The 144,179-nt window shown below is 48.2% G+C and overlaps 1 protein-coding gene across 6 annotated transcripts; it reads right to left on the bottom strand.

Moving 5' to 3' along the window:
* Positions 1 to 4,293: 4,293 nt before the first annotated feature.
* MYO7A (myosin VIIA) lies at positions 4,294 to 121,140 on the bottom strand. 6 transcript variants are annotated; one of them, XM_054015811.1, is made up of 49 exons: positions 120,499 to 121,140; positions 113,721 to 113,834; positions 109,486 to 109,638; positions 96,431 to 96,615; positions 94,731 to 94,852; positions 92,340 to 92,482; positions 92,120 to 92,233; positions 90,681 to 90,834; positions 88,673 to 88,749; positions 87,706 to 87,825; positions 85,910 to 86,052; positions 85,374 to 85,584; positions 84,517 to 84,652; positions 81,832 to 81,938; positions 76,983 to 77,039; positions 68,102 to 68,239; positions 61,051 to 61,209; positions 59,870 to 59,962; positions 57,491 to 57,585; positions 56,034 to 56,118; positions 54,576 to 54,794; positions 53,550 to 53,657; positions 52,746 to 52,955; positions 51,930 to 52,133; positions 50,477 to 50,653; positions 48,318 to 48,407; positions 45,930 to 46,057; positions 43,813 to 43,939; positions 40,316 to 40,435; positions 39,260 to 39,433; positions 37,120 to 37,347; positions 34,450 to 34,620; positions 33,272 to 33,389; positions 32,802 to 32,928; positions 31,979 to 32,148; positions 31,217 to 31,407; positions 30,466 to 30,590; positions 29,599 to 29,756; positions 27,866 to 28,019; positions 26,920 to 27,075; positions 25,676 to 25,781; positions 22,427 to 22,540; positions 19,010 to 19,097; positions 17,915 to 18,021; positions 15,614 to 15,799; positions 14,218 to 14,334; positions 12,917 to 13,000; positions 10,244 to 10,363; positions 4,294 to 7,762 (listed from the first exon to the last, which is right to left on the bottom strand). In XM_054015811.1, the coding sequence occupies exons 1-49, from the start codon at positions 120,601 to 120,603 to the stop codon at positions 7,670 to 7,672; spliced, it is 6,681 nt and encodes a 2,226-aa protein (XP_053871786.1). In that variant the 5' UTR covers positions 120,604 to 121,140; the 3' UTR covers positions 4,294 to 7,669. The 6 variants fall into 6 exon arrangements, with proteins under 6 accessions (XP_053871786.1, XP_053871785.1, XP_053871790.1 ...); XM_054015810.1 differs by having other exon boundaries at positions 31,217 to 31,425; XM_054015815.1 differs by lacking the exon at positions 120,499 to 121,140 and adding an exon at positions 117,707 to 120,487 and having other exon boundaries at positions 31,217 to 31,425.
* Positions 121,141 to 144,179: the final 23,039 nt, after the last annotated feature.

Raw genomic sequence — 144,179 nt, forward strand, 5'->3', positions numbered from 1 at the left:
CCACAACACATGGCTTCACTAGCCCGTCCCTGCTGCAGAGCTGGGAGCCAGGAGTGCCGGGGTACCAGCGCTGGCTGTGGAAAGGCTCTGCTGCCACTTTGCTGCGCACACACTCCCCTTCCCCAGCCCAGGGAGAGAGAGCAGCAGAGAGTGCAAACCTGCAGCCAGACACCCCGTTCCACGTAACAACGAGAGACGGGTGTGTAAATCCCCTAGGCAGTTTACATTGGGAGGCTGGCCTCCACGGCACAGTAACTGCTGCACACTAACAGTCTGTTCAGTTGCCTGCATTTTACCAGGGCCGCCCAGAGGATTCAGGGGGCCTGGGACAAAGCAATTTTGGGGGCCCCTTCCATAAAAAAAAGTTGCAATATAGAATACTATATTCTCGTGGGGGCCCCTGCGGGGCCTGGGGCAAATTGCCCCACTTGCTCCCCACTCTGGGCAGCCCTGCATTTTACACACAGTATGGCACTTTCTTTTTTTCTTTCACTGAGGCTCATAGTCCTGTATGTCTCACAGACCAGGTAGAGCACAGACAGGGGTGCTCATGGGTGGTGCATGACCCCCCTCCCGCCCTTGGGCAAGCTAGTCCCCCACCCTGCCCCTAGTGTCTGAGACCCCTGGAGCCTCCACCCCCACAGCCGGAGCCCCACCCCCTGAACGGCAGGAGGAGCCCCGCCCCATCCGCCCCATCTGCCGGCCAGCCCACCACAGCCGCTCTAGCCAACCTGACTCCCGGGCTGCCAGCTAGCCCAACCCTCCGGCTGCCCCTGCCTGCCCCAGCCCGCCAGCCGGCCACCCAGCCTGCTGGCAGGCCCAATCCCCAGGCTGCTGGCTGGAGCTGAGCCCCCACTGGCTTCAGGGGAGCAAGGGCGGGGCTTCTGGGTAGAGCATGAGTGGGACCACGGCCTGGGTTAGGGGAGGGTTAGCCTCCCCTGGCCTACGATACCTGTGGTCTATGGGGTGGTGCAAGGATCTAGCCCATGCTACCCTGCCAAGGTGCATCACCCCTGCTGTGGTGGGGGATTGGGGGGGGGGGGGGTTGTTCTCCTTGTCAATCTCAGCAGAGAGGCCAAGAAAGGTAGGTGTGGTGGCTGGTTGTGGGTTTAGTGCATTAGGGACTGGACCACTCCATAGCACTGGCCTTTGCTTTAATTTGTTCTGCTGTACGGGAATCTCTCCCTCTCTGTTGCTCCTCTTTAGAAGGCATTATATAACTGTGCCCGCCTCACCTTTTTAAAATCCAGATTGCTGATGGCACATGACGGGAGGGGCTAAATGCAGCTTTGCAATAATCTGATGAGCCGTGTGTGCATTTCCCAGGTTTAAGCCATACCTGTGCATTTGAACATATGATGATGCATTTTGTAAACTGTAATTGCTATTTTAAATAAACTTTAGCTCACACAGTCTGGTGAGGTTGCACTCCAATTCAGCAGCTGTTTCACATACAAGCCTCAGATTGGGAGGAAAACATGGCGATACGTTATGGGCCCCCAACCTTATGCTCCACAGGCAATCCCTGCCTCGCTGCATGTTTCTGCTAAATAAAACTGCCAGCACGGAGAGTCAATATTATTATTGCTATTTTAGCATCAATCATTAGGTTTCAGAGCCAACACTCAGTTGAGCTGAATGGAGTATAGCGCTGCGCTATAGTTTCAGGCCTGGCTAACTGCACAGGGGAAATTTTTCTTTGCCTCCCTAACAGCTAGAAAATGTTTAAAAAACCCCAAATTATCAGTATCTATAGAACCAGGTGGGGCCAAAGGCCCTGCACTATGGCATACAAGTAAATACCAGCTCAGTTTTCAGGAGGGCAGCAAATTGGTAATGGTGCTGGTTGTTAATGATGCCCAGAAGCCAAGGAGGTAAGTGCTGGATTTATTTTTATAGCAATCAGCATTCGCCACATCAATTACACAGCTCTTTTATTTTGGCAGAGTAAGGCCCAAGGAGACTGTTAACCTCATCGATGGTAGTTTGACCTCCTGCTCCGCACAGGCCATAGAGGGTCACGCTGTAGTACTTCCTGGGTCAAGCCCACAACCTAGGGCTGAGCTAGCGCATAGCATTTAGAAAGCCATCCAAGCATGACTGAAGCGCCAGATGGTAGCACATCCGCCACAGCCCTTTGTAATCTGTTCCAATGGTTAATCAGCCTCTGGGATGCTGGAAGCCCATGTACCAGCCCATGCCAAGACCCCTCAGCCTCACTGACCAATGCATAGCTGGAAACCAGTCTGGCTTAAAATAGATGTTAACACACCGGTAACACCACTATGTTGCTAAGAATGTGATTAGTATTTAGACTTGATGACATGATTGTAGGATGCTGCACGCCTTGGTCTCACTTATAACATCGCAGTCCATGGTATAAAGTGATGCAGAGTGTTTGCATTGTAAACCTCTGTAACTGTGTAACTCAGGGGTGGCAAACTACGGCCCGTGGGCCGCATCCGGCCTGTCAGGGCTTTGGATCCGGCCTGCAGGATTGTCAGCCCCAGGCTGCTCCCAGAAGCAGCTGTCACCACATCCCTGTGGCTCCTGGGGGATGGGGAGGCAGAGGGCTCCGTGTGCAGCCCTCGCCTGCAGGCACCGCCCCCCCCAGCTCCCATTGGCCGGGAATGGAGAACCGCAGCCAATGGGAGCTTCGGAGGAGGTACCCGCAGGTGGGGGCAGTGCGCAGAGCCCTCTGCCCCCACCCTTCCCTCAGGGGCTGCGGGGACATGGTGCTGGCCGCTTCCAGGAGTGGCACAGGGCTAAGGCAGGCAGGGAGCCTGCCATAGCTCCACTGCACGCCGCTGCCACCCTGGAGCTGCTCAAGGTAAGCAGCGCTGGGCCGGGGCCCGCACCCCGAACCTGCTGCCCTGAGCCCCCTGCCACACTCCTCACCCCTCCTGCACCCCAACTCCCTGCCCTAAGCCCCCTCCTGCACCCCACACCCCCAACCCCTTGCCCCGAGCCCCTTCCTGCACACCACACCCCCTCCCAGACCCTGCACTCCCTCCCACACCCCAACCCCCTGCCCCAGCCCTACATTCATGGCCCTGCATACAATTTCCCCACCCAGAGGTCGCCCTTGGGCCAAAAAGTTTGCTCATCTCGGTGTAACTCACCAAACAAGAAGTAAGCATTAATCAGTATAAAGTGCTGGTCCTGCACACAAGAAGGCCCATTGCAACCAAACGAGCCATTGTGAAACATGAGAGGACAAAGACTTTGTTGCACCGACATATGTTCCATCAGTTTGAACTCCAGGGGAAGGGAATTAAAAATGCCTCAGAGTAAGGAACTGGGTCCCCCCCATGCTGAGGGGCGCGCGGGGGGCGGGGGGGAGCGCAAGATTTCTAAGCATTTTACAACAGCATCTATTACCTTCTGAAACCTAAGAAAGACTAACTTATTTATGTGTATATATCTTTAACTGTGCACATAATTAATTATTAATTCAGGAAAAGAAACGAGCATTAATTATTATAGGATGTTGTGAAGGACAAAACTATAACAGGGTTAAAAAAAGAACTAGATAAGTTCAAGGCAGATAGGTCCATGAGTGGCTATTAGCCAGGATGGGCAGGTATACAACCCCCCCATGCCCTGGATGTCCTTAGCCTCTGATTGCCAGATGCTGGGAGTGGATGAATCACTCGGTAATTGCCTGTTCTGTTAATTCCCTCTGAAGCACCTGGCATTGGCTACTGCTGGAAGACAGGATACTGGTCTAAATGGACCATTGGTCTGATGCACTATGGCTGTTCTTAAGTTGTTTTTGGTGAGAGCTCTGGGGTGCCACTAACCTGAGATAAGTGACTGGTCCTATGGGACTGGGAGTACCCTGAATAGTGTTGTGTAAGGGACCATGTATCGCAAAGGCAAGCTTGCCTTGGGGGGAGCGAGATAATCCAGAGTGCCCAAGGGGCCTGTTCCTGACTCCATGCTAAGGCTGTTGAGGAGTTCACACTTGTTACTTGGTTGGTGAACTCTAAGCATAGAACTCATAACCAACTGGGGGCTAGCATCTTGACAGTCTGCCCTAAGGTGGCACCCATGTTCATGAGCCTCTTCAGATAGCTTGACAACCTCCGTGTTAAAAATGTGCACTTTACGTCTAGGCTGAATGTGTCTAGTGCTAGCTTCCAGCCACTGGCGCTTGTTTCGGCTTTGTCCGGTAGACTGCCGAGCTCTCTATTCTCAGATGTCTCCATGTATGTACTTACAGACCATGAACAAATCACCTGGTAGCCATCTCTTCAACGAACTGAACTTCAAAGAGCCTCTCACAAGTCCTCCTAGTCTTATTTTTTGTATTAGCGTATTTCACACGGACGTAAGTTTTCACGTTACATTGCATGTGTGAACATAAACAAACAGCCACTAATACACGCAGGGTGGGACACAGACACACACACACACACAAACCCCAAAGGGACTTCTGAAACTGAAACACACACTCTGGCTAATTGCTGCATGTATGGGGTGTGCGCCAGGCTGCTGCTCACATGACCCACACCGCATAGACTGAGTAGAGGTGGCACAACTGTGGTAGCGTTGAAAACAGTGATCGTCTTTTACGGAGTACAAACCGAGCAAGAGTAATGAACGGCTGGGGCCTACTGGGGCCCGCAGAGCCAGGCAACGGGAAGGGCAAAATAGCAGTGGGCTCACAAGAATGTAGCAGATAGCAGTAGGGTCACGGGTGAAATACGAACCATTGCCACCGGGGGTGTAGCTGAAAAGGGCCACGACAGATTGATTTTGGTGACCCAGCAGGCCGAGTTCTGACCCCCATATTGGTTGTACTCCAGTGCAACGCCATTGACATCACTGGAGTCGTCCCTCATTTACATGGGTGGAAAGTGGTTCAGAACCAGGCCAAAGTTGCATCCTCTGCCTTCAGATGTCTATGTGTAGCCCCTCATGCACGTCAAACACAGGAACAGTGGAACGACAGGGCCCAATGTCACTATTTTATACACAGATGCTCCTGGGCGGCTCATGCAGGAGATAACAATGAAGTTAATTTGTGCACCACTGTGTGTGGAACCTGGTCCTCTGCGAAGTCCAGTTATGGACAGTAAGACTGTGCAAATGTCTTACCCGTGCTCCAGAGTGCTGAGTGAGGCAGAGAGCAGTGGGGAAGAGGGAAAGGTCAGGGGAAAACAGTTGAGTGTTGGGACGAGCGGCGTGAGAATGCAACACCGATTGTTCTGGACTGGGCTAGTATGAGGTGAATCAAAGGTACTGAGCCAACTAAGCACATTTCTGCTGAGATCTACCCAGTGTTAGTGGCACCAGAATCAAAACTCAACCTCAGCCGCGTCTTATAGTCCCAGCTGCTGTCACACTCCTTTGAGATCATGCCTTTCAAGCACTGGTTGCTGGGAACCAACCATACAACACGACTTTAAATTTCATTCACAGCATCAGCCACATCCTCCCTTTAGTCAGCCACGCACAACTCCTGTTTGATGCCATGACACCCGAGGTTGGGCTACTGTCCTTTCAGAGCTGCGTGCCTGGGCTTGTTGATGCCGTGCCTGGTGGCAGATCTGACTGACAGGTGGCAGATTTGGTTTGCTAACCAAGGGCATGATCAAAGCCCATTGAAGTTGATGGAAAGGCTCCCACACAAATGATCTGTTCGATTGAACCGTGGAAGCTACAGGCAGAAAAGATCAGTTACCCCACTAACTGTTCCGGTCACTGATGCAGGAGACGCCCTCTTTGACTCAAGAGTTCAGGGCAGAATTTTGGGCCAAGCCACCATGTTGAGCAGTGGCCTGGCCCTTGGTGCTATGTATGTGCTAGAACCCAGTACAGTGACCCTGGGTGGTTTAGCTGTGGTCATATACACAGCAGCTTAAGGCCTCCTAAAAACACACGGTGACTGTCTTACTCTCAGCTGAAACGCAATGGTGCTAAGAGACGCAGTCGAGAGCGAATGCTGGGATCATCTGTCAGGCTGAGGTGGGCATAGCCTGTGATCTCAGGGGCTAGGCACTGAACACAGGGGCTGGCATCCTCCCAAGTGTCTCTGCTTTTCAGTAGCTTTCTCCTGCTAGCCCCCACTGAATTAACTTTGCATCAGGAACTAGGCCTATGTTTATAGCCAGGTCCAATTATTCAATCTTCCTTTGCCACAATGGGACAGAGCTAAATTTAAAAATCAGAGAGGGGGCCGAGCCACAAAGGTCAGTTCCGAGGGGGCTGGCCGGGGCCAAAGTTTTAGGTTAGCCTAGTGCAGAAATTGGAGACGGTCCCAGAATTTGGAAGCTTCCCACCCCCATCAGAGCGTCCCACCTGAAGCAAACCGGAAAACGCAGAGGGTACATAACAGGCAGCAGCATGACACAGAACACAGACGTGTTACAGCCGAGCAGACAGCAGTAGAGGTGCAGAGGATGATGGGAGGTTTGGCTGCAGCCATGGTCTATTTTTCTTACACACTGGCTCTGCTTTCCCTCTGGCTGTCCTGCTATTGTTACAAAGTAGCTGTGGAACAAATACATTTGAGCTATGCTTAATGATGCCCAGAGGGCAAAAGCCTGCTGCATCAGGCTGGACTTTCAGAGAAAGGCGACTGTGGCACACATTCAAACTGCAGCGTTTCACACAGCACAGAATGGCCTGGCCAACATTTTCCACCTCTCAGGGCCTAAAGCCACATTCAGGCTTCCAGCTAAGAGCCTCATCCTGCCAGGTGCATTCTCGGGTGGAGGGGGCGGGGTCAGCTGTCTTTAGCAGCCTCGTTTCCATGCTGCTGAATAGGGATTTGATGCTGAACTGTAGGCCACCCCTAATTAGAACAGTTTGACCTATGAACCCGCAGTCTCATCCTTTTGACAATGGAGTGTTGGGTGTGTGAGCGGTTCTATTGGGTGAAGCCTTTGGAGCTGTGTGGGGCCCTCCCCAGAGTCAGCCTCCCAGAAGCCGTCATTCTCTTTAAAAAATAAATAAATACAAGGATAAGAAATGAAACCTTTAAATAGGTCCATCGTTGTGTGCCCGTCTCCCGTCATTGCTTTGCCATGGTACAGGCTGTTCAATTAGGATTAAGAAGAAACAAACCAACCACTATTTTAAATGCACTTTTTCCCTCGGCTTTTTTTTTTTTTTTTTTTTTTTTTTAGAACAAATGGATTTCTTTTTGTTCTGTTGTAATGTCAAGATACCCCCCAGGAGAGTGGATGGGATTTTTCTCTACAATGGAGCAGGGTTAGGTTACTGATCAGCAAATCTCAGATGCCCAGAACTTCTCCAAAGCCCTTAATGGCACCCTGACCACCTTCCCCTTTTTAAAAACGACACTCACAACTTTTTCCTACAATCCTCTGCCAACTTCAGTCATTTGGTTTGATAGTAAACATTCCGCTGGCGTTTCTGTTGATCAGTCACTGTCTGTCACTTAGAAAGCTTAGAAGTTTAAAACAGGGCTTACTAGGGAGGAGGGGGGAATTGGAGGTCAGCATCACAGATAGTCATCCTCGCTGGAAGGGGAAATGGGACTCGAGCCCTCAAGATCAGAGTCGGATGAGCTTTCTGAAGGGGTCCGGATCATCTTCCACATCTGGGCAGAAAAGGTTCTGCCCCAGCTGCAGGGGTATCCCACAGGCCTCAGCTGGTGAATTAGCTCCATGGCCACCTGCCAATGGCTTCTTTCAGTTCACTTGCTGCTGCCCTTTGCGCTCCTCTGTTTGCTCATGGCTGTTAACATCTGACTGATGTAGGAGGTCAAGAGGTCATCCATCTTGTAGCCCTGGGAGGAAGTTATGAGAGATCAGACACATCACCCAGACAGCCTAACTGCTGGTCGCTGGATCATGTCCTTGAATGCCTTTGGTATGAACTATCACCAGGCTTATCAATGACCCTCCTCCCCACCACGACAGCCTTGAACCTCGCCTGGTAGAGGCCTAGAACCAGGGGACAGTTGTCAGTCAATGAAAAGATGTCAAGTTCGAAACCAATACAAGGAAATACTTTTTCACACACGCTTAATTGGACTGTGGAAAACTCTGCCACGGGAAGTTGTTGTGGCCAAGAACTCAGCCAGGTTCAAAAAGGGTTTTGATAATTATACAGTTATCAAGAATCTCTGGAGTAATTATAATTAATGGCAATAAATGTTGGAAGGGATATTAAACCTCATGCTTCAGTGCTTTAGCTAATCTCTACCTATTAGAGATCAGGGTCAGACATCATGTGCAAGCAGATTACCCCACATCAGTCTACAGTGGGGTTCTTCCATCTTCCTGTGTAGCAGCTGGTGCTGGCTATGGTTGGGGACAAGATACTGAACTAGACAGAGCTTGGGTCTGATTCAGTCTGGCAAGTCCTCTGCTCCGATGGGGGCGGAGAGCTAAAAACCGGACTGTGATGCTCTCGTGTCACCCAGAGCGAGCCATTCCAGGGTATCACTGACTCTGGTTCACTATGGGATGGTGGGCAGAGAAGCTTAGTACTGGATTTAAGACTTGAACTAGGCCCCCAGCATGTCTGCTCTGAGCTGCATGCTAGTCAGTTCCAGAGTGCCCAGCACCAGACTGCTACAGTGGTGATTCTGCCTGTTTGGCTTGCTATAAAGCACCTCAGGCTTTTGATGCACCTGGTGACTAGCCTGGCTGAACATTCAGAGCCCTCACCACTGACAAGGGACGTCAGTCAGGGTAACAGGCTAAGCCATTAGTACTGCCCTGGGCAAAGCTGGAATGGAGTCTATGCATCGATCCTCTGCTGGTGTAAATCGGTGCAGCTCCACTGACACCAGCGGAGGGTTTGGCCCTTGTGAGTACGTAGCACAGCTTATGGCCTCTGTTCCTGCCCTCACATCCAGGAAGCTGATAAATGAATTTATCCTGCACACTTGGCCACCTCATTTGCCTTCTCTCCATCAACCTCCCAGGCCTCTGAGCAGCTTCATAGAATCATAGAATATCAGGGTTGGAAGGGACCTCAGGAGGTCATCTAGTCCAACCCCCTGCTCAAAGCAGGACCAATTCCCAACTAAATCATCCCAGCCAGGGCTTTGTCAAGCCGGGACTTAAAAACCTCCAAGGAAGGAGACTCCACCACCTCCCTAGGTAACGCATTCCAGTGCTTCACCACCCTCCTAGTGAAATAGTGTTTCCTAATATCCAACCTAGACCTCCCCCACTGCAACTTGAGACCATTGCTCCTTGTTCTGTCATCTGCCACCACTGAGAACAGCTGAGCTCCATCCTCTTTGGAACCCCCCTTCAGGTAGCTGAAAGCAGCTATCAAATCCCCCCCTCATTCTTCTCTTCTGCAGATTAAACAATCCCAGTTCCCTCAGCCTCTCCTCATAAGTCATGTGCTCCAGACCCCTAATCATTTTTGTTGCCCAGCGCTGGACCCTTTCCAATTTTTCTACATCCTTCTTGTAGTGTGGGGCCCAAAACTGGACACAGTACTCCAGATGAGGCCTCACCAATGTTGAATAAAGGGGAACGATCACGTTCCTCGATCTGCTGGCAATTCCCCTACTTATACAGCCCAAAATGCCGTTAGCCTTCTTGGCAATAAGAGCACACTGTTGACTCATATCCAGCTTCTCATCCACTGTGTCCCCTAGGTCCTTTTCTGCAGAACTGCTACCTAGCCATTCGGTCCCTAGTCTGTAGCAGTGCATAGGATTCTTCCGTCCTACGTGCAGGACTCTGCACTTGTCTTTGTTGAACCTCATCAGGTTTTTTTTGGCCCAATCCTCTAATTTGTCTAGGTCCCTCTGTATCTGATCCCTATCCTCCAGTGTATCTACCATGTGTGTCATCTGCAAACTTGCTGAGAGTGCAGTCCACACCATCCTCCAGGTCATTGAAAAGGAAACAGCAGCTGTTTATTAATCAGCCTGCTCCAGAAACCTGCCCCCCTCTTCCAAAATGCAGAATTACTTCCAAAACTGCCCCTGCCTGAAGCCCGATTCAGTCCCGCACCAGTAACAGCTGTGCTAGACCCAGTGATGTCTTAGCCTTAGCGTGCAGGGCTGGGAAGGGGAGCTCCATGCGGGGGACATGTTTAGCGAGCTCACTGACTCTCTGCCGCACACTGCTGTTCTTCCATTTCAAAGCCCGTTGGCCCAGACGCTCGGACACAGGCAACATGACACGAAAAGGGGATTTGAACCCGGGGTGCGGCTTTGGAGGTTCAGCCTTCAGTTCATTCCCCCCCCTTGCTCTCTGTGCTCAGTGACCGACCGAGAACCCTGGACTCTCCTTACCAGCGATGTTTCACAGAGCAGTTTGCTTCCCCGCACCAGGTTGCCAATGGTTATGTGAAAGTACGTGTTGCCGCTGCTCCAGTTGGAGATCTTGGTGAAGGGATGAGTTGTGAGAATATCCTAAGAGGCGCAGAAGGACAGTTAGATACTTAGAACATGTGCTGAACCCCCAGCAGCTCACCCCTCATTTCCCTCTGGGCTTCCCACCCCAACAAACCAAACACATTTCCTGAGGTGAGATGGTCCCACCAGCCCCCGTCCCCACCCCCAGAAACCAAGAGGTCAGAGTCGGAGAAACCAGTGGGGTTTCTTGCCTTTTTCCTATAGCCCACAGTCATTGTTGGAGACAGGCCCGAGGACTAGAGGAACCATGGGTCTGAGCCACCAGGCAATTCTTATGCGCTTAGCCAGGAAGTCATCTAAGGTCGGCCCCGGTCCGGGTCTGAGCCACAGCTCACTGACAACGATGAAGGACTCGGAAAGGAACTAGTGCGTTATCCAGGCTGGGTTTCCATGTCCCAAGCAATGGTGCTCCAAAGCCAGAGGTGGGCAAACTACAGCCCATGGGCCACATCTGGCCCACAGGAACATCCTATCCAGCCCCTGAGCTCCCAGCCGGGGAGGCTAGCCCTCAGCCCCTCCCCCGCAGCCTCAACTTGCTGTGGGTGGCTGGCTGCGGCCAGGCGGCGTGGCTGCCAGTCTTGCTGTTCTGAGCGGCATGGTAAGGGGGCGGGGAGCGGTGGGGTTGGATAAGGGGCAGGGGGTCCCGGGGGGGCAGTCAGGGGACAGGGAGCAGGGGGCGGTTGGTTCGGGGGGGGGCGGTCAGGGGACGGGGAACAGGGGGTGCTGGATAGGCGTGGGAGTCCTGGGGGGACTGTCAGGGAGCGGGGGTGTGGATAGGGGTCCGGGCAGTCAGGGGACAGGGAGCAGGCGGGGTTGGATAAGGGGTGTGGTTCCGGGGGGCAGTTGGGGTGGGGGTGTGGATAGGGGTCCGGGCAGTCAGGGGACAGGGAGCAGGCGGGGTTGGAAAAGGGGTGTGGTTCCGGGGGGCAGTTGGGGTGGGGGTGTGGATAGGGGTCCAGGCAGTCAGGGGACAGGGAGCAGGCGGGGTTGGATAGGCATGGGAGTCCTGGGGGGCCGGTCAGGGGGCGGGGGTGCGGATAGAGGTCGGGGCAGTCAGGGGACAGGGAGCGGGGGGGTTGGATGGGTTGGGGGTTCTGAGGGGGGCCGTCAGGAGGTGGGAAGTGGGAGGGGGCGGATAGGGGGCGGGGGGCAAGCTGTTTGGGGAGGCACAGCCTTCCCTACCCGGCCCTCCATACAGTTTCACAACCCTGATGTGGCCCTCGGGCCAAAAACTTTGCCCCCCCCGTCCTAAGCCTTTTGCTCTGGGAAGTCTGTTCCCCTGCACAATGCAGCTCAGCCTCTGGAAGTGCTTCCTGCTCTTCAGCGTCTATTGCCCATGACTTCATTTCAGCCTCTCAGGCCTAACCGTAGCCCCTGGGGCCACCCTAAACAACCCCCTGCCTTGCTGTTTGCAAACGCCAGCTGTCGGCTGTGTCTCCCTTCCTCATCATTTAGCCAGGCAGGCTACACACTCCTGTGATATGTGTGTACCTAACACCACTTTCCATTAAACGTAAGAGCCATTTCGCTACAGTGACCATATTTCCTAAAGTAAAAACGGAATGGCCTGGGGCTTGCCAGAGCCACCCCCCCCACCACCGCCACCTGGGGCTAGGGCCGACCCCGAGGAGCTCCACGCCGCCCGCAACTGGAGTTGACCCCCCCCCAAGCTCTGTGCCTTCTGCAGCTGGGGCAGAGCCGCCTCTGCCTGGCACCTCGCGTCACTGCCCCCACAACGTCCCTCCGCGCCGGGGCGCACCCGGCTTTTTTGGTAAATTGGGCGTTTCTTCGTTTGCTCTTCCCCAAACAGGACAAAGGCCCGTTTTTGTCAAAAAAGTCGGAATGGCCAGCACAGAGCTTAAAAAGGGGCCTGTCCCGGCCAAAATGGGACGTATGGGCACCCTCCATTTTGCACAGAGGGCTAGCTGGGGCTGGGCCGTGTGCAGCTGTCGGCAGGTACAAAAGCACAATGTCGAGGGAACTGCCTCTGCACCAGGAGAGAGTTTGCACATCCGATGGCTGCAATCTTTGCAGTCAGGAGAGCAAACCACCGCAAGGGGAGCAGGGAAAGGGGTGAGAGAGGAGGAGCAGGAGCTCTGCCTTCTGCCACACTAGCCAGCTGAGCACTCACAGGGATATTGCACATGAGGGAGGGCCGGGCAGGATCGTGGCTGGGGCAGAGTGCCTCCGCACCCTCATCATGGACTCATGGGTGCAAATCTGGCCCATGGCACTTGCAGTGCAAATGATGGCAGGAGCAGTGAGCCCCACCTTGTGTTAGAGTGTCCCTTTCAGAAACCCTGGAATCACGGCCAAAGTGTTCAGACTTCCACCCAAGTGGCCTGACTTTCCAAGGTGCTGAGTGCCTGCAGCTCCTGTCAACCTCACAAGAAGCGGAGGAGACTCGGTACCTCTGCGAATCAGGCCATTTATTTAGATGCCTAACATTACCCCCGCCCGCAGTTCGCTAACGTTAGCCCTGGGAGGCGCACGGCCCCGTTGCATGTGGTGGAGTTTTCCACAGGTAGTAACTGGTGGCGTCTGGCTTACCTTGGTTTTGGGATCTATGAGGCTGACTCCATGCTTGTTGATGGCAATTAAAAGGATCTCTGGGTAATTTGGCTCGGTAGTTTGCTGTTACAAATGAGACGAAGCAGTCACATGAAAAGGCCTGGAAGATTGGACAACTCGTGGCTGAGGGCCCCTCCCATCAGACCAACAGAAGGAGCGCCCTCATGGCGAGAATCCCGCTGCATTTTAGCTCGCTCGTGGGTTCTCTTTAGTTTATCCTTTTAAGGAAGCTCAAAATAAATCAAGGCCTCTTCACTGCTATGGTAACAGCCATCCAGCTAATGATGAGTCTCCCCACCCCTGCCGCAAACACCTGGTGACTTTAATGAGTAAGTGATTAGCGGCTTTAAAGTTCCTTCTTTTCCATTTCTTTCCCCACCCAGTTTGCCAATGGAAGCAGCTGGTAGGGGAGCCATCCTGCCCTAGGACTGGGTGAGCTGGAATGCAGTGGGAAGCCCCAGGTGGCCCTTCCCTCCTCAGATCACCTCTTCTTGATGCATGGACTCTCCTGTCCTTAGTACCTCTGGTCTGAAGGAATCCTGGGCCAACTGCACCATTCCCCTTTGCTCGGACTACCTTTGGCTTTAGGTTCCTTAGTGCTGGTCAGAGATGCTAGGCAGACAGTTCTGGAGACTCAGGGCCAGATCCTCAAAGGTATGGAGGCACCTAACTCCCAAAGGCAGTAAATACCTTTGAGGCTCTGGGCCTCAGTCCTACAGCCCAGAACCAAGAAGGGCAGTGGCAATGCCGGCTTCCCCACACACCCAGCCATTCTGCCTCCATCTCATCCAGGAAGAACCAAGTCAAGGGGTAGGAAGCAAGGTCTTGTGGCTAGGACAATGAACGGGGACTCGGGAGACCTGCGATCCATTCCTGGCTCATCCATCGACTCCTTGGCTGACTGTAGGCAAGTCGCTTAAAGCAGAACTTGCAAAAGCTCTTAAGTGGCTTAGGAGCCCAAGTCCCATTGAAAATCTCACTCTACCCTGTGCCTCAGTTCCCCATCTGTAAAATGGCAATAGTAGCACTGCCCTCCCGCACAGAGGACAGATCCACGGATGAGTGGAAGGTCCTCAGACAATGATGAGTACCATGGAAATACCTAATTAGAGGGAGCGAGCTGGCAAACGAGTCTACGTGGCCCAGGCAGGGGCCACCGAACAGCCATCAGTTCTTCCCTTTAGAATTCCTTATACTCTGTCAGGGGGAGGAGCTGTGAGAACCAACCAATTCCCGGGGTCCCTGCGCCTGCCAGATGACCCACACAATGGAATCTGTACCTTCACTTCAAAGAAGGCTGATCCAAACGTAGGCCACTTGAAGACAATCTTTAGGAAGGCAAGCTTGGCTTCTTCTCTTGTTTTGCCTGCATGCTTATTGAAATACGCCACAATGGACTGCAAAGGACAACATGACATTACTGAAGGGCTTGCCAGACCCCCTGGGAACGAGGACATTTGAATACAAAGAGCATCATGACACACAGATGTCATGTTATTCCTGCCACAAAACATCAGACTTTCCCGTCCTGTTTTACCAGAAATCCACCATGCCCTCACCTGCGCATTAGCTATTGTGCCAGTGCACAAGCCTGAAAAGACCTTATATGTTATTTTTCCATCTTCCAGCCAGTACAGGTTTGAGTATATCCACAAGTGCTTTGTCCATAGACTCATAGACTCATAGACTCATAGACTTTAAGGTCAGAAGGGACCATTATGATCATCTAGTCTGACCCCCTGCATGCTGCAGGCCATAAAACCGTCCCTACCCCTTCCCTGGACTCTGCTGTTGAAGTCCCCAATCCTGTTTTAGGTGACTTCAATCGGCAGAGACCCTCCTGCTAGAGATCCCTGCCCCATGCTGCGGAGGAAGGCGAAAAACCTCCAGAGGCTCGGCCAATCTGCCCTGGAGGAAAATTCCTTCCCGACCCCCAAAAATGGCGATCAGTCAGACCCCGAGCATATAGGCAAGAGTCACCAGCCTGACCCCTGTCAGCCATTATACGATTTACCTACCATTGTTTGGTTATCCTTGACTACTATGTTTTACCATTAAACCATTCCCTCCATAAATTTATCTAACTTAATCTTAAAACCAGACAGGTCCGTCGCCCAGTGTGAGGCAGGACAGACTTGTGGTTAACGCACTGGGCTAGCGCCTGGAAGAGCTGGATTCAATTCCCAGCTTTGATACTGACTCCTTGTATCATCTGGAACAAGTCACTTAATCTCTCTGTGCCTTGGTTCTCCACACGTTAAAACAGGGATAATCAATCTTCGCTTCCTTTGTCTGTCTTGAATGTAAGCTCTGTAGGACCGGGATTGTCTCGTACCAGGTGCTTATACACTGCCCCGCAAAATGGGACCCTGATCTTTGCTGGGCCCTAAGCGCTGCTATAATAGTAATAGCTACCTATCATGTAAGTGTAACCTACTAGTGTGTGTGAGTTACCGGACCCACTCTGTGCATGGCTGGCAGAGCATTGATTGTGTTCCCACCCACCTAGAGAGGTTTAGCTCAAGCTGATATACTCCTGCTTTTAGCTCTGGAGGTCCCCGGTTCAGTCCCTGCTGCGTTGGACAGGATGGCAGCGGTCACACAAGCTTATCGAGATGCTATACCCGCTGCACCGTTCTCTGAGCCTGGCTCGGTGTTATCAAGGCCGTTCCTTACCCTTTTCCAGTCGTCCGGAGAGAGCTGCCGGAGAAGATCCTGAGGCACCAGCTCCTTCAGGAGCTTGGGGATGCTGGGGAAGTAGGACTTGTCATCCTCAAACTTCACCCTGTAGATCAGAGCTGCCAGCTGTAAGACCTCTTCCCGGGTACACTTGTGGTAGCCACGCAGGTACTTTGGTAATTCCTGCACACGAAAGCGTTTCACAAGGTAACGGGGGCGGCCACAAACATCCAGGTTCTCAGAGACGTCCTTTTGTCCTCAGAGACAGAGGCTGTTTGAATGGCAGCACCCAACCGTCCCAAGACAAATGCCAAGTAGACGCTGGCTAACGGAAATCTAGCAGATCGGCAGCTATAGAAGGAAGCTGCTTGAAAGCCGGCTGTGCTAGTGCAGTGATCTTCAGTCTTTTCCATCCCACATCCCAACCCCCTCCTGGTACCCCCACTTAGCTGGGACCCCTTTCTCCTTCAGAAACCCTGGAAAGGCACAATGGTTGGTGGCCCTGAGGACGGGGGTTGCGAAGCTCAGACCGAGACACTTTGCACTACTGCAGCCAGGGACCAGGGCTTGATAAAACAGGGGCTCTCCTGCTCTCTGCCCCACCTTTGAAATGAACCCAAGTCTAACAGCTTTGGGGATTTGAGTGAAAAACATGAATCTTAGCGATGAATCCTGGGTAAAACACTGGATCTGCAGAGCCTGCCCCTCGGTGAAGCCGGATCTGAACCTGAAGCTCGATGTCATGACTGGCCCAAAATGAGGGGAACCAAACCTGCTCCTGAACTACAACCCCACAAGCACTGTGGATAAGCTGGACTCTGGTTCTGAGGCATCAGGCAGGCTGGCTCAGCCCCAATATGGCTTCCCCGCTGCACTGCTGGTGGCAGACAGAATGCGGCTGAGGCCTCTCCCTGCTTTATTTTACACCTGTTTGTTTCTTCCTTCAATCACCCCCCCCCCCCCCCCGCCCACTTCTGCCCTTTCACCATGTGAGTTACAGCCAGTTCCTTGAGCAGGGCCGGCTCCAGGCACCAGCCGAGCAAGCTGGTGCTTGGGGCGGCAGCTTGTAGGAGGCGGCATTCCGCCCAATCCTAGGGTGGCACGGCCGCTTTTTTTGTTTTTGTTTTTTTGTTGTTGTTCTGCTCCGGCCGTCCTGTAGGGGGCAGCGGCGTGGAGGACGGGAGCGCCCTGCAGCAAGCCCGGCAGGGCAGCCTGCGTCCTTCCCTCCCAGCCAACCGGAGCGGTGCGGAGCCCTCCCGGCAGGGGGCACGGTGGGAGGGGCCGCGGGGCAGTGCCCCGCTGAAGCCCTGGCCGCCCCCCTTCTCTCTCTCTCCCCCCGCTTCCTCCCCTCCTCCCCTCCTCTCTCTAGCCGGGGCACATCTGCAGGGTAGGGAGTCCCCCTGCACCCCTCCCCAAGGGAGTTCATGGCATTGGCTGCTGTTCACCCCTCTCTAGTTATGGAGGAACTGCCTGGGAACTGCAATATTTTTTTGAAATCATCATTGTAATGGGGCGGGCAGAAATGTTTAGTTAGAGCACCAGCTCTGGGTTAACTTGGCCACCACTAGATGCTCATCTCTCAGCCAGACCGCTTTGACCAAGGCCATTTTAGCTCACACTCTAACACACTTTGTCACTTGTGTTGGCCCAGAGGAGCTCAGCTGTTGAGGGAGATCATTTCGAATCGAATGGCTTTTTCTTTTATTCAAATCAAGCTTCCCCTTTAAGCCATATAACCTCAAGAATGATGTAAAAAGTACACTTCATCTGTCAACAAGACCATGTATGACATAATCAGCAGGAGGCACGTTCATGTTTGAACAACCATTTCATCGAGAATGACTGTAATAGTGTGTGCGTGTGAATTTCACACTTGAAAGTAGCTGGCCAGACAGCCCAGCAGAACAGAGACCTCTCTTTAGCTGCAGAACACGTACAGCAGCGGTGTGGCATTCTGCCCTGTCTCTGCTACTCAAACATGACCTGAGCAGATCACCTTAACATGAAAGAGATGAAAAATCTCTGGGGCTATTCAGAGTGCGGCTTCTCTGCTGGGACTGCCGAGAAGACGGCTAATTAGTGCCTCTGACCCATGGTTTTATGATGTTGATACCTACTCAAGAGGGGTGGACTAAGGCCTTCAGTCCTCCTAACAGCCAGCACATGGAAACCTCTATTTGTCACTACTGGTGTGAGTTGGATTTGAGCAATTGATGTAGAAGGAGGAAGCCTTTTTATCCCCTTACTAGTTCCCTGAGTCACCCAGACCTCCCCCAGTATTGTAAACTCATGGAGTACCTGATAATAGTGGAAGATGGAGTCTGCCATTGAATCCTTCCCAGGCATGGTGTTTGTCCACAGTTTTTTCATGAAGAACACTTGATATGTGAGAGAAGGCACTATACCTGCAAAAAGGAATCTGTTCAACATTGACTAGGCTTGTAACAAACGCTTCAACCACTAGATGGAAACCTGTATAAAAGAGACGCTCGCTCCTTGAAGCAATTCACAGTCCCTCCTGCAGGAGGCTCAGGGATGAAATAGCAAGTGTTAAAGCCATGACTGAAGTGCACTGGCTACAGAGTGGCTGCCTAAATTGCTCTATGAACTCTTAAGTTAGTGGTCTTCAGGCTTTCACTTAAATCAGCACTGAATTCACTTGCAAATCTAGAATGAAAGGAGGATGGATTTAATTTCATAGCAACAGCATTACAATGTACTGTGGAAGTTTCTGGAAAATTACTTGGGGCCAGTTAGTGAAGCCGCATTTCAGCTAGCAAAGCAATGCTAAAAGCTCAGAAAGTTTCTACATCTGCCAAGGTCCGGACAGCAACCCCAAAACTTCAATCTTCAGGGGAAGTCACTTATTTAGAGGCATGGGCTAGTTGATCTCTGCATTGCCAGCCCTTGGCACCTGTGATCTGTATGACCACAGAAGATTCTTGATTCCCTTAATAGAAATGGGAACAGGATTAAAGTGGATACTGTGAAATTACTGGGAGTCGTCAGGTGGCAATATAAAGTCTTAAGTACTACAAAGATAATAAATGCCCTCTAACTGATCATATAAGTAGTCAGAGCTTGGAGTATTGCTTGGTGTTAGCTGTTGTGCAGTTCTTTTTAGAAGTTATGGATAGCAAGAGTAAAAGTTTGCTCCCTGCCCAAGAATGGATCATTTCTTAGGTGCAGAGTTGCTGTTGACATGATTTACATGAACACCCAAGACCCAAATATTACACGGTCCCAAACACATTACAGATATAGTTTTCATCAGGGTATGGTAGGCGAGAGGAGCCTTTTAAAAATGATTTCAATGGGCTCTATGAGACCTCCCCGGCCAGCACTGTACCTGGGAGAGGAAATAGCAGCAAAACAGAAGAATGACATTATTACCGTCTTTTGCAGGTCTTGCTTTCTTTATCCAGTCTGTAAGATGTCTGACAAAGTCAAAGAAGAAATCTCCTTCTGGGACGCTGATAACCTGTGGAAACACATCCCACTGTTAATAAAACCAACCAAATAATAGCTAATCAGAGAATTATAGGGGAGAAAAGCCCTAGTATGCAGGCTAGCCTAGGCCATCCCCCTGCCACTGAAGGATCATTTCTTCCAATATGTCTTGCAGTGCCTTGCCCAGGCTGGTTTTAAATGTCTCAAATGGTGAGGCTTCCACAGATCTGACCATCAGAAAGCTATTGCTGGCCTAGCTGTTTCTATACTGTCCTTCACCTAATTTCATCCAGTTATTCCTAGTTATCTCCTCTTGTTCCACCCTAATCAATTCATCTCCCTTCATCTCTCCATTGCTTCTGGACAGTTCTTGTGTATCACAGTTAATCCTTCCTTAAATCAGTCTATTCAGCAGCGTGACCATCCTCTTGCTCCCCTCTAATAGGTCACTATCTGTCTGGTCCAATATCCCAGGTCTGGCTGGACCAGAGCCATATAGGGAGTGGCTATCAGCTCCCGGCTCTGTGAACTACAGGCCAGTCAGCCTCACCTCAGTCCCTGGAAAAATCATGGAGCAGGTCCTCAAGGAATCAATTATGAAACACTTAGAGGAGAGGAAAGTGATCAGGAACAGTCAGCATGGATTCACCAAGAGGAAGTCGTGCCTGACTAACCTAATTGCCTTCTATGATGAGATAACTGGCTCTGTGGATGAGGGGAAAGCAGTGGATTTGTTATTCCTTGACTTTAGCAAGGCTTTTGATACGGTCTCCCACAGTATTCTTGCTGCCAAGTTAAAGAAGTATGGGCTGGATGAATGGAGTGTAAAGTGGATAGAAAGCTGGCTAGATCGTTGGGCTCAACAGGTAGTGATCAATGGCACCATGTCTAGTTGGCAGCCGGTTTCAAGCGGAGTGCCCCAAGGGTCGGTCCTGGAACCGGTTTTGTTTAATATCTTTATTAATGATCTGGAGGATGGTGTGGACTGCACTCTCAGCAAGTTTGCAGATGACATTAAACTGGGAGGCGTGGTAGATACACTGGAGGGTAGGGATCGGATACAGAGGGACCTAGACAAATTAGAGGATTGGGCCAAAAGAAACCTGATGAGGTTCAACAAGGACAAGTGCAGAGTCCTGCACTTAGGATGGAAGAATCCTATGCACTACTACAGACTAGGGACCGAATGGTTAGGTAGCAGTTCTGCAGAAAAGGACCTAAGGGTCACAGTGGACGAGAAGCTGGATATGAGTCAACAGTGTGCTCTTGTTGCCAAGAAGGCTAACGGCATTTTGGGCTGTATAAGTAGGGGCATTGCCAGCAGATCGAGGAATGTGATCGTTCCCCTTTATTCAACATTGGTGAGGCCTCATCTGGAGTACTGTGTCCAGTTTTGGGCCCCACACTACAAGAAGGATGTGGAAAAATTGGAACGAGTCCAGCGGAGGGCAACAAAAATGATTAGGGGTCTGGAGCACATGACTTATGAGGAGAAGCTGAGGGAACTGGGATTGTTTAGTCTCCAGAAGAGAAGAATGAGGAGGGATTTGATAGCAGCCTTCAACTACCTGAAGGGGGGTTCCAAAGAGGATGGAGCTCGGCTGTTCTCAGTGGTGGCAGATGACAGAACAAGGAGCAATGGTCTCAAGTTGCAGTCAGGGAGGTTTAGGTTGGATATTAGGAAACACTATTTCACTAGGAGGGTGGTGAAGCACTGGAATGTGTTACCTAGGGAGGTGGTGGAATCTCCTTCCTTGGAGGTTTTTAAGGCCCGGCTCGACAAAGCCCTGGCTGGGATGATTTAGTTGGGAATTGGTCCTGCTTTGAGCAGGGGGTTGGACTAGATGACCTCCTGAGGTCCCTTCCAACCCTGATATTCTATGATTCTATGATGCCTTTGTTTATGCAGGTTACAATACCATTGCTCTTTGTTGTTGATCCTGTAAATAATTGCTTCAGTTTACTCAACCCACAAAGCATTTATATATTTCTCTCCTTGGTCATTTGTAGCAGACTATCTGCCTTTTGGATGATTTAACCCTGCAGAGCCATCAAAAAAGCTAACAAAATGTTAGGAACCATTAGGAAAGGGACATATAATAAGTAAATATTATAATGCAACTCTATAAATCCATGGTAGGCTCACACCTTGAATACTGCGCGCATCTCAAAAAAAGATATATTGGAATTGGAAAAGGTACAGAGAAGGGCAACAAAAATGATTAGGGGTATGGATCAGCTTCCATATGAGAAGCGATTAATAAGACTGGGACTTTTCAGCTTGGAAAAGTGATCACTAAGGGAGGATATGATTGAGGTCTATAAAATCATCAATGGTGTGGAGAAAGTGCAGGAGGAAGTGTTATTTACTCCTCCTCATAACACAAGAACCAGGGGTCACCCAATGAAATTAACAGGCAGCAGGTTTAAAACAAACACAAGGAAGTATTTCTTCACATAACACACAGTCAACCTGTGGAACTCCTTGCCAGGGGATGTTGTGAAGGCCAAAACTATAATGGAGCTCAAAATAATTAAATAAGTTTATAGAGGATAGGTCCATCAATGGCTATTAGCCAAGATAGGGATGCAACCCCATGCTCTGGGTGTCCCTAGCCTTTGACTGCTAGAAGCTGGGAGCGGACGACAGGGGATTGACCACTTGATGATTGCCCTGTTCTGTTCATTCCCTCTCAAGCACCTGGCATTGGCCACTGTCGGAAGACAGGATACTGGGTTAGATGACCCATTGGTCTGACCCAGTATGGCTGTTCTTGTGTTCTAAAGCAGTCTGAGATGCAACTGGCATGCAAGATGTTACAGAATTTAAGGGCACTGTCCTGTGATCCTTATGCATGCCAGCACTGCCACAGGAGTCAGGAAGGGGGGCAGGATCAGGCCCTGAAGCTGTAGAATGGGATCTTCCAAAGCGCTCAGCCTGGATCTAAGTCACTGACTTGGGATGGGATTGATGTGAACTGGAGCAGAGTTAGGCCATCGCTGAGTGCTTTGGAAAACCCCATCCTGACAGTATTATGCTGCCAGCTCCCGCAGGGGCCAGTTCTGCAGCCCTCCCATCAGCTGTACACGCTCCCATTAGTAACCCCTTTGACTTCAGTGGGAAGAGGCTTGTGAGGAGGGGCTGCAGGACTGCCTGGACCTTTGATTAGAAATCTCCAGGGGTCAGATCCAGGGAGGCGCTCAGGAGCAATGGACCAGGCCCTTAGCCGCTGTAAAGTGGCATAGCTCCCCTGACTTCAGCAGAGTGGCGATGATTTACACCAGCTGGACATGGCGCAGCAAAGGCTCTGAGAGGCAGAGCTGCTCAGCCCGTGACCGATCGCTTTGTGAGCCGCTCACCTTGTCGGAGATTTTGACGAAGAGGCTGAAGCCCTCCGATGACTTCAGCAGCAGTCTGCTGGAGATGTTCTGGCAGAAATCCTTGGCTTTAGTGCTGGACTCCACTTCAAACGCCTGCAAAGAGAGGTGGAACCCACACCTCAGCCATCTCACTGTTCATCCCCGGGTCACCCTCTCTCACGGGAAACTTAGAGGCGCTTTTTGTACAGAGGCAGAGCTGTCCCGCTGAATTACAGCATTGCTTCTCTGTGCCTTCTTCCTGGTCCCCCCTAGAGGCTAACCTATCACTGCCATTGTTAAAGGAGAGTGGACACAAGAACGAATGGATATAAACTGGCTGTGGGGAAGTTCAGGCTTGAAATTAGACGAAGGTTTCTGACTGTCAGAGGGGTGAAATATTGGAACGGCCTTCCGAGGGAAACGGTGGGGGCGACGGACCTGTCTGGTTTTAAGATTAAGTTAGATAAGTTTATGGAGGGAATGGTTTAATGGTTAAGCATAGTAGTCAAGGAAAACCAAGCGATGGTAGGTAAATAGTATAATGGCTGACAGGGGTCAGGCTGGAGACTCTTGCCTATATGCTCGGGGTGTTACTGATCGCCATATTTGGGGTCGGGAAGGAATTTTCCTCCAGGGCAGATTGGCTGAGCCTCTGGAGGTTTTTCGCCTTCCTCCGCAGCATGGGGCAGGGATCTCTAGCAGGAGGGTCTCTGCTGATTGAAGTCACTAAAAACAGGATTGGGGACTTCAACAGCAGAGTCCAGGGAAGGGGTAGGGACGGTTTTATGGCCTGCAGCATGCAGGGGGTCAGACCAGATGATCATAATGGTCCCTTCTGACCTTAGAGTCTATGAGTCTATCACTGCCATTGTTAAAGGAGAGAAAGGCGATGCCTAAGATCTTCCTACTTCGTCAGCAGGTCCCAGTTCTTCTCTCTTTATTCTGAGCGGCAGTCAGTGCTCGGCTTTTGCTTCTGTGGCCTCAGAGACTCAGGACAATCCTGCCTTTCCTCACATTCCCTTTTTACCAGTGATCACTGATTTGCGGGCCCCCCTTGAGCCACTTTGGCTCCTGATCTTCAGAGGTACGGAGCAACTTCCAGCTCCCAATAACTTCAGCTGGAGTTGTGGGTACTCTGCATCCCTGTGAATCAAGCCCAACACAGGCACCCTACAATTGAGACCTCTCCCTCCCCCAAATCACTGAAAAGTGGCCCAAATCTGCACAGGACAGGGCTTTGGGTTTTTTTTGCAGCTGCTGTTGGTTCTCAGCGGGGAGGAAGGGAGAGACGCTACACTGGGCTTATGCATAGGACCGAGACGCCCCAGGCGTGCAGACATGATTCTACCCCTGCAGGGCGCACCTGCCTCTCGCTGTTCAGGGGTAGTATGACTCCATGCTCCTGGCTGTCCTTTTAAATAGCACCGGCTGCCCCTGGGACCCGATGGCATTCAGAGTGTGCCCATAACCCAGCTGATCATGCAGCCTTTACCGTGCAGATCACCACAGGTACCTCGGGTGGCTAACCCACCTAACATTCAAGTCCCCACTGTGTATGCCTTCAGGCTGCCCAAGATGTGTCTGTAAACCATTGTCTGGCTTGTCTCTTGTCACATTTAGGCTATGTCTACACTACCGCGGTAAGTCGACCTACGCTACGCAACTCTAGCTATGTGAATAACATAGCTGGAGTTGACATACCTTAGGTCGAGTTACCACGAGGTCTACACTGATGGGGGTGAACGGGAGAAACTCTCCCGTTGACTTACCTTAGTCTTCTTGTTGGGGGTTGAGTACAGGGGTCGACTGGAGAGCGATCTGCTGTCGATTTGGCGGGTCTTCACTAGACCCGCTAAATCGACCACCGGTAGATCGATCTCAAGAGCCTCGATCCCAGCTGTAGTGTAGACCTGCCCAGGGAAAAAGTTCTAAAGAGATAACATCTCAATGCAGCTGCGAAGATCTCCATGACAGACAAGGACAGACGGGGCCACCTTGTCAAAGGGGGGCACCCCCTCATCTCCCCTTGTGCATGCCCATCTTTGCACAAGCACACACTTGTGTGTGCATTCATCACCTTCTATCTCTTGTACCCACCAGCAATAGGGTTTAGATGTTCAAATCCACACAACAAGATTGTGTGTGCGTTCTGCAGTACTAAGTGCTAGTGTGCAAGAATGGCACGTGCCAGGAACTGCACACACAAAGCTGCTCATGCATAAATATTCCTATTCATCTCCATAAGCATGCAGGGTGCTTAGCAGGCAATTAAAGATGTGCTGCCTGCTACAAAGAACTGACAGTCTAGTTGAGAGAAGACCCTGAAGGAATGGGATAGACACTTATATGTAGGGGGTCTACTTAAATCGCAGAGAAATCAAACACATTTTTCACAGGTTGGTCACAGCATAAATAACAAATTTCATGGATGTGTTACACATCCACAAAATTTGCTATTTATGCCGTGACCAATCCATGAAAAATGTGCGATTTCTCCACAGCATTTCTCAAACTGGGGGCCCCGACACAAAAGGGGGTCACAAGCCTATTGTAGGGGGGATCGCAGTATTGCCACCCTCACGTCTGCGCTGCTCCTGGTGGCAGTTCTGCCTGAAGCTCGGTGGCGGGAGAGCGGCAGCTCTGATGGCAGTCCCACTGCCAGCAGCAGCACAGAAGTAAGGGTGGCAATACCATACCCTGCCATCCTTACTTCCCCGATGCTGCTGGCAGCAGAACTGCCTTCAGAGCTGGGTGCCCAGCCAGCAGCCACCGCTTTCCCCTCTGCCTTCAGATCGGTCGGAGACCGGATTTCACGGGGGAGAACAAACTTCACGGTCTGTGACATGATTTTCATGGATGCAAATTTGGTAGACCCCTACTTATATGAGGAAAGGTTACATGTATTCACATTCACACATCAGGTTTGTTCCTTTTATAATTAGAGGTGGCTTTGGTCCTGCTTCCCCTTTGCCAGATTGACACTGGTGTCCCTCTATTAACTTTGCCAGCAGAAGAGAAAAGAGAAACAGGATCTTTGTTTTGAAAAACTGAATTGAAATGGCAACGACTCAAACTCATGTTGATTTTGATCCGTGTAGCTAAGCATCCACATCTATGACACGCTATTGCACTCCATGGTCTTACGCAAGCCTACCCCAAGCCAGAACTGATACTAGCCTAGGTTGGGCATTAATTAGAGAAAACGTAAGTCTGTCCTGCAGGAATTCAGATCTTTTTTCTCCCTTTTACCTCATCAGTGTCATCGGGGAAGTAAACTTTGTGGAAAATTTGGGTGGTTTTGTGTTGAATTGCCTCCACTTCAACCAGATGGGGAGGATACTTCCTGGATCCATTCCTATAAGACAGGAGATTTACAGTGAATATGGCACCAGAGAACTCACTGCTGATATACGTTGATACCCTACAAAAACAGAACAGTATCTTCAATAAGCACCCAACGAAACCCCGTGAGCAACACAAAATGGAAAGGGGTCTTACATGGAAAATGGTTTTAGGATAGGCGCTGGGAAAGGGCTCACCTGCTTGGCTATCAGTAATCAAAAGGAGGACACAACGGAGAAGGGTTTGAAAGAGCTATGATTTACCAGGGCTGCTGCTATGGTAAGGTACAGGAATGAATACATCTTGTAGTTTTCATATCCAACCTACCTTCCCCCAGAATGGCCCATGGAAATATGAGCAGACAAAGCAGTCACGGCAAGGATTCTTCTGCCCTGTTTTATTTTATGATTTGTATTGTGGTAGCGCCTAGAGGCCATAAGCAGGATCAGGGCTGCATTGTGCTAAGTGCTGTACAAATATATAATGAAAGAATGGTCCCTGTCTCAAAGAGCTGATAGTCTAATGGTATGAAGAGAGACAAGAGGTGGCTACAATGACCAGAGAGAGGGAGCTCAAGGTCACAGCCAGGGAGTCATGGTCATTATAATAAGTAGCTGTCATAGCACCGGAGCAGCCTAGCCATGGAGGATTTTATAGGCCTCTTACTAGATGCAAGGGTTAAGCAGAGTTCTGAAGGGGGAGAATGTGTTTATTTGGCCCCTAGATATCACAGTGATGGGTACATTAGGAATGCGTGGATAGTCAGACTAATACTACTTGGCTTTTCATCCATAGCGCTTTATTAAAGGAAGGTAAGTAAAGTTATTCCCATTTCGCAGCTGGAAAATGGAGGGGCAGAAAGGTGCATGGGGAAATTTTCAACTCTCATAGAAAGGCAACGGGTTAGGCACCTGTGAACATCTCCCCCAAAGGGATTTGCCCAAGGTCCGACAGCCAGTCACGGTAGAGACAGGAACAGAACCCACATCACCCAACTTCCAGATCAGAGCCCTGTCCACTGGAGTAGACAGAGAGACGCTTAACACTCTGTCCTAACCCTTCCCCACTTCCTCAGCCAGCTGGCAAATAGTGCGCGTGCACACGCACACACACACACACACCATCACATCTACCAGAATCTGGTACCATACCTCAGAGCTTTCTGTAGTCTCTGTATGCAGTCTGTGGCTAGGGGGTGATGCTTCCGGGACTGGAGAAACCTCTGGACATGGGGCAGGAGAACATTGCTGGGAGGGAAAAGGCCTGTGCACAACCAAAGCAGCTCCCAACCCTTCTCTTCGCTGTACCTTAAAGAAACAGATAAACAACAGGAAAATCAAACTCCCCGAAGGAACACTATCTACCAGAAAGGTCTGGGTCTCAGTTACACTAAGGCCCCCTTGACACTGCTCTGGCAGTGTAGAGAGGCATAAAAGTGGCCAGCAATGGAATTTACCCCACTTCCATCCCCGTTCAACACTGTCAGAGTCGGGTAAGGGACTTGAGCACAGATGGGAATTTGGGTCTGAAAGCTTCTTATCTCAAGCCTTGTAGCACTGATACTAATGTTAGTAATTGGGTTACATATACATCAGAGGGCAGAGATTGTACAGAGAAGATTCACCAGCACTGCACAACTGTAGAGAATGGACCTTGGAATTGTTGTGGAGGAAGAAGCCACCAGATAAGGACTTGGGCTGGATGTCTGGGGAGAGGAAAAGGGAGGAGTCAAAGATGACACCAGAGTATAGGCCTGAGTGACCGGAAGGATGGTGGTAGGGTCAGTAGCAACAGAGAATAGGTGGAAATGTAGATCCTGTTAGATTTAAACTGATGGCAAGGCATCTGCCCTGGAGGAGATGTCATAGAGCCAGAGGGAAATGCAGAAGCAGAGGGACAGAAACAAGTCCAGAGTGGACAGACAGATTGGAGTCATCAGCACAGAGATGGTAGATAAAGTGATGATAAAAGTCTTTAAAGAGGACAGAGAGAACGGAAGACTTCTGGGCCTACCCATTCTGCAGAACTCCCCAGTCAGTCCTGCATTACCCAACACAGAGAGTTACAGCGGGGTACACGGGGAAGAATGACTCTTACTTAATGTGGTTGTCAGTGAGCTGCTTGAGGATCTGACAGTAGATTTCATCTTTCAACGGTTCAGCTTTCAAGGCACCTTCAAATATTTGGTCTGTTAGCTCGTTGACTGAGCGGGTTCTTTTGGATGGATAGTCACCCATATACTTCAGCACAGGTGCAAGGCAGCAGTCAAGGATACACTAACAAGGAGGCTTAGGGAATGGCTTCTGATAACGACCCAATGAAAGAGTTGCTATGCATCACTCCAGAGGTGGCTGCATTTTGGTGGTAGGTGTATAGTTAATCTTCAAATGTGCTTTGGGATCCTTCTGGATGGCACCCATAATCATAGAACCTTATGTGTCATCTTGCTTTCTTAGGCTGGAGAGACCTGGCTGGGGGGGGACACGTAGGCCCAGAATGAGTGTGACCCTTTCTTCGGACTGTATAAGTGCCATGGAATTATTATGATTAATGGCCAGATTTTCAGCTGGTGTCTGCTGGCAGAGCTCTGTGGAAGTCAATGGAGCTACACACATTTACACCAGTTAAGGGGTCTGGCCCATCCTGCTAGTTCTATCGTAATTATTATTATTTAGTGCAGCGTGTTTGAAATGAATTTTCTGAATTTGATTTTGGTTGGGGAAAAAAACAGGAAAAAAATTACAAAAGCGTCATCGACAATTTCCCCCCCATTTTTGACCAAATTTTCCATGTATTATTATCAAGGAATGGCTCACACTGCAGTGTTAGGATCTGAGCTTTATCTACCATGTAATGCTTGAGTCCAAGTTTGGTGCCGCCAGCTTATAAAGATGCAGGTCATCTGCATAATCTGGATATGCGTTTTGAGCGGCCCTCAGATGTCAGGGATGTTTGGGTCCAGGAGTTGGTTCAGGCCCATCTCTAATCATTAGCACTTGTACCGAGTCCCATGGTTAAGGCTCAGATTTAGTCAGGGATATTTTTAGTAAAAATCATGGACAGGTCACAGGCAATAAACAAAAATTCATGGACGCCCTTGACCTGTCTGTGATTTTTACTAAAAATATCCCTGACAAAATGGGGAGGGAGGAGGGTCCAGCACCCACTACTGCTGGGGCTTTGGGGTCCGCTCGCCCCGCCGCAGCGGCTGGGAGCTCTGGGGTCCCCTCGCCCCACCGCAGCGGCTGGGAGCTCTGGGGTCCCCTCGCCCCCCCGCAGCGGCTGGGAGCTCTGGGGTCCCCTCACCGCCCGCCGTGGCTGAGCAGCTGCAGGGTGGGGGGTCACCTCGCTGCCCACTGTGGGTGGGCAGCTGCGAGGAGCACTGCCGCCAGCAGCAAGTGGGAGCTCCAGGGTCCCTCTGCCGCCCTCGGCAGCTGGGAGCGCCGGGGGACCGCCACCACCCGCAGGGGCTGGGAGCGCCGGGGGACCGCCACCACCCGCAGGGGTTGGGAGCGCCGGGGGTCCCCAGCTGCCCGGAGGCTAGGAATTGCTGGGGGGCCCGACGGTAGCAGTGACTTAGAGCTGCGAGGCTGCTGGCTGACAGTTCCAGCCCCGGGGCAGAAAATGTCATGGAGGTCTCTGGAAGTCATGGATTCCCTGACCTCCATGACATAATCGTAGCCTTATTCATGGCGCATGACCTAACGCCCACTGAAATCAATGTTAATCTTTCCACTGATTTCAATGGGCCTCTATGCGACTCCTTGGGCCGGGCCTCTATGTCGGTTTGATCTATTGTGGGCAACCTTTCCACAGCGCTGGAAGGATATCAATGAATGCCATGCAGGCTTCCTGGGACAGCTCTTCACTGCCCAGGATCTTCTTCAGCAAGGGCTGCTTGATGGGCTCTCGGGTGTAGCACCACAGTTTGTCTTTCCCTCGATTTTTGGTGATCATGACCCGGCTCAGAGTGTGCTTCGGAGGCGGCCTGGCAGCAAACACAAAGCAATGAGGAATCATGGAGAGATTACGAGGGATGAGACGGCTCTATGGAGCCCAGCTTCTGAACTTGGGTGCCAAATGTAAGGCCCCCAGTTCTGCGTTAGGGCGCTCTTGTAGGGTCCAATCCAATGCCCACTGAGGTCATAGGAGTCTCCCTGTTGCCTTCAGTGATCACTGGATCAGCCCACTAGATGCCTAGAACAGGTGCCAGGCTCTAGTTTATTTGGAGTTAACACACCGGACTTGCTATACCAGAAGAGACTAATGTTTTTTAAAGAACAGGTTGGACAACACCTGTCAGGGATAGTCTAAGGTTTAGTTGGTCCTGCCTCAGTGCAGGGGAGTGGACCTGATGACTTCTCAAGGTCCTTTCCAGCCCTACATTTCCATGATCCCGTGTAATGTTCTACATATGATTCAGAGGCTTCAAGATCAGAAGGGACCATTAGTTAGTTGGACCTCGTGAATAACACTGGCCGTAAAATTTCATGTAACAATCGGACTTCTGATGTTCTGCCAGTTTATACACAGAACGCAACATCCTAAATCACAGCTGTAGTCATATCAGGCCAGACAAGCTGAAATCTAAAGCTTTCTTACAGTAATCCTGAAATGCAGCCAACAATTCGGCTCTCCCTTAGGAATGAACTCAAGTCCTTTATGCATGCTGAAGAGATTTTTTTTTAAAGTTTCACCTAAAATAATCATAGGAGAACTCTTCCAAGGTATACGGCTTCACTCTTTCTTCACTGTCCGAAATCGCCATCTGGGATGTTTTAATAACATCTTGCCTCTGGTCAGGGGTCATTGTGACTAACGCCTAGAGAATAAAGGAGTCATGGTTAGTCAATGTATTTTAGATGAAAGAATTCTGATGTGTCCAGAAAGGGAAAGCAGATGAAAAATGAAAAGACTGAAGATGAAAGAAAATCATGCTGTAATGAAAAAACAACAAAATATTAACTTCAAACTACTAAACAGCAACAACACTCAATCTTAGTGGAACTACGCAGTTTCATGCATTTCTTAGTAATTAACACAGGGGGGTCTCAAAACAGTGTGGACCACATCCTAAGAGAGAAAGTACCTTATGGACCCACTTCCCCTCTCATTCATAGCTGCATAGACACATCTCCCCTGCCCAAATATCACCTTCAAAATTCAAGCCGCAGTGACATCCAAGAAGATTCAGCCATATTCTAGGTCCAAAGTGGGTGGTTTTCAAACTAACAAGCCCAATGGAAAGGCTAATAGGTTGTCCAGACAAATGAAATCTGGTTCCCCGCTGCCCCAATGACCTGTTAACCCTCTTAGTCATTCTTGCTTCCACTGCATCATCATCAGGGCCTGATCTAATCTTTGAAGACAATGGAACAACTCCCTTTGACTTCAGTGGCTTTTGTATCAGTCACCTGCCAAGATGCACCATCCCTTAGGGTAGCTTACCACAATCTCCAGAGGCGGCATGGTGACAGTCGGCAAGACGTAAACACAGTCCGTTGGGAAATCTCCTCTCTGTTTGGTCCTCTCATTGACCCCATTGGCCCAGCCTGAGTTCATGACATGCTCTCCAGTGTCCTGGTCCATAACAATCAGGTCTCCTTTATGGAAGCTGAGGAATCCAGATTCTTCTCCCACTGCAGTGGAAGCGGCCGCTGTTATTTCCAAACATCCGTTGGAGTAATTACCTTGTCTACATGCCTGCCTAACACACCTATCCCTGGGAAATCGGATCCTATAAAACAGGCAATTGCTAAATGTGTACAGTGAATAAATACCACTTACAGAAGTGCTTGGGCTGGCATTTTCAAAGGGAACGAGGAGAGTTAGGCTCCCAAATCCCACTGGTTTTCAATAGAAATTGGATGTTCAACTCCCTGAGGCACTTTTGAAAATCCCACCTTAACCAAAGGCCTTACACACTGATTTCAAGGTCAGAAGAGACCACTGTGCTCATCTAATCTCACTGCCTGCAGAACATTGACCAGAGAATTTCACCCAGTAATCCCTGCAGCAAGCCCATATCTTCTGGTTGAGCTAGAGGATATATTTTCGAAAGAGACATCCAATCCTGATTAACCAAAACCTTTTATACATGAGTGCTGCTCTTGCAGGAGAAGCAGACAGCTTTCCCAGTGCGACATACGAAAGACTGCCTGCCCTAAAGCCAGAGGATTTCTTTGCCTTTGGGTTGCTCAGTTTACTCACCAGGGTTTGGGTTGTCTTGGAGAGTGACAACATACTTTGATCTTTTCCTTAGTCCTTCTAGGAAGGTGACGACAAGGTCCCGGATGTCCTCTGCATTGTTGGAGGTGAAGGTGTACTCGTCCCCTTTAATGGTGGCCAAGGTGAAACTTTGCCCTTGGAGCTTTCCCCCTCTAGAACGGGGATCATAGAAAACACATGCCTAAATTTAGACATCTAATTTTAACCCACATAGGTCAGTTTTGGCAGAGTGCCTGGGACGTGAGAGATGTAGCTGCAGGACTCCAACTGGAATGAATGCTCCTGAACATTTCAGGGATGGGCAAGTAAGCAGAAATCATGCTGTGTGGCAGAAGCTACCAAACAGCACCCTGTTGCTTTCAGCAGAGGAGACAGATGCTAAATCACCAGATGCTGCTTTGATGCACCCCTGACCTGGCCTAAGCTTCCTACAGTGCACATCTGCTCTAAGGCTATGCACACACTACCCCTTATGTGGGTATAAGTGATGTCACTCAGGGGGGTGAATAAGCCACCCCCCGAGTGACATAAGTTACACCGACCTCAGCACCAGTGTGGACGGCGCGGTCAGCGGGAGAAGCTCTCCTGCTGACCTAGCTATCGCCACCTGCGGGGGCTGGAGGAATTAAGTCAATGGGAGAGAGAGCTCTTTCCCACCGGCTTAGAGCCTCTGCACTAGCAGCTTTATCAGCTCTGTAGTGTAGCCATAGCCTAAATCCTTTAAAGCCAAGGAATTCAAGCCACCTGTTTTAACACACCATTACCTCAACACAGAGACAAACTGACTCATTCTGCTCCTCCTTACCTACTGCTTGAGACAGCCGTGATCTCTGGGAAGGAGAGTTCTAAGAGGACTTGTTCTTGTTCATCCACAAAGTACACTCCGGTCCAATTCACAGCTACAATCACATCGTTCTTGGGCAGGCTGGGTCCTGGGTTGAAGACAATATGCACAATAGATAAATGTGCAGGCAACTATCAGACTGTAAAGTTAAAACGCTGGTGAAAAATGGTTTACAAATTGAACAGGCTTTTAGCTCTCAAATCAAGTCGTAAAGGCCAGAAAGTCCCAGTCTTGTTCATTGGGGACGTGGTAAAAGCATCAGAGCTTGAGACATTTATAGCCAGGCTGCACTGAGTGCTGTACAAGGCAATCCTGTGCCTTCAGGAGGATGGACCAGATCACCCAATAGGTCTTGTTCAGCTCTAGAGTCTATGATTCTCTTTTATTTCATGGATGCTCATCCTATGGCAACACATTCTCTGTTGGGTTACCTGAGAATTTGAAGGCTTCATAGAATCTAGAAAACAGCAAAGGCCACTTGAAACGTGCAAAATCTACCACTTCTTCCTTGACTTTTTTGGGGTCTGCTCTCTTCTGGGTATAAATTCCCTACAGGGAAACCAAACCAAAACCAGCATAAAAAAACAAACCAACAATACGCAAGTTAAAGCCAGGAAATGGTCCAATTAAAAACAAATCAATGGGGCTACATCAGTTTACACCAGCTGAAGATCTTGAAGTTACGAGACCTCCGACAGTATCAGGATAAGCCAATGGCTTAAAAAACTCGCAGGGAAAGTAGTGGAAACCCCAGTACTTGAGTTATTAAAGGACTGGACAGGACAAAGGTATGGAGAATACACTGTAGGGAATGATCCTGCACTGGAAGGGACAGGGGGAGGTCTAGATGATCCAATAGGACCTTTCAGCCCTTGTGCTTAGATGGACAATACCCAATGGTGGAGACAAAGCCATGGGAGTCATGGTGCCTGATTCTCCAGGAGTATAAATCAGGAGCAGTTCTACTGAAGTCCAGGAAGTTTCACGAGGCTCACACTGGTGTAAGAAGTGAGAGGAGAATCAGGCCCAAGGTGTTTTATCTCAAAACCTGTTGTCATGAATGGAGTCTCTGCTCTGCCCTCCTCCACAGCTAGAAATCCAGCAGGAATGGATCTCTGAGGAAACACCTGGCTGGGCTGTGTAGAGGAGACTTGCTCCTCACCCTTGGATCAGGCTTCATTCAGGACGTCACTGGGTGTTAAGGGGGCCCCTGTGTTTGTACATTGCCCTGAACATTGGGGCCTCTATCCTGACCGGTGCCTCTAGGCACGGCCATAACGCCATCATATAAGAGTCCCATGATTTAAGGGGAAATCCCCAACGTTAGAGTCTTAGCCATTCAGTAACTGCTTCAAAACTCAGCGCTACCACTGACGTCTCTCTCTCCTTCATTTGAGACCCAACCGGCACCAACAACGGCTACACTGGTCTTTGCCCCTTGCTCTAAATTGATCTCTGGGGGAAACATCCGTTTCTGTCTCAGCCTCAGTCGGGGCTCAGACCGAACCCCCACAGGCTGACACAGCCAAAGCTGCTGGCTGTTTAACATGCACAGAGCCTTGCTGAAGCTCACCCCCCGGCCTCTTTCTGACCGAGAGCCAACACCTACCTTTTTATGTGCGGCTATAATGAGCTGAGCCCATTTCTCCACTGTTTTCGAAGCAGTGATCTCTCTGTCAGGGATGTAGGAGGGGATTAAGTTCAGGAGTCGTTCCAGCACCATCGCCGCGCCATAGTCTACGTAGTACTGCTGGGAAGCCAGTTCTGCCAAGTCTTCTTCCTGTAGGAACCAACAACTAAAGAAACTACAAGGAGGGAGTCACTTTAACCTCCCTTCTCCTTGAGCTCAGTGAACCCTTTGCTGACACAGACAGATTGAATTTTAATGGGATTTCACAGGTGTCAATGGACTTTAGATCTGGCTCTAAACACTGGCACTTTAGAGCGCTGCAACTTTCTCACTCAGGGGTGTGAAAAAACACCCCCCTGAGCGCTGCAAGTTTCAGCTCTGTAAAGTGCCAGTGTAGACAGTACACCAGCACTGGGAGCTACGCCCCTCGTGGAGGTGGGTTTTTTAGAGCGCTGGGAGAGCCAGTGAAGATGTGCCCTTAGGCCTGGTCCACACTAACCCCCCACTTCGAACTAAGATACGCAACTTCAGCTACGTGAATAACGTAGCTGAAGGCGAAGTACCTTAGTTCGAACTTACCGCGGGTCCAGACGCGGCAGGCAGGCTCCCCCGTTGACTCCGCGTACTCCTCTCGCCGAGCAGGAGTACCGGCGTTGACGGTGAGCACTTCCGGGATCGATCCGGGATCGATTTATTGTGTCTAGACAAGACGCAATAAATCGAACCCAGAAGATCGATTGCTTACCACCAGACCTGGAGGTAAGTATAGACCTACCCTAAGTGACTAACTCCTAAATGAATAAAACATCACACAAATACTTCCTTAACTACCTCCCCTTTCTACGGACCCCACCTGCATTCAAGTGGGAGAAAGACTGGGTCTCATGTACCTAGCAGTGATAGCTGCAACTGTTAAATGAATTGCAGATCAATGGATAATAATGGGAGAGCAGAGAAAATTCCCTTCTGAATTTTGCTTACCAAAGGCTCTAGTACTTTAGTTCACCTGATGGCATCATCTCTTTTTGATTAAGCAGGTTCAGCATCCATTGTTGAGCACTGAGATGCATGAAATTACCTCTCATACCAGAGGAGTCACCTGAATGCAGATAACATCTCACTGGATGCTATGGCCATGTTTGCTCCAGAGCCATGTCTACACTGGCAAAGTGACCTGTTGCTGGCAACTGGTGTCAGCAAGGCTTACAACTGAACCAATACTGAACATTGTATAGGTCCAAGTCTAGCTGAGGGCAAACTGTGTTCAGCATAGTGCCAGGAAGGAACTATGGTAAAAACCTGAGCAGGTTTGAGCACCAAGAACAACTCTGTCCTTGTCTACACTTGCAGTTCAATCCTGTTCAGCACTGGTTCAATGGCACCCTTTTCTGATACCTGTAGTCAGCAATGGGTAATTCTATTAGTGTAGACAAGGCTTAGTGAGTATAAATCAATTGTGTCTCAGCACATCTCTTGCACTTAAGGAGCAAACCCACCTCTCTCTTCATAAATCGGGCAAATTGCTGAAGAACAGATACCTGAATGCAATACACCTTTATTTTGTACTGTCTTTCATACCAACTGTGTCCCAAAGTATTTTACAGAGGCATGACATAGCTACAGAAGTAGAGACTGGGAGCAAGAGATATAGGCAAAGGATAGGACTACAGATAAGATTTGAGATGGAGAGTCAATGAGGCAGAGATACAAGAAGGTAAACTAGATACCATGGTGATTGGGCACTTTATAGACACACAGTAGACATCTCATGTGGAGGTCAGGAGAAGAAGGGGTAGAAGCAGACAGAACAGAAGATAGATATGTTGGATGAAGTCCATGGATACTTTAAAAACAAGGAGGACAAAATACCCAGACCCAGATCCTTCCCAGATTCTCAGTTGTATTTAGGTCCCTAACTCCGTTTGAGGATTAGGGCCTACATTTTCAAAGTAACAAGTACTTTTGGGTTCCACAATTTTTGGGCGCCTAGTTAGACATACCTCAAAGGGGCTTGATTTTCAGAAGTGCTAAGCACCCAGGGCCGGCACAACCCATTAGGCGACCTAGGTGGTCGCCTAGGGCGCTACAATTTGGGGGGCGGTGACTGCGGTGATATTTTGGCGGCGGGACCTTCCGCCGCCTCTGTAGGGGGCGGCATTTTGGGGCGGGACCTTCCGCCGCCTAGGGCGGCAGAAAAACTGGCGGCGCACCTGTAAGCACCTGGTTCTCTGCAAATCAGTCCTCTTTAAGGTCTCTCAGGTTGGGAACCCAAACACGGAGGTAGTCAGAATCACTAGTCACTTAAGCCAAAGGGCCAAACTTTGCCTTGGGATGCTCATGTGCTACTCCCACTGATTTCAGATACTAAGGGGCAGTTCCCATTGATTTCCTCTGTTTGTAAGTTGGCTCCTTTGACTTCGATGAGAGTTGTCTGTGAGTTTCTCCGGGGGTGAAATTTGGCTCTTAATGTATGAAGTTCATGATGCTGGGTCCCTTATTAGTAGACAGACAGACAGACAGACAGACAGACAGCAGGAACAGCATTCTTTTTAAGGATTCTGGATCCCACCTACCTAAATGAGAAGAGAATATTCACGTGCCCAATTTCCCAAGCCAGGGGGCCAAGGTCTGCCATTGCTGAGGACTCACCTTGTCACATCGGTACTCCCCAAACTTCACCCCCCGGACGATCTGCTGGTAAATGAGGTTTGTTGCCACGTTGTCTTCGCTCGGATTGTGCCACGGGGTGAAGATCTCCTTCCTGAAGAAGAGCCGCCACGGCGCGTTGCGCTCCTGGGCTCCCTGCTCTTTGGCGTACTGTTCGCACTGAGACACAGCGTCCATCACGTGGTCGTTGCCGCTCCCCAAGGATGAGACCTGGGCAGCGCAGGAGGGGAACAGGGAAGGTACATGCTGGTCACCATATTTTTAGCAGCAGTTTCCATGCCCCGTGTGAAAGGAGAGACCCATCGTGATTTAGTGGGATGAGATTATGCTCCACAAGGGGAGCAAAGAGCCTTTGTTATTATGCATTATTTGTATGACCATAGCACCTAAGAGCCCTAGTCATGGGCCAGGCCCCACTGTGCGAGGTGCTGTACAAACACAGAGCAAAAAGATGCCCCCTTACCCTCCTACCATGCCCCGGTGCAGGGGCCAATCACAACTGCAAGAACTCCTCAGAGCGAAAGCCCACAACAGCACCAGCTTCTCTTAAAGGGACAAGGAGGGGTGTTGTGTAACCCAGTCCCCTCTCTACCAGCCAGCAGAGATGGGCAGCCACGGCGTGGAGAACATGCTGCACCCTCCTATGGGATGGCACAGACCCTCTGCTACCCAGGAGCTATGGGACTGATTCTGTCTCCCTGAGCACAATGCTTCTGGAAGCGCTCCCTAAGGCTAGGCAGCTCGCGCTGCGCTGCCCATCGGACCTGTGTCTGAAAGGCCCAATCTAGCCCGTGGTTTGTGTGTATGATGCTATTATTGATTGTGCAGATTCCATGCTTGTGCTCGGAACAGTCGATTGAAAGCCAGACTGAGTGCAATCAATCAGAATCAGCAGGAATGGAGGGCTATGTCTCTCCCCAGACATTACATGGGTACATGCACCTGCCGCAGGCCTTCGAAACAGACCAGAGGATTTTCAAGGATGACACAGCTCTCTCCAGGTTCAAGGTTTATGTAATGCAGTGGTTTTCAAACTTTTATTCTGGCAACCCAGTTGAAGAAAATTGTTGATGCCCGTGACCCAACGGAGCTGGGGATGAGGGATTTGGGGTGCAGGAAGGGGCTCTGGGTTTGAGGGGGAGGCTCAGAGCTGGGGCAGGGGATTGGGGCACGGGGTTGGGGCGCAGGCTTACTTCCGGCGGCTCCCGGTCAGGGTGCAGCAGGGGTGCTAAGGCAGGCTTCCTGCCTGTCCTGACACTGTGGATCGTGCTGCGCCCCGGAAGCGGCCAGCAGCAGGTTCAGCTCCTAGGTGGAAGCGCACAAGAGGCTCCGTGCAACTCTCGCCCGCAGGCACTGCCCCCCCCATATCCCATTGGCTGGGAACCAACCAATGGGAGTATTGAGACGGTGGCAGTGTGCTGAGCCCTGTTCCTCCCTCCCACCCCCCCCCCCACCCCGCCTAGGAACTGGACTTTCTGCTGGCCGCTTCCAAGGCGCAGCACGGTGTTGGAACAGATACGAACTAGCTGCCTTAGACAGGCAGCACTACCGACAGGACTTTTAACGGCCCGGTGGGCGGTGCTGACCAGAGCCGCTGCGACGCAGTGCCTTCCATTCCGCAACCCAGTACTGGGTCGCGACCCGCAGTTTGAAAACCACTGATGTATGGAATGCTAAACTGTATTATACTGTTCGCCCACTAGGTGGCGATGTATGTAAAATACCTTATTTAAGCTCACCTCAGCCATACCTGGGCAGCGCATTAATGATGAACACATCTGCTGTGTATCTTGCTCAGAAGCAAGCTCGGTAGCCAGTCCATATCTGGTACAGGGCCATGACAGTTTATTAGGAGTAGATGGAGTTACACAGGCAGGCTGTAGCTACTGACTGACTGGATGAGATTTTACTCTCAGACTATTTTGCCTTCTCATTGACTTTGACCTTTATTCAGGGAATCGTATCTACCGGTAGCCTCCAAAAGTTCATTACTGACACAATGGCTTAGTGTTCAATTCCCCGCTCTCATCACAAGACAGAACTGCCACCCTGAAGATACATATTTTCTATATCAGAAAAGAGGCGCCTTCCCCTTCTCTGAGGCGTCTAGGTCGGCACGTACCTTGTCAAACAGTGCGATGTAAAGCGAAAACCCAAATCGGTCCTTCAGGCTGATCTTGTCAGCTAAGGAATTACAGAGCTCTTTAGCGGTCGTTGCAGAGTCAGTTAGCAGCGTCTTCGTTGTCCCATCCATAAACGTAACAGGCAGCATGATAGGTTTCTTGGACTTGGTCGCCTAGGCGATTAGGGTCAAACTTTTTAAAGGCATACGAACTTGAATTATTTGCCCATTTACAAGTTATCTCCCAACAATCATAGCGCCTTTTCTGGATCCTTTGCACTAGTACCTATGGTTACATCTGTAATACGGCTGCTAGATACTTCTCCACTGCATGATGTAGGGTCACAACGTGAGTAATGGGGAATAGCTGCAACTCCCGATTTTTTAAATTAATACAGTTAATTGTCAATGGTAATTTTTGATTCTCTTCAATGGACACTGGATTGAATCCCGGAGGCATGTGTAACATTTAAATCTGTGTAGAGACTTGGATAATACCCACTGCCTCAAACTACATGGAACGCAGTTCTGTACCACCTTCAAAATACAGGAAGATGGAGAAGAGTGCAGGCAAGAGGAACAGTAACAAGTGGTTTGAAGATAATGTGACTCAGTCATACGTTCTCCACAAGGAAGAAATAGTTTCTGCTTCTGAACTGCTAATCCTCAAAATAAGAGAGACAACATCCTACTAAGGGACTGCGAGAAAATGTTTAAGCCTCTAAATGGAATGGCATTCACTATTAGAGCTGGAAAGAAACCGTGTTTCATCCCCCACAAAACACTGGGAAGAAAAACACTTCCACTGAATTTGTCAGGTTTTGGTTGAAAAAAATGAAAACCTGAAAACCAACCTTTTTGGTTTACGACAACTAAAAACTGAAAATATTCTTTTCAAGGACAGAAGAAAATTTTCCTACAAAAATCTGAAAAATTCAGACAGAAATGGACATTTTCTAAAGCAAATTTCTGTTCAGTCAAAAGTCACTTTCAACATTTCAACAAAATCTTTTTGAGACACGGTCTATTTGCTCTAGAGGATTCATCTGAACATACCTGTAATTCTAACCAGCTGGGCGGCTGGGTCCTAGTCCCATTTGCAAATGTCCTCCTCAATCTCTCTTCACAATAGGGAGCGTAACCAGGAGGACCTCCATTGATGAAGTTCCTTAAATACTGTTGGCAAGAGAGAATGTATCAGTTAGACGACTGATGGCTGCTGTTGGCTTGAACACAGGTCCATGGTTCCATTCTAAAGATTGTCCACCCAAAATGGTATTGCAGCATTGGCCAGAAGTGGGGATTAAATCAAATAGACCTGTAGGTAATGAGCAGTGGGGAGACAAACACAGAATTTAACCAAATGCGCACACCAAATCAATTCCCTGCCATCGCAGGGGCCGTGCACATTGGTGCACCTCGGTCCCATCTATTATCTGAATGCGGCACACAATAGTTTGTTCTCCTGAGGGCTGTAACACTTTAGTCTAATCCAGGTTAATGGGCTTGCTGCAGGGGTAACTGGGTGGAGTTTAGTGGCCTGTGACATGCAAGTCAGACTAGATGATCTGGTGTAATTTCCAGCTCAAGAAGACAAACCCGCACTAGCTCCGATTAAGCTAGCATGCTAAAAATAGAAGTTTCGCTGCTGCACTGTGAGAGAGCCACATGCCAGATCACGGCTGAGATGCTACGCATGAACATGGGCAGCTAGCCTGTCCTGCTGCTCACCCTGTCAGGGCTACACTTCTGTTTTTAGCATGCTCGCTTGATCAGAACTAGCGTGGGTAGGTCTCCTCGAGCTGGGAATCATACCTCCCACTCTAGTGTAGATGTGCCCTATGACACACAGAGAATACTTAGATACCTTATTAATACATTAGATTGGTATTTATTTGCTTAGATTTTTAAAAATATACATTTTAAGGAGGTCTATCTAGGACTCTATGTACTTGACCCATGTATTAAAAATGCAATCACATTACGGCAGAAAAAAATTAAACCAAACAGCCTCCCCCAAATGACAGACCGAAAATACTCTATAAATAACTTAGACAGACAGACCGCTCTATAAATCATAACTGGGAGGCTCTATAAATCACTTTGCTAGAGCTATAAATCATAACTTAGATGCTCTATAAATAACTTAGATAGACAGCTAGACAGACAGATGGATAAGATGAATAGCAGCCACTCCATGGTTATAGTTGCAACAGAGTTTGCATTGTGAACCTGATTTCGGCATCACCTCTGAAATCCACACCCACAAAACTAACAGCTTTGGAACTGGTAGGTAAGGTCTGGGGCTGATGCAGAATTTTTCTACTAACTCTGAAATAAATCAGAGTAAGTGCTCCCAATTAATGTACCTTCAAACAGAAGTATTCACCAAAAAAATCTACAAATATTTTTGCCATCATATAGTACAAAAGGAAACAGAAGGAGAGAGAAAATATAGTTCATATCCCCTCTGATGAGTTCTGCCAACAGTGCACAGGGCCAGCATTTAACAGCTATGCTACTTTAAAAAAAAAAGAAGAGTTATTGACATTTTAAGCCCTGATTCTGTAATTGCATCTGTACAGGAGACCCCAGTGGTTTGTCTGCAGCTCCTTGCAGGATCGGGGCCTTTAACAGTAACCTCAGAGTGAGTCACCGAGAGTCCAGAATGCAACAGGTTTGACCAGTACCCCAAGATTACAGAGAGTAAAATCCTGGCTCCCCTGGAGTCAACGGGAATTTGGCCGCTGGCTTCCGTGGGACCAGGGTTCCAGCCAAAGGGTATATTTTGAAGACTATTAACAACTTGTTTCTAGAAGTGCTGCCCTCTCCCCAAATAAGCCCTCCTTTATCAAAGATTTAAACACAGACTAAAACGCTCCATGGGCCCTCTCTAGTGACACGCTTTACTGGGTCGCATTTCTAGGCATAATGGAATTTTCTGCTGTTTCACACGTGATTTATCTGCCTTATCCGCTTCCCTACAGGAAGGTCTTGTGGCTGACACCAAGAATTCTATTGATGAATTTGGCTTCTGGATTCAGCTCTAAGGACTGAGGGCCTGATCCAAACTACACTGAAGTCAGTGGAAATGCTCCAACTGAACTTCACTGGGTTTGGGATCAGGCTACAGGTTCTGAAGTTCTTCCTCAGGCAAAGCTCTCACAGTGGCAATAGGAGGCTTGCCCGAGCAAGGACTAAAGGCTTAGTCCTGCAACGTGCTGAGTACTCTGCCCAGCAAAGCCCTTAAGCCCAGGCTTAAACGTAAGCCTGAATAGCCCCATTGAAGTCACTGTGAGTCTGGGTGCTTAGCGCCTTTCAAAGTCAGGCCACTTTTAGCTAGGGGCCTAAATATGGATTTAGGCCAAAATTGTTATAAAAAATGGGATCCGAAGAAGTGGCCTGATTTGCAAGAGTGACGAGCACTTAGCGGCTCTCAGTGACTTTGGTGGGAGCTGCTGGATGCCCAATACTTTGGGAGATAAAACTGCTCATCTAGAGGTCTTGGCTTCCATCTGGATACATGAGGAAGTAGGACACAGGGAGGTAAAGCAACCAAACAAAATACACTCATAGATCTGGGGTTAATTTAAAACCTTCCTAAATTCACACACACACACACACACACACACACACACACTTTTCCATGCAGATTTGTTTTTTAATTTCAGCAAAATTGAGCTCACTTTGTAATACCACTGAGAGACAAATGTACCAGCGCAGCAGATGCATCGACTGAGTGTGCAGAAACGCCATCTGCATATACAAATTAGCCTTTGTATATTCCTATGGGGTAACCGCAGGCATAAACCCGCAGCCTGGATGTGCCAATCCCACTTGTGCAAGAATATGGATGTTTGGCCTCTTTTAGGTGTTTGCATATTCTTTGCAGAAGCAACTCAGACACGTCGTTTGAAAATTTGGCCCCAGAAGTCCCTGCTTTCTCACATACATACACTGCAGCTGCTTTCTCTGAGCCCTCTTCTGTGTTACCAGCCTTTCCGGATGGCAGCTTCCTATAGGCCTGTTCATTATTCTTGGCTATTATATGTAGGACAAGAGAGAGGGACAGGCTGCAAATCTGGGATCTGAGCATCCCTAATTTTCAGGTGTGCTTGGATCAGCCTATTGTAGAAATACAGGTCAGCTGTGACGTGTGGCTGTAGATCTGGATTCAAATTTCTGCAAGGCCTTGAGATCTGAGAGCTGGTTTCAATTAAAAACAACTTCCTAGTAATTTATTCTTCTTTATAATTAGATGACTTGGTTAGAAGAAGAGCCTTTAGGGCCCCAATTCAGCAACCTATGTAAGCAGTTGCTAAACTTTAACTTCAATTTAACTTCAATGGGGCTGAAGCATGTGCTATGTTCTTAGCTGAACTGGGGCTTTTATTACAACAGAGCTTTTCTGTAAAATCAGACCCTGGGTGGAAAGGGAGTCACGATACAGTTAACAAGCAGAGAAACCAAAGAGAAGAGTTGGCTCCAGCACTGCGAAAGGAAATGTATAAATAGATACGCCAGGCAAAGGATAAATAACATTCGCTCTTCACCTTCACAAACTTTTCGGAAGGAGCAAAGCATCCCACGCACAACGACATCAGGATCCAGCCTCTGGCGTGGCTGCTTTTGGAAGGGTTCTGGGTGAGCTGTTTGCAGATTTGACAATAGATTTCATCCCTGCAACAGAAGTCAGGGTTAGATCCCAGCCAATCATTCAAGATACCATTTCCCTCTTAGTGGAGCCCTGATCCACGGCCCACTGAAGTCAACGGGAGTCTTTCCAATAATTTCAGTGGGTTCTGGATCGGGCCCTTAATGAATAATTTGCTACTTTTTCTGGTGAAATCTGCCTTTCAGGCTTGCAAACTGTTACTAGATGTTAAAGGGGCTGCCGTCTTTTAGATGGGATGTAAAACCAGACCCTGACTGCTTGATAATTAAAGGTCCCATGGCACTTTATGTCTGACTCGGAGTATTAATCTTGTTGCCCTGGCCAATTCTAACTCTGATAATTACATCCCTCCTACAGACATCCCCCTTGCCATTTCAAATGGGACCAGCATTCCTCTACACTTTGGCTGAGCTCTTCCAAAGCTGCCTAAAAGCAGCTCTGAAACTGGCCATCCAGGCAGCTTTGAAAGTCTCCGCTTTCTCGTGCTGAGTTGCTATGTAGTGTTGCTGTGTCCATTTAAACCAACAGCCGCCATGTTCCATCCTAGCAGCAGCCTTTTGTCAGTGGCGGGTAAAATGAGCCTTGTCTGTTGTTTGTGTAAAGAGCTTTGTGAGCTTTTAGGATGAATGGCAAAATATACCAGAGGCGGTGCAGTTGAGGTGGCCCAACATGTTCCATTAGAAGACCCTGTTTTCCGTTCCTTATAACTTGGCCAAATTTTAGCTGCTTCGGCTGAAATTTTCTATGCTGATTTTTTAAAAAAATTTCAGCAAAAACAGTTCAGTTGTTTCTCAGAACGAGGTTTGGGGAAAAGACATGTTTGTCCATGTTAAGAGCTTCTTACATCTGTTTTGTTGAGACGCTCTAGTGCTGTCACATTTTGGAACAGGGACTTACAATTTGGTATGAGGATTGCCCTGGGATCGGGGGTGGGGGGGTATTTTTTGCCATCTCCTTGAAAAGCCATCCATCTTTGGCCAAGTTCATGAGCCTTTGAAAACCTCTTAGTTTGCACATGCTCAGAGGAGTTTGCCAGCAGAATCGCCACAGAGTCTACCTGCATACTCCATCCCCTCACAGCTACTATCTGCTACCAGGCACTCACAAAAGCAGCGGAGGTCCTTCTGCTCTGAATATATCAAGCACTATATAATGCTTTGAAAAATCAGGTCCTAAGCATTTCAAATTGGGCCCCCTAAATCAGTGTACAATTTTAACCCTAATCTGCCTTTGTCACACTGTTCCCCATCTGTAAAATGGGCATAATACCATCCCCTCATCTCACAGGGTTGTAGTGAAGATACATTAATTGTGCATGAAGCAGGGTCGGAATAATCTGCAGAAATAAGGCCTAGCCACACACTGAACAGTGAAGTAGGACAAAATATTGAAAAGCTGTTCATTAAGTGAGCACAGTTCATTCTGTGCACTGAATGAGGCAGGGTCCGGTGGAAAAAACAGCATATGATCTTTTAATTAAAGATAGTGTCTGACTGCATAGGCACAAAGGGGCTGAATTAAGGTTGCATGGGCAATCATCATTCTGGCTTTTCCTATCTTTTGAGTTTTGACTTTGCAACTGCAACAATGTTCTTTTAACATAGTTTTTTGCATGCAATAAAATAAATCTATTCTTCTAACAAAAGAAGACCCAGCAACTTAGGATGTAATGGCTTGGATAAAAATAAGCAGTGAAAAGAAAAAAGGAATGCTAATAACTGGGGGCCTGATCCGAAATCCAAGGAAGTCTATGTCAGCCTTTCCACTGACCTCAATGGGCTTTGGATCAAGCCTGAAATGAACATCTAACAAACATGGAGGGAGTCTAGCCCCAATCAGACAGAGGAAGAGAGCTCGAAGAACAGTGTACTACGTGTTTTATTCAATTGCACAGATTAGCAAAAATATTTTTTTAATGAGATCAGCTTAAGTAATCGGGGGGGGTGGGGGGTGGGGAATGAGAATGATGGTTGACTCTTTGCACTGATTTCTAACCTTAATGCTGGTCTCAGGATGCCATTGCCAATAATGAAATGCAGCTTTTCCAAGTTGGAGGTGGGTCGGTCTTCAAGCATGCTGTTGCCTTGGAGGGTGGACTCACCATCATGGAGTCTCTTTGTCACCTGTCAACCGAAGACATTATTCTCTTTCTGGTTAACTTGTTGCTATGGTTCTCCCCTCCTTCAACCCACACCTCTGTGAACGGCTGTGCCTCCCATCCCCACCCAGGTAGGACTTCCACAATTTTTCCACAACAGCCCCTGTAGGCCGCAACTCCGAGCCCCACCCTCAACTGGGATAACTCTAGTAGAAGGCAATGGAATTTCATCGGTCTATAACTGGTGAGGATCTGGCTCTTCATCTTTTCTCTATTCAATCATCATTAAAAAACAGTAACACAATTAAAAGATGCTCCATCAGCCAAAACCACAACGCCCTGGCTGTAAGCCTGTAACCACATGCATGGTTGTGATCGTTGTTTCTGGTTTCCTCCGTAAGCGCACATCATAGAATCATAGGACTGGATGGAACCTCGAGAGGTCATCTAGTCCAGTCCCCTGCACTCATAGCAGGACTAAGTATTATCTAAGTAAAAAGCAACAGAGGGTCCTGTGGCACCTTTGAGACTAACAGAAGTATTGGGAGCATAAGCTTTCGTGGGTAAGAACCTCACTTCTTCAGATGCAACTTCTGTTGTCTCAAAGGTGCCACAGGACCCTCTGTTGCTTTTTACAGATTCAGACTAACATGGCTACCCCTCTGATATTATCTAAGTGTTTATCTAGCCTGGTAGGTGTTTGTCTAACCTGCTGTTAAAATCTCCAATGACAGAGATTCCACAACCTCCCTAGACAATTTATTCCAGTGCTTAACCACGCTGACAGTTAGGAAGTTTTTCATGATGTCCAACCTACACCTCAATTTAAGCCCATTGCTTCTTGTACTATCCTCAGAAGTTAAGGAGAACAATTTTTCTTCCTCCTCCTTGTAACAACGTTTTATGTACTTGAAAACTGTTATCATGTCCCCTCTCTAACTAAACAAACCCATTTTTTAAATCTTCCCACATAGGTCATGTTATCGAGACCTTTAATAATTTTTGTTGCTCTTCCCTGGACTTTCTCCAATTTGTCCCCATCTTTCCTGAAATGTGGCATCCAGAACTGGACACAATAATCCAGTTGAGGCCTAATCAGCGTGGAGTAGAGCGGAAAAATTACTTCTCATGTCTAAAGAAGAACAGGAGTACTTGTGGCACCTTAGAGACTAACAAATTTATTAGAGCATTTGTTAGTCTCTAAGGTGCCACAAGTACTCCTGTTCTTCTTTTTGCGGATACAGACTAACACGGCTACTACTCTGAAACTTCTCATGTCTAGTTTACAGCACTCCTGTTAATATATCCCAGAATGATGTTTGCTATTTTTGCAATAGCGTTACACTGTTGACTCATATTTAGCTTGTGGTCCACTGTGACCTCCAGATCCCTTTCTGCAGTACTTCTTCCTAGGCAGTCATTTCTCATTTTGTATGTGTGCAACTGATTGTTCCTTCCTAAGTGGAGTATTTTGCATTTGTCCTTATTGAATTTCATCCTTCAGACCATTTCTCCAGATCATTTTGAATTTTAATTCTATCCTCCAAAGCACTTGCAACCCCTCCTAGCTTGGTATCGTCTGCAAACTCTCTCTATGCCATTATCTAAATCACTGATGAAGACATTGAATAGAACCAGACCCAGAACTGATCCCTGCGAGACTCCACTTGATATGCCCTTCCAGCTTGACTGTGAACCACTGATAATTCCTCTCTACCATACCGTATAAAAAGGAGGATGTGTCAAGAAAAAGGATTCTCTGTCCCAAGAGCTGAAGAGTGGGATTTTCAGAAGTGCTCTGCACTGGCCGAATGGTTCACATGGGTGTTTGACCACAGATATCAATGGCAGTGGAGTTAGGCCAATGTTGAGTGCTTCTGAAAATCCACTCGGAATCTAAAACCTAGCAGGGAGGCGCTGAAGTCAGAAAGACTGAGAATGTTCAGGCCAACACAGGGGGGTGGGCGATTCTCTAACTGGAAGTCTATGCAGATGGAGGGATGTGAAAAGAGGAGATGGACGGGTACTTGATGAATGGAGAGTGCGAGCTGCACCAGGCATAGGGAAGAAGGCATGAGGTGCAGGGTGACACGAGGAGACATGGGGAGCCAACCTTTCCCTTTAAAGAATCCTTAAATCTTTCAGGCCCCCAAAGACACAGAGAGCAGCAAACCCAGAGGAGGTCTGGATGTGTTGTGTAGAGGGAGCAGCGGGAGAGAGTCAGAGAGCCCTGCAGACTATATAATACCATTTGTGCTACCCAGCCGCAAAGCATTTCCTCTCACCTCTTCAGTCAGTTTGGATTTCTTCTTTAGAGTCAAGGAGACCAGTTTGTGCCGCACACTGTTCTTCTTGTGGCCATCTATGTGAGCGCTCTGCGAAGGCAAGAAGTATAGCCTTATTCCTGGGACACACACAAGCCTGCAAGGTGGGTTTCCTGTGTATCCGGCTCACCAGCTTTTAGAAATGGCCACATTTTCAGTGGATTCTGAGCACTGATTTGCTATTTCTGAGAGATGGGTCAGAACCAAAAACCGAGATCTAAACTCCTCCAAGCAACTGTAACGCTCAGATCTGGATCTCAATTTTGCAGCTGGCCTCTGTCTCTTTAATGGGCCAAATCAAAACCTGGATCGAAACAACCTCAAATTTTAGGAAAGTTTGACATGAAGGCAAATTACAGCTCAAACCCATCTCTAATACATAGTTTATGGATTAGAAGCATCTGGCCACTTATGAATATCCATCCATCCATTTCTAATTGAATCTAACCAGGCATTCATACTACCCAGAGAAATGAGACTATTAATATCCAAAAAGAACAGTTTGTCTCTAAGATAAAAATACATTGTTAAATTTTATTTCTCTTCTCTAGGGCCTCTGCTGATGCCACAGCCGACTGAAATATGATATTCTGTCCAATGAACAAATAAAAAATGGTTAATTATACAGAACGAAGCTAGATTCTTCATGTATATTTTAACATAATTAGATCCCAGTGGAGATTACTTTCCTCACCAGGAGCTTTAATGAAATTGCTACATTATATCATTGTTTCTGGGAATATGACTGGAACCAGGCGTTTTATTTATTTAGATCTACCAAAAGTGTCAAACAAAGGTGGCTGTTCTTAGACTCTAGAGGGCCTTGATGTAATCTAAGTGCAGCAGTACCATTTATCACATCCTGCCACCGGCAAGCCAGGCCACTGAAAATGTCCTGCCATCTTGTTTAAGGCAGATTCTCACAGACGAAAGCATACGAACTGCCAGAGTGCAATGACCAATGGTCTATCCAGTCTTTTGTCCTACTTTTAGCAGCAGCCAAAGATGGATTCTTATGGTGAAGTGTACTTGTCCCATGATAACCTAGTGGTGCAATACCATTTGCCATAGGACTAATTTTCTCCTGACCCCAAGAGGGTTGAATGCCGTGGGACAATCCCAGACCTTACCGCTCACGCACATCTTTAGACTGACTAACACAAACACAGAGCAACATGTTCACTTAAATCAAACCAAAACACTCCACCGCGCACACAATTCTTCCCCCTGCCCGGGGAGAGGATGAGAGAATGAACCACATGTGATAGCCACATAGCTTAACGCACTAATAATCCTAATAATACCTAGTTCTGCTAGAGTGCTTTGCATCAGTAGAATTCTATGGTGTTGAGGGCGGTATAAGAATTTATATGGAATAGAATTTATACTTTGAAACACAAGGGATGATAGGCTTTGTAGTTTTCTTCTTGCTAGCATAAGGGCAGATAAAACTATTTAAGAATGGCCATACTGGGTCAGACCAAAGGTCCATCCAGCCCAGTATCCTGTCTTCCGACAGTGACCAATGCCAGTGTCCCAGAGGGAGTGAACCTAACAGGTAATGATCAAGTGATCTCTCTCCTGCCATCCATCTCCACCCTCTGACAAACAGAGGCTAGGGACACCATTCCTTACCCATCCTGGCTAATAGCCATTAATGGACTTAACCTCAATGAATTTATCTAGTTCTCTTTTAAACCCTGTTATAGTCCTAGCCTTCACAACCTCCTCAGGCAAGGAGTTCCACAGGTTGACTGTGCGCTGTGTGAAGAAGAACTTCCTTTTATTTGTTTTAAACCTGCTGCCCATTAATTTCATTTGGTGGCCCCTAGTTCTTATATTATGGGAACAAGTAAATAAATTTTCCTTATTCACTTTCTCCACATCACTCATGATTTTATATACCTCTATCATATTCCCCCTTAGTCTCCTCTTTTCCAAGCTGAAAAGTCCCAGCCTCTTTAATCTCTCCTCATATGGGACCCATTCCAAACCCCCTATTTGCCTCAATCAATCCCATCAGCAGTTTGTTCCACAGATACATTTCTACTTTCATGAACTGTACATCAAGAATATTGGCTCTTCTACAGCTGTAATGTTAAAGAGAAGAGCATTCTCACCTCTCCTTCCCCTTGCAGAGCCTGCAGCTCTTTTTTGTAGGTCTTTTTCCCTAGAGTCTCATAGATTTTGGTCATCACTGGAATCTTCTCGCTGCCGTCGCTCATAGCCGTATGGTATTTAGGCTCAGGAAGGTCTCCCATGAAACGAAGGATAGTGATCCACACCGCGAGTGCTGCCTATTTGCAACAAAGGTGAAACTTACTAGAGTTCTTGGCTTGGTCTGGGTGAATATAATTAATTGTATGTATTATACTGTAATAAAGCCATGGCCACTAGTGACTGGATCCATACCAGCGCTAAACACTTCATGACAGCATGGATAATACTCAGATCCTCTGCTCCAAAAGCACAGGCCGCTGCTACTTGAGCGAAAGGAGACTCTCCTTTGGCTGTTAGCAGTTCAGGGTCTATGACAAACCATTGAGCGGTTCTGAATCTGTCCAGGAGAGGGTAGCGGTGAGTATAGTGCAAAATGAACTGGTTCATTAAAATGTGTACTGTAAATGCAAATTAAACTAAAATTGGGCAACATGGACCACCGTCTGGAAAATACATGACACGCCTCTCATTAAAGTCGAGTATAAAGGAGAAAACTCTCAAATTAGATAATCAAAAACTAATTGTGTCCCTGCCCTTGCCCCCTCAAAAAGAACAATCAGACTTTGTTAGTATCAAAAAAAGGATTTCCTACTAAGTTGAGATTTTCTGTCTAATCATTTCTCAGATGCATGAACAGAAAGGCCAGTAGCATAATAACAAACAGGGAGGATAGTATGATCCATCTTTTTATGTAATGTAGGGCCATTAAGGCGTTTTGGCACAATTCTCCTATACAGTTCTTGTGCACACCCTGTATATGTGGCTCTCGGCCCAATCCCTAACAGACCGGTCACCACAAGCACAGTGGGCACCGTTAGAGCATCTCAGCCCAGACACCAAGGACTGAATGGGCATGTGGACTGACGTCCCATCTTGAGGCACATGGGTGGGACAGTGTGGGAGCAGACTGTCCTACTGCTGTATATTTATACCCGTTTGGTGGCCCTCTGCCTCCCAAGCTTTGACTCTAGCCTGCTACACAAGTACTAGATTAAGGTTCAGAATGCTTGGGGGGGATTGTTTTATTACTGGCTTGCACTGTTTTATTTCTTAAACATGGTGCTCAAGCACATTGCAAATGAAATTTCCGTATGGTGCACCACATGACTACTGTAAAAACCCCGGTGGCTACTTGTCCTATAGAAAGAGAAGCCATCAATGAAGGTCACACAGGACATCCAATAGCAGATAAGGACTTTGCTCCTAAACTATCTTCAGACTCGTGTGTCCTACTGGGATGGATTCAAATAGGTGTCCTAGAAATGAAGGGCTCTGTAGCCTATTACCAACCCCCTGAATCATCCAGCCCCATTCTTCATGACCAGGACATTTACGGATTATTTTCTGTCTCACCAACTGGTCTCCTTCATCCTCGTGGTACAGAAGGGGCTGCTTAAGTGGCCGGCGGATGTACGTGTGTGTCGTCGTGCCCTGGAAGTAGGTGGCTGCAAACTTTGCAAATTTGTACTCCGAAAGGTCTTCCTCCTCTTCCTCGGGGAGGGGCAAAGCTGCATCTAAATCCTCTTCCTCTAGCTCCTTTTGGGCTCGCTCAAGGTCCTGGAGAGGGAGGAAAATATACACGCCCGATTTGGTTTAGTATCTTTAAAAGCTCCCTCACCCTGCACCTGACGTTGCTCCCAGTTCTGCCACTGATTTCAATAGGGCCAGGATCAGTTCTCAGGACAAGAATTGGCACAAAGGACCCAATCCAACTCCCCTTGAAACCAGTGATTTCATAGATTATCAGGGTTGGAAGGGACCTCAGGAGGTCATCTAGTCCAACCCCCTGTTCAAAGCAGGAACAACCCCAGACAGATTTTTGCCCCAGATCCCTAAATGGCCCTCTCAAGGATTGAACTCACAACCCTGGGTTTAGCAGGCCAATGTTCAAACCACTGAGCTATCCCAAGGGAACCTGGATCAGGCCCACATGAGGTCTGTAGATACTTCTTTATCCTGAGGAGAATCCTCTGTGAGACAGACTCCCAAAGGAAGCAGCAAGTGTGAACACACTGGAAAAAGAGTTATGATGAGCACTCCAAGAGCTAACCATTAGGGTAACAGGGTGATGATGCTGAACCAAGGTGGGATGGATTGCCATCTGTCCCAAAATGTTACTCTGAGCAACACTAGCAAGCCCTGTCTGTTGCTCCATTCTCCATGCAGTACCTCAAAGCCATTGGGTGCCTGTCCTTCCTGGCCTGGCAGAGACGAAGTGGTCCCTAGGAATCCAAACATTTTGTCCACCATATCCGAGTCGTTCACTGGCTCGTTTCGGGCCTTCTCCATTTTGTCCAAGAGTTCCTTCTTCCGACGGGCTTCCTCCTTCTCCTTCACCTCTCTCTCAGCATCTTCCCGGGCCAGCTGGGCAAGGCGTACCTAGAAGAGAACAGGTACACTGACTAGAGTGCATTCTCTGGCAAGCTGGTCCCAAATTCTGCAGCTTGGCCCCTTGGCTTTAGAGCAGAAGGATGGTCTTGGGGTTAAGGCACTAGATTGAGACGCAGAAGATCGGAGATAAATTCCCAGCTCTGCCACTGACTCACTGTGTGACCTGGGACAACGCACTTAAATCTGTGCCTCAGTTCCCCACCTGCAAAATGGACACAGCAATGCTTCTTTCTCTCTTCTTTTGACTATTTAGAGCCCAAGATGCAGGACTTTTACTCTATGTACATACAGCACCTAGCACAGTGGCAATGTTCCAGTGACAGTTGGGGTCCTTTATGCAGTCCTATCATACCAAAAATAATAAGCATAATCTGTGGACTTGTGGTGTGGCAGATCGGAAATTCTGTGCTAGCTTCATTCAAGTGAAAATAGGGAGGGCTTTACGGAATCAAATACGAACAATATAACAGGACAGCAAGTCCTCATACCAATTTATTGGGATGCTGCCTTCAATTGACCTTATTCTGCCCCTGCACTCTTCAGCAGGAGTAGAATCCAAGAAAGAGAAAAGTCAGAACGTACTTGGTGCTTCTTTTCTGCTTCCTCTTTGGCTTTCTTGGCACTCATCTCCTTCCGGAGCCGTTCCTCTTCTGCCAGACGAAGCTTCTCTGCTTCCAGGCGGCGGTGATACTGGGAAACAAAACACAAGTGGGCTTTTAAAAAGGCCCTTAGCACTTTTGCCCTGCTAACATCCAGATCACAGGAGCACGCAGTACAGACACGAACACAGCTCTGTCCCTTGGTATGTCTCAAGGAACACTAACATCATGGGAGTCAGTTTCTAGCCAGAGAGAGGCTACCAGCTTTCACATTGCTTTCTGATTTTTATTTCATTCTGTCACGATCTTGGGGAAAGAATTTGTGTTCTGCACTGCCTTACACACAGTCAGTGATCCGCACTAGTGTGATCTGCCTCTCTCTACGATATTTAGGGAGCTGGCCCCTAGGGTAACCACAGACTTTTGTATCCTGGAACAAACATTTGGGGCATGCCCATATTAGCCTTCAAAAAAGCGTTAACTAACTCAAGTTAATTGGCAATCAGATAACTTCAGGTTAAAAAAATCTAGTGTAGACATACCCTTAGACAGAGAGACACTGACAGCTAGACAAAGGCCGTAGGATGGATGTTATACACCAGGGGTAGGCAACCTATGGCACGTGTGCCGAAGGCAGCACGCGAACTGATTTTCAGTGGCACTCCCACTGCCTGGGTCCTGGCCACCGCTTCGGGGGCCTTTGCCTTTTAATTTAACTTTAAATGAAGTTTCTTAAACATTTAACAAACCTTATTTACTTTCCATACAATAGTTTAGTTATATATTATAGACTTATAGAACGAGACCTTCTAAAAACATTTACTGGCATGCGAAACCTTACATTAGAGTGAATAAATGAAGACTCGGCACACTACTTCTGAAAGGTTGCCGACCCATGTTATACAAACTATCATGCTCTGGGGAAACCAGCCCTGTTAGTCCTGTTAACTGGCTGCTGTCTTTCTCCATCCCGTGTGCTAGCAAACAGCATTTCCTGCATGGTACTTACTTCTCCCTTAAGGCGTTTATACAGCCTCCGTGCAATCATGCCCCTGGCATAAGCCTGGACCGTGAAGACAGCCCAAAGGCGATGGCGGAAGGCCCTGCGCACCAGGCAGCCCCGGCACCTTGCCTGGAACTCGATGATCCGTCTGCGAGCCATGTGGTACTGTGTGTGGAGTTTGCGGGAACGGTAGAGGGCCTGGAGCCTCAGGAACCCAATCCTCATCTGCAAAGGAAACAGGATTAAGACACTGGGCCGCTGAGGGTCTCACCAGCCATAATCAGATTTTCCTCGCTCATCTGCTCTCTCGCAGCTGAAAATACAAACCTGCTGAAATTAGCAACAAGCAAAGACCCCTCCCCCCAAAAAGCAGGGGAGAGCTGCTGTGAGATGGCAGAGAAACAAAGGGCTCCTGGATTTGTGGGGCCTGATCCAAAGCTCACTTAGTCAATGGGAGTTTTCCCGTTGACTTCCATGGGCTAGAGATCCAAGCCTTTATGGGCTCAATGACCCCTAATGCTTCTCGCGCACAGTCTCCTCCCTGTGCTTCCCTTGAGAGGTTTGGCGCTCAAGATCCCCCAGATCTATGCAGCTCTCAGGGCAGTCACAGGTAGTAAGGGCCATGCCCAAGGAGGCCCAGCATCTCCCCCTGCCTCCTGTCAGGGCTATTACCACTACTGTCTCCCCCAAGGGGTTCCACATCACAGGAGGGGGCACTTACGTTGATTCAGTCAGGGATAGCTTATGCTGGGTTGCGTGGGGGATGATACTGCAGAGAACGGCCATCCCTCTGGCCTTGAACGCTCCCATCCCCAGCCTGCCCCCTGCACACTTCTGCAGGCCAAATGTCATGGCACGCCCTCTGCAGGTCTTCTGCTGGGTCGGGTCCAGAAGAGGATCATATACCATGCCAGGCACATTCTCTTCTTCGATCCCACCCTCCCTATTGAGTTCTGGGATCCACCAGGCTTGGGGATGCTAAGGGGGCCTGTGTAAATACCCAGGACACCTGCGCAGTTTTGGATGGGGTTGTGGAGTGGGGGGACTGTCAGCAAAACATGGCTGCAGCTGCAGTAAAGTCCAAGGGACAACCTGGATCAGGTGCATTTCCAAGGACAGAGCTACACCGCTTCCACCAGCTTTAATACTGGCCCTGAGGTTGCAGCCTCCTGAGAAAGAACATAAGGCATCCAGGGCCACAGGTGACCAACTGCTGTAAGATGGGTCCAACTCATGACAAAGGCGTGAGGAGGACAACCAAAGAGACGGTCGCTCCCTTTATTCAGAACAGAGGGCAGCGAGGGTGTAGCTTCCCCCCTTCCACCGAACACACTAGCCAGCTGTCCCCACTCTGACCTTTCCCCTCAGGGGGAGCTTAACTGGACCAAAAAGGAAACTAATATCTGGATCCTAGGCAATGAGACCAAGGCGGGAAGAGCATAAAGGAGAACTGGCAACACTTACAGCACCATAGTTCTTTCTGCAGTTATGTCCCCGCCAGTATCTCTGAATCATCAGGGCCGAATGTCGCACTTTCAGGAAATTGGACCTGGAAAGGCATTACAAACACGTGTGCTGGTCTGCTGGGGGTTATCGTCATCTTGGCCAGCAGGGAAAGCCGGCATTGTTTACAGACTGTAAGGAGGGAAGCTGGAGTAACCTCCATGCCCTTGAGCTCAGTCGGCTGCTGGATAATGCCAGTCCCAGCCTTCCTTTCCCGCGCAGGAGGAAGCGGAGGCATTGTAGTGGTACTATCACGCTCCTCTCTGCCCATTCCCTATGCTTCGTCCAAAACAGGAACGGGAAGAGCAGTCCAAATGTGCCAGTCCAGTGCTAGGTGATCAACGGTCCTGCCCTGGACTGCTGGGTGACACCTTGGGCCCAGGCTCTTGTGACTTACCCCTCCTCTCCCCTCCCCGCCCCCCCATCCTTTGCATTTGGAATCTTCCTCACTCTGTTTCCTCTAGTCTTAGATTTTAACCTCATCCGAATGAGGACTGTAGGACAGATCTGCAGCTGGCATAAATCAGCATAGCTCCATTGACGTCAATGAACGCACCACCATTGACGCCAGGTGCGGATCTGGCCCCTTCTGTCTTCTTGACGTTCCAGGAGGTGCACAGCACACATTCAGGGCTTGAATGAAATAAGCAGTCGCTAGTCCAAACACACACCAAGCCAGCGCCAGAGTCAGGGACAGGTGACAGAAGCCCGGATTGCTAGTCCCCGGCTTTGAGCAATACTCAGGGCTGCTTCTCTAAGGACAGGCGTACGTCCCGGCATCCTTGGCCATCATTTTCTCTTTACCCCACATGGCTATGCAGTGTGCTTTACATAGGGTTGGCTTCCTGCCTCTCATCTCTGCAGCGCCTGGTTTTCAGTGGGAATGGCTGTACAGCACCTTGGGCTTTGGGATGAGTTGCACTGTAACATACTATTGCTCTTTGCTGCCATAAGGCTGAATATCACCCCCCCTTAGTCTCCCACTGGAATTTTGTCATTGACTTCAATGGGACCAAGATCTGGCACAGAAGTTCATTTGGAATAGTCTGCTAGTATAACTAAAGTTGGCCAATGAAGAGTGCCTCTGCCGAGTACAGAACTGAGTGTGGACAGAAATCCTTACTCCCATTGTTCTGAAAGTTGGCAACCTGAAAATAGATGTTAATAATTTCCTTCATGCTCTGAGCAGCTCCAGCACCGGTTATAGCATAATGTCAACCCCTGGAGGGCTTTATCATGCTCACCGCGAGCTAAAGCAATAGGCCAGACACACTGCGAACGGGCAGAGTAAGCTAGTGGTACCTGAGGCAAAGAGGACATTGTTTTTGCAGAGTGCCATGAACCAGAACATGGTGTGCCAGTCAGTCGCACTAACAGATCCCCCAATATTCACCAGGCATTTCATTGGCATATAATACCTGTCTTTAAACCCACGAACCACCTTCTGGATGAGGATGACCTTGTCTGTGATGGCCTTGTCCCTCTCAATCTCCAGCAGCATATCATGGTGATCCTGGGGAATTAACCGGCGCACAACAGTTACCCTGTGACCACTGGCCATCCCGTGACGGGAACGGAGGGATGGTATAAGGCTCTTCCCCAGAGGTCAAATCTAAGGACGCCCAACTTTACAACTCACTACGTTTGGGCCTCTACCGCACAGCCACTCACCTTCCGATCAAGGAGAACTGGACTTGAATCTTTCCAGCTCATCCGTGCCACGCCTAAATATGCCAGAAGGGGTCACCGCTGAGCATCACCCCTTCATCCCAGAGGCCGCATGCACTGCAGGGCTTAGTAACAGCGCATGAGTGAATTAAGTCGCCCTCTGATGTTTGGCTCACTACGCTCTTAGCTGACGAGTCAGTCGAGTGAGGTTGCTGCCATGCACCTGATTCGGTAGCATTTCCCACCCACGTTGTACAGGTACTAATGACTACACAAGGAGCAGGGCACTGGAGAAGACTGTGGCAAAGCTGGGAGCAAACTCCAGGCATCCCGAGTCTTGGTCCACTGCTCTGACTACTAGACGTCACTCCCTCCTCCAGTAAAGCATAGGAGCTGCAAAACCTGGACATAGGAAGGAGGGCTGAGGACAAAACGGTACCCCTTCACTCTGCGTTTCCTTGCTTTTGTGGAATTCAGTCAAGTCACGTGATTCTAGCCTCCTTTCGATATCGGCCAAATCGATTTCTATACTAGTTTCTTTACTGGCTGCTGCAGGAACTGGGTGCATGTATACAACTTTGCATGTTTCCCGTTTTACCCGACCTTGCGCTGCCCTTCAGAACCTGCTCGTTTCCCTATTTCCTGCCTGGACAGCTGCGGGATCCTGATAACGCTCTCTGGAAAGGAAAGCTAAAGGGATGTCAGGAGCAGTTTCTAAGAAATAGCTGGGGAGATGTTTAAAAAGAAGTGAACAGGATTACATCTGAGAAACACTAGAGAAATCCCATCTGCCGCCCGGCTCGCTCCTTGACAGCTCGACCTTGTTTTCCTGGAGGGATGTAGAGATGGGATCGTAAAAACAAATGCACGTGAGTAGGGCCGTCAGAACAAGACAGCTCTTTGTTACGCTGCCGCTGTCTCATTGTGCCGCACAGGGCCCTAGATCCAATAGGCAGCTCTGCACTGGCCTTGCCAATCCCGAGGGGCACAGAGCTGCTGATCCTCCGCTTGGCACGGCAGGGACCTTTCTGTCACTCCCACTGGCTCTCTGTTGAGCCCGATCCCTCTCTCTCCCCCACATAGGTGCCCCAGGGGTTCTGGCAGCCTTGGGGACCAATGTCGCATCTGTCTGACAGGGCCTGATGATAAGGGCCTCGGGAAGAGCCTTGGAAAATGTCAGCGGGTGGTGGAGGGGAGGGGATCACAGGGCATCTGTGCTGCCCCACCATTCCGTACTGCTTGTGCAGAGAGTGGGATCTTTGGGCCAGTGAGCCCCTGTCCTGGCTTATGGAGCTTTCAGGAGCTGTCAGCCAGCCCCAGCACGGGGGCAGGGGATGGAGTGAAGGGAGCAACTCAACAGCTCAGCTCTCTCACTGTCTCCATGGGTGTCAGTCAGCCAGGGAGCTTCCCCTCACCCCTTCTCTGCAGGGACCTGGGCGGGGCACTGCCTACGCCCTCAAGCCACTCCTGGGTGATTCTGCTGCCACATCTGGCAGTGGAGTCATTGTCCCTGCTCTGGGATACAGCTGGGCAGCCACAAAGCTGCCTGCGTTCTCACAGAGGAGAGGCCTGCGCCGCTTGGGATATGACCAGTGCCGTGCGTGCGCATATCCCAGCCAGGCTCTGTGCCAGCAGAGTGCCAGGATTTCACCCATACTCTGACTCCTAGCTCTCACCTGATCTGGATCCAACACCATCTCCTGGCCCAGTCCCCACCAAATCAGGCCAGAGACCTGGGTGGTGGATGGGGATTAGTTCTAGCTATGTAACCTGCTACTAGGATGGGTGTTAGAGTCCTTCAAAGCTAAGGGCAGATGACAGAACAAGGAGTAATGGTCTCAAGTTGCAGTGGGGGAGGTCTAGGTTGGATATTAGGAAAAGCTATTTCACTAGGAGGGTGGTGAAGCACTAGAATGGGTTACCTAGGGAGGTGGTGGAATCTCCATGCTTAGAGGTTTTTAAGGCCCAGCTCGACAAAGCCCTGGCTGGGATGATTTAGTTGGGATTGGTCCTGCTTTGAGCAGGGGGTTGGACTAGATGACCTCCTGAGGCCTCTTCCAACCCGAATCTTCTATGATTCTATGATTCTAACAGCCACTCAATGCACGGACAGCCTGAAAGCATCTTACCTTCAGGAAAATCTTCGTCTTGCCAATCTGCCAATCATCATCTTTCCCCAGCACCGCTTCAGCAATTCGCTGACACGTTCCACGCAGGTCGCCCTAGGGGAAATGGGGCAGCGGGACATAGCAGCCTACGGCTCACATGAACACCAGCCGCCCCTACCAGCTATAAACACGGGGCAGAGTCTGATCTCATTTCCACCTGTTTTACACTGGTGTAATCTAGTGACATTAATGAGGCTCCTCCTCATTTGCATGCTTCCCTCTCCTGGCTGGCCTAGAAGCAGTGACTGAAGATGACGATTCATTCTAGTCTCAATCCCCAATCCATGACAGTGGCTGTCACTGCTGACTAGCGTATATACAGTAGATGTGCAGTGATGGAGCAACACAGCGGGCAGCACCGTGGCTTGGAGAGTCCTGGGCTGTGGTGGGAGAGGGAGGAGGCACACCGCCTCAGTGGCAGGGTCAGAGAGTAACACCTACAGAGGCCTGTGGGGAGCATAGGGAGAGGTCCTGCTCGCTACACCTGTTGAGTTGATGTAGCCAGCACTTCCCCAGTGCAGCCATGCCAGGGCATGTGAGGGGCAGGCCATGCCCAAAAAGGCCCCATCCCTGGGCTGGCTCGTTGTATCAGCTGTGCTCCCCAGCCATCCCTCCGTGGGCTCCCTCTGGTCCCTGCGAATGTGGTGCCTGCTTGTTTCAGGCAGTACAGGCTCATCCAGTTATTTTAACTGTTACTGGGGCTTCTGAGCTCAGCTGAATCATAGTCTCACAGACGCCTCATCCTATCTAAGGCGCTTAGATGGCCCCCGTTAACATAGTAACTGAGGGCCTCACAGTCTCTCATGTGTGTATCCCCACAACCCCTCTGTACGACATGGAAGTGCGAGCCCCATTTTACAGCTGGAGAACTGAGGCCCAGGGACTAAGGGCCTGATTTTTAAAAGCACTTAGGGGCCTAACTCCCATTTAAATCAACAGGAATTAAGCACTTAAATACCTTTGAAAATCTGGTCCTAAGCCACTTGCCCAAGGTCACACAGGAAGTTTGTGGCAGAGCAGGGAACTGAACCCAGGTCTCTGGCTAGCACTCTAACCACTGGGTCTTCCTTCCTCTTGACTTTCTCCAGGGCATTAGCACAATGTTTTTTGATAAAAATCCAAGTCACTGCTTAAACCTGTACCTGCTTGTACGCCGGCTTCACCCCGGGCATGAGGACACGATACCTGTCCACAAACTCCACGAAGCTGTAGCGGATGGGATAGCCGGCCCTGCGGATCCGGATGGTCTCCATCATCCCTGAGTACCTCAGCTGGCGAACACACAGCTCCCGATCAAACAACTGGGGAGGGGGAAAATCAGACTGGAACACCAGGGGCTCTTTTGGCTCTGATTTCAAACCTCGCTGGCCTGTGGACTGGCTTAAGCCGTACCATCCAGCCTGAATGTGGGGAACAATCCGAAGTCTTGTGGGGGAAACAAATACAACATCTTCTCCATAGAAACTTTAAGGATTGCCGCAATGGAAGGCCTGAGGCGCAGAGCACATTTGTCTCCGTCCCTTTCTTTAACTCACACTTGCACAATGGGATCAAGAAAGGACCCATAGCGTGCTGCAGGGAACTGGAAGGGAACAGGGAAGGCTGTGTGTTAGTGTTCCCGCTAAATCCCTTCCCTTGAAGCAGAAAACAAAACTGCTTTGGTAAATGGCGTCGCTTGCAGGGCCATGGTGTTGGTGCGCATTAGGGATAGTGGAATTCAAACTGTGTTTGGGGCCATTCTTATTAATGAACAACGACAATAAGGGCTTGTCTACACTGGCAAGTTTCTGCGCAGGAAAGCAGCTTTGTGCGCTCAAACAGCAGATGTGTGCGCACGGCCAAGCCACTTGGTGCGCGGGAACTCCTCAGTTGCAGCGCTGCAAAAAACCCACCTCGACGAGCGTCGTAAGGCTATTTGTGCAGAGGCCCCAGCGCTCTATTGCCAGTGTAGACACTTGATTGCTTTCTGTGCTCTAATTGGCCTCCGGAGCTGTCCCATAATGCCTCGAGTGACCGCTCTGCACACTGATTTGAACTTGACTGCCCTGGAGACATGCGCCCCTCCCCTTTCAAAGCACCTGACAGCCCTTGGGTGCTGTGCTGATCTGCTCCGGGACACAAAGCAAACCATTAATGTGGAATGCTCATGCTGTTGAACACAGAAGCAGAGATGTGTGTGTGTGTGTGTCTCAGCCCAGGGAGGGAGACGGGGGCTGATGTCGGGGTTTCCCCCTCCCCCTGCCTCAGGACTGGTTGCTTCGTGCCGCTGTCTGAACTTACAAGACAGCATGCTGACACACTTTCTGTCCCTCAAAACACACTGTGTCTCTCCACTCCTCCATGCACACACACACACTCCCTGTCACACACTCCCTCCCCCCCACCCACTCGACTTCCATTGAAAAGCAGCTGGCAATGTAGTAGGATGCCCATGGAACAATGGGATTGGGAAACCTGCATCATGTGGGGCTGTGCCTGCCCCACGAGGCACTGCAAACCCTTCCCCAAAGCACCCTGCGTTCAGTTGCACAGTGGGATAGCTACCACAATGCACTGCTGTCTTTGCCCTTGCAAGAGCTGCTAATGTAGATGCGCTCCAGTGTCACAAGGAGCACAGTGTGGACACGCAACAGCAGTTTAATTCCAGCGTTTTAATGAAAGTGGTATAATTTGTGGCACAGAAACTTGCCAGTGTAGACATACCCTTAGAGTAATAAAATTAAGTCCTGACTGCACGTTTGGACATTACAGATACCTTGGATCTATATTTGGTATCACTATGGCCCCCATCACACACAGTATCTGAGCATCTCAGTCTTTCATGTATTTATCTGCATAACACCCGGGGGAGATAGAAAAGTATCATTTTACTGAATAGGGGCACTGAGGCATAGGGAAGGAAGGTGACTGGCCCCAGATCACACAGGAAGTTTGGGGCCGAGTGGGGAATTGAACTTAGGTCTCCCAAATCAGTGCCGAAGCCATAAGCAGGGGACCCCAGTCACTATAAAAGGTGTATGGGGCTAAGTCTATATTGGTACATGCGTTACACAGATTATTCAAGTACTAAACGAAGGCACTGGAGTGTGAGCTGCACATACACTACATTCCCAGTTTCCTTGTCGGTGGGATCCTGCCACTGAGTTCCAAGAGGCGCATGTGTGTGTATGGGGTTCCCCCCTTTCCCGTTCCTGTGCGGCGAACATATGTTCTGGGTCTGTTGTTGTGGGAGGTCATGGAAGCTCCTTCACTGGAGGTTTTCAAAAGGAGGCTGGAAAGCCATCTGTCTTGGATGGTTTAGCCACAACAAATCCTGCATCTTGGCAGGGGGTTAGACTAGATGACCTTGGTGGTCCCTTCTCACCCTAGGATTCCAAGATTCTATGTCCTTGCCAAGCCTCCAGCTCTCCTTCCAGAGTGGGTGTGCAAGAGATGGAGGAGGCAGCATGAGGAGATGGTGGCCAGAGGTTCTGGGAAGCAGGGGAGCTGGGTCTGGAGGAGCCTCAAGAGGAGATGTGAACCCTGCTCCAAGTCGTGCTGGTTGCTGGCAGCTTCAGTCGCTGCTTCTTCCCCATCTCCAAGGCCCAGCCCTGGGCGAGAGAGAGCACCCGGGACCTCTTCCTCCCTCCCACTGGAGAGACCAGGACCGTGAATTCGTAGTCATGTCTACAGCCAAGAGGGGAGCCTAGGCTCCCTGCTCTTCCTGTTTCATTGCGCCTCTACCCAAACCACTGAGCCATCCTTCCACTCACGGAGTAGAAGAAAGTACTTGCCCTGAAGAGCTTAAACTCTGACAGACAGACATGGGCCAGGGCAAAAACAAACTGTGAGATCCGGAGAAGGAGCTAACTCAAAAATGCTTCTGCCATGTGGCTGTGCCTGGCCTGGCTCAGCGACCGCACAGTTCTGATTTAATGTGGTTGATAGTTTCAAAATGGCCTGGCCGACCTGTGTAATGCAGCCTTCCCAAAGGGCGGCTGTTAAACCTCTCTACACACCAACGAGCCCTGAGACAACCCCATCAGGCAAGGTACAGGCAGATAAACCAAAGTATAGAGATGTTAAAGACCTGTCCACTGTTGGCTCAGCGAATCAGCACAAAAGATGAGAACAGGACCCAGGAATCCTGGTTCCCCGGCTCAATCCCCACAAGCACGCTGCCCCAGATTGGCGTTACCAGCCTACACAAGTGTTCAGCTTCCAATGTAAAATAAAGGAAGCACAACAACCCTTAATAATGAGCTGAGAAAGGGAAACCCACTACAACGGCCTTCCCAGTCAGCTCTCTCAGGACATCACAGACACACACCTCAGACTTGGAGGGGCAAATCCTGCCCCCTGTTCCATGTGTGTTGGGGGGTCTGACTTACTGGGACCAGTTCAGGCCTGCTGGAGAGGAGGGGGCAGGATGCTGCTGGGTCCCTGCACAGGTCTCTACACCCTGAGCACCTCAGAGCTGCGCTCTGTGAGGGATCATGTGGGGGTTAGTCATTATTATTCAAGTATTCCAGTAGTGCTCAGAGGCCCCAGGCAGATCAGGGCCCCATTGTGCTAGGTGCTGTACAAATATCCTGGCCCCAAATAACTTACAGTCTTAGTATAAGGTGTAACAGGCAGGTGAAAGCCAAGTTGGGACTAGAAGTAAAGATGAAATGACAATAATACAAGCAGGCTTGGTCTCAGCCCACCCCCCACCTCACCACTATGTGCTAGCACTGCTCAAGGTAGGCATCCTGGATTGGAGACAGGAGAGATGCAGAGGGAGAGTGGGGGACTCTCTGGTCATTTCTCCTCAAGGAGCGGATGGGTCGGAGCCCTGAGGCCGCAGTAGCAGCCTTGATGCCATTCTCTTATGGCAATTTGGCCCTGTCATTTGGGAAGCCAAAAGGGAAGAAAATCCTTCCCTAATTAACAAAGCAGGAGTTTTAGATTACAGAACGGCCCGTGTCTCAAACCTTCCGCTGTTGGAGAGCCTGTGGGGAGTGCCCTAATAATAATTCCTCTTCATAAAGGGCCAGATTCTGCCACCCTTGCTAATACTGAGTAGTAACCATCAGCCTCTTGCAGACTCAGGGGCAACTCACGGTGAACAAAGGGTGGCAGAATCTGGCCCTTACACCTGACTCAGAGCCCAGTGGAGCCAATAGAAAGATTCCCACGGACTCCAACAGTCTTAGGATCAAGCCCGGGGCAGGGCTGCTGGCCTCTCTCCCCAGTCCAGGCAGGACTAACACTACTCCAGAGATGCTTTCAGGCCCTTCCCCCAGGGCATGGTTTATTCATTCAAATAAACACACAAAGTAACGAAAAACAAGGCCATTCCCCTGACCAATACAAGCTGCAGGGGCCCAGAGGCCTCTCACTCTGTACCCCTTTCTCTGCTCCAGACCCAGGAGCAAACCTCCCCCTCCTGCAACTCCCCCGAACTGAGCTCTCTCAGAACTTTACAGGCAACACCAGACCCCTGCCTAGCTGGGTCTGCTAACTGAACAAGGCTGGCCGGCCCCAGACGCTTAAAGGGGCAAACCACCCTGTTACACCCTGATTCAGGAATGTACGTGTGTGTGTGTGTGTGTGTGTGTGTGTGTGTGTGTGTGTGTGTGTGTAACTGAGCTCACAAACAGTCCTCTTGATGTTGATGGGGCTACTCACACGCTGAAAGTTATGCATGTGCTTACATACCTTCCTGAATTGGGCATTAAGTGGGCTCCTACATTACACAGACTGCTGCCAATTTATGGATATTCTTTTTTTCCCTCCCACAATCTGTTCATTAATCACATTTGTTTCTTCCACACTACTTACAACAACACACAACTATTCAGAAACAACAGTGCGGGAGCAAGGGAAAGACACAACTGGGTGAAAACAAAGTCATTTTCCAAGGTAAGTTTCACGGGGAAGCAAAACATTCCACAAAGTTACGGACAAAAGTTTGAAAATCATGTAAAATAACAAATGACCAGGACTTTCCACTGGCCTTTCACTTCCTGCTATCCCATTTCCTATCATTATCCGCACACTTTCCTTTATATCCTGGGACAGAAAATTAACTCACAGAAAATGTTTTTCTTTCACAACCTTCCTGCACAGCCCTAGGTTCCATGATCTGTTTTTTGGTTCTGTATTTTTAAACTCATTCCAAAAATAAATGTTCCCATTTTAGTATGAAACCACATTATACATCTTACAAAACTGCAGCACAGAGCTTAGCATTAACTGTCCAATTTGTGTTTCTCTTTTGGATTAATCTTGCAATCCGCACGTTCATGAATAGTTTCACTGACACCCCTGTGGCTACTGGTGTGAGTCGGGGACAACTGCTTTGTGGGCTGCAAGATCTGGTCCTTACAGAGCAGTTAAATAGATGCAGAATTCCAAACCCAGATCATTCTAAAACTCAGGGGAGTTCAAATCTGGGGTTTTGGAACAATTTGCTAAACTTGCATCTGGATCCAGGTTCTGCGTTTCAACACACTCCAAGTTCTGGGGTGACATGGTTTTGATTTGGGCTCATCTCTGCTGATAAACGAACACTAGTATTATGTTTTGAGGTTAATATGCAATTAAGTGCACTTATATATATTTTTTAATTTCGGTCTCTCCCACTCACACACTAAACAAACACCCAGGACAGAACAAACTGCTCATAGAGAGACATCAAAATATTTGTCTGATCGTATTTGTTTTGCCAAACAACAGATCCACACATATATGTTCACTGCAAATATATAGATAAAATTACCAAACTGAAGTTTATAATTTTAGAATTTCTGTGCCATTTTGCCCCGGTAACAATCAGAGTTATATTCTACCCATAGCTACTAAATCTGGACAGAGATGTAACAGACAGCAATTGAAATGAGAAATAAATAAGAGAACCTCTTTTCAAGTATTATAAGTAATGATTAGTGACCAATAGAGATTTTTAGTAAGGTTAGGGTCCAACCCTGCAAAGTGTGGAATTGGGGATGTTCAGCACACAGCCTGAGGAGCTCAATGCTTCACAGTCCTTGCACACCCAAAACTCCTAGGGACTTCAGTGGGAACTATGAGTGTGCAAAGAATGCAGGATCAGACCCTAAAAAGTTTACTTTATCAGGGGATATGTATACGTGTTCTCTTCCCTTTCATCTGGTAACTGCAATTTGTCCCCAAAGTACTAATGAATTTTAAATAGTCATAACAAATCCAAATAAACAGATCATCGTTTTACTACGTATTAGTAATTTTAAATGGCTGAGTACTTCTTTCCTTTGACTTTCAGCTGCTAGGGCAATCGGCTTGGTGAAAATGCACATTCTAACTGCCTGCCAAAGGAGATGGATTAATGGGCTGTTATATGTTCATTAGATTGAAAACATTAAAGCTGGAACGGGCCTCTTCATCTCATCCCTGCATCTCCTGGGAAATCGCAGCTGAAAACATGGCTAACCTCTCACCTGTGCCTCTCAGTATCTCTAACATCTGTTCTTTTAACTGTATTTATGGACACAATCCAGCAAGCCTGACTCACATGAAAAATGTCTATAGAAATGATCTCCTTCTGTAGGTTATTAGGTTGATTGCTTTAGAATCCTATTTTATTTCTGTAGAACTTTCTCAGATGTTGCTCTAACAAGGGGTGAAACTACAAATGTTCTATTGAAATCAAACAGGATTCCAAAGCAATCAACCTACAAACCTACAGAAGGAGATGATTTCTGCAGGATTCTTAAACCTGCCCATAGAACTGAACAGAGAATTGTAACCCTGCTCCCGAATTCTATAGCTTCATTCAAACATTCTATAAGAAGACCACCATTCTCTATGGAAATCTATAGGGCTTTTCCTAAAGGGGAGAGGCTCCAGCATGGGTCTCTAAGGATTACACAGCTGAGGAAGGGGGTGCCGGGACGAGGCACTCTCTTTGTAAAACATTTTGGGGGACAGTTTGCAGAAAATGCTTTACAAAGAAAGGTCCCGATCCTGCAAACCCTTCTTCAATGGGACTAGTTCCCATTGACATCAATGGGGCTGCAGGCATGAGTCAGGAGTGCAGGTTAGGTTTCTAGACAGACAGATGGACCTCGATGGAAGTTTCGCCATCAACATCAATGGGTCCAGGGCTTTACCCGTATTGCGTCCAGATGTAAACGCTGCCTCTATAAGGACACTCAAAACACACCACAAAGAGGGCGAACCAGCACTTACCATGGGCTTCTTATATTCATTAGGTTTGATGCAGCGGACGAAGAAGGGCTGGCACCCGCTGAGGGTTCTCATCAACAGCTCAAGAGATCGCTTGAACTGGCTGCTGAGTGTCGGTGAGCGCTTCCTTGTCTCTGCTCCCTGGAAGAGAGTGGAACCACAACATATCTGTCTCAGGAAATGAAAGGATAACAGAGCTTTTCCCCTCTAGCCAAGTCACCGGGAACCTCCTCCCTAGCTGGAGCGGGGGCGGGTGTGTGTGTGTGTGTGTGTCAAACGTGGTGCAGGGATAGCGTTCAGACTTACTGGCTGAGGAAGCAAAGGGGAGAACTGAAATATCATCTGTTTCTGGAAACTACATGGAGATTTTTCCCCATGAGGCTTTCGGATTCATAGTTTGCTATGAGTTGGGCCAGCTCCTTAGCTGGTGGAAGTCAGCACAGCTCTATTTACACCAGTGGAGGATCTGGCCCAATTGTGCGTATTTCCATCTCCCTGCTCCAGACAGTACATATGGCATGAGACCATGCAGTCAGCCAAAGGTGCCTTACATAATGCATGCCTAGCAAGGACTAGAGGAAATCCCTGAGTGTGCAGGAATTACCTCCGGGCAGAGGAACCCAGGAGCTTCATAGTAAAGTAAAGGCCATAATTTTTATTTGTCATGGACCTGCTTGATGCTCCAAACAAGGATCTGCACTGGCTTGTTGCATCGTTGAGATGTTATACAGGAAGTCAGACTAGATCTAACCATCCCTCCTGGCCTTAAAACCGATCAGTCTATAAAGTCTGTGAATAGAGACTTGGACCACAAGGGGGAGTGAGGTGTCTCAGCCCTACACTCTGGGTGGGCTATGTGGACCTTGGGTCTAGGCACACAGATGGGAAGTGGCTCTTGCCCTATCAGATGCACCGGGCAGCACAGCTGACTCATTGCCAGGGGTATTGTAATTTGCCGATAGTGTCATGCAAGACTCCGGTGATCCTTACTGAGTTTTGGATCTTCAGGCCCATAGGGACACAATCAAGCCCTTAAATGGCACCAAGGCATTTTCACGGAAGATTTTTGAACTTAGATTTGTTGACTTTCAGGGGATGCTGGCAAGGGCTGTCTATTTTCTCCAGCTTCCATTAAGTGGATTCATCAAACGCATCTTCTCTGTGTTTAGAAGAGGATATTAACTGGACTGATGGGGGGGACAACTTAATCTGGGGTGAGTTAGGGTGATTTTGTGGATGTCCATTCAATTTCTATTTTCTGGGTAGGTTTTAAAAAATCCGTTCAAGGCTTAGAGCTCTAGCTAAGTGTACATTACATTTCCATCCGCTAGCCACTTCTCCCTAGCTGGTGAAAACTATGAACAGTGTAGGTCTTGAAAGCCTTGTCAGATTAAGCCCCAGGAAAGTGCAGCAGAATTTAGTTTATCTGAGTCCTTTTTATCAAATTATCCGTGCTTGGGTTACGTCCTACAATATGCACCAATTACACTGATAAATCATAGCAATAAATCGTGTGTCCCTTGTCTTATTCAGTTCTATGGGGTTCAACTATACATCAAAAGCTATCTAGATGTTTAAAGAACGCTTATGGAAGATGTAGGTAACACCAGAGGACTCGGTTGAGTTGGGCACCAGACTGTAACTCCATGGGACATGGACATCCCACTAGATAATCAGTCCTGGGAGAATTCCAGAGGATTAGGTGGGAGGTCCCACAAAGAAAGGATTTTGCCATGCCTTTTCCAAAGGCCTTGCGTTCTTTACTGGCTGATGAGCAGGGGCTGCAGACAAAAAGTGGCCCCACTATCATGGGCAATATTTGCCAAATGTTATGTATTTTTCTCAGTTGCTAAAAGTGCCCATCACCAAAGTCTCTGGGCACTGCGCTAAACATACAAGCAGCACCTTGCTGGAGGACATCAACATTGAAGACTTTAACCCCGCTGGAAAACTCTCAGGAATTTTGAACAGCTCTGGCCATAGGCAATTGTACAATGAAGCCCAATCAACAAAACAGAAAGTCATCATGGAATTCCAAAAGGGAAAGTGAACAGTTCAAATCCAGCTCATGCACACACCAGAAAAACCCAGCAACGCCAGAACAGGAGAGTTTAGTGCGGCAACCGTTAGCTATCCCAGCAAACCTTCACACAGGGATACATTGCTAACATATGTAATTTATATCAACAGACACAGACCCGGACCCCTGCGAGTACTGTGGAGTTGGTGATAAATACCCTGTTAGCAGAGTCTGGTTTGAGGAGGACAGGTTGTGTCAGCGATAATACTGCTCGGATAGCAGGAGGGCAGTGGGATGGGGCTGCTTTAGATCAACAGCACCACGCAGCTTTGCTAATTCAGTGTAAGTGGCCACCTCCAGTGCAGCACGGCGGGCTGGCTGCTGGAGGGGTTAGAAGCAGATAGAGAGGCAGAAACCAGGCTTAGCAAATTCCCATTTTGGAAGTGAATGTAGGTGTCCTTTCCCAGCACAACGATCTGGGCCTGACCGGGAGGCCCTTGTTCGGCCCTGCTAGGGCGGAGGGGTCATCAGAAGCCTTCCAAGGCCTCCTAAAACAAGGAACACGAGGACTGTTTGCTGCTGGGGAGGGGGCCATCCTGCCTCTCTAGATTGCTTCCCAGCTTCTCCTCAGCATCCGCCTCTTCCCACGCATCCTGCCGCCAGCAGAGGGGCACGGTGCAGGTTTCACCTCCAGGCCTCAGTGCCTCTTCCAGTGGCATGACTGGGGAGACTGTTCTAACACAAGCTGCCAGAAAGCAACTTAGGTTCCAAACGCTCCAGCCTTTATATCAGTGATTCTCAACCTGCAGCCCACAGGCCGCTTGCAGCCCAATCAGCACAGAGCTGCGGCCCATGTGACATCCTCAGGGCCATACAGGTAGTATTGGATGTGGCCTATTTACAATGGTAAATAGGTTGAGAACCACTGCTCTATATACAGGCAGGGCTTATGTAGCCCACGACTCGCCCAATCAGAGTAGAGCACTCAGCGGCTGCAGGGTCCCCATTAGCACACAACACTTTGCGGCTCACCTCTGTACACAGGCCACTCTGAAAAATGCAGTGTGAGATCCAGGGCCCGGGATCCGCACGAGAAATTAAATTATACACAAAAACCTCAAGCAAGGCTTTGGACCAGACTTCCCTCTCATGCTGGTGTAATTCCACTCACTTCAGTGGTGTTATTCCTTTGTACACCAGTGTCAGTGAGCAGAGAATCAAGCCCTTTTCTTTTATTCCAACTAAGGGGTCAAAAAGAGGAGTAGACAAGCCTTCCAGGAAGACTGGTTAAGGCAGTGACGGTGTCAGTTTCACCTTGAGAGAAAGAAATTCCTTTGCTCCAAAAGCAGCAAACTTCCATGGGTCAGAAGGTATCCCTTGGGGAAAGACCAGCATTCACATAGGTACTTCCTAGCTTTCGCAGTTTTAGCCTGTAAAAGTCTCTGGGGCAGGGACTATCTTTTTACTTGTGTTTGTACAGCACCCAGCACTATATGTGCCCCAATTGGAACTGGGGCTTCTGGACAATGCCATAAATATTGTACCTCAGCAGAAGGCTAGCAGGCCTCCCTAATGGCCAGCCAGGTCAGAAGTTTGATTTGGCTCTCAAACTAGGCTGGCCTAAAGTGAATAATTTCTCCACTTTGAAAAAAAAAACAAGGAGACTCAGATGACGTATGTGGGAGATATGGATACAGAAGGGAGACACGGGAAGGCATGCGTTCCACACAGCACTCAGACACGCTTCAGATACACTTCCTTCCACCACCTCAGATCAGCCTGCGTTCTACAGCCAGAAAACTGCATGCTGCCGTACGCAGTAACCCAGCGCGGGATACAAATCAGCACTGACTCCGCTGGCGGGACACAACACAGGCTTCTGCCCAGTGCTGGCCACTGCATCCCGCCGTGGTGTGGGGTGGTCACCCACTCCTGCCTGGGACGGGCTAAAGCCAGCCCTGCAGAGGGCTGGGGCTGTGTAAAGGAGCAAAACCCCGGCTGATTGGGGAAGTGGCTGCAGCTGGGGCCACGCCCTAAACTGAGCGACTCAGCCTTATAAGAAGGCCAGGGCAGCCAGACGCTGAGGAGTCCCCCTTTGAGTGGAGGGAGACAGGCAGGGCTGGCTGGCTGCTGGGGAACTCATCTGGGGACCTAGAGTGAGGCAGGGCTGGGTAAAGGCCTTAGGAGCTGGGAAGCCCTAGGCCACCAATTCCCCAGGCTGCAGGGCCCAGTTCTAGGCCCACCTAGGTATTGGGCTTGCAGAGGGGCAGCCTGAGGTTGGGTAAAGGCAGCCGGTCCAAACCCAACCTTGCCTGTGATGAGTGGCTGATACTGCAGTCTGCCCCAGTGAATGGGGGCTAGATGGAGACTGGGCAGTAGCCAAGACTGAGGCAAAGTGGGGATAGTGGGTGGGGGTTCCCCAGGGAGGGGGAGACCCAGAACTGTGGGGGTTCTGCCAGGGGGCAGCACCCCAGGTAAAAGGGCACTGGGGTCCTGGGAGGGACATGGGGCCAGAAGACAGGCAGATCACCAGCCTGCAGAGGGTGCTCTGGAGCAGGAATGAGCTAATTCCTGGAAGTAACCAGCAGGAGGCGCCGCAGAGGTGAGTCCGCTCCTCTACACGCAACAATGGTCAAGGCTGGAGCTAGGGCTGACACTAGCCATTTGGGTGCCCTACGCAGCCCCCCACATGGGGCTGTTTTGGACCCCAGGCCTCTGGGGGGGGGGATCAAAGAGAAAACTGTCCCCCAGTACGAGCCGGTGGAGAGGAGTGGGCTGGGGCCAGGTCGCTCCACTTCCTGCTGCCTGGTGAGTGCAGGGCAGCCAGGCCGACCCCACACTCACGGGGTGGCGGAAAGTGGAGTGACCCGGCCCAAGCCCACTCCGCTCTGGCTCCCAGCCTGGGGGGGCAGGGAGGAACCACCCCCCAGCACTTGGGATGTATTAGGCGAGGTATATCTAGTAGAGATAGGGAGGTCCTGCTTCCGTTGTATAAGGCGCTGGTGAGACCTCATTTGGAGTACTGTGTGCAGTTCTGGTCTCCAATGTTTAAAAAAGATGAACTCAAACTGGAACGGGTGCAGAGAAGGGCGACTAAGATGATCAGAGGAATGGAAAACCTGTCGTATGAAAAGAGATTAGAGGAGCTTGGGTTGTTTAGTCTGACAAAGCTAAGGCTGAGGGGGGATATGATTGCTATCTTTAAATATATCAGAGGGGTTAATACAAGGGAGGGAGAGGAATTATTCCAGTTTAGTACTAATGTGGACACGAGAACGAATGGATACAAACTGGCCGGGGGGAAGTTTAGGCTTGAAATTAGACGAAGGTTTCTGACCATCAGAGGGGTGAAATATTGGAACGGCCTTCCGAGGGAAACGGTGGGGGCGACGGACCTGTCTGGTTTTAAGATTAAGTTGGATAAGTTTATGGAGGGAATGGTTTAATGATAAAACATAGTAGCCAAGGAAAACCAAGCAATGGTACATGAACAGCATAATGGCCAACAAGGGTCAGGCTAGAGACTCTTGCCTATATGCTCGGGGTATTACTGATCGCCATATTTGGGGTCGGGAAGGAATTTTCCTCCAGGGTAGATTGGCTGAGCCTCTGGAGGTTTTTCGCCTTCCTCCGCAGCATGGGGCAGGGATCACTAGCAGGAGGGTCTCAGCCGATTGAAGTCACTAAAACACAGGATTGGGGACTTCAACGGTAGAGTCCAGGGAAGGGTCTTGCGGCCTGCAGCATGCAGGGGGTCAGACCAGATGATCATAATGGTCCCTTCTGACCTTAATGTCTATGAGTCTATGAGCCGGCAGTGCGGCTGGGAGCCAGCGGAGCGGAGCGGGCTGGGGCCGGGTCGCTGCACTTACCGCTGCTGGTGAGTGCGGGGTTGGGCCTGGCTGCAGTCCTCAGGGAACTAGGGGAGTGGTGGCGGGACTGGGACAGGGCTGGGGCGGAGCATGGGCGGGGGCCATGGGGAAGAGGCGGAGCAGGGGCTGGAGCAGCATGCAGCTGCGTAGGGCACCAGGAAATTTGATGCCCCAAATTTCCCAGTGCTCCATGCAGCTGCATACTTTGAGTACGGGTAGGGACGGCCCTCGCTGGAGCACCTGGGCATCATTCCTTAGCACCAGCGAGGACTGTTACTAGCCCATTGCTCTGGCAGACACAGTGCTTTTTGCCTTTACAGCGTTCAAGACATGCAGCGTTCCAGTTGACACCAGACCCATGTCACCAAAGCTCCAAGTGAAGGGAGACACATTGTGAATGAATGCCAAGCCATAGGGTGTGGGTGCAACCTGACAGTCCAGAAACCTGAACTCTCACTGACTTCCCTTGGAGTTCTGGGTGTGCAAGGAGCGCAGTGGCGGGCACTGAATGCCTCGTGGCAACAGTGAAATTCTTCAAAGAGGAAGAGGATCTGCACTCGCAGAACACCGGAGTTAATGAAAACGAAGACAGAGAGACACACGCCATCAGCAACACAAGACACGTGGCAGGTTGAGGTTCCAGACTAGGAAAGAGAGGATTTGTCTATTCCAGGAATGAAAGGAGTTCACTAAATAGGGAAGTATCTACATGGCTATGAGCAGCCGGGGTAACTAAGCAGCGTGTTGAGCTTGTGATTGGGGGGGGGGAAACCATCTTTCGCCTGCTCCCTGAAGCTTGTGAAGGATCCAGGTTTCCAGGAGACAAGGATGTGCACTGAGGGATCATATAGATTCTGTACCATTGTCTTACAGCAGGGGTTGTCAACCTTTTTTCATTTGAGGACCCCCTAAAAAATGTCAAAGGGAAGTGCAGACCCCTTTGGAAATCTCAGACATAGTCTGCGGACCTCCAGGTTGAAAACCATTGTCTCCCCGTATATTTTGCTACATACCTATATCTCTGTAAGTAGTGAGAGAGGGAATCAATGAGGCCCACAGGACAGAGTGCCGAGAACTGGGTTCTGTTCCCAGCTCAGCCACTGAGCTCGTGGGTTCGGCAAGTCATTTCACTGCTCACTATTATGATTAGTCCTAACACAGCACATCGTGCTAGGTGAGATAAGAGACAGACCCTGCCATGAAGCGCTTACAATCCGAATGACCAAACTGAGAAAGGGTGGAAGGAGAAACTGAGTCACGGTGAAGCAAAGTGATTTGTTCAAGAGTACACACAGGTCAGCACCAGAGTCCAGAACAGAATTCAGGTCACCCAAGTCAGTGTCGAGTGCTGTATTCACTAGACCATATTGCTGCTTGGTACCTCAGTTTCCCCATTTGAAATTTGGGGTCAGTGATACTTACCCTTCTTTATTATTAAAAAAATTATTGTGGTACGTCCTTTGGGGTTCCAATCAAGGATCAGGGGCCCATTATGCTAGGTACTGTACAGACATCAAATGAAGAGATGGTCACTGCTCCAAACAGCTTACAATCTTTGAAAAAGCTTTGAGATTGAAGGATGCAGAACGCTACTTAATAGAGCTAAGTATTATTGTCACCCTTGGATCTCTGTTACACAGATCATCAATGTCAGCACAGATTGAAAACATGCTCCCACATGACCATTCCACCGTTTGACTCAGTGCTTAACAATTACTATTTTAATTCATTATTTTTAAAAGATCAAGCTCTTCTGAGCCAGAAGAGAGCAGACACACGGAGGAAGTGGGTAAAACCTGTTTGTCCCGTTGTTTTCCTCAAACTCAAACTGGGCAGCTGCATTTCTAAAACATTTTCCACATTAATTCTCTCCTGTGTTTAGAACCCATCACATTTCAGCCTAGAAGGGATTGTTTGGTGTGTAGTGAAGTTCTAAAACTAGAGATGGGCCCAAATGACACTACAACCCACATGCCCTGGAAGTTAGAGAGCAGAAAGGAAGAAGATTTGGTTTCAAAATCTGGCTGTGAATTTCTTTTTTTAAATCAGGGCCTTTGTTCATAAGCGCCCACAGTGGAATTCCAAATTCAGCCACCCTGGAATGTTGCAGAGCTGGGAGAGGTTAAAATTCAGACCCACATCTGGATCTGAATTTTGCAAGTCAGGCCCATCTCTAATATAACCCTCCTGATATCAGAGGATTGTCGTGGAAATGCTGACACAACCACAATTCTAGCACCACAAATGTTATTCTCTATTATACTATATGCTACACTATAGCCAGACAAGAAGCAGGGAAGGATTGGAAAGCTATCGGAACCAGAGCGAAGTCTAAAAGTTAGTTTGGAAAGATCTCTGTAAGGTTTAGAGCTCCAGTTTGGATAAGCACCCAAAAGTTTAATACTTACGGTATCTGATCCTCTGGGGTCAGTTTGAGCTACCCTTAGAATAAGCCCGCTTGTGAGAATAGCCGTACTTCCAACTGAGCCGCCAATACAATCAAACAGCCCCCCTCTTTTCCCAAATGAAACTCTGAAGGGCTGAGTTGTGTGAAAATGGAACTGGCCCAGATCTTCAATTGGCGCAAATCAGTGTCGTTCCACTGAAGTCAACAAAGCTACACTGATTTAGGACAGACTAAGATCTAGCCTACCAAGTTCAATTAAAATTAACCATAATTATTCCAGTCTCAAAAAAGGTTTTGGTTTAAAGACCAAGAGTGTGGGCTAGTTATGACTTTATCCAAACTGGATTTCCATCATCCCTGGGTCCTCTGCAGAACCTCAGCGTTCCTGGGTTGAATCTAGCAAATACACACAATGGCTCATATTTCTGTATCTACGGAACAAACCCTAAGCAGATTCTGTGAACAAGATGGACAGCTGTAACAGGTTCATCCCAAACAACACAGGGGTAGCAGTGAACCAGCAAGAGCATAGTATTTATCAAAGAGAAGTGAACATTCAAAGAGGAACTCAAGTATTTATTTTACCTTTGGAGTGGGTGCTGGTGACTGGCCAAAAGTACTGGATGCATAGCCACAGAGAAACTACAAGAAGCAAAGGTAAAAAAGAGAGACAGAGAATAGAAAAAAGGTGAAAAGAAGGAATAACTAAGAGGGGAGTTCTGAGTTTTCTGTCAGTCCTTGTGATTCGGCACCACTCTCGCCTCACAGAATAATGCGATAATTCTCAGGACCGTGTCTATTTCTATCCTCTCTCCTTCCACTTATCTAAGCACTGGCCTCCTCACCACTTTCTCACTACTGTTGGTGAAAGGGCATTTGCCCCGCAGCTCCTGCCACCTGGAACAACCTTCCTGCCTCTCTCCGTATCATTTATTCTCCATCCCTTTTCAAACCCCGCTAAGAAACACATCTGCTCTCCTTCAGCCAGAATGTTTAATATAGAGCTTGTGTTACTGCTGATGGCCACTCTACCTTCCTTCCATGGGTGATGCCTTCCTTCACCAGGAGCGCCTCCATCGACTGAAGAGGGGCAGTGTGGGGGACTGAGAGCCAGGACTCTCAGCTCCGCGCAGCTGCCTGCTGGGAGCCCAGCTACCCCCCGGGAGCCCAGCTGCCCCCCAGGCTCTCGCCTCCCCGTTCCCTGCTGGGAGTGGGGGACAGCCTCCCGGGCGTCTCAGCTCCCTGAGCAAGAAGCCAGGGGTAGCCAGGCTCTAGCAGCCCAGTTTTCTTACCAAGAAAGCCAACAGCCGATGTAAGTAACATAGTGTCTGCACAGACTCTGCGTTGCCCTAAATACACCGATATAAGCCTCACTTAGTTAGCACCCACTTAGCATCCAGGCCCACCCAAATTGCTCCTCTGACCCTGCTCCCTGGCAGGAGCACTGAGCGGGACAAGCCCCCACTCCTGGACCCCACTCCCCGGCAGGAGCGCCAGGTGGGCGGGCGGAGGGGGGCAAGCCCCCACTCCCAGACCCCACTTCCCGGTAGGAGCACCAGGCGGAGGGATGAGGCAAGCCCCCGCACCCCAGCCACATTTCCCCAGCAGGAGTGTGGGGGGGATGCTCTCTTGTCCTGGCTCAGGGTCCCACAAAACCGTAATCCCCCTGTCATTGCTGCCCACCTGAAAGCCAGGGCCCACCCAGTTTTCCTGTTCTAGCTAGGCCACTGAGCTGGAGTTCTGATGTCGGTGTAGTAGGGCACTTACGGCGGTGGGACAAGGCTGTAGCGTGTACACTGACATACTTAGGTCGACGTAAGCTGCCTTATGTCGACCTAACTGCATAGTGTAGACCAGGCCTATGAGTCTAAGTGCTTTGGTGTACAGACTGCAACCCTGGGAGGTACTCCACATCCCCAACTCCGACTGAACCCAACGCCTTGCAGGACTGAGCTGTTTGAAAGACACTGTACAAAGAAAGTCCCCGATTCTGCAAACACACGCGAATAACTTTACGCAACTGGATACTCGTGGGCATAAAGCTACTCACAGGCATTAACACTTGGTGGATTAGGGCTTAAAGTTGCACAGTGTTATAGCAATACTCAGTTTGCAGCATCAAAAGTTCCCTATGCACTGAGATTAGGTTGATCAAACGTCATGCCTCCAGGCGGCGTCATGGGTTCCATCTGTGAACCGCTTTGTACTATTGGTTGGATACATTTGGCTGGGTACATAATTTATCTAGCTCCCTCTAAAGCATCAAAAATGGGTCACTGCTGGATACAGGATGCTAGATTTGATTGACCGGTGGCTTGATCTGTTATGGCAGCTCCTGTATGAGTCTCTTCTGGAAGGTACATTCAGAGATAGTCTCACCAACGCTCAGCACCGGGGGCCAAGCAATACAAGAAGGAAATCCTAGGCCAAATCAGCCATGCCTTAATCCTTTGTGCACAACTCTGCTGCTTGCAAAAACCTACGTTTACTGAAAGAAACCACCAAAAACAGTTCAAACCATTAAAAAAATGAATCTCTTTGCAGTTTTGTTGCATGATATTTTTAAGGTAAAAAGCTGGATTTGGGTATCGGAGGCTTCTTCCCAAACTATGTTAAGGAGGGCCACTTTAGGTGGGCTGCAATCGGGGGGGCATGTGGGATCATGTGCCACCCCAGATTTGCTGCTTGGCTTGTACTGAGCATGCTCACACAGACCGAGCATGTTCAGTAACACTGCTGAGGCCGGCTGCCCTCACAATGCCCCCCAACTATCGGCAGGCAGGGGTCGTCTCTGGCGGTAATGCAACAATTTCTCCTCTTCCAGTCCCATATCGGACAGGTGTTTTCAAATCTCGTAGAGTATGTCTACATCACAAATTAAGGTGCAATTGGAGCTCAGCTGGGCATACCTGTGCTTGCTCTGATCTCATTAGCATGGGTAACAATAGCAGAGAACCTTGGCCCAGACTAGCACCCTGGGTACGTGCTCAGGGTATCTGGTAGGCTTCTATTCTAGCCTCCACGGAAGCCCATACCCCATATCTACATTATTTTTGCTCCCGCTGACCATATTAATGCTAGTGCAGGTCTGCCAACCTGTGCTACCATTACATCTTAATTTGCAGTGCAGGCATACCCTTACTCCAAAAGCGGTGATCATTAAAATACCAGAGAGCAGAGACTGATACCATGGACAGATTCAGAGGAGAGTTACCACCACCACAGAAAGCTAAAACTACCCAAGAAGGGGTTATTTCAAGAAAGAAAATGTGATGCTCTAAAAGTTCTCTGTTCTTACATCTGAGACAACGCCAAGCTTGTGCACTCAGCTCAACTCTGCTGAAATGGATCACCAGTACTTGGTTTAGAATTTGCTGAAGAGTGCGGGCTGGAATTTAGGGGGTGACAGCCAGCTAAATGTGACACTGGAGAAGTCTGGCCAGCCGTGCAAGCCCAAAAGGACCTGTTTTATTGATCCTATGGATTACGAAAGTTTAAATTCATGCTGCCTCCCCACCCCCAACAAACAAGAATCATCTCCAAGGTGAACTGCCGAGCTTTTGAGGATGATTAAAAAAAAAAAAAAAAGAAAGAACAAAAATAAGAAAGGAAAACACAGCAAGGTACTTAAGCATGTGTGTTGCTTTAAGTACACGAGTCATCTCATCGAGGTCTAATCGTGTGCTGAAAGTCAGACATTTACTTCAGCACCTAACTGAATCGGGGCCTATATTCTTGATGCTGCTCCCCGGAAGTCTATGGGAGCTTTGCTGTTGCTTTCAGTGGGAACAGAACTGAGTTGTAAGGGCTAAGGGCAAATCCTTCAGAACTGCCTAGATGACTTAGGAGCCTCAATTCCATTTTCAAAAGTGACCTAGGCGCTTACAGGGAGATCTTTAAAAGTGCCTAAACTTCTTAAGCACCTAATTCCCATAGAGATCAACTGGAGTTAGGCATCTAATCTGTTTAGGTGTCTAAAGATGCAGCTAGGCACCTAGTGGGATTTTCAGAAGGGCCTAGGCACCTAAAATCCATTGAAACCAATGGGAGTTAGGCACCTAGGCGCTGTTGAAAATCCCCACTAGGCACCTATCTGCATCATTTGGCACCTAAATTTTGGTCCTTTAAAAATCTGGTCCTTAGTTGCTCTTGAAAATGTTATCCCTAAATCTTCTGCTGTCCCCAGGATTTGCCCACAAGGAATACACGTGTAGACATCCGATGACAAGGGCTGTACATTTTACATATCAAAAGCCAATAATAATCATAAAAAGCAGTTTTTCCTTTACTTTGGGACGCAGGGTTGTTGAGCTCCCAGTAAAGTCTCTGGGGATTGTAGATACATTTTTTCTTGAGCAAGCTGAGTATCTCACATAGTATTGTTTGAGACATAGTCTATGATCCCATAAGTAAAGCCCGTGTCGTAGCGATGCATACTAACAGGAGTTAAGATTGTGTCTTCAACCTCCACATGAGGAAGTTCCCACTCTTCAGTGCTTCCTCTCACAACCTTAACAACCAACCCATTAGCACTGTGGTTTGTATGGAGTGAATACATTATATGCTCTCCATAGGCCATGTTGTGGGGATGTAAGCTTTATACTTCACCTTTAAGAAAAGCAGATGTGGTAACTTGTCTCTCCGCTTCCATTGTTTGGAGACCCACAATTCTCGCCATCCCCTCCCCCAGTGCTTCCTTGGCTTAATATCTGGCTATGGTGTCATTTCACTACTGCTCTGGATGGTAACTGTTATGGACCTGTCTGTAACCTAAGGCTGGGTCTACACTACCCATCTGAATTGGTGGATAGAAATCGACCTCTCGGGGATCGATTTATCGCGTCCCGTTGGGACGCGACAATTGATCCCCGAATCGACGCTCTTACTCCACCAGCGGAGGTGGGAGTAAGCGCCGTCGACGGGAAGCCGCAGAGGTCAATTTTGCCACCGTCCTCACAGCGGGGTAAGTCGGCTGCGATACGTCAAATTTAGCTACGCTATTCACGTAGCTGAATTTGCGTATCTTAAATCGACTCCCCCCTGTAGTGTAGATGTAGCCTAAGACTTTAACATTCAGAGCAGAGATTTGGTTTTGGTTTTGGCTATCTGGTCTGCTATGCAGCGTTAGCTATCTATACATCTTTCATATTTGTAGAATAAAATAAAATAATTAATACCTATTATGCCAATTGCTGCTTTATCTAGGTGATGAGCTAGATAACAATATTTTATGAATGGTTCTGCTGAGCTGGGACTACTAGAGTGAATGTATCTAGGACCACATGCTAATACTGCGTTAATCTATTACAAAAACAGGTTTGGAGTATGCACACATAGTATCACCTCTGTAGGTTTCCTTGCAAATTCTCCCTCTCCACCCAGGAATCCCCACCACATGAGACTGGACAATTAAGTATCTTCCTAGGCGTGTTACCATAGCCACATCCGCTTGGAAGATTTGCTTGATAAATTTGTTTTTCGAGGAATGGACCAGCTGAATGATGTCTCCATGAAGCGTGTCCCTGTTTTTCTCCAAAAACCCTACAGGAAAAGGAGCAACATGTGTGTTAGGTGGCAGTGTGAAACATGAGCTAAAGTATGTCCTGCAGACAGCTGTTCAGTCATTTTGCAGCCTGATCGTATTGCAGACACTTACGGCTTGATCCAAAGCCTGTTGGAGTCATAGAATCATAGAAGATTAGGGTTGGAAAGACATCAGGAGATCATCTAGTCCAATCTCCTGCTCAAAGCAGGACCAATCCCCAACTAAATCATCCCAGCCAGGACTTTGTCAAGCCGGGCCTTAAAAACCTCTAAGGATGGAGATTCCACGACCTCCCTAGGTAACCCATTCCAGTGCTTCACCACCCTCCTAGTGAAAAAGTGTTTCCTAATATCCAACCTAGACCTCCCCCACTGCAACTTGTGACCATTGCTCCTTGTTCTGTCAATGAATCAATGAGAGTCTCTCTCTTGACTTCAACAAGCTTTGGATTGGGCCCTTAAGGATCATGAAGTGCCAATGAAAATTTGATCCTCAGCTTCCCTTTGTTATTATTATTAATTATAATCATGATTATGGTGGTGCTTAGGGGCCAGCCGAGGATGCGGTCCCATTGTGCTAGGTACACACAGAGGAGTGGACAGTGAAGATGTGATGGTGGCAAACTATGTTAGTGCTATAACTGGGTTTTCGGGTGGGTTTAGTTAGGGAGGGATCAGCTAAACGGAAAGACATTGGAAGAGAGAGAGGTGAGGGGGACAGATCAGGGAAGAAGAGGGAGAGAAGGAAGGAGGAGGGGCAGACATGGTGTGAGGCTGAGTTGAAGAGACTATGAGATTCCTTGTGCATGCATAACTTCGGGTATGTCAACACTGCAAAAAAAAGGTGTGTTCTTCACTCAAGCCCTTTAACTGGGGTTAAAATAGCAGCAAAGACATGGCAACCTGGCATTTCACTCAGGTTAGCAGCTCAAATTCAACCCCAGACTCAGCTATAACCCGAGTTCAGAGCAGAGTTACTGTGTCTTCACTGCTATTTTAACCCGTGTTGGTTAACGGGGGTTAGCTAACCTGGGTTAAGAACACACCCTTTGTACGCTCAGGGCATTTATCTCCACGTGCAAACGACAATTTCCATACACCTCAGCCACTCGCGTTGGCATTAATGGGCAAATTGGGTTCAGGCATGTAACTGTGTCATTCGCATGAACAAATGACAGAGCACAAAAGCCCTGCATCACACAGGACATTTTGAAAATCCAGCCCAAAGTGGTCAGTCAAGAAGCACACTTCTAGCCGTATACGCTACTGCTACTCACTCCGTCCACCCGCTGTACAAATGGGCCTACTCTGAAACGCTTTAGCAAAAACGTTGGAACTCCTGGCCCTCAAACCCGACCTCAGCTATGGTCAGAAGGAAGAGGTTACTTTTATGGATTTTAGTTCTTTAAAAAAATACTTTAAATTTTTGTTTTTTCTGAAAGCAACTGAAGCCTCCTGTGACTCCCATTAGCCCCCTTCCCTCTGCGCTTTCTTTTCCCCATGCCTGGTAAGGGGAAAGGTGCTGAACCAGAAGGTGGCTGGGCTCTGTTTGTGAGTGGGAGCCGCATGGCAGCAGGGAGCTGGAGAGAAGCCCCAGGAGTTGCGCACAGAGCCGTGTGTGGAACAGGCTGCAAGTGCCGGACATCAGAGCTGGGTGCAGGTCCGAGTGGGAATTATGGGGAAGCAGCAACAGCTGGGCAGAGAGTCAGCACAATGGGGCCCCCAGTGAGAGACGCTAACTGAGCCTGGCCTGGAAACCTGTGAGCTCCTGTTTGCTGGAATAGAGACTGGACAGGAGAGGGCATCCAAGGCACTAGACCCGCAGAGCCCTGACCCTCAAGTGGACTGCTGGTGCTGTCCTTGAATTGTTATTGTTTTAGCTTCTGTACCTAGGGTATCTGCAACCTTCCCCTTTCCTGCCAGCCCGTTCCCTTAGCCATGTCTGAGTGGTTACTGGGACCCACCAAGGCTAGTGACTACATGGCCCCTGGCTGCTGAAGCACTTACAGTGCTTGCCTCCGAGTTGCGGTACACCACGCATGCTGCTGGCACCCGGAGGGTTTGGTGTAAGGGGTAGCCACACTAATTACTCTCCAATTTATTTTTATTTATTTATTTGTATTGCAGTAGGGCCTACAAGTGGGATCAGGTCACCCTGGTGCTAGGCACTGGACAGACACCTGCAGACCCTGCCCTGCAAAAAAGCCTGGACGGAGAGGAGGAAAGAGAAATGATCATTCTCACTGCGCGGCATTTAGATGCTTAACTTTCCGCAATAAGGGTGGAAATGCTGGCCAAAGTTCTTTTCTTCTAATCCCAGAAGGTGCCCGAAATCGGTCTTTGCCTGGCATTTTAAACACAGACCCACACACAAAGAAAGGAATTAACGGGAAACAAACCGGGCAGGAATGACAGCACAAATCATTAATATTTCCAGGATACTCCCTTCTCAGTGCTCCCTTGTCATAACAAATGGCATCTACAGAGCTGAGGGTTCTACAATGGAAACCCACCCTGTCTCTCTCCCCCACCCTAACCAAGCAGCTCCCTAAAGCCAGCCCACAGTCACAGATACCTTTGGTTTCATAGTAGACAACACCAGCAAAGTGGTTAATGCCAAACTGGGTTTCATGGTTATTCTTCGGCGGGATGTAGTTGGTGTTTAGCTTGTGCTGGGAATTCAGCTTGTGCAGCATTGTGGTATCTGTACCCTGCATAAGTAAGAAAAAGGCCAATGTTTGTCCCATTAAAATAGTTCTCAAATAATCAGTGTGTTCCTTTTTCATTAGGGCAGTGGGATAAGAGTTTGTTTCAACAAGAGATGCACGGGGAGAAAAAGTGAGACGAGTAATTTAAAATAAAAACAATCTGACCACATCCTTCCCTAACAAGGCTGTTGTACGTACACTCTCACCACCATAAATACGAGTTTGTTTGCAACCGTGACAAATGGTGAAAGAAAACTTGAGACGTCAGTAAAGGCAACAAATACGGAACCTAAACCCCTCTGTGCTTGATCCACAGATAATAAAAGTCTGTTACAGCCCCACCCAGATAGGGTCGGCTCTTTCTCCGAAGCTGTGCTTTTAGCTCTGGTTCCGTCTCTGGTGTGTCAACCAAGAAGGCAGCTGTCACAAATGCACTTGGTAGATATATGATATAGTGCTATATACAGGATGGCTTCCCCACTTTTTATTAAAGTTGCAGTCATGCAATCAGGGAAGAGAAACAATACCATGTGACTGAAGTGACCAATCGCACAATGGTAATACTGAACACACAGATGACAACATATCAGCCCATTGGCTACAATTGGTTCGCATGAAACTTGTGTCGTAATTTTGAAATAGTAAAACTCAGAGTGAATTTAACAACACACAGAGAGGTGAGACTGGTGGAGTGACTAGGATGAATGTTTGGCCCCAAACATACCTTGGGGAACTTACTCTCCTCGTCAATGAGTGATATGATGTTCATGGGTTTGATGGCGATCATGTCCAAGGCATCCTGGTTGTCGGTGAACTCTATGTGCTGCCAGTTAATGTTCTCCAGGTTGTACTCCTCCTGCTCCAGCTTGAAGACATGGCGCACGAAGAACTGCTGCAGGTTCTCATTTGCAAAGTTGATGCAGAGCTGCTCGAAACTGGGGAGATGAGGTTGGCAAAACCAGATTAGATTCACTGTATGCCCCTGATTTCCCCCTAGCTGTTCCTCCCTTCGCTTCCTATCCTCTAGGGGATACTCACAAGCACTTTAGGCCACTCAGTGAGACTGACGCTGGCTGAGTATTAACTCAAAAGGAAGAGCACCAGCTGCTGAGACCCTAGCACCATACATGTTACCTTTGGAGGTCTCCCATCCAGCCTACCCCTGCTTAGCCTGTGAGATCTGGTGAGAGTTCACACTAAGGTGGTTTAACTGCAGGCAGCTGGAGACAGGGTTCTGCAATGCCATCTCAGGATTTGTACCTGTTCACAGTGAAGTTCTCAAAGCCGAAGATATCGAGAAGACCAATGGACCTCCTGACACTCTGTAGTTCGTGGGAGGGAGGCCTGTAAATGGCAGCATTGATCTTCTCCACAATCCACACGAAAAGCCGCCCGTAGATTCCCTGAATCATCAAAGAGACGGAGCTCGGTGAGACATGGCTGTGGTTCACCCTGCTGGCCTGACACCTGTGGTGACATCCCCTCTCCAGTACAAGCCCCACAAACCGGACTTTCCCCCAAAGGACGCATTCCACAGCCAGGTGATTGCTTCAGAGCGGCAGCCATTTAACACAGAACAGGGGGCTAAAAGCTGCAAGTGCCCAGCTTGCAGGCCAGGAACATGCAGCTTGCAGGTTTATATTAAAGACAGCCCAGTGCAAACCCCCCGATCTGAATACACCCAGACTTCGGTGGGCTTGGCTCTGGGTGCAAACTGTGTGCTACAGGTCCATCTCTAGTCTGCGTTGCAAGATGCAATTTCTATCTGAGATCAAATGTTGAAATAGCCATTTATCACTGGCTGCCGGCACTTCTAAACCATCCTCCTGCACTACTATCCACCACATGCAGATCAGTAGAGATGCGACATTGCTATGTAAATAAAGACAGTCCTCCCTCAGTAAGGCCCTGCTTCCTTAAATGGCACAGCAGCAGCCAGCCAGCGTTAACTGGTGCTGCCTCAGCGTTCCTGGGACTGCAGGCCTCAAAGCGGCATTACTTTGTGTCACATAATCCAAGATAGAACTTAGATAATATTTGTACTTCAAGGTCCAAGAGACACAGACAAGGTTTTCATCTTGAGGCCAAAAGACCAAAAACATCAAGACACTTGATCACGGCCTTGGATAGGCCAAGAGACTACTTACACTTGATCTTAGCTCATAGCGATGGGCCTGATCTAAAACCTCAGATCCAAATCCCCACAAACCTGGAGGAAGTTCCCATGTGGACGTGGAGACAGATCTGAACTTTGCAGGTTTGGGGGCATCCTCACTGCACACCAGTCAGGCAATTCAAGGAACTGACCTGCTGTACCTGAGCCAGGCGCTAGGGGGCAGGGTAGGTCTGCGCTTGCCTTCGAGGATCAGGGCACTGTTTGTGTGGTACACCCTATGCTGGGATACAAACAGCATACCTCCTTCGCACCATAACACAAGGCTTCATTGCCCCCGAATCCACGTGGGCTGTGTCCTTTCTGATGCTACTGTAACACCTACACAGACCTCCTCACAGCATAGTATTTCTGTGCTGTCTGTCTTTCTTTAACTTACTGCTACAGATAAGCCTGAAGCATAACATTCAACTCTGGGGACGACTGATGGCACCGGAGCCACTCTGTTTTACACCCGCTAAGGATCTGGCTTTGGGTTTGGGGCTGTTGCACTTCCTTGAAGTTCAGAAGAGCTCAGACTTATTGTGCTGGTTCAACCCATTAAAGACAGACCCCAAGAGCTACATTTGGATGCTGTTTGAGTCCAGATGGACTCAGGTCCAGATTTGAAACCTGAGGTTCTGGCTTAGGCCCATCTCAGCTCACGACATAGCCCTCTATGTGCTCCCCATAACTGGCACTAACACGGAGCCATAGATGGCAAGGCCAGACTGGGCCATTAGATCTAATCCGACCTCCTGCATAACACAGACCAGAGAACCCCACCCAGCGACTGATGCCCCGATTGAGATCAATAACTTCCTAGTGATGGAGAGTCTAAATCAGTTTGAAAACGGGCGGGTGTAAAAAGAAAACACCAGAACGAGCGCACGTTGTGCGTTACCTTGACAAAAGCGTCCCTCACATCCAGCGCCTGCTCCATGCTGAGCGGGGTGGAGACGGTCTCTCCTCTCGTGATTATTGTGCGGCTAGTAAGGCAGTTCATCACATCCTGAGGGTCCACCTGAGCATGGAACAACAACATACAGCTGATTGATACAGAACACAGACAGCTGTTTGGAAAGATGTGGTCTACTGGTCTGATTGCAGGGCTGGGAGCGAAGAACTCCTGAGTTCCAGTCTCAGCTCAGACACTACCTCCACAGTCACTCCCTTGGGTGACTCACTCAACCTTTCTGCCTTGGTTTACCCAGCCACAGCCGGGGGCTAACATCCACTCATTTATGCCACAGAGGCTTTTGCAGGGATGGATTAGTCCATGTTTGTAAAGCCCTTTTAACCTGTGAAGTGCTACTGCACATTAGTGCAAGGTGTAACCGGAATGTGATGAGAGCACCTAGAACAACAAAACCACTTTTCCTGGGGTTTATAGGTCTGATCCTGCAAATACTTATACACCTGAGTAACTTTACAGCACCCTGTAGTCTCAATCTTGCCAGGGGCATGCCCAATCCTTGATGTAAATGAGAGCAGCCTCAGGGCTGCTCTAACCTATGCATCGCACTCTAGGGGCCAGGAGCCCAGTGGTCAGAGCTACAAAAGGTGTGGGCCATTCCAGCAAGTATATGTCACCAGGGGAACCTCCTTATGCCTGGGGTTCTCCCCAGACAGAGGTTTCAATCAGTGTACACCCACTTTATGCTGCCAGAATAGGATAAAGCAGCTGGATCACAAATGGCAATTAGGCTCTCTACGTCCTTCATGAGCAGAGACTGCTTCTACTTCTGTTCGTACAGCACCCTACACAATGAGTCCTGATTAGACCAGGGTCTCTGGGCACTATCATAATATAAGGCATAAGCAATCCCAGGAAGAAACAAACAAGGTAATATGACAGAAGAGCAACTGACCTCCAGTAACGAAGCCGCAGTGATTAACGACGCAGAGCGAACAACCTCGCAGGCATCCAGGTTATCGTACATCCGTGCTGCATGGGGAAAGTCACAGAGAAGACATGTGCAGAAGCTGCCTGTGTGGTCAGTCTCTTTTCATCTAGGTTACAGAGCGCTCCCTGACCCCTTCTGACTGCCACGCGCACCGTACACCCACAGTCAGTCTCAAAGGACGGATTAGATCAGAAGCTTGTAACGTATGGCTCAGCTGGGGACGGTGACGAGGCCAAACTCCTCTTGTAGCTCCCGATGCAGGACCTTGCTGCTACATCCCTTCGCCCTTCTGGGGTGAGGCTCATTTCCTAAGCTGCAATGGTCCCATTCCATGGTGCCCATGCAGAGGGAGGCAAGACCATGATCCCGCCTCCTCCCCACTGCCCAAAAGAGATGGGGGGGGGGGGACTTCAGAAGTGCCTGACCCTTAAGAAAGTGGCTCAGGGTAGGGGAAAGGCACCACCCCTGTCACACCCACATGCTAGCCAGGCACAACAGAGCCTTAAAAAAGGAGAGGAAAGATGGTCTGATAGTCAGCACATTAGCCTTGGGCTTAGTTAAAATCCCTGCTCTGACACAGACTTCCTATTGGCCCTAGGGCAAGTCACTTAGGCCCAGATTTTAAAGGTATTTAGGTGTAGTGGCGGGGCTCAGACTCTCAACGCCTAACTGATTTAGGAGCCTAAATCTCATTGTCAAAAGTGATTTAGGCACTTCAGTGAGTAAATCCCATTGACTGTCAGCGGGGTTTTGGCTCCTAAGTGCCTAAGTCACTTCTGAAAATAAGACAGAGGCATTTTTGAAAGTGTTACCCTTAGTCTCTCTGTGCCTCAGTCCTTCATGTGGCAAATGGGATAACAGCACTGCTCTGCCTCAGAGGGGGTTCTGAGGATCAATACACTAGGTCAGGGTGTCAAACGTACGACCCATAGGCCGGATCCCAGCCAGACGAACAGTTTCATCCGGCCCGCCGACTCTCCAGGGATCGGTGGGCTTGTCTATGCAACCCCAGAGTCCTCACAACAGGGGTGTGATTTGTAGAGTGCACCAGCATGCTTCACTCTAACTGCCCCGTGTAGACCCTGCTAGTGTGCATTGACGTAGTCCTGTTTCAAACAGGACACTAAGGAACATTTAGTGCGTGCCAGCAGGTTCCACCTGGAGGAGATAGAGCACAACACACTGGGGTGCAATCTACAAATTACATGCTCATAGTCCAGACTCCGGCGTCGCAACCCAGCAGGACCTCACGTACAGGTTTAGAACCACATGGTAGCATTTAAGGGGCACTGGAGGGACATACAATAAATGAAAGCAATTGCCAACATGGTTTATATTCATCCAATTCTATTTGAATCACTTCTGCTGAATGTGGCCCATGCCAAATGGTAGGGTATCGGATCAGGCCAGCCATATGGAATGAGTTTGATACCCCTGATTAGAGATTGTAAGGTGGTCAGATACCATTATATTAAGGACCACAGATGTTCCTGGGGTAGGTAGCTAGACAGACTGCTCCAGGTTGATTTTCAGAGGTGCTGAACACTTGCTGCTCCCACTTACATCAAGCATAATTTGGGGAGCTCAGTATGTATGAAATTCAAGGTACACATTCAATTCCACCGGCAAGCTCTTTGGGCAGAGACTCTGTCTTTAGGCAGTGTGGGCTAGTGGGCAGGGCACTAGCCTGGGAGTGAGGAGATCTGGGTTCTCTTCCTGGCTCTGACACTGACCTGCAGGGTGACCTTGGGCAAGTCACTTCCCCTCCCTGTGCCTCAGTTTCCCCATCTGTAAAACAGGGATAATGCTACTGACCTCCTTTGTAATGCACTTTGAGAGCAACAGGTGAAAAATACTAGACAAGAGCTAGGTATTTTGGTTATCTCACTGGCTGTGGCACCTGGACAATGTATCAGCATCCGAGTTAGTTCAGCATTTAAAATAAATAAATATGCAACAATTTTCCACTTACCTTCATACCGCAAATTCCCCATATGCAATATGGCTGCCAGGAGTTTTGAGATCTCCCAGTTCTCAGTGTCGGTGAACATCAGGACTTTCATTGCAGAGCGAATGTTTGCATACTCCTTACTGTCGTCTCTGCCATCACAGGTAGTGCAGTTACCCTGGGAAGGAAGGGCAGTGACACAGTGTGTGCAGTGCATGCAGGAAGCCGCATAGGTACAGAAATCTGTAGCCATATTGTATACTGGGCCCTAGCATTTTCCACACTAAAGTCAATTGAAAAAGAAATCTCATATTATGAGGTAAATCCTCAGTTCTCACTCAGCTAAGTTTCCACTGAAGTCCATGGGCATTTTCTAAGCAATGAATGAATGAAAGCTGACTATGGACCTCTGGAGTTGGCCCTACTGTAAGTATTCTACAAAAGTATTGTCCAAACAGACCTGCAACGACACCACTGCCATCCATCTATCCCTGTGTCTGACTGAGATCAGCATATGAATCATAGAATATCAGGGTTGGAAGGGACTTCAGGAGATCATCTAGTCTAACCCCCTGCTCAAAGCAGGAGCAATCCCATGGCAGATTTTTGCCCCAGATCCCTAAATGGCCCCCTCAAGGATTGAGCTCACAAGCCTGGGTTTAGCAGGCCAATGCTCAAACCACTGAGCTATCCCTCCCCCCGTGGATGGAGAAGAGCTGACCAATGTTAAACCCTAGCAAGATAGTGACAGAAGAAAACATGCCAGAAGTTTGGGACACTTGGCCACAAATGGTCAAGACAGACTGCAGTACAGGAGTCCTCCCCTTCTGGACTCCTCACTGATGCTGGGCTGCAAGGAACACTTTCCACCATCTCCAACTGTTCACCCATGTTGATGATAACTTGATTATACAGGCCTTTGCCACCTCCCACTTGGGTTATGGCAGTGAAATCTACTTGGGCTTGAAAGCACAGCCCTGAGAAATCTCCAGCTAGTGCAGACTGCAGCAGTACACCTCCTCAGAACTCGGATCACTGCATGCTCATCAGCCCTGGTCTCCACTCATGCTAGAACATCACGTCACATTGAAGGTCTCGGCCCTCATTTCCAAATCAACGTTAAATGGTCTGGGCTGAGCATACCTAAAAACAGCACCTCAACCGTCCCACTCCTCAGGAGAAATGGAAGTAGAGACGCCCCGACGTGCAGGAGACAGGACGCCTTCAGCGGCTAATCTAAGGCTGTGGGGCTCACTCCTGTAGGAGCAAAGAGCTACCACAGACCTCTAGGCTGGATCTCAAGTTTGCAACAAATCTCAAAGCTCCCATGTGGGTCCCACACGGTTTCAGGTTAGGGAACATTTCTTGCAGCTCTGCTTGTAACTCCCTTATATACAGAGATAATCAGGAAAAGTCACAAGGCCCAAGCAGTGCTCCCCGAGATCTTGCTCTGCTGGTCTTACCATAGCGAGGTAGTTATAATCAGTGGCTTTCCCAAGACCCAGCTTCTTTTTCTGTTCTGGTGTCATTCCTTTCAGCATACAGTAAAATACATGGTAATTCCGCTCATCCTGGGCCTGGAGCAGAAGAGGAAGGAATCAGTTCTGCTAGGACAGTGAGCCTGCTGATAGCCAAAGAAAGGAAAGACCAATCCACAGCCCTGCCTTTTCTCAACTGCCTCACCTGTCTGCAGACTCGAGATTTCTCCAGCAGGTACTGCTCAATCTTTGCCCCTTCGATGGCTCCCCTCTTGTTGAAATGGATGTCGATGTATTTACCGAATCGGCTGGAGTTGTCATTACGAATCGTCTTCGCGTTTCCAAAAGCTGTGAATAAGCAACACAATACGGCAGAGGTGAGATCTGTACCCAGACTCAGGAAGGAATCTGTTTGGTCTAGGGCAACAAAAACAAGACACAAAATGGAGCAAGGATGGCTCAGGGGATTGGTACCAGGTTGCACAGACTTTCATCTGTGGGTCATAAATCCCAATCCAACCCAGGGCAGAGAAAATGGGGATGTTTATGGGGAACTCCTCCCAGAAGGGGGTTGCATAGGAGACAGTGTGAAGGAAGAGACATTTATCAGCTCAAGACAAGGGGGGTGATCTGAACTAAGTGACGGGTGAGAGAGATTATTTTGGCAGCAGCATTTTGGATAGACTTTAGTGGGATAAGGGTCAAAAGGGGGAGACTGCAAGCGGTGAGGTGGAGGAGGATAAGAACATGAGACTACGATTTGGCCTGTGGGACAGAAAGGAATGGTGGGTCATCCATGGACATGTGCAGCTGCTACACCAACCACCAGAGGGAGCCCGTGTTCAACAAACAATACAAATCAGCACATTATAGAGATTAATTAATTCAGATATTAATTTAAGGAATATAGGCTGCAAACAAAATGCATCCTCCAGATCACAGCAAGATCTATATACATAGAAACCCGAATGGAAAAATCACACTGACCTCAATGTCTGTTTTATTTCTACAACCATGAAAGGCTTTTTCTGAATTTTGGCTACAGATATCCCCATAAAAAGAGCACCTATTAAAATAATTTGTCATATGTCACATTCGAGTGGGAGGTTAGCACCGGGCTCCACCACTTAGTCTATCAAGGGTAACTCCACAGGAGTTCCATCAAGTTCAGTCCTGGGTAGGCCGTTACAATAATGCTCTTTTTTTAACAGTTTCAAGCCTCTACTGTAACTTCGGAAAGATAATTAGTTTAACCCACAAATTAAAGGCCCAATGCTGAATCTCCTAGACAGACAAAACTCCCTTCTAAGTCTTATTACTTCATTCGATCAAGTCTGTTCCCCACTGAAATAAGCCGTTGATCTTGTTATATGCCTGTCCACCAGGGTGCCTAGCACTGCTGGCAGGGCACCTGGCAGTGTTTTAGAATCTCAGTAACAGTGGGCCAGATTCTGGGACCCTTGCTCTGTTTAGTAACGAACTCCTATTGACTCCTTTTGAAGTAAAGTACTATTGAGTAAGGACATTGGAATCTTGCCCAATGTTCTCAATGATGCCTGGGTAAGATTGTGAGTCCGTATTCATGGCAGTGAGCAGTCAACTCACAAAAGTAGTGCCAGACTATTCATGGGAGTCCCTGCTCACCTATGTAAATACGGGGCTGACAATGTGGCCTTCCTTATGGCTTGAATCTTCCTTGAACTCGTTTGTTTTTTCCTCCTGCCTCATTCAGAATTCTGGCTCTCCACATTCATTCCACAGCAGCTTTCTAGAACCAGAAAGCTGTTATTGTAGCTTAAAGTGTTCAAAACTGATCAAAGCACAAGGTGGGATTGCTATGATTGTTTTTTCTACTACAAAGCATTTGGTTCTGAGGCGCTGATCAAATTAAACACAGGCTTATGTTAACCAGGGAGCGAAACCAACGGAAGGTGCTGTACGGAATCGTTACCAAGCAAAACCTTCACAGCTGTTCGCTGAGCAGAGTGTCTACGTCATGATGGTGACAGATGTTAAGAAGAGCACACAGTGCCCATTTCTGCACCAGAAGCAGCACACAGATAACCCCCTTTATTTTTTTTCAAAACTGTACGAATTTTGACTATATTTCATTTAGGAAAATTTTTTGGAAAAAACAACATTTTGAAAATGTTGACCCTTTTGATTTTCTGTTTCTAAACTGCTTTTTGTTTAGATGTTTATTTATTTTATATATTTATTATATATTTTTATATGAACATTTTTTTAAAAGAAAAAAAGGGTTGAAATCAAAACGAAAAGCTGTGAATTTATCAAAACAAAATGTTTTGATTGACCTGAAATGACATTGTCATGGAATTTCAGTTAGTAAAAATTTCAGTGTTTTGGCATTTTGTTCCAACTGGGGAGGAGAAAAATGTTGAAATCTTTTTTTTTTTTTTTTTTCCACAAGATGGAAAATCTATTTTCTGACCAGCTCTAGGGTTGAGCTCTTTTAAAAGTCTGATCCCAGTGGCGGGTGTTGAGCTCATGCATTTCTGGCTCTCACTGTAGATGGGAATGCAGTTTAATTTTAGCAGAAGTGTTTCCCTCCACCCACCATCTTTTCAAGGCTCACCTTCTAAAATGGGGTTTGCCTCCAGCACCTGCTGCTCAATCCAGGAATGCTGCCCGCTGATAGCAGCCAGGAACTGCAGGATCAGTTTAGTGCTCTCCGTCTTCCCTGCACCAGACTCGCCACTGTACAAGTTGAAAGGAATGCACGTGAGTAAATGCCCTGTCTCACCACTGCCAGGGCCCTGGCTCTGCATTCAAACAAACAGGCTGGAAATCTTGAGGCATGTGTTTCTAGTACAGGTGGACTCTACATTTGGATTTCAAACACCCTAAACTTACATGTATTCACAGATTCCTAGATTCCAAGACCAGCGGGGACCATGATGACCTCCTGTCTAATACAGGCCATAGAACACTCCCAACGTAATTCATATTTGGTTCTGGGGATTTTGTATGGCCTATCATGGGGATAGGAATCCACTGCAGGCTTAGGATTCAGATTTGATTTTGGGTCAGGAGCGCCACCCAAAGTTCGATGGGGCCTGTATCTTAAGGTTGGGGTCAGGCCCATGCCCAGTTTGAACACCGTCGATAAGTAAGGCTATGATTCCGTCACAGGTATTTTTAGTAAAAGTCAGGGACAGTAAACAAAAATTCACGGAAGCCTCTGACCTGTTCCCGAGCCGGGGCAAAGAGAGCGCTGCTGAGGCTTGCAGCTGCTCCAGCCCCGTTGCTGCTCCTGTGGCAGGGGCTGACCCAACCCCAGCTGCTGCTCCGGCGGCCCCAGGGCTGGGCTGGCTGCCGGTCAGCTGTTCTGGTGGTCCCTGCTCCGGCAGCCCCTGCTCCGGCGGCCCCTGGACTGACAGCTGCTCCAGCCCTGCCCCAGAAGACATCCCAGAAAGTCAGGGAACTCATGACCTCCGTGACAGAATTATAGCCTTATCGATAAGCAAATTCAGTCCAGCATTATAGCCTTCTGAGAGTGTAAACATCAAGACGACAGAGGAATCAGTTTGGATCAGAGAAACTTGCTTGTGTTCAGAGGACAGCTAGTTGGCCAAGTGAAGCAAGTTCTCTGTCTTGTTTCAAGCTGCTGAACTGCATTAAGAGACAGCTACGAATACACTCTGTACGTCTAAAACATTACACTTCCACGGAAGCCATTTTTATAGATGCCATGGGGCTCTGATGCTATTGCAGACAATCCATTTGAGCGTAATTAGGAGGGGAGGGGATCTGTGGGGAGAAGGAGGGGAGATTGTCTGCCTGACCATCTCTCTATTGAGATCAGGTCCACAAAAAGAGTTTCACAGCACCCGAGGGAGGGCTTGATTCTGCCACTCTAATTCATACTGGGCAGTGTCTTACAGTGCTGGTAGTCCCATGGATTTCAGCCGACCTACTCGGGAGCAAGGTACTGCTCCAAAGCAGGTGCTTCGACAGCTTAGCTATGGAGTAAGTTATGGCTGGAGGCAGGAATTTCTGGGTGTAATTAATTCTATGGCCTGTGTTATGCAGGAGGTCAGACTGGGTGAAGATAATGGGCCTTTGTGGTCTTCAAAGCTATAGATCTCTGCATGTATAGTCACCCTAGGAATAATGGGATGAAATTAAAGAGAAAGTTTAAGGTGGATATCAGAGAAAACATCCTGAGATTCACCTTGATTAGCCTGTGGAATAATTACCAAAGGAAGTGGTAGAAGGCCTATCACTTGGAATGTTAAAAACAAGGCTTGACCGACCCTGCGTTCACAAACCCACCTTATGATGCAACACTGGTCCCTGTTGTTGCGTTGCATGTTGTAGTAGCAATTGTCAGCTATTGCGAAGATGTGGGGGGGCATCTCCCCAATCTTTTTGTTGGTGTACAGCCGTATCTGCTCTGGGGAGTAGATAGGTAACAGCTGGTAGGGGTTCACTGCCACCAATATCGAACCTGTATACGTCTAGAGGAGAAGCACAAAGAGGTTTATCGGGACAAGGCGCCCCACCCGAGCAGCTTTGACACCCAGGAACAAAGGCAAAGGCAAAACAAGACCGGGATTTTCAACAGCCACCGGAAAGGCGCTGCTCATTTCAAAAAGCCATTTACAGGATGAATTCTGGAGTCAAAATGAAGCAAAAGCCCCAACTGTGCAAATCAACACAAACCAACCCAAAACTCCGAGCCAGATTTCAATCACTGTGAAGTTTAAATCTGGGTTTTCAACATGGGACCATCTCTTCAACAAACATGGTCAGAGCCACCAGAGACCCACATCTGTCAGGTGCATTACGAGGGACCACTGCCTGGACTGCCCAAATAATACAGTTGTTTGCAGCGTTGTTGTAGCCCTGTTGTTTAAAATTTGACAAACAGCCCAAATAATAAAGGTATGTCACAGAAAAGGCCTTTGATCCATCTCTACCACAGATCACTCAGGAGCCTGGAGCTGGGCTGTGATATTGGACAGCTACTCCCTGGGGACCTTTGTAACATTCCCACGACCCTCCTTTTGTGATACTCCTTTGGAGATGTCATGGGGGTGGCAGAGGAGGAAGAGAGTGCAAGCAGCCCCTCCCTCTGCACAGTCACGCTGATAGCAGCCTTCATTTGGCAGGAGGTGCTGGGGAAGTCAAACAGGGGGGACATGGTAGCATGGCTGGCAAAGCTAGTGGCCCCAAAAGAGGAGTGTCTGGGGACAAGGATCCCACAGGTTCACTCCCTGTTTGTGCTGGTGACTCCAGGCAACACTGCAGACAGATTGCCGCTCATTAAAGGCTGCCGCTTCTCACCAAGTTCCCCCTTAGTGCCTCGGGAGAGTACAATTACAAGGGCATAATGCCTCTAGACAGGCCTGTTCAAGGTGCATCTTCTTTCTCCCCCCCATGCATCATGGCCCCTTACATGAAACCAGTTATAGGAATTGACCATGATCCAGGTTGAGTATCCTAAGATGAGCGTGAGTGATCGTGCCAAGGTTAACTGTTGGCACCTCAGTGCAGCCTCTCTAACTGAAGGGGCCTACTGCAATTTAAGAAGTGCTGCACTGACTGGCATTCAGAAGGGCAGAATGGTTTCTAACCCTTGGGCAGTACAATCCTTTGCAATCTCTAGCTCTTGTGATTCATTTCTAGAGGGCTTCTCCTAGGGCTTAATGCCTGCTGGCCAAGGAAGCTAATTGGCTGGAGAAGAAAAGGTTACTCGCCTTGTGCAGTAATTGAGGTTCTTCGAGATGTGTGTCCCTATGGGTGCTCCACTCTAGGTGTCTTCGCGTCCCTGCGCCTCAAATCGGAGACTTTTGGTAGCAGTGTCCGTTTGGCCTGCACATGTGCTCTCCCCATCTTGCGCTGTGCTTTGCTGTTATATAGTGCTGTGCAGGCAAACTGCCCTCAGTTCCTTCCCTACCGCAGAGCTCATACGGAAGAACCCCAAAGCAGAGGGGAGGAGGCTGAAGGTATTTTTGGTAGGAATTTGGAATGCGGTCACAATGTGATTTGTCCTTTAATAAAATTTTAAAGGAGGGTATGCCATTAAGGCCCCTCTTTCTCCCACTCTCTGAGCTGACGTGATGGCCACTAGGAATGTGGTTTTCGTAGAGAGGTGTGGAAGTGAGCAAGTGGCCCTAGGGTCAAAGGGTGATCTTATAAGGCAGTTTAAGACAAGATTAAGGTCCCATACTGGTGCGGAGTCTTTGATTGGAGGGTAGAAGTTACCCATACCTTTAAGCAATCTTTTTGTTGTAGGATGAGCAAACACCAAATGATCATCTGTCTTCTGGTGGAAAGTGTTAATGGCTGCGAGATGCACGTTTACTAAGTTTAGAGATAGGCCTGATTTCTTTACGCTTAGGATGCAGTCAAGCACAATCGGTAGCAAAGTGGATGTAGAAGTAATCTGTCTTGCATCACACCAGAGTTGGAATCTCTTCCATTTTTGAATGTATGTGTGACGGGTAGTTATTTTTTCTGCTAGGTAACAGTACTTCCTTCACGTCCTCAAAACAGTTCATTTCTAAGCTCTGGAACCATCAAGGAGCCATGCTTTGAGCCAGAGAACTTGCAGATTTGGGTGATGGATCAAGCCTGCATCTTGAGAAAGAAGATGAGTAACGGGGTGGAAAGTAATTGGTGGACAAGCCACCAGATGAAAAAGGTTCAGAAACCACGTCTGTCTTGGCCAGGTTGGAATTATAAGAATAACTCTGGCCTTTTCTTGCTTTATCTTGAATATCACTTTGGATATTGGTGGAATTGGTGGAAAGGCCCATAAGAGATGTCTGTTCCATCTGAGCAGAAAAGCATTCTGAGAGAACGGTGACCCAGGCCTATTCTGGAGCAGAATTGGGAGCGTTTCTTGTTCTTGGCTGTGGCAAATGGGTCTATCTTTGGAGTTCCCCAATGTATGAATAAGCTGTGAAGGATGGTAGTGTCAACTTCCCATTCATGATCTTTGGAAAATTTTCCACTGAGAATATCCACTGTAGTGTTCTGTATGCCCAGGAGGCAAGTTGTTGAGTTGCCGATCTGCTGATGAATGCACCAGGTCCACTGCCTCGGCACACAGGGAAGGTGATCTTGCTCCTCCCTGGTGGTTTATGTAGGCTATACATGCAATCTTGTCTGTCAAAATCTTTACATGTTTGTCTTTGATCATTGGTGGGAAGTGTGAGCCTGTGTTCCTGACTGCTCTCAGCTTTAGTAAGTTGATATGTAGTGTGGATTCAAGAGGGGACCATTTGCCCTGAACAGTGTAGGTGTCCAAGTGGGCTCCCCATCCCATTAGGAATGCATCCGTCATCAAAATTGGTGGAGATGTTCGTGTTGTTGGAGCAAATGAGACTGGAGGTAATAGCTTGGGGCCTTAACTAATGCATCAAAATTGTTGTTTGGATGTAGAAGGTTGTGATGTTGATGATTGTGGGGCTGTCAGTCTCCATTTTTGTAATCCCTGTCTGTTCCTTTAAGGATCATAATTTCTCTGGGGAGAGGGAAAGTCAGTAGGGCCAAGATCTCTGTGCCATCTGGCACTTACTACATCTCCTTCTTTGGGCAGGAATGTAAATACCCAGAGAACATAATGTGATCCTAGAATATTTTAATGTGTGTAAGGATTTGTCAGTTCTTTGTGCAAACAATTTACATCCCTCAAAATGGAGGTCCTCCACCATAGCTTGCACCACCCTGGGAAAGCCAGAGAGATGAAACTAAGATGCTCTCCTCACGACAACTGCTGTGGAAATGGAATGAGAAGCTGTATCTGCAGCATCCAGAGACGCCTGCAATGCTGTTCTCACAAGGAGCTGACCCCTCAGCAATGATCACGGAAATTGCTCTTTCTGATCCGACAGGAGGTGTTCAATAAAGGCGTTTAATTTAGAATAACTGGTATGCCATGAGGGCTTGATAGTTAGCGATCCTAAATTGCAGGATCACTGAAGAATAGGATTTATGTCCAAATAAATCCAGTCGCTTCCAGTCCTTACATGGTGTCGTTTTAGCGCGGTGTTGTCTGCCACGTTCATTAACGGCATTGGCAACCAGTGAATCTGGGGAAGGATGAGAAAATAAAAAGTCCCTGTTTGTAGAGGGCACATCATATTTTTTGTCCGCTCTTTTGCCCGTTGGGGGTATTGTGGCTGGTGTCAGCTATATAGTTTTCCCCGGATCAAGCAATGCCTCATTGATGGTGAGTGCAATCTTTGCTGATGACAGTGTCTATAGGATGTCAAGCAGTTTAGGTTGTGACTCTTTGACTTCTTCAAGTGGGATTTACAGGGAATCCACTACCCTCTTAAAGAGATCTTGAAATTGCTTGAAGTCGTCTGCTGTAGTTGGAGGAGAAGGCGGCATGACCACCTCATCAGGAGATGAAGAAGAAATGTTGGTCATCGGAATGGCTTCCTTGTCTAGTCTCTCCTCTTGTTCCTCAAAAGTCTCCTCTTGAGGATCGGGGGTCTGGCTATTGATGCTGAAGATCACTTTCCTTTATCCCTCTGGGTGATGCTAGAGGACTTCAAAAATTGTTGTCTATATGCCACCCATGGGTTCTATTATAGCCAATGAGATGGTGGAAAGGGCATGAGTGGGGGATCCAAGGGTCTCCATACCAACTTAGTGGGTCTCTTCTACTCTAGTAGCAGATTGAAGGCACATGATTTTCTACCTGACTAGCTCTCTAGTACTGTAATGGAGAACCTTGGACAAACACTGAGTATAGGTCATCCCCATCATCTTCCTCATCGTCGCTTGACAGGGGTGGAGCAGTCATAGATGGTGGAGTAGAATATCTCGATACCACATGTAAGTCCAGGGATGTGGGTGTAAGCTGTACCATGGTTATGTCGGTGCCTAGTAAGGGTGATTCAAGCATCTCTGAAATCATCAAGTCTTTGGGGAACTGAAATTCCTGCAGTACCGGAACAGCCATTGGTACCATTGAGGTCAGCTGAGTAGATGACGTTGAAGTGGAGAGAGTCATCGGTTCCAGAGGCCCTCTGTGTTGGAATGGCCAGCAGATGTCGCTGTAGCCTTTTGTGGTGCTGGTGTACTTAATACCCACTGTCTACAAGACTCTGTAGTGCCGTTCTAGAGGAGTTGGGTTTTTCTTTGCCACTCCTTTCTCCTGAGAGTTACGATCTGCTTGAGCCTACCCTTTTAGGATCTTTGGACTTACTGGTGGTACCAATACTTGAGGATCCTGCAGCCTCATAGTTATCTAGTCATGGGTTGGTCGGCACCGAGGTTATTGACCGTGCAGGAACCTTTTTCTTTTGGATGATTCCCTATTTGGAGAACTAGTGGCTTATTTTTTGAGACTTTCTGAGAAGAATTCAAGGATTTCCTCTTTGAAGTCACTGGAGAGTTTTCATCCAAAGATGTTGATGGGATCACTCTCTCTCAACAGGGACAGCTGTCCAAGGCGGGTCCCAGGCATAAGGCCGGAGGCTGGTTGGCGTGAGCTTTCCATCATGAGCAGTCTACATTTTAGCCCATGACTCTTTCTGGTTCTGGATTTTAATTTGAGACAAAACGTGCACTTCTGAGGCATGTGTCCCTCTCCAAGAGAGCGAAGGCAGTGGGAATAGCCATCGCTGACAGGAATGGCTTCCTGACACGAGAGGCAATGTTTAAATCTGGAGGAGTCGGGAATACCCTTTTCAGGGTTCACTTCCCGAATGGGAAGAACTAGAGAAAGCTAACATGTAGGAGATAACTATTCTACAAGCAAAATAAAAAAAAAATTTTTTTTGAAAGAAATGAAAAGAGAAGAAGGAAGTATTAACACTAACTGAAGCTCTATTACTGCTACGGAAAATTAGTAAAAAAACCCACTAAGTAGAACCTCTGTCAATGGGCTCTGCTAAGGCTCCGTCTCAGGCCAAGAGCAGTTGAGAAGGATCTGAGAGCGGTTTGCCCACATAGCGCTATATAGCAAGCGAGCACAGCACGAGACAGGGAGAGTGCAGGTGCAGACCAAATGGACACTGCTACCAAAATTGCCGATCTTAGGTGCTGGGATGTGAAGATCCCTAGAGTGGAGCACCCATAGGGACACTACTCAAAGAAGAATATCCAGTTTATAGAAATAACAGACCAGGACAAGAGTCATGTATCCCAAGCCGAAGGTTAAGGACACAATCAGTGTCAAAATCCTTTATATTTGGTGGACCAAGTAATGAAAAGACCAATGCAGCCAAGAAATCGCTATCCAAAGAAAGAGCTGGTCATTTTAATGCCCAAAATAATATGCCTTACACCCTTTTAACAGCATGTTCTACTACCACCAGATGGGAGGAGCAAAGTAGCCCATTCCATGGGAAACTTCCCTGCATCCATGATAAAGAACTCTACTGGCTTTAACAGGGGGTTGAGCTGCCTGGGAATGCAGCCATTGTGGCCAGCTTTCTTAGACAGCCAATAGGTGACTGACCCTAAACTTACGTAGAGTGAACAAGAATGTTTTTGTGGTTGTTTCAGGCAATTAATTAAAGATCCCTATTACAAAGTAAGGTACATTCCAGCTTTCTCTTGCTAACATATGTTGCAAGTTGCAGATAGAGTGAGTTTGAATTTTTACTCACTTTTGGAAACAGCATACTGGGCCACTGCTCCTGAGAAGGCCGGACTAAGAGACCAGCATGGGCAGCCCCAGTTCAAATTTCTCCCACATAATCCTGCTAATGTGCCTCAATCCTGATTTGGAAGGGCCATCTCTAGGCATGGGAGGGTAATTCCCTCTCTATGGCCCACTCAATCCTTGGCATCTGCTCAGACTTTCAATCGGGCTGCCAATTAGTGCCAGCTGTGGAGGTTTTTGTCATAGGAACCCTTGCCCACTGGGAGCTGGACTGGACCCCCAAACTCATTTCACAGTCAACAAAAGGTAGTAACTCTCTGATTGAATCCTGGGCTGGATTTGAAAGCACACCCTAAAAGATGTCTGAGGTTTTCATGCTGCTTCATAACTTGGTGAGATTTACAAGTTATAAGGCATTTCTAGGCAATTGTAGGGACATGTTTAACAGTGCATAGAGGCAGAAATATCCCACTTCGTGTTCTCTTCACTCATTCTCAGAAAGACTGACTTTGCTCCTGGCGTGAGTTTGTGACATCCCCATATTCCAACCTTTGGTGGTAACTTGTCTGTCCTGGCCAAGACGCGTGACACTGACTACGGCCAAAGATCTTTTTAAAGGAGTTAACCATTAGTGGCAGGAATGTTTTCTTGATGTTCCCACTGACCTTTCCCTTGTGATCATTGAGAGACTGTCAGCATAAACTCCTGTGTTATCTCAAGAGATGAGCTTGGTTTGACTTGTTCCTAGTTGACAAATACACACAGCTTGCCCAATTTTAACAGCTGACAGCATTCAAGACTTTGGCCCCGAACTGATGATGGGCCAAAGGGCAGCTACAAGAAAATATTTGCAATTCTCGTTTCCAAGTCTGGTTAAGAGTAAAGCCCCTCTGTTTTGGTGTAAAGATCAGCTTGGCTGTACATATGAGTGATGGTTCTACAAAAGCCAACGGTTTACACCAGGAAATGCTGTTCCGCTGCAAACTTGTTACTGCCCGTGTGACCTACATTTTCATGAGCCATGTAACAAATCCACTCTGCTCCTGATTCCAAGAGCACCCCAAACTCGTCTTGGCTTCAACTGGAGTTTTTGCTGCTCAGGGAATGCAGGGTCACACCATGACCAGATACTCCTGCACTTTAGCAACCCTATTCAAAAGCAGATAGACAAAACCCTGCTCAGTAACCCAGTGTCGCGACAAAACACCCCTGCTATTCAGCACAGTTTTTCTCAGCACATACAAGCAGGAGCCATGCAGAACAGCGCTCGCATAACCCTTTTCATTTTGTCGTGGTGGCTTATTTCCTCCAAACCGGGCTATTATACATAGCTGGTTACAGCCCTGTCCACCTGGCATCACATCCGCAGACTCGATACTTTGCTCTTCTAGGAAGAGGCCACATTTCTGTCATTGTGGCAAAGCGCTGCAGCCGAAGGGATAATGGTTTGGATGCATTCACGGGGCAGCAGAAAAGCAGCGCAAGACAAATGAGAAACGCCACAAATGGTGAACGTCAACGAGCGAGCCAGCGGATGACATGACAATGCATTGCGGCAATGGAAGGTGCCTCGATACCTGTGTGTGTGTTATACTTACCCTCCCACCACAGTTAGTCTTAGGGTTAAAAAGGAAGGAAGGAGAAAAAGGAAAATACATATTGCATTAGAGCAGGACTACAAAAGTCTTTCGCCAAGTCATGGCGAAGCTTTCCCCCCGCAGCCAGCTGAACCGGGAAAGACACAGATTGTCAGAAACCTCATAGCAAGATTCAGCAGTGCCAGGAACACCCTCAAGCAGCGCAGGCCTGTCACGGACCATACTGAGTACTATCACTTTGGGCTGAGGAGAGCAATTGTACCTCATGGAACCGCTGCCTGCTGGGTTGGTCTCTACCACCTTGGCTCCATTCACAGGGGCATATACAGTTTCGCAGAACACCCAGCCACACTTCCCGACACTCTACTCACTTTTCCTCTGCCATGGTGATAGATAATGTAAAGGGATGGTTTATTCACTTGTCAAAATTTCTCTCTCTCTCTGACCAACCCACCTCACTCCCCCCCCACCCCCCCAAAAAAACCCTTAGCGATGTGAGAACTAAAAGCCAATCTGTTTTGCTCTTCGTTGGTCAAACAGATTTTAAAATCTTTGACCAAAATCTTAAAAAATTGATGCTTAAAATTAAGCTCCTGAATGCATATGTAGCCATAGGTGGTGTTCCTGTCCTGGGAGAGCGCCAGCAGCGGAGACCTGGCCTAAATATCACTGCAGTCTTTTTGCAGACAACGCACAAACAGAAACAGGGGCAAAGCTCATGGAATAAATTCGTTGCTACAAATGATTGGCCCAGCTGTACTGCCCATCTGTCCAAGCCTGTGCCAGTCCCTTTGTCTCCTTCCCCAGCTCTGGGGATATCTTGGGATGTGCGTTCCTCTAGCAGCCATCTCATTTTGCTGTAGAACCGAAGCAGTGTATGGCTAAGGGAACGGTGCAGTATTTCAGCGACTGCTGCAAGCCTGGAGTTGTTAAAGAGATTAAAAATTCATCATTGCTTAGGGGATAAACTCCTAATGAGAGACAGATATCTGGGGCCGCATTTCGCACATCTAATAAAAGGTTAATGCGCTGTCTGGAGGCACAGACACCCAGCATCCACCAAGCACTCAGAACTCAGCAACCAATCTCCTGTTAAAGAGGGGACCTGTTCCCCGCTGCACAGAAACCCACAGGAGGAGATCCACCCACTCCTACCTCTAAATCAGCAGCCATTCACAGTCTTTGTGCCCTGGTCAGAGCTAGGCGGGTGCTCATAGGGGCACCAGCCTCTCCAGGGCCCAGGCCAGGGCCATCTGGCTGGGCGCAGCGAGTGATGCGGGCTGCACCCAGGCGTGATAGCCCTGGGCTCTAGGAGGCCTCATGCCCAGCAGCACTCCTGCTGTAGAGGTGCACATCAGCACGAGACTGGCTTCCTGGCACAGTGGCACCCTCGTATTCCCCTCCTCTGGCTTCCTGCTTCTTGGTTTCCGTTTGTTGTCTCTGTCGCTTTTCCTCCTCGAACTCACTCTAAAAGAGCCTCCCTCTTTGCCCTTCCCGCACGTGTAAAACTAGGGACAGGACATTTCGATGGACTTTCTTCCCACGAGGGCCTCCACTTCCCAGAAAACGACCACAGGATCCCGCCCTGCCTTTAGGGCTGACACCCAGGCATCATCGCCTTCTTCCTTCCCCTCTCCCTCTCCCCCCCACCCCCCATGCCTGGACAAGCCCATTAACGCCACTACCTGAACCTGCCAGCAATGCTGCTGTTCAGACATCCCCTCCCTTGGACTGTATCTGCAGCCAGCCTATGAGAAAGGGGCACCCCAGTCTCCTATATCAGCCATCACTGATTGCAGGGCTGGGGGCCTGGAAGTCCTGATAGCTAATGGTGGGTTAGACACTGAATCCTACTGGGGCCTTGGGGCAGCATTTACAGATTAGGCTCCTAAATCAATGGCACAAGCATCAGAGGCACTGAATGCTTGTAGCTTCCATTCATTAAAATCTGAAAATCCGGCCAGTTATTCAGGTGCCTGAATGTGGATTCGTAAATGTTGGCTTTAACTTCCCTGTTCCTCAGTTTGCCCATCTGTAAACAGGGGCTAATACTAATTATCTGTTTCACAGACTGTGGGAATTAGTTGGTTCAACCTTTGAAGATGGATGTATTACTCTCATTGATGCCTATGAAAGACCCCAGATACAGGGAAAGCAGAATATTGGAACTGAGAGGAGAATCTGTCCTCAGTCAATAGCACTAAGAAGCAAGAGACAGCCTCAAAAACGCTGCGTGAAGACATGACTGCAAAGCAGCTGACCTTTACCTTTACTCAAGACAACTGTTTGTTACATATAAACCAGCTCGCCTCACCCTCACCTACTTCCCAAAAATGCATATTCCAACCTAAGAGGCTATGTTAACCCTTCCCATCGCATCAGCACATTTATCTCTAATTAAACAAAAATGTGAAGGAATCATCGTCCACTCAAAGCTACCAAAAAGTTACTGGGAGGATATTTTCAGCAGTTGCCCCATCTCCACTGTCTTCCACCCTTCAAAATCCGTACAATGTAATAGCTGGTGAGACATTGCACACTGGTTCCTGCAAAGCTGAAGGTGTATTGTTCAACGTCAGGAACAGTGGGCTATTGCTACGGTTAATATTTTGTCATGGTTATTTTTAGTAGAAGTCAAGGACAGATCATGGGCAATAAACAAAAATTCATGGAAGCCCGCAACCTAAAAAATAATGGGAGGAGCTGACCACTGGGGGGGCCTGAAGCCTGAGCCTGTCATGGGGGCTCTAGCCCCACTGCTGCTGCCGGTGGCTGACAGCTCCAGCCCCACCACTGCGGCAGGGGTGCAGTCAAAGAAGTAACCGAGGTTCCTTAAAGTCACGGAATCCGTGACCTCCATGAGTAAATGGTATCCATAGTTATTGCTAAACCTATTTTGACTGCCTTGTTTCTTCATAGGTTTCAGGGCCGGAAGGGACTATTAGGAGGATGCGGTCTGATCTCCTGCATCACACAGGCCAGAGAATTCATCCAGCTCTGGAACCAAGCCCAGCATTTATGAGAGATTTGGAAAAAGCTGATGTAACATTTTTTCTCATTTTCACATGCCCCCAGTTCCATCTGAGGCAAGGAGTGGAGCTGGCAAAATACCAAAAGGAAAGGCTGCTCTTGCCATATTTTTGGCCTACCTGGAAACAGGGTCCACTAGAAGTCTCACAAGTAGAGATAGGCCTGAACCAAACTCAAGCATCTGAACACCCTCAAACTTTTGCAAGATGTGTGTGTGTGAGAGAGAGAGAGAGAGAGAGAGACCAAACTCAAGCATCTGAACACCCTCTAGATGACCCTAATGGTCCCTTCTGGCCTTAAAATCTACTAGCCTTTGAATCACTCCTCTTTAAATGAAATCCTTAAATTGTTTCAAAAAAAGACCTTGGAGGGTATGTCTACACTGCAATGTAAGCCCAGGTTAGTAGAACTCGAGTTAGCAGACCCTGGGTTAGTTAACCTAGATTTTAAGCACCTACACTCATTTGTAACTCCAGATTAGGAATTGTTGAACCCTGTATCTACACTGTATTATGCAGGCCTGAGTCCAATCACCCATGTCCCAGACTTCCTAGTGTGTTCCCAAACTATGGCCGCACTTACCCTTTGTTCATGGTGCAGCATGGAAAAACTTGACTGCCCACCAAACTTGACTGTCCAGAGGACAAAGAATGTCTGTCTGGGGGATTGTGGGATACTTCTGGTGGATCCCAGAGCACGAGTCCAGTGGGGCTGCATCTACACGGCAATGCAATAAGGCTTGAACCATGGTTTAACTCACACACTCCATCCCTGGGGGGTCTTAAGACTCTGGGTCCGTATGATTTGTGGGATTAAGGTTGAGTTTGAGCCCTGAGTTTATACTGCAGTGTAGGCAGAGTGAGGGCAGAAAACGATGAACTTCTGCCATTGAGTGCCTGCAAGCCTTACAATTTAAGAACTGTCCTGAAGTGCCCCGCTCTTACGTGATCACATTGACTATTTGGCAACATCGAAGAGCGTGCCTGCATTCACCCCAGGTATGTTTTACTGCAGGCACAAAAATATGCATCTTATGACCCTGCAACTGCAAGCCAGCAGCCAGAGATTCCACAACTTTGAGAAAACAAACAAAGACCCTTTGAACTCTGACTCCTTTCCTTTTGGAGTTGTAATGTTATAGTAGAACAACCGTGCAACTCAATTTACCTCCACATTATGTCCTAAATTAAAACCAATGCAGCTGCACAGGTGCCACGTAGGGCAGAATCTGGGTTGTGGAAGTGTTAGAACCCGCAGTGCAGCATCAGGAGGAAATGGTTGAGTTTGTAAAGCTAGTGAATTGAGCGTACCAGGTACGACATCACTGAGAGACAAACCTGCAAATCCACAATGCTGATTTTACAGTTGCTTTGCCGAGCACTTAAACAGCACTTAAAGGGGCGTTAAGGTGGCGTGTGCATATCAGGAATTTAAGAGTTCTAAGAAAAATATCGTAGCAATCAAAACGCAGCTGAGAGAAACCAGGAAATTCGGAATTAATAAGTCTTAAGTGCACACCCCAGATATTGCAAGGTCACTGTGGGAAAATTGCCTTGTCACCCCCCAGGTTATTTAATTCCCAGAGCCTGTCACACTGTGTGGATTCTTCAGCCACGTCCCCTATGCTAGGGATCCTCAGTTAGGTCAGCTAAACATGTTGCGATCTTAAAGGGCGCCCAGGCAAATACCTGGGGATCGTTAGTCGTTACATGGGCCATGGGATCTACAGCTTCCACTTGGACAATGAGAAACTCAGTTTAATGCTTCACCCAAAGCACTGTGCTCCTAACAGTGCAGAAACTCCCTGCACTCTGGAGCCACTCTCGGGTGTAAACCCAGGCTCCCATGTGGGACTTCAATCCACTCGCCCAGAGGTGAGGGCGCAGCGCTCCCCATTTGGTCACATAAAAGGACTCAGATTTAATTAACATCCAGAAGATATATCCTTTCCCCAATTCAGTAAACCCGCACGTGCAATGGCATCTCACGTCCTGCATGAACGGCATGTAAACTTTGCAGCAGACATGGCAGAGAATAGGTACGCATGGGGCTTGGACTAGTGCAGTATATACATGAAAATAAGCCCAACAAAGCTGGGGTGAGATGACTTTCTCCAGGTGGGCACTCACATAGATAAGGTGCTCTCGGTAACGGATGAGCAGGTTCCGCAGAATCCCAGCTTCATTCAGGTCCCCCAGGCGGATCATGTCCTCCACCCCGTGGATAGAGGTCGGGTGCATGGGTTTGATGTGGCTGGCATTGTGAGGGAAAATCCAATGCTCCTGGAAACAAAAAGGGGAAAGAGGTCAAATGTGAGCCTACCACGATATACACCCTAGCCAGATTCGGAAAGGACAGGATGAAAGGATTATGCAGTACAAGTGGCATGACAGCCATTAACTTTAAAGGATCATAGTGAAAAGGAAATGATCTCAGATCCCTGCAAGACCAGGATATAGCTGTGTTTTAAGGCTCCTAGACTCAAGGGCGGCCAGGCGGCTCTGCGTATTGCCCCTGCCTGCAGGTACCACCTCCGCAGCTCCCATTGGCCGCAGTTCCCAGCCAATGGGAGCTGCGGAGTTGGCGCTCAGGGTGGGGGCAGCGTTCAGATACCCCCTGGCCACACCTTGCATCTAGGAGCCAGAGGGACATGCCAGTCACTTCTGGGAGCCACACGGAGCCAGGGCATGTGGGAAGCCTACCTGAGCCCCGCTGTGCCATCGACTGGACTGTTGCCTGTTAAAATCTCCCGGATTGCCTTTAATAGTCACTGAGAGATGGAGGCTGATTCTGGGAGATTCCCAGCCAACCCGGGAGGGTTGGCAACTCTATTTGTAAAAGCACTAATCTGAAGTATTTATATAGGCCCTGCGATAGAGTGCTGGGAAGCAGCACCTGAGGCAGCTCTCTGGTGATTGCAACCACAGGTAGTTGCTCTGGAGTAGCCCTGATTAGGAAGAGCTGTGCCTAATTGGTGGATTGGGATGGGCTGAGGAGAGCCCCAAAGGCTAATTAGCGCATTACCGGAGAGGTAAAGAAGGCATAGCAAGGACAGGAGAGAGTGACAGGCTTCTCAGGGAAAGAAGAGATTGCTCAGGGGAAGAGACCCTCTGCCTTTCCCTCTCCTTGGCTGGGCGAGCTAAGGATTGTATGTTATGATAACTACACAGCTGCAAAGGTTTGCAAAGGTGGTGGGAAAGAACAGTGTAAATAAACTGCACAAAGCGTTTCATCAGAAGCAGGTCTCTGAGTGGTTTGTGGCTAGAAAAGAGACAGGAGCAGGACAAGGCCCTGTCACAGCCTCCCCCCGGCCCTGCATCACTGTCATGTCTGACCTCACAATCTTTGATATATTTATCCTCTCAATCCCTCCCCCCCGTGAGGCAGGGCAGTGCGTGTGACAGATCCAGCAATTTCCTGCAGTATCCTTGAAAAACCTTATTGTATTGAGTTTAAATCTCTTTGGAGTCCATTGTATTAAATGCAAGGCTTATGTTAGGGTTACCATATTTTAATATTCCAAAAAGAGGACACTCCACGGCCCCCCCAACTCCGCCCCTTCCCACTCCAACTCCACCCCTTCCCCTGAACGCTCCGCCCCCTGCTCCTCCCCCTCCCCTGCTTCCCGCGAATCAAATGTTCGCGGGAAGCCTGAAACAGGCAGGCAGGCAGCCAGCAGGTAAGCTGGGGCTGGGGCTGGGGTAGGGGTAGGGATAGGGGTGGGGGCGGGGGGGTGCGAGGAGGCACGGCCCAGTCCGGCCCCCCAGGCCGAGCGGCTCCCTCCGGCGGCCGGCCCTGGCCAAGAGGGTCTGGCCCTAGTGTCTCCGGCCCGGCTCGGCTCGGGCCCTGGCCCCGGTTCCGGCCGAGCGGTGCCGGCCGGCAGCCAAGCACCCCCAGCCCCGGTCCCAGTGGCTCCGGCCCGGCTCGGGCCCCAGGTCCGACCGAGCGGCTCCGGCCCGCCCCGACCCCAGCGGCTCTGGCCCTAGCAACTCCAGCTCAGCTCGGGGCCCAGGACACTGGCCCCGGTCCCAGCGGCTCCGGCCCGGCTCGGGCCCCAGGTCCGACCGAGCGGCTCCGGCCCGCCCCGACCCCAGCGGCTCTGGCCCTAGCAACTCTAGCTCAGCTGGGGCCCCGGGGCACCGGCCCCGGCCCCAGCCAAGCGGCTCCGGCCCCAGCCCCGGCCCCAGCCGAGCGGTGCTAGTTGGCGGCCAAGCATCCCCAGCCCCGGTCCCAGCGGCTCCGGCCCGGCTTGGGCCCCAGTTCTGACCGAGTGGCTCCAGCCTTGCCCTGGCCGAGCAGCACCGGCCGGCGGCCGAGCACCCCCAGCCCCAGTCTCAGCGGCTCTGGCCCGGCTCGGCTCGGACCCCGGTTCTGGCCGAGCGGCTCCAGCCCGGACCCAAGCCCCACGACCCCTCCCTATTTTCCCGGACATGTCCGGCTTTTTGGAATTTCCTCCCAGATGCAGATTTGAGGACCAAAAAGCCGGACATGTCCGGGAAAATCCGGACATATGGTAACCCTACTTATGTATTATTGTTAAGACCCCGATTATGTCACACAGGTCACGGGATCCATGACTTCCATTGACCTCTGTGACATTTTCTGCCCCGGGGCTGGAGCTCCCAGCTCCCACCCTGGCAGGGGGGCCCTCTGCAGCTGCCCAGCCTCAGGGGATGGCGGGGGGACGCCCTGGAACTCCCAGCCACCATGGCAGGTGAGGGGACCCTGCAGCGGCCCATCCCCTGTGGGCGGTGGGGGACCCCAGAGCTCCCACTTGCTGCAGGTGGCGGGGAACCCCCCAGAGCTCCCTGTTGCTGGGCAGCACCCGCCACCCACACCCCACCCCGAGCTGCTCAGCCGCTGCGCAGGTGGGATCCTGGAGTTCCCACTCACCGCAGTGGCAGGGCGACCCTGGAGCCCCAGCAGCAATGGGTGCTGAGCTGAACCCGCCTCCCCATTTTGTCAGGGATATTTTTAGTGACAGTCAGGGACAGGTCACAGGCTTCCATGAATTTCTGTTTATTGCCCGTGACCTGTCCATGATTTTTACTAAAAATATCCCTGGCAAAATCTTAGCATTAATTATTGTGGGCTGGGATTGCATGTAACTTCTAGTGGGGAGATGGGATGGGAATCCTAGGCCATGTTATGAATTTCAAAGGACTATAGTGAACAATGTGCCAGACAAGGATGGGACAAACCGTATCAAATTCCCACCTCCAGTCATTCAAAAAACCCAGGCTTTTGAAGCTCCACCCTAAAGAGGAGACCACTGTCTACTTATCATCTGGTCCTGGAATCTGAAGATCAAAGGCACTTGTTCATAACAGCCTTAGCTCTGAACTTGTAGCCAGAGAAAACCCCTCGATGGGCTCTCAATGACTGACTTCTGCCAAAGCCTTTGATGGAATTGGGGTGATCTCTGGTAAACTTAAGCTTATTAGAATGCGTGCAGGTTCTTTGATTGATTTTTAATATTTTCTTTGTAATGCTTTCACCTTAAGAATACATGTGCTTGCTTAAAAAGGGCTGTGTGATAACTTGTAACTGCTAGCAACTGAAGCTGTTCATAGCCTCTGGAGAGAAAGCAAAGCTCCGACGCTGGCTGTTTAGGCAGTCTATCGCAGTATAGACCGGGAATGGTGCAGCCTGGAAAAAACCTGGTCAGTAGGGAGAGAGACGTGGGCCTCTACCTGAGAGATGTGATGGCTAAGGAGTCAGTAGCCTAGAGGGGATATCCTTGCTGGACCACGGAGGGGGGAGTACAGGTGCATATGCCCTGAAGTGTGCCAGTGCTATTAGCCTCATTTTACAGATGGGAAACTGAGGCACATAACGGGTAAGTGACGTGCCCAAGGTCATACAGGAAGCCTGTGGCACAGCAGGGAATTGAATAAGGGCTCCCATGTCCCAGGCTAGCACCATAACCCCTGGACTATCCTTCCTCTCCAATAAAATAAATTGGAAACAGGAAAAGGCTTAAACAAGCCCCTTTAATTGGGTCTGAAATAGACAAGTTGTACACTAGCTACTTTGTGTTACTGCATTGTCTTGTGATGGTCTCCCTTGTCAGAGTTATTCCCCTCCCCACACCCGCCCGCCTGCTTTCCCTCCTTTTGTTTGTTACACCTCCTCAGTGCATCTTGTCTTCCACCTATGTCCTTGGGGGCTGGGACTATCTCGTGTTGTGTGGCCCCAATCCAAAGTCCATGGGAGTTTCTGGAAAGAATACTATTGATTTCAATGCGGTTTGGATCATACTGTGCATCTGTACAGCACCCGGTGCTTAATCCTATTTGGGGCCCTATATCTGACACTAATACAAAGGACACACAATCACAATCCTCTTCTCCTTCATACATACGTTGCCTTCATCGTCCACCACCTGGATCTGCCCAGAGTCACAAAGCTTGACCACGGCTCCGATGGGAACGTCGAATTCCCGACCGGTTTTGAGGTCCATCCATACATAATCCCCCTGAAACAAAACAGAGGAAAAGTTTGTTCTCAGTAAAGATGAGCAGAAGAACACATCACTGCAGGGAGGACTAAACGTTCCCGGTTAGAGTAATTTCTGAATGTTTTACTTCCAAACATGGGTGTGAGAACAAGCGACCTCCTTTGCAGTCCATACAATACCCACCTTCTAGGTAGTGCTTTTCATCAGTAGACCTCAGAGTACTTTACAAAGGAGGGTAAAGTATCATTGTCACCATTTTACAGATGTGGAAACTGAGGCACAGGGGGAAGTGACTTGCCAGCAGGCCAGTGCAGAGCTGGGAATAAAGCTCTGGTCTCCTGAGTCCCAGTCCAGTGCTCTACCCACTAGGTAACACTGCTACCCCTTCCTCATAGGAGGGTAATAAGGCTATTGTGAGGCAACTACGCCTCAGCACTACAATATATGCTACCTATCTCATCCATTTTGGGCAAACTGACCTGCTGCTAATCAGACAACTACTCATGGGAAACCATTTCACACTGTAAAATCTAGTCTGCCCCCTTTTCAATACATTTTAAAACAACATCACAGGCAGAGGGTGGTTATGGGAGGGACATGAAAAGTAAACCAACAAGAGACACAGGTTCAGTCTGACTTGAACCCAAAAGCCTCCCCCACCAGAATCAAATGCACGGACAAATGGTCCCCATCAGCAAGTCGTGCACGTTCAGTACTGCCTGAGCCAGTGCAAAAAGATTAACAGAGGGGTTGGAGCAAACATGGCCTTTCCTCTGTGCAGCGGGTAGGTCTGAATCTGCACAGGGGCCCAGGGAAAGATGCTGAGGGCCCGAATCTTCCGCTGTGCCCGTTCTCACATAACAGTAGGCAGGAGACAGGGGAAAGATGGTTTATTTTGCCGCTGGGCAGTGAATGTCTTTGGCTGGAGGTGCGGGGAACTGTGCTCACATTGCAGATTTTTACTATTAAATTGAATTGTAATTGCTGCAAGCGTTACAGAGAGACCATACCTGCGGATGAATGAGTCACACCCATCTCTAGTCCAACGTATAGCTGACACTGAAGGGAACCTGGAACGGAGGGCAGTGCCAGTGTATTGTTTGCAGACAACAGGTTGTTATCTCTGCACGTGCAGCAGTCTGACTTCTGCTTCCAGTTCACTCTCACCTCCTTCATAGAACAGCTTATTCTCAGTCCAAGCAAAAGTGACTCCAACACAAGCATGGCACTGTGACTAGAAAGCAGGCTTTCGACATCTCACTCTGCATTCCCCACTGCAGTCAATGGGAATTTGGCCTAAGGACTGTCAGATCAGGCCACTAATGTGACCCCACATTTCCTACACGGGTTTTAAATTACTCCTGTGCCCGAGATGTTCACCATTGTCCTCAAAGAGGGAAGAACCAACCTTCAATGAAAACATGACATTCTTTCCTGCCGCTAAACCTGATCCTGGGAGGTGCAGAGCCTCCTCCAATTCCACTGCCGGCAAAGGGAGTTAAGGGCCCTCTGCACTTTCTGCAGCCATTTCTTACATAGTCAACTAACAAGGAAAATAGAACAACGCTAAACATGCATCACTCTTGTCATCTACTCAATGGGACTGGAGAGGATGATTAACCCTTTGAGGGTCATATGGTCCATACAAGGGGCTGGACTAGATGACCTCTTGAGGTACCTTCCAGCAGGGCCGCCCAGAAGGGGGGGCAAGTGGGGCAATTTGCCCCAGGTCCCAGGCCCTGCAGGGGCCCCGCGAGCCCTGGCCGAGAATCCCTTCCCTGGCTAGAGGCGCCTTTTTAATTTTTACTCACCCAGCGGCGGTCCGGGTCTTCAGCGGCACTTCGGCAGCGAGCCCTTCACTCGCTCCGGGTCTTTGGCGGCACTTCGGCAGCGGGTCCTTCGGTGCTGCCAAAGATGTGGAGCGAGAGAAGGACCCGCTGCCGCCGCCATCGAAGACTCGGAGCGCCGCCTGGTGAGTACAAGCGCCGCAGCGGGTGGTACCTTTTTTATGTCCGTTCCCCCGCTTTGCCTCAGGCCCCCTGAATCCTCTGGGCGGTCCTGCCTTCCAACCCAACATTTCTTTGATTCAATGAAACCTATGTCCAGAAATTGACTTAGGCGATGCACTGTACCTCAGTGGTTCCCAGCCATTTGAAGGTGGAACCTCCACCTTTTGCAACAGATTGCTAGATGGCTGTCCGCCAGGCCTTGGGCCAATTGCTACCATCTCTTCTTTCCTCTTCTCATTTCTTCCAGCCCTTTCTCTCTCTCTCTCTCTTCCTCTTCATCCCTAGGATCTTGTTTTTTTCTGTTCTATGTATGTTTTTCCTTTCTATTTTTAATGCAATTTTATATTTAAGCTCCCCCAAGCCACCGGACAGCTCCTGGCTGTTCAGGCTGGGGATTGTCCATCCGCGAATCTAGGCGGAACTGCATGCGCTCTTGCTGCTAAGTGGAGCGGTGTGAATAGTGGGAGTCAGCAAGTTGTTGTTTGCACTGCTGTCTCTGCCTCCATGGACTGCTACCCTGGGAGCTACTGCAGCAGCATCAGGGAGGGAAGGCAACGTCTTCAATGTGTCACCCAATCCACAGCACAGTAATGCTTTTGAGGTGGGGATCCCGGATCCCGCAGCTTTCTCCACTCCCAATACTTCTCCGCTCTGCACCCAACTCTTGCCAACCCCGAGTGTTCCAAAATCATGAGTCAGGCCACAAAAAAACATGAGATTTTTTTTTTCAAATTAATAAATGTTAGACTCGTCTTCTTGGCCTTATGGTTTCTGAGCCCTTAGGGTGAACTTGCTTCACCCTTTTGCTCTGTTCTCCTCGGCCAGGCAGGCTAGAAGTGTGCTTGTTTCTAAACGAACCTGAGGTTCTCAGGTAATCTCTTGCTTCCAGCAGCCATGCCCTTCAGAGAAACCACAAATATTCCAGGACTTACGATAAGATGGTGAGAGTTGGCAACACCAGTATCCCTACGGTGCTAGCTTATTGTATTAGCACACAATCAGGCACTGTAATATGCTGCCTTTTGCCTAAATACTGACTGTTAAAGTCATCATTCAGGCCAGTAACTTAAGCAAACTCTCACTGTTTTCAGGGAGCTTTTTCCTGAGCAAGGTTTGAAAATTCTAGGCCAGCTCTGACAATGGCAACCTTATTGTTTAGTACCATCGCATGGTAGTATCCCTGGATTATACAGCCAGATGCATATAGAATGTTGGCAAGTTATAATTAAAATACACTATCTTGTTATTAAATAGTCAACTACTTTAAACAGCTACCATAGCTACCAAGTTTTGTGCAGCTCCACGAATAGCATTTATGCACATTAATTATTGAGCAAATTTCCTTATTTACATCTGATTTGCATATATATGTATATTTCAGCTTGTTTTAAAATGTAGGTGTGACGGGTTGGACCCCCCTTCTGGGATAGCACCTGATGTGCTGGGATTTCACTGAGCCTCCCCTGCTCACTCAGCCTGGGTTCCCTCTTACTGCTTTGCTGGATTAAGCTCTCCGGCCTCTTGCAGCGCATGCACACAGGTAGGGCCACACCCCGCTGCAGTCACAGACTGAAGTCAGCTCCCCTAGCACTCACATGCCCCGCCACAGTGGGGTACAAACCCAAAGGTTTTATTAAATTCGCCCCCTCCCTCAATGTGGAGGGAGATATGCACAACTTCTTCCCCCCCCCCCCCGTTAGAAATTACATAAACTGGGTTATATTATAAACAAGAAATAAGTTTATTAACTACGAAAAGTGAATTTTAAGAGAATATAAGAGATAACAGACAGAACAAAGCAGATTACTGACAAAATAAAGCAAAATATGCAAGCTAAGCTCAATATACTTAAGAACAGGTTACAAAAATGCAAATTCTTACCCTAAATGTTATTTTAGGCAGGTTGCAAAGTTTCTGTGGTTCAGAGTTCCAGTTATATTCCTTTTCAGACTGGACCCCTGTCTTAGTCTGGACTCCCCCCTTGCCTTCCCTTCAGGTGGCTTTAGCAGTCTTTCTTCTCGGGCAGACAGGCCATGGAGAGGAGGAGTCCTGTTTGCCTTCCTCCCCACCCTTAAGTAGGATTTGCATAAGGCGGGAATCCTTTGTTTCCCAAACTTGACCCCCCCCCCCCCCGTCCCGTCCAGTGGAAAGTTACAAGAAGTCCCAGGTAATGTTTAGTATCAGGTGACAAGACCACCTGACTAGTAGTGTCAGAGTTACGTCCCCAGATGCCTCCCAGGAGGGAAAGAGATTAGTATCTTCATGGTTTTGTTGTTCCTTCCTGATGGCTCATCATATTTGATGGCCTGTCATCTGGGGGGGTGTCTTCCCACTACACACCCATTTGTAATTGTTACATAGTCCATATTTCTAACTTTAGATACAGAAATGATACAGGCATATATATTGGATAATCACATTCAGTAAATTATAACCTTTCCAGTGATACAAGATCCATCTTGCACAAAGTATATTTTAGTTATGTCGTATTCATACCATAAGCATATTTTCATAAAGACTATGGACTGAAAAGTTACAGTATGGATTTAGATCTTGTGAAAGGCTTCATCCAAGATTGACAGACCTGGTGATGAAGCCCCAGGCGAGTTTCCCTACACACACTGCCCTGTCAGCATGCCACACTCTTGATCTGGGATGGAGACTTCCTCGGCAGGGGGAGCCAGAGCCTGGGGATTGTTGAAAGTTTCCCCTACTCTTCCCCTCCCCTCACCAGCCTTCCCTATTCTGCCATTTTCCAGACCCTGCCCCCTTCTCAGCTCCCCTATTTGGCTCCTCATATTCTTGCTTTGCCTTTTCTATTAGCAGAGACCTTCTCCTAGGGCTCTATGCTGCTGTGGCACCAGCAGGGGGACTAGAGAGAGCAAAGACAGACCTGGCGGTCTACAGAGGAGGCCCCACATTGCCCCCAATGGCTGAGAGATGCTGCTACAACTCCTGCTCTCAAACCAGCTGGGTGCGTGAGGCTCAACTGGGTTGTGCGAATGCATGAGTGTCTTAGCACTGACGATATTGCCTAATACATAAACGGCTCTTTACAGTCTTGTATTTTACATTGCAGTGACAGCAACTGGATTGTTACTAAAGACAATTTCGTGCATTCAGCCTCTTTGTTACACAGGGTGAGGAACACAGCAAGTGGGTGGATGTAGCCACTCAAATTCAGTGGGCGTCAATGAACGTTGGCTGCGATTCCCTGTAACTTTTTGAAAAGTTAGGCTCAGATTCTCAGCTGGTGTCAATCAGTAAAGCAGTATTGCATTAATAACAACAACAACAATAATATTTGTTTACTGTTGCAAAGTGCTTTGAGATCCTCTAATGAAAGGTGTTATATGAATCAGCAAACCAATTGATGTCTCTGAAAGCATTCCAGTTTATATCAACGGAGGCTCTGGCTGTTACTGTTTAAAAAAAGAATCTTATAATGTGGCTCAAAATGTCTTCAGCAGTACCTGATAAATAAGGAAAATAATTCTATGTTTAGAGAATCAAAAATAGATACCTTATCTTTAGAACCAATAGAAAAATTGGTAGAAGAGGAAAGAAAAAAAGATATGGGTAAAGTAAGTGACATATTGTTCAATCATATATCAGTTTAAATTGTATACTTTAGCACTTATATAACTTCTTTAAGTGGAGGAGCTCAAAGCATTTTACAATAGTTGACAGTATTATCCTCATTTTATAGTTGATCAAACCAGAGTGGACAGAACCCAGGTCTCCTATTCTAAGCCCCTAATTGCCAGAGAATACTCAAAAGTACAATAAAAATGACATTACACCTCCCAAAGAAAATATTTTATACCTGTGTTCTGGTGGTCAGTACTAAGCAGCCGAGTTTCGTGGCCCATTATGTCACCAGACACAAATACATAGCCCAATATCAGGAAGTATAGTTGATACTTCTCTTCTGCTGTATGCCACTGTACTACAGTAGCAACAACAAATAAATAAATGATTTGACTAGCTAACATACTGGATATTAATTTTCTCAAAATGCCCTGTACATACACATTAACATTACATTTGTTAATACTGGCCAAAAAGGCAATTGTGATGGCCTGGACTAACTCAACTAGACCCACCATATGCCTATTTCCTTTTCCTGCTTGATGCAAAGCTCACAGAAGTCACTAGGAGTCTTTGCACTGACTTCAGTGGGCTTTGCATCAGGTCCAATAGGAACAAAAACATCAGAACAGGACATTTCATGGTGATTGGCGCTGGGCCATTAAACAGCTCAATTAAACTGGTCAATAATCCTCATGAAATGTCCTGCATCTTGGCAGTTTGGGGTTAATTCAAGATGTCGGGCGCAGCACCACAGAACCAAGAACACTTTCAATCATTTCATAAATAGCCATATCTGAACCAACCAGTAGCAGCCACCATGCTAGGCACGTTCCAAACCCTCCAGACCCTGCCCCCAGGAGCTCACAATCTCAGGACAGAGGCGAGGGGAGGGGGAACAACAGGCAATTTATACACAAGTCAACTCGATTCACTGTAATCAGCACAAAGGAGGTGGTGCAGGTGCAACTGTGTGAGAAGCTGGCACACGCATTCTACAGGATCAAACTGTAATGTGATCTAGATTTCAAAGGAGTCTGAAAGCCAGTGTCAGTGTTTAGAGCCAGTGGCCCTTATCTTACCGATAAAAGAGTCAGGGGTTTCAAGGCTTGGTTGACATTCCGGAGCAGCGTCCATTTGCCCTGGTCCTTCTCTTCAGCCTCCGCCGCATTGGGGCATTGCTGCATGTTGATGGCTTTTGCCTCTTTAGCATTCTAGAGAGGCTACTGCACTATATGGACCTCTTCCCTGGTTCCTACACATACTCCACTAGCTGGCACGGAATCGTCGAAGATACCAGCTGGTTTGCTTTATGCCTCCTGTTGCAGAACAATGATCACAAGCACTCACTTCTGCTGCAAGGCACCGTTTGTCTTGAGTCACAGTGTGGTTCTTGGAAAAGATTTTCTCCTAACAGGAGAGTTTCCATAGAAGAGCTTAAGGAAAGCTTTAGCTTCCTGGAATATGCTAGAACTATCCCATATCACTTTGCATTGTGGGAATCTATCTACTGAGCAGACAACTGTGCGTTTCTCCACTTACAGTCCTCCCAGCGTCTCCAGTAATGGGTGATCTTTGGTAGTAGATGAAAAGGAAACTGCAACCAGCAATTCGGCCTTGAGGCCTCCTGAAAACGTCACTGTAAAATTCAAGGCAAAACTCTTTATTTCACCATGACTTCTTTCCTTTCCCTTCCTTTCTCAGTGAAATAACTTGTCAGCCGCTTGATGTCTGTCAGGTCTGAGACGCTGAATACTCTTGGATACTTATTAATCCACAAGTGTAGTCGTCCCCATGTAACACATGGCTTTTAATTAACCTAATGCCTTGCAACTCCAAATTAACCAAAGCGCAGTGGGAACCCAAAACCAAAGGCCATCTGGATTTTCTTTAAACTGATCACCCACAGTAGTTCCATAGCAACTGGATTTTAAATAATTGAGTGGGAGGTGGTCTGAGACACACTACTTGCATAGCTTTATGGGATAACTCAGGCTAAACTATAGATTGAAATTACCTGCAAGTGTGAACAACAACATAATTACAGTATGCTTTGCTTTTCTAGGGCCCGATCCTGCAATCCTTGCCCATGTGAGTAGTCCAGGGAACTGCTCTCATAAGGACTATTTGTATGAGTAAGGGTTGCAGGTTTGGACCCCAATCGCACTGCTCATCTGAGGACCCCAACTCACTGCATAAACATGAAATATGACTGCCTGGGATTAAAGTCCCTAGGGACCAGAGTCAGCAGAGTGCATTGTATTCCAGCTCCATCTTCATCAGCTCCTGCCACACACCTTAGAACACCTCCCCCCAACCTCCAGATGACCAGTTCAGGATTCCCCCCCACCTGGGAAATCATCAGTTGCCCATTGAAGGCAACGTAAGGTCATTTTGCACCACTAAGGCTTGTCTAGACAAACAGTCAGTGCAGAGCAAGCCGGAGTGTACATCTACAGCACACTAGCCTGCCACACACTGCATCCGCGTGGGCCCTGCTCCTGTGAACACTTTCACCTACTCTGCTTTGAAATGGGAGCAGGTCAGTGCTCACTAGGGAACTTTTAGTGCGCGGTAGCAGGTCCACAGGGACAGGTAGTGCGCTGCAGATTTACACTCCAGCATGCCGCACACTAACTGTTTGTCTAAAGAAGCACTAAGTGACTCTAGCTAGGAGTAGGATCTGATCCCTAGTCCCTGCCATGGGGAGATCAGAATCTAATTAGACAGTGAGAGTACAGACCAGACCTATTATGCAGCATACAAAGACCCAAGCATAGGGACAAAACTCTACATCCTTACTCAGTGATTATCCTTCCTTAGCCAAAGCTTCCACTGACATCATGATTCCACTGACTTCCCATTCGGCCTGTGGTGCAGAGGAGAGTTACACTTACCCCATCTAACACCTGTCATCGGAGCATATCAAGGCAAGTTATGCTCATTAACAAATCATCCCTCACACCATGCCTGTGAAGTAGGTGCTCTTAGATCTATTTTACAGAAGAATAAACTGAGGCACGGAGAAGAAACATGATTTGTCCAAGATCACTCACAGAGTCAGTGGCAAAGTCAGGAATAGACCCCAGGACTTTTGAACCCAGTCCCTTTGATCTAATCACTAGCCCATTCCATCTCTCCCTTTGGATGAAGGTGAAATGGACCCAGAAATGTCACCCCTCTCCACCTCTTTCCCAATCACCTTCTAACTTGGTCCACTGCAGTTTATTGCAGTGCATGTAGTTCTTAGCTGGGGATGAGCCTTCACGGCTTTCTTTTCTTATCTGTGCTGGGTTGCAGCTTCTCACTTAAATATAATCTCTGCACTTTGTAACAGCAGAATTTTTCAGAGCTATAAACCCAGGCAATAAGAGGAACCTTTGCATTTCTAGTGAAAGGCTGAGGAGCTGCTCCTCTTCCCTTCTATGCATGTCTACACTCTTTGTCCTTCTGGGGGAAGAGGACTAGACTGGACTTCTTTGGAGACCATCACACGTCTCAATCAGCCAGAGGCACTTGTATCTGAGTCATAGGCCACACTTCTTTCCCTTAGCAGCAGCTTGAGTGCATTGCCTCTGCGACAATCCCATCCAACTGAGCTTGGAAATTAAGCCCCTATCTCCAGCCTCAAGGTATAGAGCAATACCATGGAGCCACCGGATGGACCTATACCGCTCCTCTTAAAGGAACGTGCTACGTGTAGAGTGGGTAATACAGGAATACACCTAGGGGAATAAGGGAACAAAGGGAATGGAGTCAGTCAGCATCGCCACCCGTTTTATATTACAGCTCATTGTGGTAACACTAGACCCACTGACACAGAAATAGATGTGTGTGCGGGAAGGCCACTGAACACCGCAGATATTATTGATTATCTCTATTTCAGTAGCATCTAGAGGTCCCCGGTGTAGTAGGTGCTGAACATATACATATTGCATACACACCGCAAGAGACGGTATCGGCCCCGAAGAAATGACACTGTACATCAGTGGTGGGCAACCTGCAGTGCCTAGTTCCCATTGTAATTCTCCCAGTGGGAGTTAGGCACCTAACCTACTTAGGCACTTCTGTAAACGCCTATCTGCTATGTTTAGCTGTTCTTTATTATTCGTTCCAGGCCTTGCTGCTACAGTGAATGGTGAGAACATCTGTCCCCTTTAGGCCATTGCTCTTCCTGTCCTTTATTTCTCTTCCTTCCCCATCCTCCTTTCTCTGTTTCTCTCCCTCTTCCTGCTCTGTCCATTTCTCTGCATTTCCTTCCTTGCAGCAACGCCCAGAGGGCTGCACTCCCAGCCCCTTCCCCAGTCCATCCACTAGAATGGACACTGACATGCCATTTAAAATTATTACTCCAATCAGAGTAACGGTGAGGCAGGGTTGTGCACACTCGGAGTCATTGTCTCAGGCTGTCTGCAGACTCAGGTAGGTGTCACTGCATCGGTTACAGTCGGTTTGTGTCTGGAAGGTTCTCGCCAAGCAGGCTAGTTTTCTGACACTCCTGATGAAGGAAACAACATTCCTGAAATCTTTTTTTAAAGCATTATTGCAATTGGGGGGTGGATGCAAATGTTTTACATGCATCCTCTTGGCTTCAGCCCAGCTACAGGATCGGAGGTTTATGTTGAAAGCTACAATTTAAATCTTCAGTTCTGGATGTGCAGACCATGCAATGCACTTTCAGCTCTTGTTGCCATGAAGACACCAGCCACTTTATGTGCTGCTGTCAACACACAATCACACATTGGCATTTTGCTGGAATTCACTGGGGCATATACAGTCCATGCATGTAGGCCACAGACACAATTACTATCTAAGGGCTGGTCTCCACTACAAACAGCTTAATGAAGTCGCTCAGGACTCTGAAAAATTTCACACCCTGTGCGATGTAATTAAGTCGAGCTAAGCCCCAGTGTAGACCTGCTAGGTTGATGGAAGAATTCTTGTGTCAAACTAACTACCACCTCTAAGGTCTGGTCTACACTGTGCGGTGGGGGATCGATCTAAGATACGCAACTTCAGGTACGAGAATAGCGTAGCTGAAGTCGACGTATCTTAGATCGACTTAGAATCACTTATTTCGCGTCCTTGCGGCGCGGGATCGACGGCCGCCGCTCCCCCGTCGACTCCGCTTCTGCCTCTTGCCGTGGTGGAGTTCAGCAATCGACGGGAGAGCAATCGGGGATCGATTTATCGCGTCTACACTACACGCGATAAATCGATCCCCGATAGATCGATCGCTACCTGCCCATCCGGCGGGTAGCGTAGACGTACCCTTCAGAGAGGTGGATCTACTACAGCAATGGAAGAAGGCCTTTCACCACTGTAGGAAATATCTCCCCTACAGTGCTACAGCAGCACAGCTGCAGCCCCGCAGCGTTTCTAGCATAGACATACCCTACATCACACGCATGGCTAGAGCGCTAGGGCCAGAACCCTGGTCCTTCATTTCCCAAACCAAAGATTTTCACTGCCTGTCCGAAAGCAGAACTTTCTTCATTGATCGTGGAAGCATGTTCCTCGTGTGCCCTATGGGAACATGGCAAGGGAAACATGAACAATGGAACACATGACACACAGACAGATCAAGCCCATGGCAATGCTACTCACAGAGCAGTTTGCCATTCAAACCCCTGCTTGCACACAGGTGCAGCATCATTCACCCCTTAGACTGCTGGAGAGGCATAAAATACATATATCATTGAACTTACATCACTGCTATTAAATGCAGTTAAGGTCCAATTCTCCTCATTTACATTAGTATATGTCCACTGACTTTAACAGAGTTACTCCTGATTTACCCCTGAGAGGAAAATCAGGACTGCGTATCACTATTCTACATGCCTATCTTTAGCTGCACCACTGCTATTAGTCCATGGGAAATGTGGGGGGAAAGCCTTGAGTTTTGACTGGACAAGATGGCACCCTATGCCAAGGAATTGCACATTAATAATCAGTGACCCCAATAGGGAGCTGACACCAAAAGAATTCTGCTGGTCCCATTTCATGAATAAATGAGATTCTCTTCCTGATTTCTGATGGCACATCAGACACCAGCTGTAAGCCAAGGTACTGTGCTACAGGAAAGTGCTGTCAGAAACAGAGGGATGGCGGCGAAGGGACCGTTAAATAATTCAATAATCAATGCACTGTTAGTTCATCCTGTAACTTTGATACCTGAGCAACTGCTGAAAGGGGAAAGCAAAAAGCCATGCACAAGTTTAGAGATTTCTCCCTTGGCGAAAAGGTACAATCACTACTGTGGGGAACTGAAATAATGATCAGGATCTCTCCCGGATGGAGCAGAGTTGGGCGGGGGGGGGGAGCGCTAATTCAGCCTCCCGTAAGCAGGTTCAACTCCCATTCAGCTCTGAATTTGGTCCCAGGTCTATTCACAGGAGCTTATTGTTGACTGCTTTGGATTTTGGGACTCAGTTGCTGACTTTGTATGCTAGGAGTACAGAAGTATGCTGCGACTGATCAGTTAATTCGCCCACAACTCCTATTGGGTGGAGAGCAGAATTACTGAACGATTGAATCCTGGAAAGCCCCGTGTCTTTATAAGCAGATTAAGCAGGTTTCACAGTGGCATCTCCAACCAAGGCAACCATGATGCCCAAGTATGTTCATTAAGTCCAGCACAAAAGGTAGATGAATCTGGGATCGACGGTTAGGGCTGATCAGTGCAAAGGTGGAACAGGAAATTAGGAGATGAAACTAATTAGCCACAGCCCTGAATAAAAATGGAGACAGAACCAGGGAAACATCATGTTTAGGGGAGTGGCCGGGTATGACAATACAACATGCACATCAGAGAAACCTGGGAGCTGTAACATAACTATGAGAGATAAAGACAGGAGGAAACCAACAAGGAGAAACAATAATGCCCAGTTGGTTAGTGATCACTGACACACTGGAAAGCCACCGTCCAAGGACTAGACCTCATGGAAGGCTGGGCAGTGGCTGAGCCATGCATTCCAAGGGATATCCTGGGGGTTTCCTAACAAATGCAGGGATAGGGAACTGATTTGATTCCAGCTTTGTGTCTGTGTGGGGGGGAGAGAAGCAGCAGAATGGAACACCAGAGAAGGCAGCAAGAAAGCCAAGATAGCCAGAGAGACACATGTTGCTTGACCCTGAGAAAAGCTAAGAGAGTGAGAGAGAGAGATCTTTGGGTAAAGGGCTGCATAAAAAGAGGCTTGAAACTGTAAGCAAAGAAACTGGCTCCAGCTGTTTGATTCCTACTTTGTTCATTTTTCTATAAATAAACAGATTGCATCAAAGAAATACTTGACTCCATCATCCACAGAGGCGGCTCCAGGCACCAGCGCAGCAAGCGCATGCCTGGGGCGGCAAGCCGCGGGGGGTGGCGTGCTGGTCGCTGTGAGGGCAGCAGTCCGGCAGCGTTTGGCGGCATGCCTGTTGGAAGTCCACTGGTCCCGCGGCTTTGGTGGCAATTCGGCGGTGGGTACGCCAAAGGCGCGGGACCAGCAGATCACCCGCAGAAACGCCACCGAATCCGCGTGACCAGCGGACCACCCGCAGAAACGCCGCCAAAGGCCGCCTGACTGCCGTGCTTGGGGCAGCAAAAATCATAGAGCCGCCCCTGATCATCCATTTCTCCTCCTAACAGAAACAACCCACAAGACACTGAATTTTGACCAACCGCTTAGGTCAAAAAGGGGTAACATTAGGTTTAATCTGATTTTCTCTCTCTGTAAGCCATTTGAATCTCATTATTCTGAGGTGAAGTCCAACAACTTTGTGACCCTTTCTGAGATCTGGAGAAAACCGTATCAACCCTGAAGCATTTAGTTGGGATATCTCCCTACGATGTGCCACCACACAGACAATGGCTATGGTTTATGGCAGAGAAGTTCAGTGGACAATAGCTGGTTGGAAAACAGAGAACTTTCTTTAGGAAAAAACATCTCTGAAATTTTGAAATTTTGAAAAATGCCACCCAGTTCTGTAAGACTGGTGGGGAAGAAAAAAAGCAAGAACAAAAATTGAAAGTTTTTCACAGAAAATTTGAAAAACATTTCTCCCGACTCTACAAGCACTGATAGTAATAGTGAACTAAAAGATGACCTGTCCCTTTTCTAGTCTACATACTATATAGAGCCTTATCATATTTTCTTCACCACAGGATCTTAGTGTCTTCCAGTAGTTCCCTAAGCAACATGACTTCACAATTTGTCATGTGTAGTTCATTCTCTCTCCCATTCCTCTCCCTGGGGCAGAACTGTGCACGTAGGGGAATGTCTTGTATTGGTAAGGTTTGGGTTGTGGAGATTTTATTTTTAAGTGTCCATGCTGCTGTGTGTTTAGGTTAGAGAAGGCAGGTTGAAGAAGTGCATCTTGCACTTGGAGGGGAAGGTGAGGAGATTAGGGTTGCCAACCCTCCCGGTTTTGCCGGGAGTCTCCCAGAATCGGGCTCCATCTCCTGGAGGCTACTGAAGCCAAACCAGGAGATTTTAGGCCGCTAAAAGTCCAGCAGCGCAGCGGGGCTAAGGCAGGCTCCTGCCCCTGCCCTGAGCACTGACTCCGCAGCTCCCATTGGCCGGGAACTGTGGCCAATGGGAGTTGCAGGGGTGGTGCCTGTAGAGGGGGCAGCGCGTGGAGCTCCCTGCACCTCCCCAGGCCGCAGGTACTTACCGGCCTCTTCTGTGAGCGGCGTGGGTGCCTTGGCCCTGCTGTGCCACCGACTGGGAGATGCCCAAGGTAAGCACCACCAGGCAGGAGCCCGCACCCCTCACTCCCTCCCGTACCCCAACCCTCTGCCCCAACCCTGAGCCCCCTCCCGCACCCAAACTCCCTCCCAGATCCCACACCCCCTCCTGCACCCCAACTCCCTGCCCCAGCCTGGAGCCCCTTCCAGCACCCAAACTCCCTCCCAGAGCTTGCACCCTGTACTCCTTCCTGCACTCCAACCCCCTGCCCCAGGCTCAGCCCGGAGCCCCCTCCCACATTCTGAACCCCTCGGCCCCAGCCTGCACCCCCTCCCACACTCCAACACCCTGCCCCTGCCAGTGAATGTGATTGAGGGTGGGGGAGAGTGAGCTACAGAGGAAGGGGGGATGGAGTGAGTGGGGCGGGGCCTGGGAGAAGGGGCGGGGCAGGGGACAGGGCAAGGGTGTTTAGGTTTGTGTGTTTAGACAATTGGCAACCTAGATGAGATTTGTGATGGTCCTAAGTTTTCATGAGAGTTCGTTCCATAGCCTCAGACTGGCTCTTGAGAAACCTCTGCCTCCTACACACCCACCTTATCCAGCAACACTAACTTTATTCCTTATCTTTCTCAGTGTACTAACAAACCCATCTGGCTGGGCAGAAGCAACACACCGTGTCTTTGTTCACACATGTTAGTAAGGATATGAAAGTATCAAAAATCAAGCCCAAAATTCTATCTCAGGCTGACAAACAGGCCTGTATACTAACAAGTTATACTGGTATAGAACATAAGAACGGCCATATTTGGCTAGACCAAAGGTCCATCTAGCCCAGTGTCCTGTCTTCCGACAGTGGCCAATGCCAGGTGCTTCAGAGGGAATCAACAGAACACAGCAATTTATCAAGTGATCCATCCCCCGTTGGCTAGTTCCAGCTTCTAGCCGTCAGATGTTTAGGGACACCCAGAACATGGGGTTATGTTCCTGACCATCTCGGCTAATAGCCAGTAATGGACCTAATGTCCTCGAACTTATCTAATTATTTTTTGAAGGTATAAAGGTATCTTATATTAGTAAGCTATAAGCACATTTTTTACTGGTATAACTATGTCCACACTACAGGGAGTTGTACCACTTTAACTACACTGGTACAGTTAAAGCAGAACAACTTATATGTGTAGACAAGGCCTAAAATACAAAAAACAGAACTGTCTTCTCTATCACATTCTCTTTACTTATACATTGATGTATTGTCATGGTTACTGCTGAGTGTGGGAGGGGAAAACTCTCACAGACTAGCAAAAGATCAGATTACAGCTCAGTAATTAACATGTCTGTGGGGTTAGTGATGTCACTGCTTCACAAACATGACGCTACATGGCCTGCTGAGACCAAAACGGTGTGTCCAAGAGGAAAATGCCAAGAAGAATAAAAGAAAGGGTTTAAAAAAAATTATTAGGAACACTTAAAATCACAGTGCTGCTAACGTTTGCGATATTATTGTTAGTCGCACGATATTTGGCATTTTCTTAAAGCGCCAACTGTGGGAATTCAAGAAGTTACAGGAGAATCTTAGCTGAAAGTTTCTAGCCTTCACAGATGAGAAGAGCTTGAAAAGATGAAGTGTGTGTGCACCGTTAGGACTCAGAAACCAGAAGACAAATAAACGGAACACAAAATTTATTACACCTCTACCCCGATATAACGCGACCCGATATAACACAAATTCAGATATAATGCAGTAAAGCAGTGCTCCGGGGGGGCGGGGCTGCGCACTCTGGTGGATCAAAGCAAGTTCGATATAACGCGGTTTCACCTATAACGCGGTAAGATTTTTTGGCTCCCGAGCGTTATATCGAGGTAGAGGTGTATTTTTTAAAAAAAATACCATGATTTTAAACCCAATCGCATGATTTTTGCCTCATGATTGTTAAACTGTTAGGGCTGGTAATACATGCTAACTTATGAGGACTGTGAGAAAAAAATCAAAAAGGTCTTCAAAATAGAAGAGAAAAGCAAAGAGAATTAAGAATTAAGCTCCCACTTAAGAGCTTTTTGCCAGTTGCTGGAACTGTGCCATGGAAGCTCCCTCTCTCATCTTGCTTGGAGAATCTCCCCAAATTATTTGCCGTTCACCCCCTGGAGGCAAGGAGGATGGAAAACAGCCAATCAGTTCTATGATCTATTCTGCAATCGAATACCAGCAGCACCCTCTGTTGTGTATATTTAAAATTACAGAATGCAATAATAAGTCCAAGACACTGTTTCTTGGAGATTTCTCATTGGACTTTAATTCAGCTCTCAAAGTAATGGTGCCTTAAAGAAAAGAGAGTGAAGGAGAAATGAGAATGAATTTAATCCCAAATGTTCACATTATCATAACCTGGCAGAAAGGCTTTGACAGAGTATAGGAAATTCAAAAAAGAGCAAAGGGACAGGAGATGGGGACTTACAAGGAAGGATTGAAATAATTAAATAGATGACGTTATGAGTATAATATAATATCTCATTGAAAGGTGACAGGACCTTTACCGCATTATATCCAAATTTGTGTTAATCGGGTTGCGTTATATCAAGGTAGAGGTGTAGTATATAAAAATGGGCTTAACTCAGTTCTGGAGGACTGCCGATGCAAGCATGGTATCAGATAGATACACATTACAAATACACGTCTTGGTCTGTTTCCATAAGAAATTTGCTGATAGTTCTCAGCACACAATAGACCAGCAGCAGGTAAACATGGTTAAGTGTCTCCCTCACTTCCTCACTGGACACAAGCATTGTACAACTGTACATGTCTAGTTAAATTCAACAACCTGTTTGCCTGGCCCAGACCCTAGCCGTTTTACAGGCTTGCCGTGCAATAAAACACCTTTACAGAGTGACTGGCAGATCATGAAATTGCAGCATGTGACCTTCAGAGTCGTTTGCCAGCGATGGCTCTGGCAATTAAATGAATTGGCCCATCCTCAGAGAAGCACATAAATCATTCACATTCCATCCCCTCTGGCTGCAGGAAAGGCTCCTGAGCGGAGGTATGCAAAACGCTGGCTGGATTCTGTCCCTGCTGAAGTCAATGGGAGTCTAGCTATTGACTTCAATGGGAGCAGCGTTTGGCTCTCCCCGCTTCTGCGCAAAAAAGCAAATATTCTTTTCCTCAAGGCCCAGCCCAAGTGATGGTGGGGGAAGGGAGGCAAGGATCCTCCACCCCCAGGCTGAAGAACAGGAGTGGAGCACGAGTCCAATGGGAACACTGGGAGTAGCCTCCGCGGACCTGCCATCCTCTTTCTGTAGGCAGAAGATCTGCATAGGAATGGTTTCGCAGTCCCTTCTCCCACCCCATCTTACCCAGATGCCTCCCTCTTCAACAGCAGGAAGGGATCCCTTTGTGGACCTGAACTCTACGTACACAAGAGGTCACAAACCCAGGTCTTGAGCCGGGGCCCACTGAAGTCAATGTAATGTCTCCCATCAGGCTGACTTCTCATCTTGCTCTCTTCTGAGCAGCAGTTGCCAGGGCAAAGACGACTCATATCAATAACAGAGGAAGAGGCAGGATATGCCCCAAATATCTCATTGTCAGGTTTGTTAAAAAAAAAAAACCCAAACTTATAAGTGAGCCCTCTATCGTAATGGCCCAGAACACTAACCCGATTTGCAGCAGAATTACAATGGTGTATTAGGCCACTGGTTTGGTAGAACAACTGATTGATCTTTTAAAATGTATCCATCTCCATCTAATTGTCTCGGTTCTTGTATGGCCTTCTTCACCATGACAGCTGGACATCTCTGTGACGTTGTGCAGTCTATATGGTTTTATAAAAACTTGATAATAAGTCAATATAATGTAACGGAGATAGTTTTAGAGAAAATACAGTAATAAGTGAATGTAACGTAACTGGGATATGCTTCATCCAAAAGGTCTCTTGTAAGGTATCATTACAAAGCTTCTTGTGGCACCTTTGAGACTAACAGAAGTACTGGGAGCATAAGCTTTCGTGGGTAAGAACCTCACTTCTTCAGATGCAAGTAATGGAAAACTCCAGAGGCAGGTATATATCAGCGTGGAGATAACGAGGTTAGTTCAATCAGGGAGGGTGAGGTGCTCTGCTAGCAGTTGAGGTGTGAACACCAAGGGAGGAGAAACTGTTTCTGTAGTTGGATAGCCATTCACAGTCTTTGTTTAATCCTGATCTGATGGTGTCAAATTTGCAAATGAACTGGAGCTCAGCAGTTTCTCTTTGGAGTCTGGTCCTGAAGTTTTTTTGCTGTAAGATGGCTACCTTTACATCTGCTATAGTGTGGCCAGGGAGGTTGAAGTGTTCTCCTACAGGTTTTTGTATATTGCCATTCCTGATATCTGACTTGTGTCCATTTATCCTCTACGTAGTGAAAGGATACGCAAGAGGATAAATGGACACTTTCACTCTATGCATCCGAAGAAGTGAGGTTTTTACTCACGAAAGCTTATGCCCAAATAAATCTGTTAGTCTTTAAGGTGCCACCAGACTCCTTGTTGTTTTTGTAGATACAGACTAACACGGCTACCCCCGATACCTGAAGAAGTGAGGTTCTTACCCACGAAAGCTAATGCTCCCAGTACTTCTGTTAGTCTCAAAGGTGCCACAAGACCCTCTGTTGCTTTTTACAGATTCAGACTAACACGGCTACCCCTCTGATACATTACAAAGCTTATAATCTACCGAGTATGATCATCTGATTTGTATAAATGTACCACTCTTGTATCTAAAACTAGAAATATAAAATGTAACTCTGAGGGCCTATTGTAATTGTGTAAAGTGTGGACCATTAATGATGGTTTGGAATCTTGATGACTCCCATTGTCTGCAGATGGCTGTATTTACCTGTGAGTCTTCCTGTATATGTGTGTGCTGGCAAGTGAGTAATGAAGTCTTGCAGTGACATGTGATCATGTCACCTGAACTGGAATCCATCTTTAACCTGGTGCTTTTCCAGTGAGGGGGGGTGGAAACCCAGAGGGACAAAGGGTTCCCGCCTTATGCAAAAGATATATAAAGGGGGGAAGAGAACAGAGAGGAGGAGGAGCCATCATGAAGAATCCCCTAGTTACCACCTGAGCTGCAACAAGAGCTGTACCAGGGGAAAGAATTGTGCCCAGGCCTGGAAGGTGTCCAGTCTGAGAAAAACTTACTGAAACATCTCTGAGGGTGAGATTATCTGTATTTAGTTTGATTAGACATAGATTTGCGCATTTTATTTTATTTTGCTTGGTGACTTACTTTGTTCTGTCTGTTACTACTTTGAACCACTTAAATCCTACTGTCTGTATTTAATAAAATCACTTTCTATTTAGTAATTCACTCAGAGTATGTATTAATACCTGGGGGAGCAAACAACTGTGCATATCTCTCTATCAGTGTTATAGAGGGCGAACAATTTATGAGTTTGCCCTGTATAAGCTTTATGCAGGGTAAAACGGATTTATCTGGGTTTAGACCTCATTGGGAGTTGAGCATCTGAGTGCTAAAGACAAGCACACTACTGTGAGCTGTTTTCAGGTAACTTGCAGCTTTGGGACAAGTGATTCAGATCCTGGATCTGTGTTAGAGCCAGACAGGAGTGGCTGGCTCAGCAAGACAGGGTGCTGGAGTCCTGAGCTGGCAGGGAAAACAGGAGCAGGGGTAGTCTTTGCACATCGGGTGGCACCTCCCAAGGGGGTTTCTGTGATCCAACCCGTCACAATCTCCTAAGAACAAGAATCATCTTACAAAACTCTCTGTTCTTTCTCTGCCCCCAAGAATAGCTTCAAAGTCGTTCTGGTTGGAAATTTTTTTGATGGAACAGTCGGAAAACGCTGTCGGGGTGGGTATTTTATTTTGGGACACTGTAGATGGATGCCTAGGCCTTGTCTATACTAAAGGGAAATCTCGATAGAGCTACGCAATTTGAGTTACGTGAATAGCATAACTCAAATCAACGTAGCTTAGATCTACTTACTGCGGGGTCCACACTACACGATGTTGACGGGAGACACTCTCCCGTCGACTCCCCTTACTCTTCTCGATCCGGTGGAGTAAAGGAGTCGACGGGAGAGCGATTGGCAGTCGATTTAGCGAGTCCTCACTAGACCCGCTAAATCGACTGCTGCTGCATCGATTGCTGCTCGTCAATCCCCCGGTAAGTGTAGACAAGCCCTGAGAATTTCCCATCTGTGAAATGAGGATCATAGCAGTGCTTTACCCTACAGGGAAGGTAAACACATTAAAGATGGTGCCGTGCTCAGATGATCCGGTGATGGGAGCCACAGAAGTACTTTAGATAGAAAGTTTGCACCATTAGGCATGTCTTAGGCCTGGCAGATTTATTATTATGTATATTAAAAGATTGACTGAGAATCCAGGCCCAATGTGCTAGGTGCTGTACAAACATTTATTTAAAAGACAGTCCCTGCCCAAAGAATTTGATATCTAAGCTCTAACAAACCTAAATGATCCCAGGATGCAGAACTCACAGGCAGATGGAATCCTATCTTCCATAAACCAAGTTACAGGCAACCCCATATGAAAAGGCAGAAGACATTCAAACCTGGCCTGAGATTGCTCATCGTGTCGGTCTCATGCATCGTACAATTTATAATCCTCAGTAAGAACATCTCCCCAGCCCGCGGCTTCATTTTCTGTGCACAGCTACCCCAGCATTTTAATTGTCCCATAAATTTGATGGAAAAGATTTGATGCCGGGTGCTCTTAAAATGCCACGTCTCGAGCACTGCAGTTAATGAATGGCTCCCAACGATTCACATTTCAATCTATATGCAAATGTGTCCTCTGCTTGGCTCATGCTGGACTTTTCATCACGGTATGACTGCTATCCAGGGAAGCCTCAGACTCGTAGATCACACAGGTACAAGACATAAATGGGAGAAGACTTAAATTATTCTGTATTTATGAGGCAGCGAATATAAGCTGTGGGCTTATGCTTTTGTTTTTAGAATACCATGATCACAAATCAGCCCCTGGAAGGCCTACAATAATGCTTGCTTTATTTTTTCCTCCCTGCTATCAAAATATACACAGCAATCGATCACTTAAAGATACAAAGTCGAACACACATCATCCAATATTATCCAGGAACCTCATAAGGCATGTCAGCTATGAGTGAAGATGATGACTGCTGAGCATGGCTTGGGGATGTTTATAAATGGATTGTGAGATTTGATATAGGTCTCTCCTACTTCCATCTCAGAGGAAGAAAGGGGATAAAAAACAAGAGCACAGAACTATTCCTGCCTGTATACTATATAAACGGGGATGGGCCAGGAACATAGCATTTGGATAAGAATCAGTTGTAGGCTGGGGTTTGAGGCTGAACCAGTGCTAATGCATTGGTTAGAGGCTGAAAATATGGCTCGCTTTCTGTTCATGTTTTATTACCTATCCCCCAACCAGTCTGTTGATGAAACGATCTGTTTTGTTGTACATCTAATCTGTGGGCTCTCTGAGCCAAGCACGGTTTTCTTGTTAGTAATCAGTACAGTGGGGCCTTGGACTTTCATTTGCGGCCCCTATGTGCTCAAAAGCTGTTATCATGAGAGTTTGACCTCAAAGGCCAGAAACCTCTCCATAAGGGTGAAACAGAATGAAGGGGAAAAATCTTGTCGGATCAGATGTGCCGCATATTCTAACCATCTTAGCGCAAAATCCCATGGGAACTGTCTTTTTGTGTGATTTCAACTACATCTGAAACATCAGCAAAAAAAAAACCCAACAAGCTCTGTTTGGTTTTGGATCTGACCCAGAACCAAAACCACAGGGAGGAATCCAGATCCGGAGACCCAAACCTAGACTCACTGAAATGCAAAAGGCCTGGGAAAGGAGGATGTGTCCCATTTCTCTGTACCAGATATAACGAACTGAGATTGCATTGGTTCGGTACTGACTGAAAGGAAAGTGGCGCCAGCTGAATTATGCCACCTCTTCCTGAGGCATCTAGATGTTTCTTGGAGGTCTCCTAAGGAAGCATATATAGCTTCATCCTGCTTTTTTTGTAACACCTGACAGGACCACAGCTCCAGAGGGCATGGGAGCAAGTTACTTATAATAGGAAACTAGTGATCAGCAGGTAAAAGGAGTGTCCTATGGTAGGAGATATCCACTGACGTATCATTGTGTACTGGAGACAATATTGGAATCTGATGTGTGAACAGTCCTTGAGGATAAGCTGAAAACTCCAATCTGCCCCTGTTTCACTAATCCATTTTATGCCAAAAGCTAGGGATGAGAACACCACTCAATCACAGACCCCTGGCTTTGGTATGCATATGTAGGGCAAAGAGGGAGAGGTTGATGTAGCTGGTTTGTCAAGGATAGGGTTACCATTCGGCCGGATTTATCCGGACATGTCCTCCTTTTTGTGCTAAAAATAGCGTCCGGGGGGAATTTGTAAATCACTCAAAATGTCCGGGATTTCCCCCCTCCCCCGGCAGAGCAGAGCGAGCGGCTGGGAGGGCTGCAGGGAAGTCACGGGCTGGACTCCGGAGCAGCTGTAGAGGAGCTCCGCCCTGCATTCTGAGCCGGCAGCTCTCCCCTGCAGCCCGGCTCCGGCAGCACTGTGCAGGGCCAGGGACCGGGTTTTGTTGTGCTGGGGAGCGCAGCCACGTGTCCGGCTCGGCTCGCACAGAGCCCAACACCCTGTTCTGAGCAGCAGGGTAAGGGGGCCAGGGGGCAGGAGAAGGGGCAGGGAGGTTCTGCAGGGGGCAGTCAAGAAACGGGGGGGGGGGGGTCGGGAGTTCAGGGGGGGGCTTTTTGGGGGGAGTGGAGAAAGTTTTGGGCAGTCAGGGTACAGGTAGGGGGTAGGGTCCTGGGGGGCAGTTGGGGGGGGTTTTAGGAGGGGGCAGTTAGGGGACAAGGAACAGGGAGTCTTAGGTAGGGGGTGGGGTTCTGGAGGGCAGTTAGGAGCAGGGGTCCCAGGAGGGGGCAGTCAGGGGACAAGGAGCGGGGGGTGGGGGGCTGGGAGTTCTGGGGGGGCTGTCAGGGGGCAGGAGTGAGGAGAGGGATCGGAGCAGTCAGGGGACAGGGAGCAGAGGGGTTTAGATGGGTCGGGAGTTCGGTGGGGGTTGTCAGGGGGTGGGGAGTGGTTGGATGGGGCGTGGGAGTCCCAGGGGTCTGTCTGGGGGTGGGGGTGTGGATAAGGGTTGGGGCAGTCAGGGGACAAGAGGCAGGGAGGCTTAGATAGGGAGTGGAGTCCTGGGGGGCAGTTAGGGGCAGGGGTCCCAGGAGGGGGCAGTCAGGGGACAAGGAACGGGGGGAGGGTTGGGGGTTCTGGGGGGGGGGGCGGGAAGTGGGAGGGGCAGGGGCGGGGCTAGGGCGGGGCTCCTCCCGTCCTCTTTTTTGCTTGCTGAAATATGGTAACCCTAGTCAAGGAAGGAAAACCTGGTGGAGAATCTGTAGTCATGTAGTTAGGATCTATTTAGTAGGTGCCCGGTACAAAATTCCTGGCCTAGTTCTTTACTGTGTACAAAAGGAGGGTGTGTGTGTGAGAGAGAGATCAACATTTAAGGCCCTGTGCTGTCCTTTATGCTTAAAACAGTATGAGACAGGCGCACAGGCCTCTCAAAACAGGGCTCTTGGTGAAAGGCCCAGATTTCCAGGGCTTAGCTCTGTGCCTGGATTTCCATCTATATAACTGAAAGCAGAATCTCTCCATCTAATCTTAAGTGCCTATCACCCTGGTAACCAATGACCATGCAACAATTAAAGGTACAGCACTGTGTGTGTGCCCTATGTGGCTGTTTTCTCACAGCCTCCCTTGGTTCTGGCATGTGAACTTGATTTCCTGTGTCTGATCAGCTTGGTTTTTTGCTTTCTTCTTTCCTTCTCCTTCAATCTTCCTTGCTGCAAACTGGAGCCACCACTAGGAGAAGGCTTTAACAAAGAGGAGCAGTTTCTATTTAGCTCTGAACAGTCAGAAAACAAGGGCATGATGAGTAGATTCAACTCCCATTGACATCTAAGGGGGTGGCGGAAGCTTACATCAGGCCTGAATTTGGTCCTGGGGAAAGAAAAATACCGCTCACGGGAGAGCGCTGATTTTGTTGCATGTGTGGGTTTTTTAATATGTTTGTTTGTTTGTTGGTCCAGCACAAGAATGGGAGTTAAATGGTGTCTGGACACAGCTTCATGGTGTGATAGTCTATAGGTCAGCTGAGACCTTTGGGATGATTAGGTAATACTCTCAATGCAAGGCAATGCTCTGGGAGTTAACCACTTACCACTACATTTTGTGTGTGTTTGTGTGTGTGTTGTGTATGCTCGCATCTCTTTGGTTTTATTTCCAGATCTAAAAATGTAACTGCTTGAACTGAAACAGTAAACACTGAGGATGAGTCACTGATGTTCTGTGCAGCCAGACAAGCTCTCATTAGGTTACCAGACAAGAATCTGGAAAGGCCCCGCTCTTTTTTCCCCCCTTTGTATACCAAAAAGGAGTTGCCAGGACCAATTTGCCAGTGACTAAAGCGGATAAGTGAGGCTCCCAGCAGGCTCTGCTACAGAACAATATTTCCTTTTCTTCTAATTTGCTGAGTGGAAGGCATAGAGAGCTACATATAAGCCCAATGCAGTTTCTCTTCATTGCTCAGAGCTACTCCTTCCCAACGAGAACTCAGGTCTCAAGGATCAGTTCCTCCAAGAAAGATCCAAGAATGGGCCTGTTTCTTACCTATATCAGATTTGCACCAACATAATTCCTTGATTCACACTAGCGTAAGTCAGAGGAGAATCAGGCCATTAAAATGAAAGGAGCTATACCGACTGACAATGTGATGGGTTGGATCACAGAAACCCCCTTGGGAGCTGCCACCAGATGTGCAAAAGACTACCCCTGCTTCTGTTTTCCCTGCCAGCTCAGGACTCCAGCACCCTGTCTTGCTGAGCCAGACACTCCCGTCTGGCTCCAACACAGACCCAGGGTCTGAATCACTTGTCCCAAAGCTGCAAGTTTACCTGAAAACAGTTCACAGTAGTGTGCTTGTCTTTAGCACTCAGATGCCCAACTCCCAATGGGGTCTAAACCCAAATAAATCCGTTTTACCCTGCATAAAGCTTATGCAGGGCAAACTCATAAATTGTTCGCCCTCTATAACACTGATAGAGAGATATGCACAGTTGTTTGTTCCCCCAGGTATTAATACATACTCTGAGTGAATTACTAAATAGAAAGTGATTTTATTAAATACAGACAGTAGGATTTAAGTGGTTCAAAATAGTAACAGACAGAACAAAGTAAGTCACCAAGCAAAATAAAATAAAATGCGCAAATCTATGCCTAATCAAACTGAATACAGATAATCTCACCCTCAGAGATGCTTCAGTAAGTTTTTTCTCAGGACTGGACACCTTCCAGGCCTGGGCACAATTCTTTCCCCTGGTACAACTCTTGTTGCAGCTCAGGTGGTAGCTAGGGGATTCTCCATGATGGCTCCTCTCCCTCTCTGTTCTCTTCCCCCCTTTATATATCTTTTGCATAAGGCGGGAACTCTTTGTCTCTCTGGGTTTCCACCCCGCCCCCTCACTGGAAAAGCACCAGGTTAAAGATGGATTCCAGTTCAGGTGACATGATCACATGTCACTGCAAGACTTCATTACTCACTTGCCAGCACACACATATACAGGAAGACTCACAGGTAAATACAGCCATCTGCAGACAATGGGAGTCATCAAGATTCCAGGTTTCAGAGTAGCAGCCGTGTTAGTCTGTATCCGCAAAAAGAACAGGAGTACTTGTGGCACCTTAGAGACTAACAAATTTATTAGAGCATAAGCTTTCGTGGACTACAGCCCACTTCTATGCTATATGCATCCGAAGAAGGTGCCACAAGTACTCCTGTTCTTCTTTTTATCAAGATTCCAAACCATCATTAATGGTCCACACTTTACACAATTACAATAGGCCCTCAGAGTTACATTTTATATTTCTAGTTTTAGATACAAGAGTGGTACATTTACACAAATCAGATGATCATACTCAGTAGATTATAAGCTTTGTAATGATACCTTACAAGAGACCTTTTGCATGAAGCACATCCCAGTTACGTTACATTCACTTATTACCGTATTTTCTCTAAAACTATCTCAGTTACATTATATTGACTTATTATCAAGTTTTTATAAAACCATATAGACTGCACAACGTCACAGACACCAGCTGGGGATATGGCCCTCTGAGACTTTTTGAACATTGAAGAGGTGGGAGGGAATACATTGTGGGGGAGGGAATGCCATATGCAAGTTGTCTGCATTCAAGGAAAACAAACACACACACACACACGGGAGAAACAACTCTGAAAAGCAGAAAGGTCCAAGCACTAACTTTTCAAGGAGCATCAAGAAGTGCACAGGTATATTTGTAAAAATCTTTATCACACCCAACTTATTCTTGCTGGCAATAAGCAACCATCCATAACCTGCAACTCTTCAGAGCACGGTATTAAAATGGAAACTGTTCAGATGTAAACCTTTGGCCAGAACCTTAGCTGGTGTAAACTGACATACTTCCCCTAACTTCAATGGAGCTGCACCAATTCACATCAGGCTGAAGATCTGGCCCCATACATGTAACAATAAAGATGCGTGCTCATGTTACCAATGCCCTTTTAGCTTATCACAATGGAGAGGATTTAAAATATTTGTGGGTTTTATTGTACTTCACTTATAATAAACAGTAAAAATCAAAAGAAGTGAGTTTCCCTGTGTCTGTAGCCAGTTACACACGGTCTGATTCTCCAGTGTTATGTTTAGGTTTTAAGAACTTCAGACAGAATGTCAATAAAATGTTTCTCCACATTTTTTGTGGAGGTTCTCTTGAAAAAAATTAAACTGAGAAATGTTAGATTTTTGAAAATAAAGTTTAAATGGGGTTTGTTTGTTTTCCATTGAAAAAAAATGGAAAATATTTCAACAAAACAAAAAATGTCTGTTTTTTCCAAAAAAGATCATTTTTTGTAAAAAAAAATTTCAACAGAAAACATTCAACCAGCTCTCATTTCTTTTCATAAGGAGCCAAGTTCCTTATTCGTTTATTGCACCCCCTCCTTGCCCATGGAGAGATTTGCTTAAAGAAGGACTAAATAATAAGCGAATAAGGATTTCAGGCTTTTATTTTTTTTTAATCTTATTTTTTGATCTCTATCTACTTTACAGTAACACTTGAAATGAATGGAAGCTTTACAAAGACTTATACCAGAGCAGGCAGTGGGACTGTTAATTATTTATACGCTAGAGATTTTGTAAGGTTTGCCATAGGCTGATGGTATTTGAATTATTAAATGATCATAGAATCATATAATTGTAGGCCTCTAGAGGTCATCTAGTCCATTCCCCTGCACTCGTAGCAGGGCAAAGTATTATCTAGACCATCCCTGACAGGTGTTTGTCTAACCTGCTCTTAATAATAGCCAATGATGGAGATTCCACAACCTCCCTAGGCAATTTATTCCACTGCTTAACCACTCTGACAAGAAGCTTTTCCTGATGTCCAACCTAAACTGCCACCACAGGAGGATTCCCCAATCCACTCTAAGGCCACTTGAAATCTGCTTTGCACCACTGGAGAAGCACAGACAGAGTGAATGGGACTGAAGATCTGGCTCACTATAGATCCCAGAGTAAACTTTGATATGCTCTGAATACTTCTGTACAATGACTATGTGTGTTTCTACTAATATACGACCACAAAAGCTTTCAGCATCACAGTTTGAAGCAGGGATATTCTGATCTGAAATGTGCTGTTCTTTAAAATCGGCATCCAGTGTTGTTTTTATTTCCGCTGTCATTTTCCTTAGTGTCACTAATAAATCAGCCAAAGGCAAGTGTGCAACGTTTTATGCTGATGAAAAAAGAAATTAATCCCTTATCTAATCTAGTGAGGCGCAGTTTGTTTATCGCATGGCTGATGCTCTCGGCAGCTCAGTACAAGATTGCTGGCTATGTTTCTGCTGCTCCATTTGATTTTGGGTGTTCCTGACAAGGTGTTAGGTGTTCCTGACAAGCCAATTTTAGAAATACCTAGTCAAGGACAGGTTTCAGAGGGGCAGCCGTGTTAGTCTGTATCAGCAAAAACAATGAGGAGTCCTTGTGGCACCTTAGAGACTAACAAATTTATTTGGGCATAAGCTTTTGTGGGCTAGAACCCACTTCATCAGATGCATGGAGTGAAAAATACAGTAAGCAGTAGATATATATATATAGATATAGATATAGATATAGATATAGATATAGATATAGACAGCACATGAAAAGATGGGAGTTGCCTACCAAGTGCGGGGTCAGTGCTAATGAGACCAATTCAATTAAGGTGGAAGTGGCCTATTCTCAACAGTTGACAAGAAGTGGTGAATATGAAGAGAGGGAAAATTACATTTTGTAGTGACCCATCCACTCCCAGTCTTTATTCAGGCCTAAATTTGATGGTGTCCAGTTTGTAAAGTAATTAAATTAATTCCAATTCTGCAGTTTCTCACTGAAGTCTGTTTTTGAAGTTTTGTTGTTGCTCCAATACATCTGTTAGTCTTAAAGGTGCCACAGGACCCTCTGTTGCTTTTTACAGATTCAGACTAACACGGCTACCCCTCTGATACTCTTACAGGACAGTTAGCCCACGAAAGCTTATGCCCAAATAAATGTGTTAGTTTCTAAGGTGCCACAAGGACTCCTCGTTGTTTTTTCTAGTCAATAGTGTCCAGCATGCCAGATTCTGCTCTTGATTACACTAGTGTAAAGAGACTTCACTGGAGTCACTCCACATGGCCACCTGGATAAGGGCTTGATTCTGCAAGGCACTGAGCATGCTGCTGCTAATCCAGACAGAGGACCTGCTTTGCTGGGGCAGGGCCAGAGTGACGCTGGAACAATTCACGTGCTGAAAGTTAAACACGTGCTTCAGTGCTTTGCCCAATGAGAGGGCAACTTTCAATGTCCTAAATGAGAGCAGATTTTGACAGGCTCTATATCAGGAACTTTGTTGATGCTTTTTAAAGACACCCATAGTTCCAGTATACGCTAAAGCAGAACTTCAGTGAAAATCAAGGTCAAATATAGACGGGATTATCCCTTGAAGAAAGACTATTTTAAAAATGTCCATATCAAACATCTGCAAGCAGCTCTCACCATGCATCCCTGTTTGGCCCCGGACAAGAAAATATAAGTAGTGCATTACGTGAGGTAAAACTCTTTCCAGTTAATCTGGGCTATACAGTGCAATGATTTCCACTAAGCCAATCAAGGACTCAGGCTAATGGGCACAAGATGTGTGTCTTTCGACTGTCCCTTATAAAGGGATAGAATAGGCTAAAAATAACCCAACCCCAAAACAGGCCTTTTGTTAGCTAACCAAGAGACATTTTAAAATGAGCAGCTCTAAAGTACAGGGAACAAGTATCTTACCTGGCGTAGAATGACCATGGTTCCTACGTAAACACATCAGCAATTGCCTCTAGTAGCCCTGAAACAGAAAAGAAATTGAACATTGAGATGGTTGACAAATTCCCTCACTCATAGCCTGATCTCAGAAATGGTGTGATGGCTTAAGAGATATAACTCTTCAAAAGGTGGACTTTGGGAGACTTACAAACAATAGATGGGACTGTAAAGTTAATGGCTTTATACCATTCGTTCTAGACAGCAAAAGATAAGCTTCTAATACATCCACATTAATACCGACACATTGCTGAATTAGACAAGCTGGCCTCCTAGGGTGATAGGAACAGATTCTCTTTGTTGATCTTTTTTGCAGGACATTTGAATATTTGTAAACTGAATCTGATAAAGTTAGCCAAAGAATAACTGAATATAGATATTATGTTTTATTATTTATTTGAATGGGGCCCTTTTGTGCAAGCTGCTATCCAAACCAGTAGGAGAAAGACAATCCCAACCCCATATTGCCCACAGCAGTTAGGCCAGGTGAGGGCTGCCTGAAAGTTTTCCACTGAAATAGTTTTTCAGTGGAAATTTGCATTTTTGGCTAAAAAATACTTTGCACAAATTGTTTGCTTTCCTTAGAAAATATTGACTTTTTGTTGTAAAAACAAACAGCTGAAAACCAAAACTTTTAAT

The sequence above is a fragment of the Malaclemys terrapin genome, chromosome 1 (assembly GCF_027887155.1).
Source record: "Malaclemys terrapin pileata isolate rMalTer1 chromosome 1, rMalTer1.hap1, whole genome shotgun sequence".
Taxonomy (NCBI): domain Eukaryota; kingdom Metazoa; phylum Chordata; order Testudines; family Emydidae; genus Malaclemys; species Malaclemys terrapin.

Bases quoted from the DNA above. Each gene is read 5' to 3' on its own strand.
- MYO7A (XM_054015810.1), bottom strand. From the start codon at position 120,603: ATGCAGCAATGCCCCAATGCGGCGGAGGCTGAAGAGAAGGACCAGGGC. The intron at 32,149-32,801 runs GTAAGGAGGAGC...TCCCCGTTCTAG, and splicing joins ACGGCTGTCTCAAGCAGTAG to AGGGGGAAAGCTCCAAGGGC. The intron at 15,800-17,914 runs GTACTCCATGAG...TTTCGTGTGCAG, and splicing joins CCATCTTCCACTATTATCAG to GAATTACCAAAGTACCTGCG.